At 37.6% G+C, this 144,179-nt stretch overlaps 1 protein-coding gene and 1 non-coding gene across 2 annotated transcripts; one reads left to right on the forward strand and one right to left on the reverse strand.

Moving 5' to 3' along the window:
- Window positions 1-15,400: 15,400 nt before the first annotated feature.
- On the forward strand, window positions 15,401-119,449 carry DKK2 (dickkopf Wnt signaling pathway inhibitor 2). The gene is made up of 4 exons (XM_025922067.2): window positions 15,401-16,384; window positions 112,997-113,147; window positions 114,327-114,482; window positions 117,068-119,449. The coding sequence occupies exons 1-4, from the start codon at window positions 16,163-16,165 to the stop codon at window positions 117,316-117,318; spliced, it is 780 nt and encodes a 259-aa protein (XP_025777852.1). The 5' UTR covers window positions 15,401-16,162; the 3' UTR covers window positions 117,319-119,449.
- Window positions 65,963-66,077, reverse strand: LOC112859106 (U5 spliceosomal RNA). The gene has a single exon (XR_003223426.1). It is a non-coding gene; the product is annotated as a U5 spliceosomal RNA (small nuclear RNA).
- Window positions 119,450-144,179: the final 24,730 nt, after the last annotated feature.

Genomic DNA, 144,179 nt, shown 5'->3' on the forward strand with positions numbered 1-144,179 from the left:
ATTTCTAACATCATCTAGTAAGTCTCCTCTCTCCATCGTTCACCTCCACCTCTTTCTGTTCACATGCATCAGTCTCTCTCACTAAAGACTGACTTTCTTTCCTTTCTGTCCACAAGACAGAAAGTACTACCAACAGATTCTCAGTGTGCATCTTATATCAAGAACACAGATAGACTTAGTGCTAATTCCGAGTTTCACAGGGAAGGAAGGGACTCAATGGCTTTATTGGGTCACATGTGACACCAAATCCATCCACTGTAGTCTGGGCCACAGATGGTGTTTCAGCAACATGACCATCAGAGGCCTTGCCCTACAGCTATGAGAGCTGTAAATGAGAGACACTTCTCAGAGAAAAGGGGTTTCTGAGAAAGAGGTAGGGGTCTGGGCATCCAATTGAGTAAGTTTCCACTTATAGGTAAAGTTTCTCTTAAAAAATCCAATTCAATTGTAAAACGAACTCTAATACCAAGAGCATTACTTTGGACATTTGTGTAGGAATTATCTTCTAATACAACTATTTCTGGGACATCCTCTTATTTTTCTCCATCTTCTGGACTTGCATTACCATTATCTGTATCACACTAAAAATGCACTGCCTTGGGATCTGAGCTAATAAAAGTACACTATTTTTTCCCCGAATAAATCAGGATACTTTGTCTGAAGTGTTACTACTGAAATGAAAGAATAGAATTCTGAAATCAAATGCCACCTGAAAAAAAGTCAAAACATGTTTACTCTAAGCATATCTCCTAGTAAGAAATATATATGGATAGTGACACTGAAGCCAACTTGTTATTGCAGAAGAATTTAGAGGAAGTTAATTCCTCAAGAGGCCTTTAGGACACTTACAGACCCAATGTTTCAATGTTTTCAACTTTCTTGGAGACTTTCGAGGAACATAAAATGCTATAATCAATATTCATATATACAGTTGGTTTCAAAGGTCACCTGTTTGTATACTTAGAAGTGTTGGCTTAAAATTGTTGTTATTGTTATTGCTGTTGTTGTCACTTTTATTTATGGACATTTTCAAAGCTATAAAAATTGAGAAGAGTGTAATAAAACTACATACACACATCACCCACCTTCAACAATTACCAACTTGTGACCAATCAGATTTAACTTACTCCTCAACACACTTACCCATCCCCCAGATTATTTTGTAGCAGATCCCAGACCTAAAGCCATTTCATCTTTGAAGTATTCCAGTATGTACCCTTAAAAGATAAGAATTCTCTAAGAAAACTCATTCACAGGAACCATGATCACACCTTAAAAATTAACAATAGCTTCAAAATTTATCATATATTTGTCATGTAAGTTTTCCAACTTGCCTGCTTGAATGAGAGTCATAATATGATCCATGAATTATAATTGTTTAAATGTAAGTTTTCCAACTTGCCTGCTTGAATGAGAGTCATAATATGATCCATGAATTGTAATTGTTTAATGTGTCTCTCCATTGTCTTTTAACATATGGGTTTCTTCCTCTATCCCTTTCTTTCCTTGCATTTTGATGTTGTGCCTGCTGCTGTTTGTAAAAACTGAGTCATTTATTATGTAGAATTTTACACATGATAAGGATTTTACTAATTCATCACCTTGGTGCTTTTGAACATGTTCTCCATTTCCTGTATATCTGAAAATCCAAACTTTGATCTAGAGGCTTGATTAGAATCAGATTCAGTTTTTTGGCAAGACAACTTAAGAAGTGGTACTGTGTACTTCCATCAAGCAGCACATGTGTTGTGTCATGTTGATTTCTATGATGTTATCAAACATTGATGATGATTGCCTAGATTCCATAACTCCTTAGTGATTATAAAATGGCGATATTCTAATTCTCTCATTTATCTTTCATCTACTAACCCCTATGGAAGTTAAGTTCTTGACAATTTATTTGATTATCCTGAGGTATAGTAGGACCAGGAAAGGCAGAATAAATGCTTATTTTTTTCTCTTTTATCATTTTTCACAATAATAACCTGGTTGCTTTCCATCATCCAAAGGTGACCAATCGTTTTTTTAAAAATTATTATGAATTGATGGGTCTAAATCTATTTTATGAGTTTCAACATATTGCAGTTAATTTCCTTATTGATGCATATTTGTCCAGTGGAGACTCTTTCGGGCTCCTAAATCATTTGGACATCCCAATCTTTTATAATGTCCTTGCTATCTGATTTTTCAAGTTGATAAAGCTTATTTTATATATTTCCTACTTCAGAATTGCAATTAGTCTTTTCTGCAAAGAGCCCAGATCCTTTTAGTTGGAAGTTAATAATGATACCGCAAATTCAAATTCAAGTATATAGAGTTTATTTGTATTTAACCTCATGGATCTTACATCTGTTTCTCCTTCCTTAAATACCAAAAAGCCTGGTACAAAAGTAATACAAAAGTAATTTCAGTCCTGTAGAAGCCACAGTAGTCTCAGGATAATGATACCAACCCTACCGCTGAGAATATGATTATTGGAGATAATTCAATAATGAATAACTATTTCACAGTTGTGTAAACTATTTGTATGGCTACATGGCCAACTCTATGAAATAAGACTAATTTATATCCATGGTCCCCTCCAACCTATTCCTATTCTCCATTTTGTTTTTGTGGTAGTTTGTCTTTATTTTTAAAAAATCTTAAGCAAAGACATGGAGATACAGTTACAGATATATATTTGTACCCTGCCCTTACTTAGTTATATGATCGTACACAGTTTTCCATCTTGCTTTTATTCACCTAGTGATATATCTTGGAGACCACACCAATGAAATATATTTTAATTTCTTTTTATAGATATAGAATTACATTGTGGATATGTCCTGAGTGTGTTCAACCAAGGCCCTGCTTCTGGACAGTTAGATTCATTTTAAAACCCTTGAGGGGCACCTGGGTGGCTCAGTTGGTTGAGCGTCCGACTTTGGCTCAGGTCGTGATCTCACAGTCTGTGGGTTCAAGCCCCATGTCGGGCTCTGTGCTGACAGCTCAGAGCCTGGGGCCTGCTTCAGATTCTGTGTCTCCTTGTATCTCTTCCCCTCCCCTGCTCATGCTCTGTCTCTCTCTATGTCAAAAATAAGTAAACATTAAAAAAAAAAAAAAACCCTTGATATTACAAATAGTGCCATAATAAATACCTTTGTGTCTATGTCTTTGCTTATTTTTACCAGTATATCTTTGGAATAAATTCCCCAAAGTGGGATTACTCACTGAATCAAAAGTAACATGCATGTGTAATTGTGCTAGATTGTCAAATTCCCATCCATGTGGGAAAATGCCATTTTGTATTCCTGTCAACAATATATGATGGCGCTTGTTTTCTGACAGGTCTGCTGTAGAGATATTGTCAAACATTTTGATTTTTGCTGTCTTAGAGATAAGAAATAATACATTGGCATAGTTTTAATTTGAATTTCTTTTATTATGTATAAGCATTTCTTTTTCACATTTTTAAGAGCCATTTCATTTTTTCTCTAAACTCTCTCTTATTTCCAGGCTATATTCTTTATAGAATTATTGGACTTTTTTTTTCCATTTTTAGAACTTCTTTATACATTAAGGATATTCACCATTTGCTTCTGATATGAAATGTAAATATTTTTTCCTGTTTGTCATTAATCTTTGGGCTTTGTTCAGAGTGATTTTTGCCATGAAAAAAAAAATCATCTTTATGAGATCAAGGTTTCCAAGATTTCTCTTTGTTACTCCTTGATTTTAAATCAGAAGCATATTTCCCTGGTTATGGAAAAATCAGTTTATGGAGGAGTTCATCTATTCATTTTTTTAACCTTCTGCATTGTTTTATGCATTTATTTATTTTCACAATTAAATTTTTGTTGTATTTGGAATTTATCTACTAGAGTGTGAAGAATAGATCCAGTTTTAGCTTTTTCCAGATGACTATCTGGTTAAACCAATGATTAAAAAGTCCAACTTTTAGACCACAGATTTGGGATGCTGCTTTTATCATATACTAAATGTCTATATGTCTGTTTATGTACCAATAACAAATCAGTGCTTTTTTTAGAGGCTTTAATTTTTGGTAGATTTATCTCCATGTCTCTAATTAGTACTCTTCTTTTTCGGAGTTTTCCTGACCATTCTTGTTTATTCTTCCAAAAGATATTTTGATTCCATCCATGTTGTTGTTGTTGTTGTTGTTGTTCTTTCTAAGTAGGCTTCATGGTGAGAACAGAGCCTAATGCTGGGCTCCAACTCACCACTCTGAGATCAAGACCTGAGTGGAGATCAAGAGTCAGATACTTAACCAAATGAACCACCCAGGTACCCCTCAATCCAATGCATTTTTAAATAAACTTTCCCAATTTCAGGGGAAAAGAAACATGATATATTTCTATTGAGATTATATTAAATTTATTAATTAATTCAGGTACAACTGGCATCTTATAGTGTTGTGTCTTCTGTTCTGAAGATATCGTAAAATTTTTCATTTGCTTCAATCTACTTTTTTTTTAAATTTTTGGGAGTAGTTTTAGTTGTTTTCATTTCGGTTTTGTATATTTCAGGTTATGTTCATACCTAAGAATTGTATTATTTGTTTTCGGCAGTTGACAAGGGGTCTTCTCTTCTATAATACCTTCTAAATGATTTTTTGTTATATATAAGGACAATTATTGATTATTATTATATTTATTATTGGATACCAAGATTAAAAACTGCTTCTGTAGTAAATTTCGTTTTGGGGATTTTCCAGATATATGCTTGCATTATCTGCAAATAGAAATGGTTTAACTTTAAAAATTTTTAGGGCTATAATTGATTTCTCTTGCTCAATTGAATGGCAATTACCAATAACATTGCTCAATAGCAGTGGGGATTTTGGTCATCCCTGTCTTGTTTCTGACTTCCTTATTTAAGCATCAAGTGATTCTCTATTAAGTAAAGATGCTAACTTTTGTGATATTTATGGAGAGAGATATATATAATATAAATTATATAATATAATGTAAAATAATTTTTAACATGAATGGTGTCAGTTGAGTGTTGCCAAATGCTTTTTCTACATTCATGGAGATGATCATATCATTTTTCTTTTTATATTATATTGATAGAACATATTAATGGATTTCCTAAGCTTTCATTTCTGAATAAACCCCATTTAGTCAAAGTGTATTGCTTAAAAGGACAATTGGATTTTGTTTATTACTACTTTAAGATTTCTTCACATCAGTTTTCACAAGGGCATTGGTCTGTTATCTCTCTTTTTCTTTCCCCCCACCTCATCCTTGTGTAATTTGTTACTGCATATAGCCATTATATAATACTGTCTCTCTCTGAAGACCATCATGTAGTCTTAATTCTATATGTAATTGCATATTTAGTACCAGTCCTTATTTCAATGTCTCCCCAATCATTGAGGTTGTCTAAATCTTATTTTCTGGTACATTTCTAAGGATAGGTTTATGTAATAATATTATATGACTGCTTGGATTCACAAACTATTTTGTCTGGAATATTGGTACCTGAAGGTTGGTTTAGCTGGATGCAACACCCTTGGTTCACATTTTCTTTCTTTAACTATTTTAAATATTGTACCTAATTGTATCCTCACATAAAACATGGTTGTTAAAATCAACATGATCTTTTTCCTATTGCCAGAGGATATGTTTTCAAGTTCAGTAGTTTAAAATGTGTTATTGTATTGTCCATTCTGGGCGGACTTTCTCCTGTGTAACTTTATGATATGTATTTTCAAATCTTCTTCATTTTGTTCATTTTATTTTAGAACATTTTCTTAAATTATTTTATTTAATGGGTTTGTTGTTGTTTTTGTTCCGTTGCTTGGGTTTCTTATTTGGGGAAAACTGTTATAAGCCTGTTGGATCTTCTTTTCCTGTCTTATATATCTACCATTTTTCTTGAACTCTTTTTATCTCTTTCCTTATTTCTTTTGATTTATCAAATGTCCCTCTTTGTCATCTAGTATTTCCCTAAAACATTGTATGTTGATCTTTTGTTCTTTCCAGTTCAATCTTCATTTCTGAAACAATTTTTCTTGTTACATCTTTTTTTTTTCCAGATCTTTCTTTTCTTGAAGCATATATTAGAGTTTTTCTAATTCTGATTTATGATGTTCTTTCATAGAATCAAATTTTTAAAATTTCCTTTAACATGTTTTAGAAGATTAGGTTACTATTTTATGTGTTTATTGGAAATTGTTTTTTGGCTTGCTTGTGGTGATGTTATTCTAGTCCTTATTCTCTTTCTTTCACATATTAAGTTTACACAGGATTGGGCCAAAATCTTTTTTTATTGCCCATTTTTAAGTTTAATAAGGTTTTCTTGTTGTTAGAGAGAGGGTTGGGCCAGAATAATTTTTCTAGCTACGTTACCCTAGCACTCCCCTTGTACTGTGTTTATAAAGTGATTTTTTAAATGCCCTTATATTGTTGATATCTACTTCCTCCTTTTGCTCATTTTTATCTACACTTTTTCTTCTTGTCCCAATTGTTCCTGACCTACTCAATTTGGATTCTATTTCCCTAGGTTTTCTTCATTGAGGAACTTTGTTTTTTGACTTAGAGCCTGCAGAACCCATTCTCTCCTAGTTATGTCTACTGCTTTCAGATTGGCTGTGTTCTATCAAATGAGGACTTGAGAAAGACTTGAGCGTTCTCTTCTTGAGAGCCTCAGGTTTTTCCGTCAACATCATTTTTCATAGAAACTAATAATATGGGCTTATAATCACTGGTGATTTTCATCACTCACCTTATTGCCTTGTTTTACTCTAGATGTTATCTGTGGGGTTTGTTGTTATTGTGGTTGTGGTTATGTTTGTTTGTTTGTTTGTTTTTGGTTTTGTTTTCCCAGTGTCTTTTTTCTGGTTTTGTATAGCAGGCATTTAAAAACGATGCCATCATGTGTTCCCAGACTCTACCTTCAAACTTTTACCAATAGACTTTTTGAATAACACTAATCCCTTTGTGTTGGGGCTGCTTTATTTGATGTTTATTGCAAGCAGTAAAACATGGGACAAAGTCAGGACAGAGTGAATAAGGAGGGAAGCAGCTTGTTGAAGTAGTTTTTTAAAGAGCTGGGGGGGGCGAGGGAGGGGGAAGATGCAAACATTGTTATGGGAGTGGGCAGTCACAGAAGCTAAAGGAAGGTAAGAACTGAGGTCTTTGGATTTTGTTGCCTTAAAAAAAATGTTTATTTATTTATCTTGAGAGAGACAGCAGGGGAGGGGCAGAGGGAGAGGTGAGAGAGAATTCCAAGAAGGTTTTGTGCTGTCTGCACAGAGCCCTACGCAGACTCAGACTCACAAACCGTGAGATCATGACCTGAGCCGAAACCAAGAGTCCGAGACTTAACTGACTGAGCCACCCAGGTGCCCTGTTGCTGTTTTGTTGGTTTTTCGTTTTTTGTTTTCAAGTAACCAGAGACAGTTTGAAAATAAAGTGGTAGTAAGATTAAATGGTATGGTTCATTTCCAATGCATTCTGCACATTCGTTAGGCCGTTTGCAACCTGGTTTATCTGCCTTTGTTTCTGAGTGGTCGGGAAGAGTTTTTACAGTAGATTTGGTGCCATATGGGCAAACTGCACTGATCTTGATAAAGAAAGATGGTTCCTTGTGTGTACTTGGGTAAGGGAAATCTTACTAACTTTTAAATTGTTTTTAAAATCCTTACAATCTAGGATTCAGAAGTATTACAGCATCTTCATGGGGAGAGTAGACCTGTTGTCAGGTCTCTCCAATTCAAAAACACTGGTATAGGAAAGGTCTTTAAATACTTCTTTCCAGAAAAATTATTTTGTAATAATCTCTAGTTCTTCATCTTTCTTACTATTGATAAATGTGCATTACTGCCCTCTGCTGCATGAACTTGGACCTCTCCTAGTCTTGCAGACTAATGATAATTTTGCAAGATCATGGATTTGTTTTAAAGCCCATTTCTAAAAGTTGGCAGGAATTCTTATTTTGTCAGAGAATAATATCATGATGGGTTGCAAGTTTTATCCCCCATTTGTATGGATTTACTTAGAGGCATTACTTAGAGCGGTTTCCTTAGAGGCATTTTAATATTAAATGGACACTGAAAAAGAAAAGCAGATGATCATGTCTGCTATATTCAGAAAGTGCTTTACAAATGAATGGCAGATAGTGTACAAATTAACTTATAATTAACAGTCTTAGACTGAATCTACACTTGGCTAAAGAGAATGAAAATTGGTGGATTTTAACAAGCATAACTTTTGATCAGAACTTACAATTGTGGGCTTTTTAAATGAATCACCTCCTAGAATTATGCAAACATATAGAAAGGAAAATCACATAATTACATGAACTTGAAAGTAATACTTAGGAAGTTATAATTGTATCTTGCCTTTTCACATTAGAAAAGGTCCCAGTTTGCATATCTCTGGCCCAGTGCTAGCTCCAGTGTTAAGTGGCAGAAAGACATGCATTCAATATTGTAGAACAAAATGACAGTTTTCAGAATTTGATTAATTCTATTACATGCTAAGAGTATATTTATACAATACATTTTGATACCTAAAAGGCCAATGGATAAAATACTTGAGGATTTCATTTTCTTATTAGTTAAAATATAATATTGGTATTGGGGAACAAGGCTAACCCACTTTTAGAACATGGAAAACGGTTGTTATGTTCTAGATCTTATTTGATCTTAGGTACATAAAATCTGCACATATATTCTTGAAACTAACAACAAAAATAGCATCTTATGGATTTTGGAAAGAACAACAACAAAAACTGAACTAAATCTGAGTTTATTCTAACTCAGATTTCTTTATAACTTAAAAACTAAATGGTCAAAGTGCACATATATTAAAAAAATGATTTCATGAGCAGTTTCAATGAAATTAGATATTCCCCCTGCTTCCACATATTTAGCACTGCCTTGAATTAATTAAAGGTACTGCGATTCCAACTGACTATTAATTTACTGAATAAATGGAACAAATCAAATTAAATAAATGGACAAATTAAGTTAGTAACAGAACAACTTGCTGATTGCTAGATCGATCTATTTTTGATTCCCGCTTCCTTTTTCTTTGATCTACAATGATTTCATTTTTGTATCATATACTCCTGTATTTTATTATTTCCATCTTTCATTAACGAGGTGCTGTTTTGAAATGTAAAAATGACCTTATCTTCTTGGCAAATAGCTTGTATTCATTTTCAGGGCCCCAGTGGAATCTCAACAATCATATTCAAACTCAGTCAGCTGGGTCCATAGTTAGCCATAAGTCACACACAGAAGAAAGGTGAGAAAGTTAATATCATTAACACAGGCCAGAGGTAAAATGTAATAGGAAAAATTTGAGTAACATTTTTAAGTGGATGTATGACACATCTCCCACCTTAAGTTTAGGAACTCTGGTGGACTTCCAGAAATGTTATTCCTTCCCCAAATATTTTAATATGCACTATGTCTATAAATCCATCTGTTAGGGGCTGAATTCTGTTTCCCCCCCAAATTTACATGTTGAAACCCTCGCCCCCAGTACCTCAGAATGTAACTGCATTTGGAGATAAGGCCTTTATAAAGGACATTAAGTTAAAATGAGATCTTTAGGGTAGATCCTCATCCAGTCTGACTTATGTCTTTATAAGAAGAGGAAATTTGGACAAAGACATAAAGGGACAACCAAGTGAGGACACAGAGAGGCGTTAGCCACCTGCAAGCCAAAAAGAGTGGCCTCAGAAGAAACCAAACCTACCCCCACGTTGATCTTGGAATTCTTGCCTCCAGAACTGTGAGAAAATAAAATCTGTTGTTTAAGCCATTCAGTCTGTGCCATTTTGTTATAGCCACAGACTAGCCATAGACATAAGACACCATCTAAATTGATAGCAGAGAGCCTTTTTTGTTTCTCTGCTAAATGATCACTGAGTTTCCAAGAGGCTCTACTACATTGGATGAAGCTGCAGTATATATACTCGTCTACTTACATTATTGATGTTATTTGTAGCCATTTACCAAGCTCACCTCCTTCAGCGGAGTCAGCATTGAGTTCTGCTGCAATGAGGAAATTTTCTCCTTTTTTAGGTGTTCTCTACATCGCTGCCGTAACTGGGCTTTATGTCTAAAATGAGAGCCCGATGTGCTGCAAGTTACTCTTTGCTCAGTGATTATTTTAATATTGTATACTGTTTTAAAGGCATGAACTAAGGAATCCGAATAAGAGGTAATACATATAATGCATGTGAAGTACTTAAAAAGCCGGCATATAGTAAGAATTTTAATATATTTTGCTTGTTATTATTTTTTATTACTACTGTATATTTCAAGCCATTTACCTATAAAATTCCTTCTGTTGATTGTAGTTTAATATCTTGACTTTTCATACCTCAAATTGATTTTGAGCATTGCAACCTATTCCTACTCTATCAAAAGGTAGGATCTATTATAAAATGATCATTCAAAAATAGACCAAACACAATTTACATTTCCTATTACCGAGCCTAGTGATGCTTGAAACACAGATTTTAAATTGCCACTTGGGAAACTATTTCCTTATTTTTTGCAAACAGTTTTCACATTATTTTTCAATCTGTGCCACAATTTATTTTATAGTTAATGTTTTTCCATGGTCATTAGTCATAGGTTCAGATAACTACCAGGAAGAAACATATTGTCCCATGACTGGATTAGCTACCCTGCCCTTCCATTTTTTAATACTCTCTACTTCAAGTGACCAAATCATTTCTGACTGGATAAATTGCCAGATTTTCAATAGTTTCCCCATTTGAGTAATGTTTGTTTTGGAAATAATCTGTAATAATAACAGGGTAGAAATCAATCTATCTTGTTCTTGGCAGGTTGAGGGCTCATAGAATATTTTGCCTAACTCACTGTGGATTCCAAATCTTAGCAGTTAACAGTTGATTAAAACCAACCAATCAACTAACACATCTCTCCCCTAAATAAAAACAATAACAAAAGCAGGCATTTAAAAAGTCATCTTTCTGGATCCCTGTCCTATCAAAAATACAGCAGCTTTAACTTCCTTGTGGGACTTCTCTAGAACCCTGAAGACCTAAGGAAGATAGTTTGGAACCCACTGGTCCAGATTACTGAGAAGTTGTTTGTTTTCTTGCTCATCAAGATGAGATTCCTTGCAATGAACCTCTCTTAAGAATTAAACATGTTTCTCTTTCACAGCCAAGTGTAGTAGTTTCCCAAGAAGAATCTTGAAAACAGCCTGCCAGAATTCAGCAGTGGGAGTATGTGGACCACCAAGAAGGATCTGCAGTGTATGGAACCAGCAGAAATTGTGCATCACAAAGGGAAAGGCTTGGTGTTAAACATTTGGAGAATGTTTCCAATTTCAGCTTCACCTAAGGTCACTTACATGCACAAGAATCAGTAGAATTTTGTCCACTTGAGTTTCTGACTATAATATTTGCACACTTTTTATTAGTTGGGTTCAGGTGCTAGGAGAGGGATCTGTTCAATAATTCTCTTTCATCTGAGTAGCAGATAAAGTATTGAGAAGATGATTAGTAGGTCAAAGTACAAAAAAAAAAAAGTCGTTAGCTAAGCAATTGTGTTTTTGATTGATCCACTGTGAAATCCCTGAAATCATTTCATTTGTGCATGTTTGTGTCAAGTATAGCTAAGTGCCTCAAAAGTGACTGATGAGGCTTTTTCTCATTAGTAGGTCCTGTTGTTCATCAGATCAAGGTAGAAAAGAGTTAATAGCTGAAAATTACAGCAGGGATCAAATAGGAGATACAAATTTTTCATATCTGGTTGGAAATGAGCCCTATCAAGAAACACACACAAAAATGTTCACAATACCAGTGCTAACTTATGTTTACTGAAGATTATTTAAAATGCAATTAACAGCAACACATGATACTCTTATTTCTTAGGCAGAGTGAGAAGCATGAAATGCTCATGTGATAAGATCCAAAATGTGAGCGTACTACTAGACTAGACAGCCAAGTAGCCTTGTTTACTATGGAGAGAGGAAACCCATATAACCATATTTTCCAAGTCTTTTAACATCCAACAGGAGGAAGGTCTGTCATGTCCATCCTGTGTGGACGAGAGGATTTAGGGTCCTGTGGGGCCTACTAAAATGTAATCTCCCTTCCCAATTTGCCATAATACCATATTTTGGTTCTTAGTAACTAAAATGACCATGACTAGTGTCATTGTAGGACTGTTTTCTCCATGTACACTCTAAAAGTGTACATGTAACTTATGAAGAGAGAAAAGACTGGTGGACATATCTATTTTTTTTTTCTTTCCACAGCCACATGAATTCAATCCAGTTCAGAAGTTCCAGATACCCTATGAGAGACTGAAATTGGCAGAATTCAGCAGCAGATGAGAACAGAGGAAGGCTCATAGCAGCAACTCCTGAGAGGGGCGAGAGGCAGATTTTAGTGAGGCAAGGCCTTGACAGTGGACCATAAGCCTCTCCATAGCCAAGGCACTGTCTTAGGCACCTTTGTCTTCTCAAGACCTTAAGCTCAATAAATACGCAGTGAATGCATGAACAACTGCTAAACAGACTTATGTAGGAAGTGGTTGCCATTGCGGGGAGAGAGATAATGGGATAGAAAACACGAAAAAGGCAATTATGTGTATGCACTTAGCTCACCGTGGGGCTAAGTAGTCAGAAGGAAACCAGGATCCAGAAACAACTAGTGAGATGGTTATTTTTCAACGGAACCAAAATGACTTGAGGAGCAGAGAGAGAAGGGAAAATACGGCCAAAGGAGAAAGTGCTCAGGCACTTTCTTCTAAGAAAACCCTATCCTTACTTCTGTACAGTATTGCCTTTATATATTTACTCCCTAATGATGTTATTGCAAAATGCATTAAAAAATCCATTTTTCCAAGTAGACTATGAAGCTTGTATCTTCATGCTTATGAAAACACACATGAGAAAACACATGTGTGGTTATGACATTAGTCCAAAGGATTATGTTTATTTGCAGTTAGTTGATTTTGTGTATGTATATCTACTTGTCTATGTGTGGGTTATGTGTGTCTGTTCTACAATTTAAAGAGAGCACTTGGATCACGAATACAATTAGTTTTTACCTCCTGTAAAAACTCCTCCTCCTCCTGTTTAGCCTAAGGTGTAATTGTGTATATTTAAGCATTTGATTCCATAGTGTGATTTAGTTTCATGTATATGGGGAAGTGTTAGTGCACCTAAATGTAAACTTTGATTTTTAATTTTGATTTGCAAAAATTTCCTTTTGGAGTGTGTAGGGTGTCATGTAAACCCCTGAGATAACCTCTATCATGATACCCAGAGAAGAGGGGTTTCTTGAGAGTACATAAGTTGAGCTTCACATCATTTTGCTTTTCAGCAGATATATTGACAAGAGTTAGGAATGACCATGTGGGATCTTACTTTGGTTGGAAGTAAGGAAAGAGGGAACTGACAGGCAAAGTATCTTCAGATTTTCTCTTGATACATGTGTTCCCTCTTTAGCAGATGATGGATATTTGCAACCTTCAAATGGATGTAGAATGATTTCTTACCCATATCATTTAGCTCTCTTTTGTCTTTTCCTTTGCTTCAGATCTTGAAAAATTCCCAACCAATAGCCTCCTAACTTAAATTTCTCTATTTCTCTAATATTTTCTAATTGGCATATCACAAAGAAGGCAAAAGATACACCTTCCTTAAGGTGTAAACACTGAATCCCAAGTACTCATTAATAGCATATCAATCAGTTTCCTTGCCCTTCACTAGTCCTGTAATGCGTCCTTTGTCCTTGCAAATACATTCCCAGGCATATTTTTAAAAAGTGGGAAAAAAATCGAATGTGAAAATCTCTACTCTAAGGAAGCACAAAGGCAATCCAGAGATAAAAGATTCCAGAGGTTTCCTCAGTTTTAATGACTCTTTGCTTGTGTTAAAAAAAAAAAAAAAAATCTGAAAACGAAGAATTCCACGCCAGACAGACTCACAGATCAGGGCAGAGAAACATGCAAGGCTGGTGCTGTCTGGGAGACCCCAGACATAAATTCCTACTTTAGAACTCGGCCCTTTTGTGGGGAAAAGAAAAGAGTCACTAACGTTCTCACTTAGCGACGTGTTGAACGCATACTCCTGTAGGCACTGGTGTGCTTTAGGATCAGGAATCCTGTTAGGATCGGGTCCACAGATCAGATCTAGAGTGCAGTTCGGGAGATAAGCCTCCTTCTCTAGCTGTTAGCTGCCAAGCTGCGCTCACGGCCTCAATTTCTCTGCGCGCAGGCGTTAGAGCCTGAGAAGGACAAATACAACTCCCAAACAAGCCTTCTCATTGCAGTAGAAGCATTGGCGATTAACGGCCAAACCGCTCCAAACCCGAGCCCTGAGCTTGCCCGGGACGCCTTGTCTCCTGCAATACTTCCGCGCCTCGTCCGGCTGCTGCCACTGGCGCCCCCAAGCGCCGCGCGCTGGGCGCCCCAGTCCCTCTTAAATCCTCCTAGACCTTCTCAGAAGCAAACCGGACCTAGGGAGCCTTGTGAGCTGGAAGGAAAGGCTTCCCATGGAATTCCCAGAAGCTAGGAGGCAGGAAGCTGAGGAAAGCAGAGCCTCAAAAGGCTCCCCTGCCTCCGTTCATTCCAGTTTGGGATTTCCTCTCTGCAAAGGGGGCAGTTGCCTGGCACGGTAAAGGTGCCCGGTAGAGCTGGGAGATTGAAACCCTCGCAGCGTACTCAGGGCACCCCATTCCTCCCAGCCCCAGAGACATAAACGTACGCTGCGTGTGTGGTGGGGTCCCAGGGTTAGGGGTGCAGAAGGCAGACACTAGAAAATCCCAAATTTCTCCTGGGCTTAAAGAATAGGAACATCTTTCCCCTTTCTCAGGTCGTTTTCTCCCCAATTCCAAAGCCCCCATCCTTCTCAGTTGGGCACCCCTTGGCACACAGCATAGCGCAGCCTCACACACCGACTGGGAGGCAAAGACTAAAACCCAACTGGAGCATTCGAGCGTACACAGACCACAGCATTAACGCCCAGGTGCTCACTTCTCTAAATCTTCTGTAGTGCTTTCTAGTGCCCCAGTAGGAGTCAGGCATTGTAGGTGGGTGCTGGTGGTCCCCAAGGGCGGTGGAAACCTGCCCCTCTCCACTTCCACTTTTGTCCTCCGTCCGTCCCCAAAGGTCTTTCCACCGTCTGGAGCTGTGGTCAGGAATTAGGAGACCTCACGTTCCTCTGGGACTGAATCCCATTTTCTCAATTGTTGTAGCGTGAAGAGGGGTGTGGGAGGGGGGCAAGGAGGAGAGGCAGGAGGGGGGGGCCGCAGAAGCAGCAGCCGCATGGGGGAAGGAGAAGAGTGGGGCGGGAACGTGGGGGGTGAGAGAAACGATTTCACTCTTTGTCACTCTTGAATTGGGGGCGGAGGGAAAAAAAACCCCACTGTGGGAAGCTATAAAAAGCAAAGGGGGCGGCGGTGAGAGAGCAAACGGAGAGAGGGAGACCGATCCGCGCGCGAGACCGCTCCCAGGGCATTGCTGCGTTCCTGGCAGCGGTAGGCTGCCGGGTGTGAACCGGGAAGCGACGCTTCGCGGCGACTGTGCCTGCGCGCGTGGGAGACCTCCGCTCGCCTCAGACCTCCAGGGTCACGTCTGGGGCGTTCTTGATCCCCCATTAGAGCGCCCGCTAACACTGTGTCCTGCAAAGGTGGAGGCTTAAAGCTTAAAGCGTAGTAAGGAAGGCAAAGAGGAGAAAAAAGCAACCGAGGCCGCGGGAGAAGGAGCTGGTGTGGACCTCCAGAGGGATTAAGAGGACGATTGGACCGCGGAGATCCGGGTCCAGAGGGATTAAGAGGACGATTGGACCGGCGGGACCACGGAGGTGCGGGGCAAGGAGCAACTGGAGCGGTGCGGTCTGTGGGGCTGGGTCTTCTTGCACCTCGGGTCACGCCTCCTTGGCGAGAGTGCTCCTCGCCTTTGATTGCTTCCAGTTACTGCAGAACTTCCTGCCCCGCTGGAGAAGCGGGTCTCGCTCTGGTCGCTCTCGCTCCTGGTCTGAAGCGTGAGACTGAGTTCACACGGTGCTGGGCCCCCCCAAGCCAAGTGGGGTTGGGGGAACAGAGCCTGCGATCCGCCTCTCCCCGAGTGAGGGGCCAGGTGTAGGGGTCCTCCCTCCTCTCTCATCCGCACCCCTCCCGGCTTTGCGCCTCCCCGGGGACCCCTCGCCAGGAAATGGCCGCGCTGATGCGGGGCAAGGACTCGTCCCGATGTCTGCTCCTACTGGCCGCGGTGCTGATGGTGGAGAGCTCACAGCTCGGCAGCTCGCGGGCCAAACTCAACTCCATCAAGTCCTCTCTGGGCGGGGAGACGCCTGCCCAGGCCGCCAATCGATCAGCGGGCACATACCAAGGACTGGCTTTCGGCGGCAGTAAGAAGGGCAAAAACCTGGGGCAGGTAGGAAAACACTCCAAATACACTCTACAGCAAGAGCGATAGGGACCAGCGCTCTTGAGCGCCTCGTTTGCCTTTGCACGCCTCAACCTTTCAAGTGCGTCCCCAGGTGTGGCGCGCACCACAGCTAGGGAGGGGTTCCCAGAACAGATCTTCGTGGGCAGGGGTGGCTGGTGGCTGCTGGTGCTGGAGGGTGTGGACCGGGCGGATTAGAGTTCTCTCATTTTTCCTTTGGGACATGGGCATGGTCAAAATCCAGAGCGTATCGGTGGGGAATGGTCCTTCTCCAAATTTAACATGGCAATGCTGATGATAATGTTAATAGCAGCTAACACATAGCAACTATTACGTGTCAGGCACCGCTCTAAGCGTTTACATATATTTAATCTTCACAACCCTATGAGCTAGGCGCTGTTACTCCCCCCATTCTGCAAATGAAGAAATTGAGTTAAGGAGTGATTAAGCGATTTGTCCAAGGCACACAAGCTAGTGTTAAGTGGCAGAGTGGGATTCCAGTCTAAACAGTCTGGGGCCAGGTCCTGGTCTCTTAACCATTACATTTTACAATGTGGAGGGGGGGATTTACCCTCTTTCAGGTTCTGCTTCCCTCCCAACCACTTTCTTCCTTCAAAGAAGTGAGGTCACAGACAGAAAACTTAAGGACAATCCATTTCTCAGTTCTCTAGCATTGTAAATAAATCATCCAGGAGGCAGCAAAATGATGAAGCGACATTGACAGCATCGCGTAACGCAGGCGACCAGGGTGCTTGCGACATAGCAAGGTACACGCCGGAGGCATTTTCTCAAGCGGAAACTTTTCGAGGGCGTTTGTCACATTGTCATACAGACACATTGACAGTCGCTTGCAAAGAGTTACGCAAATATTCACAAACAATAAAACTAGCGTGCACACTCAGGGCCCGCTGTGGCCAGCGCACAGCAGCCAGGAGAGGGGGCCTTGTGGGCACTGGGAACCACGACAGCTCCCCCTTTCTGCTCCTTTTGTAGCAAGCCAAAACCGAAAGCCAGTATGCCAAACAGCACACGCACCTCTCAGCACAACTGTCAACCCGTGAAAGCGGCTCATTGCCCCACAGATCCTGGGTTTCCTTGTTTCATCGGAGGACCTTGTTGCACCCGCTGTGCGAGCTCTTCGTGTCCTCCACTGCCCCTGCTCCTAGCGCAGGCGGCAGGGTGAAGTTGAGAGCAAGGGCCAGTCCTGGATGGACAATGAGGAAAAAGTTGGCCCGGGTTTGGCCCCCTACTGCCCTCTCACGGGGACAGTTTTGCTAGGTTTACAGTTCCAGAATACTTCCTAGGCTTTGAAATGACAAACATTTCAGCTATCTTCTCAAAGGAATACAAAGTCTACAACCACAGGACTTTTTTTTTTTTTTTTTTAAGGGTCTCCAGGGAAATGAACTATACATATGCATGCATACTACATGCATAAATACTACATGCATACATGTCCTTTGCACATTCTCGCATGTCTTGTGCACATACCTCCACACTTATGTGACCATTGTCATTCCCTTTTACTCTTCCCTCTGAAACACCGAACACTTTCCATAGTAATGCACTTAACATTCCCTTAGATATCCATCATGAAAGGAGGCAAAGTTTAGAAGGAAACAAAGCTGTCAATCCAAATCATAAGACTTTTCTCTAATGCTCCTAACTTCGAATTCTGCCTTGTCAGTTGTTGAAGAGAGCTAGACTTTTAGTTCAGCCAAGGACAGAGGGGTGGACCCAATGATCTTTTGAGGTTCCTATCGATTTTAATCAATGTACATCCTGTGAGTTTCTGTAAAAGACTTTCTGTTTCCGTCACCACTGGGCCCCAACACTTGATGTTCCTGAATCAAATTATCAGTTATGTCAGAACTGTCATTAGCCATGGGTTTACATGGACTAAACTGAGGAGTGCAGCCCAGAATCTAGCTTATGCCTTATGTTTTGATATGCTTATTTTTCTCTGTGTCCAAATATCTGCTCCTTAAAGAGGTTGCAATTCTATGTGGATGTCTTCAAATGGGAAATTGATTTATTTTTATAAATGAGTTTAATTTTCTTCTTTCTTTCTTTCTTTCTTTCTTTCTTTCTTTCTTTCTTTCTTTCTAATACTCTCCATAACTTAGTGGTTCTGGGGAATAGATTTCATTATATTTACTTAACTGTAATACCATATCCTTAAAATTTGATGATGGGTTTGTGAGAAAATTGTAATTTATAAGAGATAGTGGTAACGTAAGATAAAACACAGTTGAATTGAAGTAAGATAGGTGGAAACTGAGAGGATTATCTTTTGTTATTTTCTGGCTTCTTACTTGTTTAGCGGGTGATCTAAAATGTATTCTATTATGAAGAAACAAATGGAAAAATCTATCTTCTTTGAAGTAGAAGAATTCTTTGAATATTTACAGGTCTCTTTACCTTCTTTAATCTACTAGTTAGGTGGTTTCTGAAATTCTTTGTACTCTCACTTTCAATAATAGAATGGAAGTTAGAAAGACTATTCAAACAGGAAGATGCCACATCCTTTTTTTGGAGAAAAAAATGTCGAATTGAAGTGTAGCCAAGCTGAATTTTTATCCATCAGAATAGAAAAATATGATTGATTGATAAGATTGGGTGTTAAGTGCCAACTGATCAAACTAGCTAATTATGTAGTGTCATTCTGAGGCCTGATAATTTGATTTTCTCCCCCTCCCCCAATCTTGATGAATGATGCTGAAATGTATGTGTTTCAGAGGTACAGGAACAGGAAACTGTAGGATGCAAATTCAAGCAGGTATATCAGAAACTTAGTTTTTGGTCTTCTTTTCCTTAAGTGAAAATTGAATAATTTTTTTTTTCTGATTTACTTTCAGAATATAGAATTAGAATAAAGATTTTATTGCCCTTGCAGAATAAATTAATGAAGGAATTTAATAATTCATTAATCTACAAAAGCGAAAATGAGAAAATAGGCCCGAAGCTTTTCTTGATTCGATGTAGACTGTTTTCGTATGAAGAAAACATTCTTATTTATAGGAATTCTATTTATTCTATAGGTGAGATGGATTATTTGTAAATCATTCCTGGAAAAGATGCCTTTGAAGATCAGGAAAGATTAGGAGAGGTCAAAAAGAGAACATACTGTTCTCCAGAGGTGTTACGATTCTCATTTTTAGGTTTGCTTTCAAAGACAGTTATGAGCTATGATGGAAAATGACCTACAAAATTGAATATGGCAGTATTCAAGTGATTGATACAGAAGTAGCAAAAATGATTTCATTGAATTTTTCACATTTATGTTTTAACTTGGCTTTCCATTTTCGTCTATTGCTTATGAGTTTTAAAAGATAGTGTATATGTATGTGGGATAAATTAACTTGTAGACTGTTACTAACGCATATACATGTCAAGATATTTCCCTTTCCAAAGAGATTATTGCAAATGTTCTAAGTTAAAAATAATTTTAAACAAAATCTTTTATATCATGTGGATACATATATTCTGAATAAGTACACCGTTGCCTGACATCACCTCTGGAGTTTGAAGTAATCAAGTTTTACAGGCCACTTTAAGAACAAATAAAACAACAAGCAATTTAAAAAATCAATTTCCTTTTGTAATTCACTTTTTTTTTTTCCAAATGGAAAACCTTTGGATTTGTGCTTGTAGTTGCTTCTTTTAGTCTTCTTTACTCCTTGCTTTGTCTCTTTGAGACAGATTAATTTGAATGCAATGCTATTGGATTTTGAAATATTTTTAGAGGTTATGAGTAGAAGAGTGGAAAATAAGTACATTTTAAATGTAAATAAGCTTCCTGGCATGTGTCTCTAAAAAGAAGCTGAAAACCGGTTTAACATAAATTCGATTCCGTGATTTTCTCATATAACTTGGACATTTGGGCAGGTTTGGATAACGTTGTGCTGTGAAAAAAGAATGCTTGAAATACGTTGAAACAGAAGCTTGAGGGAGTCGGTTAGAGAGCCCTAATATTTGTGTATTGCATTTTCTTTAATAAAAAGTGCCACGGCTATTTGTATGTATGAATACTCAGGGAAGTGCTCATAGAAGTAAACTGTATATAAAATAGATACAATTTGCTGTAGGTGATCACTTCACTTTTTGAAATTACCCATGACTTTTTTTTTAACCCCAGCCCAACTTTCTCCTGCTAGAGAGTAAACATCTGCAATTTTTTCTGAACATCACCTGATGCTAAGTGCAATCAGGAAAGCAAGTCATTTTTAAAATTTAAACTTTCCAAAATAGAAAGGTTTTGAAACAATCTGCAGTAAGGTTCATTTTCTTTCACTGTGAATAATAGAGAATTGATAGTCGATGCAAGTGGAAGGTGACCTCGTGAATAGCAAGAAAAGTATTTTAACGATAATCTAAGTAGGAGCATCCATCATTTTATTTTTGTGCTAGAGTAGAGAGAGCAAGGGACAAGGGTACTTAAACTCACTCCAGCTGTGACTTTGACCCTACCAGAGTCTTTTTTAGTACTCCCCTCCAATACAAACTCCTCCCAGGATGTTTCAAATCTTATAGTTTTTAAAGTAGAGAAAGCAATGTAATAGAAGGGTAACTGATGTATTCTGTTCTAGAAGAATGTTGCCGCTTCCTCTTCTTTTCCTTGCACATTTTAAATGGATATTAAAATAACTTGTTAAATTGTAGAAGTCTTTTATAATACTCAACATGTTTACCATTTTCGACCCACAATTTTCTAGCTGTTCATTCTTTGATATTGATGTAACATCAAAATGAATTACAATCTTTTTTCTGTCTGTGATTCCCTCACAGCCCTTTAAAGTCATTCTACTTCATTAGACCCCTGGTTACTTGTGCTCATCTATAAAAAGAAGGTAAAGCTGCTCCTAGTTACTTATCTCACAATTGAAAAGATTTATTTACTATGTGTGTCTGCCCATGACTCTCACTGAGTCATTTTTTTAAAAATAATTTTGAAACAGAACCCAAAAGGAGAAAAAAATTAATAATAGCTAATGGATAAATTTTTGCATTGTGTATGATTGCTTTAAGATAACAGAAAGATTAAATATGGAATGCATAATGAAAATTTAGTATTATCATGGAAGGTAAGCAGAGGTTAATTTTCTTTTCCTCCTTTGTCCCCTCTTGCCAGGAGCTAGAGGACAGCAACATATTTTTCTCTAATTGTTTTGTTTTGTTTTGTTTTGTTTTTCAGGACAAATATAAACTATTCTCCCAAATGAAGAGGTCAACTGATATAAAATATGGGAGATTTTTTTTGATAGGAACATCTGTCCACAGGAAGAAAAGTCACCACCCAAATATTTTAAGTAGTGGCTTCCCAACAAGTCTCTCGTGCTAGCAGCTCTGGGTTACTGCCCATGTCTCTGGGTTCAAACCAATGATGATGGAGGCCATGAATGATACCAACATCTAATCAGATGTCCTCAGGGAGAGCTCATCCCATAAATCCTTGTCCTTGGAATGATAAATTGAGCCAGATGAAACTTTAAGGCAGAGGGATTTCAATATCAGGTCTAAAATGCTGTATTTTAACTCAAGTAATTCATTTATGTAGCATTAAAAAACAATTATTATTTCAACACTGATTCCATAACCACTTAACCATAACAGACTCTATTTGTGGAGTCTTAATAGTAGTTGAGATTTATCTATGTGCAATAAACAATAACAAATAACAAATGTAGCAATAAAATCAGAAAAAAGCACAAAAGTAGTATATTTTTTAAAACCTCATTTCTTCTCTCTCCTTCATAGATAAAAGGGACAAATGTGCATTAGTTATCCTTTGAAATATATTACAGTGCCTAATTTAATTGGTTGATTCCACTTATGTATTATAATTTGGTATATAGATAGCTACATATTTTATAATCATACGAATTCTAACTGCTGCACCCTGTCTAAAACAAAGAAATAAAATTAATGAGGGAATAAGTACATTAGGTGGAAAAACATCACAGCATCACAATTAGGAGTACTGATTTCTTAAAATAGTGGATCTATGCAAACATTTCCTGAAAGATGTTAGTTCTCTGTACTATATCTTTCCAAATAAGAGTGTTCTTTTTTTCTGGGGACTGGAGGAAGTAAGTGGTCCTCAGACATATTATTTCCTTCACTGGCTTATAAGTACTTATAGCACACATTAAATTCTCATACAAAGTTCCATTTATTATTTACTCTGTGCCATACATTACTCCATATGCTTCATTATAATGAACTCTTTCGAACGTCTCAGCAGCCCTTCAAAGGGCAAGTCCTATTGTCATCCTTATTTTTATATTATTTTATAAATGATAAAGCAATAATTTTTCTGAGACACAGAGAGGTTATGCAGTTTGTACAAGTCACACAGCATTAAGTGCAGAGAGGCAAAAAACACACTCTCCTGTGTTTATCTGCCTGCATCTGAGGGACACAAGGTGCCCACTGACACCAGCAAGGCAGAGGCCTTCTCAGTGACCTCCCTGCAAGGATTGTGAGTTGGTTTGACTGGCATCACTCACATCTGATCAGATAAGGGAAAAATCATTGAGGGCTAGTGCCTCTGATTGCTTTTGCTTTTCCCTTGCTTTGGACTTCTCTAGCTTCCTTTTGGAGAATCAGATGATCTGTAGCAGCCCCACAGCACTATACTTTCCAAAGAGGTTCCAACTTCTGACTTGCCACTGACCAGCTTAATGTCTTTGGGAAAGTTACTTAATCTCTGGTTCTTTTTCTTTTAATATGTAAAAGAAGATAAGTAACAATAGCAACCAAGAGTAATCATATTTATGTTACTGAGCCAGAGGGAAAGGGAAGTGCACTTATTACTGTGCTGATGTCATTATTACTGCTACCATTACAGAAATAAGTAAGACCAAGTCAAGTGCTCACGCAAAAAACAGAAAGTGCTGCTTCATCTTCCCCACCAAACCAGGCAGGGGTAACTAAATAAATGCATGTGATGTGCATGAAGGAAACAAATGAACTCAGTGGCACCAAGGGCAAGATTGCACAACAAAACAAGACAAAATGAATACACACACAAACATGCTATTACATTTCTTGTATCGAATGTTAACATTAAGAGGGATGGTGAGTCAGTGCTGTCTTGTATAAAGTAAGCAAAATAGCATATGATTGAGTAATTGGTGAAATACACAGAAGCAAGGGTACACCAGACATTAAAATACAATCACAGTAAGTGAGGGTCCTAACAGCCATGGCAATATTAGTTATTTAACCACAGGAACCAAAATAATTGAACAACATGTTAGAGTCTGCTGCCGACAGCATTAATTTGATATTCTCTAAAGTAAGATAGCCTCTGCAAAGGCAAGTTTCTTGACACTTTCTGCACAGCCTGGGGCCCAGAGAGCTTGCTGAGAATTTGGAAGGTTTACAAACCTTTTTTGAGTGTCAGCTGTCCTGCGAGGAGGACTTAGAAATTCGGGGTTCATAATTCCCATTCCACTCCCTTCACTTTCTTTGTTTTATTTGGACTGTTCCAGGATTCAGGTGATTTGGAAGTATTTTAACAATGTTACATTAAGAGTGAAAGTCTTTTAGCATATTGGAAACCAGCTGTTTGCCAATAAGTGTTTCTATCTGGTAATGAGCTAAAAGACTGGGTTCAGATGGGATGATGGGCGTGGGGATTGTCATTTAAAACCAACTGAAATGACAGCTCACATTCAAATAATGGTCTTCACTTGCTCATTCTAGCTTCACTTCATCTTAACCCTTTGAAACTTGGCTCAAGAAGCATTGGGTTAATTTGTCTCTTGAAATCTTTTCAACAATCATCCTCTATGCTCGGTAGCCTATCCTTTATACTTAATTTACCCCCTTGCTTCTGGTGTTACATGTTTCCATGTTCCTGTCTGGATCATTCCTCCCTCTTTCTTTCACTGATCCCTCTACAACCTTCTGCCCATAAATGTGGGCATTTGCTCAAGTCCCTTCCTTACACTTCTTTCTCTGTTCCACCCTCTCCCCTTTGCTGAGAGGATTTCCTTCTTTGCAATCATTTGCCACACAGGCAGAAATCTACCCTTAGTTTGGTTAAACTCCTGAGCCCCCTTACCTGCTCAACTGTTTGGGACATCTTTCCAGAAACAAACAAACAAACAAACAAGTCCCCATATCAAAAATCACACATTTTATGTCTAACTTTGAATTGTCAGGAGTTAGGCAACCAAGTCTTTATGATTTCTCATAGCTAACAAAACAAAACAAAACAAAACAAAACAAAACAAAACAGGTGAAAAGTGCCCTAGGTTAATCTAATGCAGGCCACAAGAATCAAGTCTGCCCAAATTCTTCTCATGCTTTGCTCATTACTCACTGGTGATGAAAGAAAGCTCTGTAGATTCCCATGAATGCTCCATATTTAAATGCTTGGGATTTAAATGGCCTCCAATTTTTTTTCTCTATGGTAGACTGTTGTTAAAACAACTCATGTCTGATTAGAATGTGCAAATAAATCTGTAATGTATGCTTATAAAACATTACATATTATAATATGTGCATACACATTTTAAACAATATATAATGTTTATTTTTATAGCTTGAACAACTTACCACAGAGTAATTTTTTGCTATTTGCTATTTTAGAAATAATTGTTAGTTTTTAGTGTGAAAACCCTTCTTAATATTTCCTTTCAACCTGACAGACTCTTAAACATGCTTTCATAACTGTGTAAGAGGATTCTTCAAATGTGCTTATTTAATATTATTTAAGATGGAGAACTTTACAGAAAGAACCAAGAGAACCTTTTATCACCCAAAGGTTTCGAGACCTTGTACAAAACAGACAAATGTAGGCATAGTTGGAGTTGGCAGATACATTAGAAATCACCTAGTTTAACTCACTCCTTTTATGTGTGAGGGAACTGCCCTAGGAGATATTTCCTGACCTGTCCCCGATGTCAGTGCCTGTGACAAAAGAATTTCTGTTGGAACTTGGATTATCTGACTTCTAACACAAGTCTTCCAAATAATCAAAAGCAACACTTTCTGTCAAATCCATGGTAACAAAGCGCTATAGAAGAATTAAATTCAGTTGATTTAAAAGCTGGTGGGAGATAAATTACACGGAGAGCTCTCTTTCAGCTCTGAATTTTGTCTGCCAAAATGTATTATCAAAGAATACAATGTCATGATGACAACTATGTCAGTAGGATTTATACAAAATTAATGAAGGGGAGGGGCTTTGACTGTATTGTCTTTGCTCACTTTTTCAGTCATGATACTTAGTGACATGATTAGCAAGAAGTCTGGCTGGAGAGAATCTGCACAGGAACAGCAGGAACACACAAAAGAAGGGAAGGAAATAATGGTGGGCTGGCGGGAACACAGATTGCTTGACCTTTGTCCAAGCATCATCTAGGATAGAGGCCAATGGCTTTAAAACTTTTCTGACAGCGATGCACGGAAAAAATTGTATTTTATGTTGTGATCCAGAATGCACACACACCCCTCAAAACAAAGTTTCGAAAATAAATCTTACAATGGGTAATGCAGTGAGACATTTTAAGAAATTTTAGTCCTTTCCTTCATGTTCTATTCTATGTTAGTCTCCTATTCTATTCTCTCTCTCTTTCTCCCTCTTTCTCCCTCTCTTTCTCCCTCTTGCTCTCTCTCTTTAAAATGCTGGTCATGACAGGGCACCTGGGTGACTCAGTTAAGCATCCAACTCTTGATTTGGGCTCAGGTCATGATCTCACCGAGTCCTGCATCAGGGCTTGGGATTCTCTCTCTCCCTCTCTGTTCCTCCCCCCCTCCCTCCGGTGTGCTGGCTCTTTCTCTCTCTCTCAAAATTAAATAAACTTAAAAAAATAAATAAATGCTGGTAATGACTCATTGAATTCATTGATCAAAATCTGAGGTTTGAAAACCTCTGCCCCATTTGATCCTGCCCTCACCCTGCACAGAACTCAGGGTACTATGCTGGGACATCAGCCATCCTTTAGGATCAGCACCAGTGAGGGGAGGTAGAAAGCAGAGGCAGGAAGGTCTTCATGGACAGAAGCATGCATTGTCTCAGACCTCTCCCACTTTCCCTTCTGCAACAGCATGTCGGCCTCTGGCCTAAATGTGGTGGACCTCTTCACCTACGATGTGCTTCACCTTTGCCTCTCTTTCCACTTTTAGGAGTAGGTGACCGATAACTATGCTGCACGTGGTACTTGGATGGTTCAGACATGTTTACTCGGAATCTGTTATCCTACGTTAGTATTGTTCTTCCTGAGTGTATGCCGTGTGCACTGTCATATTTTATTTCTGAGAAAATGCAGTCGAAAATGGTTACAGTCTCTACACAGGATCGCAGGTGAACCTCAGAGAGCATGGGATATAGATTCAGAAGCCCTGGGTAGCCTATTGAAGAAATATCCTGGCCCTTGAAGAAATCATCCGACACCTTTGAGCCTTAGTTCTCTCATCAGTAAAATGTTAGTTCATAATAATATTATATTTTCTTATCTGTTTGCAAAATATAAAATATTGCTTATTTGACTAACATCATTAGAAGTTATTTTATGAAAAATAAAATTAAGACCTTTCCACCCTGAATTTATGAAGGACCAATGTGAATTAGAGTCAACTCTAATGAGTTAGAGTTAGCTAGAATGAGTTAATCTAGTTGGATTTTATGATTCTGGAATCATAAATTCAGTTTCTGTTTTAATAGATTGCCTTTTTTATATAAGCAGGAAGATTGAAAGTTGAAGGTGTTTTTTGGTTTTGTGGGGTTTTTTTCTTCTTATTCATTTTGATTTTCTTGGATTTACCCAAAAATTGCAGTGCTAGTGGTTATACTTTCACCTTTCTGATTAAAACATAGTTTTTGTTTTTGTTTCATTCCTGCAGGCTACAAACTGCTCTCTCGCCTGTTTAGAATACCCTGTCTATGATATTCAAGGAGAGCTCTTTTTTTTCTATCATGTCAGAGATGTGTTACTATTTATGTATTTTCAATATATCTTGGAAAGACATGATAAGTGTCTTAATAATAGAAGTAAGTGTATTTTTAAAACTGTGAAACTAAACATGAGGGTCATATTTTGGACACATTATAGGCTATTGGGGTCAGAATGGATAAGTTTAGGGGAAGAGCCAATTGTAGTCCAGTTGCGTGGATGTGAAATCACATGTACGGTGACAGAGGAAATATATTTTGTTAGAATTCTTCAAACAGGAAAGTGGGTATTTTCAGAGCTGTTGAAAGCATATTGTATTGCTAAGGAGGCATTTCCTAGCGAACAATGTAATAAGTCTTATCATTCACGTTACAAGTGCTGGAATCTCACCCAACCATTTGTCCGTGCTAAAAATAGTCTAGGCTTCCTGCTTTCTATTCCTGCTCCTAAGCAATTATTCTCCAATGTATAGGATCCTACGTCTTCCTTAATATTGAGGTCTTCTGCTGCTTTATTGTCAATCCAATTGTCATTGCTTTGGCTCAGACCATAATCATTTCCGGATGGACTATTTCAGTATTGTAATCGTTTTGTACTTCTCCAAACCATCCTCCATACTACTTCTAAAGTGAGCTTTTTAAATTTTTTTTTTTCAACGTTTATTTATTTTTTTGGGACAGAGAGAGACAGAGCATGAATGGGGGAGGGGCAGAGAGAGAGGGAGACACAGAATCGGAAACAGGCTCCAGGCTCTGAGCCATCAGCCCAGAGCCCGACGCGGGGCTCGAACTCACGGACCGCAAGATCGTGACCTGGCTGAAGTCGGACGCTTAACCGACTGCGCCACCCAGGCGCCCCTAAAGTGAGCTTTTTAAAGTAAAACTCTTATCAGGCTATTCTCCATCTCATGGCCATTTCTAGAGCGTGATGTCTGAATTTCCTGAGACGGCACACCATATCATCAATTATTTCGTTTCTCTCTACTTTATCCCTGGGGCCATACAATTGTTGAGTGGAAGATGTGGGATTTATAACTAAGCAGTCTTACTGGAGTCGGCCTGCTCAATCACCGTGCTGTCCTGCCTCCTCGTATAAACTGGAGGCCGGAGAAACCAGCTAGAGAACTTTTACTGGTACACTTCAGAATTCAGATGTGGTTCCAATCTTCAGGTCAGTCAACTTGCTAATTGCTTACTTACTTCTTTGGTGTATTAGATGCTATAGTCATAGTAAACAAACATTTGTCTGACACATATACCATGCTGGGTATTTGGAGTAGGTAGCCATAAAAGCAAATGTAGTTTTCTTGTGGAATCCAGTTGGCATTTTAACATTAAAAGAGATAGCCAGAAATGGTCCAGTCCATGCTTCTCTTTCTAATACAATATTAAATCTGGACAACCTGATGTGTTTTCCTTTTTCTAAAGAGTTCCAAGAATGAACACTTGAATAGAATCACTTAGTTATCTCATTATTTTAACTTTAATTATGTCAAAAACTAGAACATTCTGCTTTCTGTTTTAGTGGAGCATGAATAAAACAAACCTGGATGTCAATCTGTATGTAAAATCCCTCCCTTATTAACACAAAATGTAAGTACATTATTTTAATCATTTTTCACAAATTACACTCTGATTCCCTTGATGAACAGTCAGGCTGACCTGGAAAGGTAAGACCATCGCTATAAACACTCAAGAAGAAGGTCTGTTCATGTTGGACATTATGGTGACAATGTAGAGCAGTGGTGTCTGCTTTTTCCTTTCTAAATATTTTAGAAGGAATTAAATTTTGATTTTTTTTTCCTTTGTAAATGCCTCACTATTCCCTGTGGAGGTCTGATCCTAATTTTATCATTTATAAAGGACTAAAGAAACATTAATGGGAAGAGGCATGCTTATGAGGAATTAGAAGAATAATAAGGAATAACAAAGTTGTACTAGTAGGAGGGTAGGAGTCTGGTGACCTAAAAATGGAAAGGTGGAGGGGGTGTGTTCAGTAAAGTAGACAAGATTTTACCGCAGGTAGGGAAGAGGGATGGAATGTGTGGTAAAATACATCACAGAATGAAATTTGATAAAGATACCAGTTTAAAATAATCTCCTAGGTTTTTTTTTTTCTTTAAACAACCGCACTCATTATTTTTTGAAATTAGTTACTGCAGAAAACTCATCCTTTTGATATTGTCACTTAAATTTTGTTTTGGAACTAACTTCATAAGTAGTTTACATGTTTATTTTAGTCTACAACTTTATGACCACAAACAATGTTATATATATTGATTAACATACCACATTTAAAATGCTAGGCCCTGGGGCGCCTGGGTGGCTCAGTCAGTTGAGCTTCCGACTTCGGCTCAGGTCATGATCTTGCGGTTCGTGAGTTAGAGCTCAGCGTCAGGCTTTGTGCTGACAGCTCAGAGCCTGGAGTCTGCTTGGGATTCTGTGTCTCCCTCTCTCTCTGCCCCTTACCTATTTTCTCTTTCTCTCTCTCAAAAATAAACATTAAAAAATTGTTTTCAGGGATGCCTAGGTGGCTCAGTTGGTTAAGCATCCAACTTAGGCTCAGGTCATGATCTCACGGTTGGAGGTCTGAGCCCTGTGTCAGGCTCTGTGCTGACAGCTCAGAGCCTGGAGCCTGCTTCATATTTTATGTCTCCTCCTCTCTCTACCCCTCCCCTGTTTGCACTCTGTCTCTCTCTCTCTCTCTCTCTCTCAAAAATAAATAAACATTAAAATTTTTTTTTTAATTTAAAATGCTTGGCCCTGAGTGATTTTATGTTGTTTCCATTAACCAAATAACCAACAGAAGGTAAGGATATCAAAGAAATGTGGTGTCATTTCTGAAAGCAATTCCAAAAAGTTCCAAAAGATATTCTGAGTCATGGAATCAGTATTGTGGTTTCAATTGTAAATCCTTCAATGTTGATTGCTTTAAGGTGGAAAACCATCAACTGGGTTTATAGTCTTAAAATTAAAAAAAAATATATATATATATGTAATATCTCGTAATTAGGTCTTCTCCATTAGAAGAACCTGGTCAGAATTTATATAATATGGTTATTATTTCTCAGAGGATCATGGTGTTCAGGAAGCATTTAATGAGTACAAGCCAGCAGTATGTTCCCCACCCAAACCCACTCTTTTCCTGAAAGAAGAGGCAGGAACAAATCAAACCCAGTGCAATTCCCTAGAGTCTGTCTGGTGACACACATAACTTTATGTGCCATTTAGTTAAAATGTGTACACTGAAGTCAGAAAAACAATAAGGTCCGTAAAAAGTTATTTTTTAATGCAAATATAGTCTATTAAAATTTTAGAGAAAAAACAAAACTGCTTTAATTCGGTAAAAATATTTTTGCAATTGTTCAAATTAATACAGTGCTTCCAAAATGGTCTTTGGAAATCCTTGTAAATTTCCTTGCTTGCCCATTTGCCCCACTGTTATCTTCTCAACACTTTTCAGAGGGAAAATTTTCTTTTTTAACCAGAAAAATCTTCTTGAAATTACATTTCCGGGGGGGTCCTGGCCACACCAGCTGCAACACATTGTAACTGAATTTTAGTCTCTGTTTTTCTTATTGTTAACAGCACAAGTGACCAGCACTCAGGTCTTATGCCACTGACATCCCACTGATTGATTACAAATTGGATTCGAGTGTGTGCTGTGAATTTTCCTGTTAGAAAAATACAAGCTTTCAACACAAAATAGCAGCTATATTTGATGGTCTGGCACTTAAAAAATTAAGTTAGACCAAAAAATATAATTCTGGTTCTTAGTAAACGTCAATAAAGAAGAATGTAGCCCAACCTCACCAGTAATTGTTTTTTCATTTCTTTTTTTTTTAATTCCACTTATGGAGAGAGAGACTGAATGGAGAGAATGTTCTGATAGTTGAGACAAAGATGTTCTGAATTTTCAAGGACCATTTAAAATATCTTAGGGAAGTGGGGCACGTGAGTGGCTCAGTCTGTTGAGCATCTGACTTCAGCTCAGGTCATGATCTCATAGTTCGTGAGTTTGAGTCCTGCATCAGGCTGGTATCAGTGAGGATCCTGCTTCGGATCCTCTGTCCTCCTCTTTTTCCGTGCCTCCCCTGCTCACACTCTCTCAAAATTAAATTTAAAAAAAAATGTTTAAAAAAATAAGATATCTTAGGGAATCAAGGCAGGGCAATGTCCAGAGCAATGGACAAATTATTGATTTTGAATACATGCTATCAGATTTAATAATCGCGTGCCCAATGACAAGCCCATTGCAATGATCATAATGAGATTTAACATAAGGATTTGAAAGAGTGATGATGTGCAGCTAAAATGCATGAAAAGGAAGAACATGACTGAAAGTTACTTGTGACTCAATCGCAAAATCAAGCAGGAAAAATAGGCTGAGCCTCCAATCATAGTCATTGCTTATCTACGGTTAGGCAGTTCACAATGTGAGTAGTACACAATACCTTGCTTCTAGAAGACAGGGCAACTAATATTTGTTGAGAACCTACTTCACGCCAAGAACTTTATATTATCTCAGTCTTCCCAATGCCCTATGAGCTTCTGTCATGTGCAGAGCACTCAGTAAATGTTTGTGAGAGGCAGTCAAGCAAGGAAGAAGTTGCTACAAAAGTGAGCATTTACATTATGATCAAGCTCAACATATGGTATCTGAGGTCCTGTGATGGCCTAGCTTCAAATTCAGAATTATTTGATTGTAGTTTTAATGTAGAATAGCTTTGCCTTGCTGAGTTAGTAGGGAAGCCACCTTACACTTCTTTTTAGAATGGTCATTATAAAAAAGGCAAGAAATAACAAGTGTACATGAGGATGTGGAGAAAAGGGAACACTCGTACACTGTTAGCGGGAATATAAGTTGGTGCAGCTGCTATGGAAAACAATGTGGAGGTTCCTCAAAAAATTAAAAATTGAACCATGATATGATCCAGAAATTCCACTTCTGGGTATTTATCCAATGAAAACAAAAACACTAAATCAAAAAGATATATGCACTCTATGTTTATTGCAGCATTATTTGCAAGATATGGAAACAACCTGTCTGTTAATGGATGAATGGATAAAGAAATTGTGATATATTATCCAGCCATAAAAAGAGTGAAATCTTGCCATTTGTGACAACATGGATAGACCTTGATGGCATTATGCTGAGTGAAGGAAGTCAGGTGGAGATAGACTAATACTGTATGATATCTCTTATATATGGAATCTAAAAAAGAAAGAGACCACCAAACATACAATAAAAAACCAAGCTTGTAGATACAGAGAACAGATTGGTGGTTATTGGGGGCATGGGGTAGGAGAATAAAAAAAGAAAGTGGAGAGACACAACCAATCACTGAAACTGGAAACTGGCACAACTCCATATGCAATTAATTTAGCAAGTGTGTCTGATTATTCTTTTATGCGCTTCATTTCTTGTACAACATATTTGTTAATTATACAGAAACAGATTAGCATGCTTTACTGAAACATGAACTGAGAAAGAAAATGATACTGGCATTAAATCTGAATTGCAAGTAATTTCTGAAGTCAGTCTACATTATTGGCTTAATTAAGATTATGAGTTCTTGGTTCCTGTGCCTGAAAATTAAGGTGAATATTCTGATCATGGTCAAATTGGAATCTATTGAATGACTTTTGTGAGATCTTTGTTATAGTTACTATATTTTCAGGATGATACTGCAACTATATTTGTAATTATATTATATATTTATAATTATATTATAAAATCTGTTTTTTTCCCTATTCCTATCAATTTTTTAAACAGTGAATGAATTTGTCTTCCCCATATTGAGATTTTGTTTTGTTTTGTTTTAGGGGTTTAACAACTTTATAGAATGAACCTATAAATTCTAGAAACATAATCAAAGTCCTTATCTTCTTATCTCTGAGGAATAAACCAAATTGCCATAATCTTTAAAAGGAATAGATGATAAATATCTATCAAAGGAAAAAAATAAACATTTAAAATATCTGTTCATTACTAATAGTTGGTGAAAGGTAATAGATGGCTAAACAAGGACTTAATAAAGATAGTTTGTGGGAAATTCAATCCCCAAAATTGCAAAGAAGTGAGTGTTAATTTATACTCTTCAAATTGTCAGTTTTATCGGGGGGTGGGAAGGCAATTACTACTAGTTGTTCAATAGATTCTGAATTGTCCGCCATATTTTCTCTGTCCAGATTTTCATTAATGATCAGGAAGTCAAGGTGTGGGCCAAATGTCTCCTTATGTTTCAGAAAGACTAGGGAAGAGAGATATTCCCTTGTTGGTCTGATTGTTGCGAACCCAGGGACAAGAACAGAGCATTTTTGGAATGTGCACATGCTTAACACCTGGAATTTTCTGAGAGTTATAGTCATACTTCATCAGTCACCAGAATGAAAAGCCAAATGCCGATCTGAAGGAGAACTTCTGAGGCAATTCTTCTGGAGCTAGCAATATACCCTACTTGTCATCTCTCAGACATAAGCCTTTAATCCTCTCTTCCTACAATTGTTTATTTTAAAATGTGAGAAAGGCTAAGGATGTCACAGCCGAACTGTGAGCTTTCTCTTTAAAGAATCCCATCCTTCAAACCCATCTTAGGCAAAGGAACTGGCATTCCATGTGCTGAGCAGATGGTGTCCTACGGCACTGGCCAGCCCACATGTGCAGCTGGGCCTATCTGGCACACAGGTGTCCTGATTTGGACCTTCCTGAAATTCTGACACCACACTTTCCTCCATGGGGAAGTATGACTTGGCTATGCTGTTTTCCAGTGACAACAGATATACTGGCCTCACAATGACAGCTCTGACTAAGGGGATAACATAACCCTCTAACTCATATTTAGCTGGGACCCAGGGCATAGGGTTTGTTCTAAGAGTTTGGGCCAACTTTTTGGTTTTGATTTCCTCTTTTGTGTTTTGTCTTTCATGTCTCCTCCCTTCACCTCTTCGAATTTTGGGTAATTCTCAGAAGGGTGGAAAAGTCCCTTGGAGGGGGAAAATGCTGTCGTAATAAACAAACAAAGTTAAGCATCGTACATCAAATGGGTGGCGTTTCTATTCATGGGCCAATATCGGGCAACCACATTCCAATATTAAGTAATCTTCAGAGTTTAAAAATGAGCAAAACCAGACAAATTCATTAAACTTTTCATAGCATTTGACAAAAACTACTGTGAAAGTAAAAGGCTATTTCAAAACGCCTTTGTAGGCAACAAAGAAGAAATTCAGTTGATGTTCCTTCTGCACAATCTCTTACATAATCATTTGGGCTCACCAAAAATATTTGTCAGTGCAGAGCCCAGATGTTTTGAAGTTTGTTTGTTTGTTTGTTTTTTTAAAAAAAGCAATATTTAAGGACTTGCCCATTTCTTTCCATCTTAGTAACAGCTGCCTCTAACAACTGATTATAATGAAAATAGCTAGGTAGGAAAAACATTCATGGAAGTAATGAGGGAAGTAGATGGTATCACAGTTTTGAGCTGCCTCTGATTTTCTCTCTTTCACAAAACATAATTTCAAGAATTACGCATCATTTATGAAAAGCTACTCATCTTCACTCAAGTCTGCCCTACAGAATGGATTGGCCCTGCCTTTAGGTAAGCAGACATAATTACTCAGCTCAAGGGGGAATTAAAGTTTATTACCCAGAGGAGATTTTATACTACTGTGTTGAGATAATTCAACCATTCCCATTGATCTAAAAGGGACAATAAAATATGGAAGAGATATTCTGATTACCAAGAAGTAAAGGTTTATTCCAGAGAATGACTGGTTTGATATTGATTATGGACGCATCACAAAGCAGATTATGAAATTCAGTACTTAGGGAAATAGATATACCCAAGAAATAACACAGATTACTTAGAATAACTCATGAAAACCTAATTTTATTATTTCTTGGACAAGGAATTTGTCTAGTCTCGGTATAATACGTGCCATCTATAGTCACTCCCTTCATGATTTAATGATTTTAGGGCTTTAAATACCACCATATGCCAATGACTCCCATGTTTGTATCTCTAGGCAAAACCTCTCTTGAGCTTCAGAGTAAGATACCCAAATTCCAAGCTAACAGTTCCACTAACAGATATTTCAAACTGACCATGTTAAAATCCCATCTTGTCCTTTTTCCTAACCTGTTGCACCTATGGATTCCTTACCTCATTTGACATTAAATCCATTTTTCGAATTTCTCAAAGGACTAGGATTCATCTGCAACTTTTTTCTTTCCCTCACACTTACATTTAGCCCATTAGGAAAGATTTTTAGCTCTATAGATCAAAACAGGCATCTCTATAAAGGTATGAATTAATAGTGGCTCACAGAAAAATGACTTAGGAATTTAAATTTGGCTGAATAAGATGCACATGCAGCAGAGCAGACCTTCCTAAGAAAATAACAGCATACATATGTGAGAAACATATTTAGTTTATAGTCTAGGTGGTGTTTTATCTTTATAAATTCATAACTAAAAAAAATTAGAAACCAATTCAATCATCAGTTCTGCCCAGAGGTGTTGCCAGGGCAGGAAAAATTACTCAAGTGGCATTCATTTGCCATGTCCTATAAAAACAAAACACTTTGTCAGTTCTGTTCTTTGTTAGTAAGACTGGGTTCTTTAATCATTTTTTTTTTAGTGACTAGACAACATCGAAAGTCATATATCAGCTATGTTTTCTTGATACCTTACAAATGTTTTTGTTTGTTTACTTTTTCTCTATGTTAGGATACATAACTAGCAGTGGGTGCTAAACAGACAAGGAGAATTTCTTAGATTGGCCATGATGTTCTCTAATAGTCTTATATAGAGATGTGACTTAGCTTCCCAAACTCAGACTTTCAAATCACTTTGCTTTAATTTGACTCTTTGGGAGGGGAAGGCTTATTTATTATTTAGGAAAAGGGAAATGATAGCACACAGGAGGTGTTATGATATTGTTATCACACTATTTATCATAGTCCCAATTTTTATCATAATATTAAATTTCTCTCCTTTAGCGTTCAATCATATTATCAATATGATTTATCTGTCATACTGGTACATAGACATTTGAGGAAAATTGTATTTCATTTCAGCAACTAAAAGTATCTTCTTTTGCCTAAATTTCAGTTATTCTGTAATCCCATTTATAGGACTTAGTATCTGTGTCTCAAGAGAGATGAAAAATTCAAAATTAACATTGTGATATTGACAAATTAACGAATGAGACAGATGATAGAGCCTAGATGTAGATTAGAACATCAATCATTAAGAAAAGAAGGAACTATTTAAAAACGAATGTTGGAAAAATCGACTATTTACATTGGAAAAAACTGATATTGTAATACTACCTTACTACCTATAAAAATCCATTCCAATGTGTTAGTGCTCATAACTAAAGATAAAAAAAATATTAAAATTTTAGAATAAAATACAGTAAATATCTTTCAAACCCTAATAAGAAGAGATTTTTTTTAGCAAGGCACCAACCAAAAGGGGAAAAAAAAGGTAAATTTGACTATATTAAAAGTGGAACCCTAGCCTACCCAGTGACACCATAAAGAAAGTAGGAAACAGACCACTATCTGGAGGATGTATGAGCATTTACAGCCAGCACAAATCTTGTGTGACTAAAGATTGGTGTCTGGAATATTCAACAAATCCTATAAGTCAACAAAGAATTAAAAGGGAGATAAACTATCCTGGAAGTAAAATAAAATTAAATAAAATTAAAAAAAAATAAAAGGCAAGTAAGCAATCCAATAAAAATAGGAAAAACACATGAATAGGCAATTGACAGAAGAGTAATAAAATGACCAAGAAATATTTGAATAGGTCCTCAGTCTTATTAGTAGTAAAGGTAATGCAAATTAAGATGTTGACCTTCCATTTTATACACATTGGACAATAAAAAATTAAGACCTTGATAATGCCAAATTAGAAAAACTTGAATATATTGTCCATGGGAGTGTAATTACTATAACTACTTGGCAATATCTTGTAATTCTGAACACTCATATATACTATAACTTAGATATTTCACTCCTAAGAATATAACCCAGGGAAATGTTTCCTTCATGTGCACCAGAAGATGTGTGTAAAAAGGGCAACAGCAGTACTGCTTATATCAAAAAACAGGAAACAACCTATTTTGTCAATAAGAGAATGCATATATAAATGATGGTTGATTAATATTGTGGACTGTTATGGAACAGTGACAATACATAAATGAAAAAGCTAGAAGTGAACATGAATGAAGCTTTGATATATAATAGTGACAGAAAAAAACAATATAAATAACATTGAGGATAGTGTTCATATTGGAGGAAGTCAGAGAATTGGTATATGGAAGGTAAGTTATAGGTAAGGTATATAGAGGCAAGTTATTGATATTGTTCTAGTTCTTGGGTTGGATGATGAGGTCGCAGTTGAGTTTGATAATTTATAAATACTTAATTTGCATGTGTCAAATATATTTTAAGATATTTAAAAATAAAACAATTAAAAGGTAATTCAAAAGAGGGATGAGAATCTTAGTATAACTTAAGGATTTTCCATTAAAGTGGGATATCTGCAGATAAAAAAATTCAGGAGAGGGGTAAACATTTGGGAGCATGCCCTCTGAAAAGTGTTACCACTTTAAAAGCAATTTTTAGAGGTCATATGTTGGCAACACTATGATAAACAGAACTAGGGAATGTTGTGTAAGAGTAGGACTCAGACCTTAGAGAATGTATTTAAAACTTTTGTGAACTTCTTTCTCAACCAATGGTGAACCACTTTCCTCCTCGTACACACCCCTTCCTTCTAGAATATTCCCCTGATATATAAACCTATATCTCTCTGCTTACTCACCATCTTTGACAACATCGTGGTTTTGGATATTTTCTACCTAAACCAAAAAGTAGAGACTTTTTTTTTAAAGAAAATAATTTATGGCTTCAATAAACACCCCCTTCTGCAAAATGTATCTCTACCTTATTGCTGTAATTTACTATGATAGTGAATAGAGATGAAATTACTTACAATGAATGAGGAGAATAATTAATTTTAAGATCTCAGCACTGAAACTAACATAAATACTGGATGATGTTTATTTTAATCACATTTACAAAAAACTATTGCTGAATGGTTCTACTGGGAATGTTATTCAACTATTCGCTCCTTGGGTACCTTGCTTGTAAAGTAGGTTATAATTCATAAGCTGCGGTAAAACAGGTTAAAATCTCTTTAAAATCTGTGTATAAACTTTCCTTTCAGCAATACTGCATGCATGGGATATGAGATCTTTCAGCAGTTTAGCCTTCCATGCATTTTGCATCTTGGACAGAGTGGTTTAAATGATTTTTGTTATTTCCATGGTGAGTTATATATAGTTAGCAACTCCCTATGCTAAAGATGATGAGGGGGTGCTATAACTCTTCTCATAAGAGCAAAACAGAAAATCATTTTTTCTAGTTTATTGATATAAAAAATAGCCTTATGCCAATGGTTCTCCAAGTTAGGTCCATGGACTCTTGGCTATACCCAGGACCCTTTCAAGAAGTCTAAAAGATCAAAACCTTTTTTTGTAATAAGTGTAAGATGGTATTTACCTTTTTTCACTATGTTGACATTTGTTATTGATGGTGCAAAAACAATGTGAATAAAATTTCTGGTACTTTAGCATGAATCATGACAGTAACACCAATCTGTACTAATAGCCATAATATTCTTCATCAAAACACTCAGTAAAATTATACATACATACACACATACATACATACATATATACATACGTATGCCACTTTCCCTTAAGAATGCCGTTGATGAAATAGTAAAAGTTAATCAATTTGATTACATCTAGACCCTTGAGAAGTCATCCTTTAAACATTCTGTGTGATGAAATAGGAAGTATGCATGAAGCACTTTAGCTGCACACATGATATGACTGCAATATTTGAGTTGCAAGTTGAACTAGCTGCTTTTTGCGTCTTAAGGAACATCATTTTTTTTACCTGAAAGAATGACTGAAAAATAAGTTGTGGTTATTCAGATTCAGCAAGTATTTGGGAAATATTTTCTCAGAAATGAGCAAAGTGAACCTGTTACTTCAAGAAAAACAATTCATGATATTTGTTTCCATGATAACATTAGAACTTTCAAGGTCTGCATAACTGCACAAACCAACATTTTCTAAATGATCATTGGATAATGTTGCAAAAACCATAATGCAAAGTAGACCAAAGGGTTTTAATGTGATAGTGTATGAAAGATTCATTGACATGGTTTCAGATTCCATACTGCAAGTAACCTTTAAGAAACTACCATCTGCCAAGTTCTGGTGTAGTAATCAAAGAAGAATATTCACAATTATATGAAAAAGCTTTTAAAATACTCGTCTTCTTTCAAACTATGTATCTATGAGAAACCAGATTTTTAAAAATCTATTTCAACCAAAACAGCATATCACAAGAAATTAAATGCAGAAGCAGATAAGAGAATCCAGCTGTCTCCGACTCAGACATTAGATTTTCAAAAATGTAAAATAATGCCCTGCTTCTCACTACATTTTTCTTGTTTCTAAAAATCTAGCTATTTTTCATAAACTAGAAAAGGTTATTATTACCTGTAAGTGAATTAATAAATATTATTTTTTTTAATTTTTTTTTTTCAACGTTTATTTTATTTTTGGGACAGAGAGAGACAGAGCATGAACGGGGGAGGGGCAGAGAGAGAGGGAGACACAGAATCGGAAACAGGCTCCAGGCTCCGAGCCATCAGCCCAGAGCATGACGCGGGGCTCGAACTCACAGACCGCGAGATCGTGACCTGGCTGAGGTCGGACGCTTAACCGACTGCGCCACCCAGGCGCCCCAATAAATATTATTTTTTAAAAAAACTTCTGATATGGTCATTATGAATAGATACAACAAACATAAACAAAAAGCTTTTTGAAGCCCTCAATAGTTTTTAAGACTCCAGTAGGGTCCTTAAACTCAAAACTTGAACAACTTTCTTATACAAATTATCAGTCTTTCTCTTCCAGTGGTTAAGCAGCAAAGTAAAAAGAAAACTTTCAGGAGTATCAGAACTTAGTAGGAGAACCAGGAAGGTGACTTGATTCATTGTCTTTAGTTTAATGTTTTAGTTTCTGAGACTTAATGCCTTACTAAAGTTGAACCCCACATTTATTCTCTTACCCAAAATTTACTGAGAACATTTTATGGGATAAATATTGCCCTAGAACTGGAAATACAGAAAAAGACAAACAACCTTGTGGTCCCTTAGAAAAGATGTTTAAATTCAATATTGGATTTGGCTTGAGTTGATAAAAGTGAAAGATTAAATTAAATATTTGATTTAGCTTAAACTGATAAGAGTGAAAGACTGTGAAAACATTGATGTGTATTTAATAGATTATTTAAATTTAGAAACTAGGAATAAAAGTATTATCTTTTTTTATTGCCCACCCACTCTTATGTTTAGCTGTGTTAATAAAGAGTTAACCTATAATTGAAGGAATTCATTAGACATTTTATAGTTTTAGGTTGATTCGTCTTTAACAAAGAATCATAACAAAGAATCTAACTCAGAGAACCTATGCTGTGCCTATAGACATCATCCAGTTACCCCTTTCCTATCTTTGTAGGAAGACAGCCTACTTGTAGGTAAATCATTGAAATGGAAGGAAAAAAACCTACAGGTTTGTTTTGTTTTGTTTTAGTGTAAAAACCAGCTCATTTAAGTCCATAAAATGATGGTAAGCTTCACAGATGGCAAAATGCATTGGGATCCTTAGGGGAAAATAAATCCTTTTGATGTACAAATTTGAAGAATTGAGGAAACTTCACCTGGGGCCAAATTCTTATTCCCTGTAATTCGAGAAGAATTCCCACAGAATTACAGAGATTTAGAAACTGGTTAGCAAGTACTCATTTAAAGAAAAATATCTGTTAGCCAAGGAGCCTAAAATTGCTTTTTGCATAACAAAATGCCTTATTCCACTTTGATGGTGATTCAAGAATGTCCCTTCCAATACTATGTCAAAGTGAGGGCTTGCATATTTTATTAAAGTGACTTACTTGAAAAATATTGCTGTCCCTTTGCCCTCCCCCAGCTGCAAGTTCCCTAGATGAAGCATGATTTCATAAATTTATTCTGAAACAAAATTTTATTTTTCCTTTGCTCTATCCCTTCCAGCTGCAAACTCCTACCTGACTTTGTGAAATAATTAATACATATGTTTAAAATAAGAACTCATCTTCTCCCCTCTATGCTCCCAGCTGCATATTTCCAGCCCTTTTTCAACTTTTTATTTGTAGTAATATTTCATAAATACAGAACAAGTTCAGATTCTCCAGTACCTCTTTCCAAGCCCACATGTTGCCCTGAGTCTCAGTGGTTCTGATTCTTGTCAGTGGAGAATAGCCAGGGCTCTTCCTCAGTTACATTATTTTTGAATTCCACTATTTTTAATTCTACTTTTGCAATTTTCAATCCTCAAAACATTACTAAATGAGCATTAGCCAAGGGCGGGCATGTTATAATATCCTAGTGTTGAAATTAAGGGGAATTTTTTTCTGTGCTTGAAGACAGTGGACATCCTTCTGAACTACCTTTTGAACTAATCACTGAGTAGGCAATCTATAATTCCTTCATATTAAAAATGTCAGTATATAAAAGCATTTCAGTTGTTGAGAAGACACTCTTGGTGTCTTCGAGAATGATTGATGTTTATGTTTGTTTTCACTTATTTGTCAGATTTGCAAACAAATTCTCTATTATTTGGCAGTTTGTGAAAAGGCATTACGAATAATCAAATGTTCTTGATCATAGAATAATGGATTGATATTTCTCTTATACAATCCAGTTTTGATTATATTCATTTGTCATCTTTCTAAATATCTTGAACATTTTGGCTAAGTAAAATATCAAGGCTAGGGAATCCTTCAATATTATGATTATAGTTGACCTTTGAACAACACAGATTTGAACTACATGGCTCCATTTAGTTATGTGGATTTTTAAAATAAATACAGTACAGTATTGCAAATGTATTTTCTCTTTCTTGTGATTTTCTTAATAACATTAGCTTTACTTTATTGTAAGAGTACAGTATATAACTCACATAATATATAAAATATGTGTTAATTGACCATTTATATTTTCAGTAAGGCTTCCAGTCAACAGTAGGTTATATTAGTAGTTAAGTTTTGGAGGACTCAAAAGTTGTATGTAGATTTCTGACTGTGTGCCCACCCCCCATGATGTTCAAGGCCAACTGTACTATTCATTTTATTTGACTTATAATTTCATTAGACTATTAACCCCTAAACATTTGGAAATAAGTTAAGCCTAATTTGACATTAAATCAATCATTCAAAGTCTAGAGAAGTTTCAACAACTCTGTGTGTGTGTGTGTGTGTGTGTGTGTGTGTGTGTTTAAGGTATTGTGTGTATGAAGATTCAAGGGGCTTTGACCTTCTCCCTTTGCTCTTCCATTTTGTGGCTTGGAGTGAGCTTTCCAAATTACAAATTCGATGGTGCCTCTCCCTTTTAAGATAAAGTTGACAGAACCCACAAGTCTATTATTTACAAGAGTGCTTATCTTTACCTAGTACATGGTGCTTTTTCTTTTTCCCTTTACATGTTTTACTTGGATAACTTACCCTGCAGGCCTTATTGAACTTCTCAAGACAAAACAACATTGCTGGGTTCCAATAGCACCCTGTATTTATTCTCATTTTAACTGTTGTTATTCTGAATATTTTGGGTCCTGCCCATTATCCTTCACTGCCCATTCCCACCCAAACTGAAAGATCTTATCTTTTTCATCGTTGTATACCCAGTGTCTAGCACAATAACAGACTACAAGGTGGATGTGTAGTAAATGTTACTTGAGTGAATGAATGAATGTTGAATTATAAATCCTTCAAAGTCCTTCTCAATTTTGGCAGTATGATTCTATATTGCTTTTTATGGAGTTCATTGAGCTTTTAATGGTGGTGATTAGAGAACATTTATTTTCTTTTGACCCTGTTTTATCAGAGGCTGAAATAGAAGTAGGGACATAACTGTAGAGTGCTTTGGAGTTGAATCAAAACAGTGCAGCCAGAAAAGGAGTAAGGAGCAGGAGATGATATGGGGGACCAGTTTGGGAAGTTTCTCATTCTAAGAGTTGCTGTTTCCCAAGGAATTAACAAACCTGTATACTGACATGAAATTGCCTCCTGCTGTTTACCTCGAGTTTTAACAATATCAAGTTTGCCATTACATATCTACACTTGCCATATGGCATGACTCTGCCCACTGATACACCAGCTCCTAAACTTAACTATACATGAGAATCAGCAGATACCCAGGCTCCTCTTCAGACCAATTAAATCAAATCTCCTGGTGTAAAATCCAGACATTGTTAGTTTTTAAACCTCGTCAATCAATTTTAATGTGCAGCCAATTTGAGATCCACTGTGCTTGACGATGACAACGGAAGTGTTGATTTGGAATCACATTAAACTCCATGAGCATGCTCCAGGAAGGCATCGTTGGATTAGAAAACCACCTCTAGCAGTGAGCTATAGCACCACCACAGGAAGGTATTTGATTTCTTCTCAAAACATTTCTTCTTTGTAGTGGTGTAATTTAAAATTATGTTTATTTTAAAGTACTAATGGAGCCTCAAATGAAGGCACTCTAATTACTTTCAGGAGTGCTGAAATAAATGGCTACTTTGGCAAGGAAAAGCATTGCGTATGAAAAACTAATCTGCTTCCTTACTGCCACCTTCCTGAAGCCCATGCTGAAAAAGAGCTTAAATTTTTTGTGACTCTATAAAGAGGAAACAGAACCTCTGTTACTTTTGAGTCCACTGACACAGAAGGGATATTGAAGTTGCATGCAGGAGCTTCAATTTAAGCATAAACTTAAATATCAAAGCAAATCTCCTAGTTTTAAAAATGAAATCAGGATTATTTTACTGGGGAAAAATCCTTAGCCTCAAAAAAGCAAAGCTACCATGATAATCATTCTTATAAGAAAATACACCTGTTTGTTTTACCCTATTAACACTGCAAATTTGAAGTGGTTTTATTTTTAAGATTTTTTTTCTCTTTACAATAATATTTAAAACACCGTCCCTTTGAAAAGTTTTCACTATCAACGTTTGATGTATTTATCATATTAACACTTCTTTTTTTTTTTTTTTTTTTTTTTTTTAATTTTTTTTTTCAACGTTTATTTATTTTTGGGACAGAGAGAGACAGAGCATGAACGGGGGAGGGGCAGAGAGAGAGGGAGACACAGAATCGGAAACAGGCTCCAGGCTCCGAGCCATCAGCCCAGAGCCTGACGCGGGGCTCGAACTCACGGACCGCGAGATCGTGACCTGGCTGAAGTCGGACGCTTAACCGACTGCGCCACCCAGGCGCCCCACATATTAACACTTCTTATTTCCCTCCACTTTCCCCTTCAAAATAGTTACAACAAAGAAGGTTAAGATTTCATTTCAATTCACTCTCAAAGTGCTGTACTTCTCAACCAAATTTTAGAACAATATTTTTGCCAAAAGGTTCTTATCTAACAGTTATATGTTTCCTTAATTTTCATTTGACTTTGCTTTGTACAAAAGCAAGACACAAGCCAGAGACTGTCACCTGCCCTTTCATTGCTTTCACTGAGGTCAAATTGGCAGGTACATAGTATGGATATGGGGGAGAGGATAGCAGAGTAAAAAGAAAAGTGGATACATCTTGTACTCAATTCAGCCATCAAGTCAATCACACAGAATTTAATACTTCACAAATACTGTGAACTTAACATGATCTTGAAGTCACTAAAGATTTCAACAAGATCCTCAAAATTTGACCCAAACAAACCTTGGTTACCAAGAGATTGCTGAAGGTATTGCTTTACCCACGACCAGGTGTTGCTAAGCATGGAAAGAGGTTCTGAACCAGCAAGGACCTTCTGCCTGGGGTTTAGTTAGGTACACAGAAAATTTGACTGCTTTGAAATTTTTGAGATGTTTAAATTTCTCCTTCTGAATCATGCTGCAATACCCTACTCACATCACCAAAATTGTGTATTCAAACATACTTATCATTAATAATAAAAACACTGCTTGTTTTGTTTTTAAATCATTTTAATACGAGACCTCAAGCCATTACCTTCTAGTCCTTTAATTTTTATTTCTGACATTTACCTTCTTGATCATTAGCTACATTCTAGCTCTTTGATTGCCTTCTTAGCTCTTTAGATTTTATTTCTGACATTTTCTTGAATGTTGGAATTGCTCTTTGAAGCCACAACTATTATTTTTTCATGCAGAAGGTGCTATTTATTTTAAACTCCTACTGGCATTATGATTCTAGTTTCTGTATAGCTGTGCTATACAGACCATGGTCTTCCCTAAGGAGCTTCTCCAGTGATTCTGGTATGCTTCCAGATTTGGGAACCACTGCTCTAGAAACAAAAGTGTTTCTGAAATGAGATTGAACAACTTCTTCTTGTAACTAGTATAGCTTAATTAGTGGAAGAAGATATTTCATGGAACTCTATTGATAATTATACGATTATGAATATAATTTGTTTAATAAGGAGCTTTGCATTTGTTAGAAACTAAGACCAAAATAAAATAAATACAAAATATCTCCCCACTTACAAAAATCTTTGAAAATACCCTCTACATCTTTAATTGCAAGTTCAAAATAATAATGCAAATGGGATGCGTGAAGTATATAGGCAAATTAAGAGAATGGTGCACATCAGATACCACATAAGGAAGAAAGAATGAAATGATAAAGCATCGTCAAAATATCTCCATATATTTTGGGAGAAATGTGTTAAAAGCATTGAGATGGAAGACACAGATCTTCTAGGTCTTTCTGCTGTTTCACAGTTTAAAATTTTCTATTTACTATTTTTTGTTTTCTTTTACTGCCATAATAAATTACTACAAACTTAGTGGCTTAAACCAACATGTTAATTATCTTACAGATGTGGCATTTCTGACACAAAATCAAGGTGTCAGAGGGCTTAGTTTCTTCCTGGGGCTCTGGAGGAGAATTCATTTCCTGGACTTTTCCAGTTTCTATAGACTGCCTACATTCCTTGGCCCCTGGCACCTTTTTCCTCCATCTTCAAAGCCAGTAACAGAAAGTCTTCCTTTCACATTGCATCTCTCTGATCCTTCTTCCTTAGTAACATCTCTACGTTTTATAGTCCTTCTGACTATAGCCTAGAAACCGTTTCCAGTTTTATTTTATTTTATTTTATTTTTTTTTCAACGTTTATTTATTTTTGGGACAGAGAGAGACAGAGCATGAACGGGCGAGGGGCAGAGAGAGAGGGAGACACAGAATCGGAAACAGGCTCCAGGCTCTGAGCCATCAGCCCAGAGCCCGACGCGGGGCTCGAACTCACGGACCGTGAGATCATGACCTGGTTGAAGTCGGACGCTTAACCGACTGCGCCACCCAGGCGCCCCTTCAGTTTTAAAGACCTATGTGATTACACTGGGGCTGCCCAGATATTCTAGAATAATCTTCGTATCCCAAGGCCTTTAATACCTGCCAAGTCTTTTTGGCATGTAGATTAATATATTGACAAATTCCAGGGATTAGGATATAGACATAGTTAGGGATTTTAATTCTGCCTACTACAGCATGTGTGATCTTTAGGCAATAATTTGGATGCCACATCTTCTATAATTTTATTGAATTACATGAATTACACAGTAAGGTAAATTTAAAAACTACATTAGGTAAGTTTTGTCAACTGCAGATGACTTATGGCTAATGGTAGAACTGATGTTAATAGATTCTTAATTGGGGCTTTGGTCTAAATCGCCCTTGAAAATTTCTTAGGAAGACATAATTGTGAATCCTAAGCATAGGCCTATCAGTAACAACCAATATAATCTGATTTTTCTTCACTATTGGAATAGATCACTAGCATTGTGATCTAAGTACCAGATACAGTAGTTAGTAGATGAAAACTGTGTATCTTTAAACATTTTAATCACAGTGAAATGACACACCACAATATCACAATATGAGAGGCACTTTGTAACTGGGTGAGTAATTCAATAGCACGTTTACACACCCAATCCCTCACTCACTCTGATTATATGGCCTGGAATGGTGGGATTAATTTAAATTGTTCTCTGTTGCATTCTATTTTGTAGATTCTTGCTCGCTTGCTCTCCCAATCCACATGTTTTAAATACAAGTTATACTGAACCATGTTGCTTCATTAATTTCAATTTTGGCCATCGCTCATAAGAAAAGAAATAAGTTAAACAAACAGGGAATATGAATTCCATCCTTGTGAGTTCCCTCACCTCCCCCTCCACCACCATCTAATAGTTCATTTTGGAATGCAAGACTTACACAACTTCTAGAACTGTGCTTCTCAAATTATGATATGCATACAAATTACCCGGTGACCTTATTAGAATACAGATTCTGATTCAGCAGATCTGGGGTAGAGCCTAATATTTCTTATTTAAACAATGTCCCAGGTGATGTGATGATGATGGACCCAGTTTGAAATAGTGTAGTACCGGGGCGCCTGGGTGGCGCAGTCGGTTAAGCGTCCGACTTCAGCCAGGTCACGATCTCGCGGTCCGTGAGTTCGAGCCCCGCGTCAGGCTCTGGGCTGATGGCTCAGAGCCTGGAGCCTGTTTCCGATTCTGTGTCTCCCTTTCTCTCTGCCCCTCCCCCGTTCATGCTCTGTCTCTCTCTGTCCCAAAAATAAATAAAAACGTTGAAAAAAAAAAATTAAAAAAAAAAAAAAAAAAGAAATAGTGTAGTACCTTCTGATGACGTGCTGTTGCTATCGTAACCCTACTCTCTAGGAAAGGAAGCTGCAGATACAGGCATTTGGTGTATGTGGTTGGCTGAGGGACCACAGGGGCAAAGCTACCATCTGTGGGATTATGACTGAATGCCTCCAAGTCAGAACCCCACTAGGGCAAAACTTTAGGGCATTGCCACCAAGCCTTGTATAACTCTTGGCTCAATGATAGCGAAGGCTGGTGGGATTGCTTGCTGAGATGGGATCCCAAAGCCTCTCCAGTTGGCCAAGAGCACATGGGTGGGTGGGTGGGTGGGGGTGCCGGGGAATGGCAAGGTGAGGGACTGAAGCACGAGTGCTTATGTTAGGACTGGGAGTGATGATAAACTATGCCTGAACAGCGTGAAACCAGAGGAAAATCTGGTGAAGGACTATAGCAAGTCCTATGCAGATCCCTCATCTGATCTGGGTAAAAGGGAGAAAGACTGAGTTGTCTACTAGCCGGTTCCCTTCAAAGTTTCCCTCAGCATAGCAGGCACCTAGGAGAATGCCATGTGAAAAAGAAGGCAGAGATCTACAAGCCAAGGACTGCTAAAGATTGCCAACAACCATCAGAAGCTATGGGAGAAGCAAGGAGCAAATTCCCCATCAGCACACTCAGGAGGAGCCAGTTCTGTCACCATCTTTAAGTAACAAAGTTTTAGTGGACTTGAGCTATGAAGGATCTTACTTACTTTCGATCTCTCCATACTCCTATAGAAGGTGCTAAATTATATACTATTACTCATCTATGGAATGTGATAACTTCTCTGACCTATACTAAGCATTTAATATATATTTTCTGATTTAATCCCTACAATGGTGCCAAGAGATGGGCATTATCACAATTTTAAATAAAAGGAAGCAGAAGGTGAAAAAAGTCAATGATTTGTTCAAGACCACATAATTTGTAAGTGGCACAGCTGAATTCAAATACATCTCTGCTTTTCTAGGATCCGGAATTTTAATCACAGTGCTATAGTAAACATTTCAACAGGGAGTATACCCAGAACCCCAACTCCAGACATTAGAATATTAGAATATGAGATTGCGTTTTAATTTTTTATACCATTTTTAGGGCATACCAACTTTGTTGTTGGCTCAATATTTGTTCAATGACTGGTGGTTTTCTCTTCCTTTTTCTTTCTTTTCTTCTTTTTCTTTTTGGCAGTAGAAATCATTGAGCCAGCAAAGCAGAAGCATGTGAAGCCCTCCAGCAGATAAACATTTTCCATTCACATTTTGAAGAGAATAAAAAAGCCAAATAAAAGAACCCAAATGGCAAACACTGTAAAGCCATTCCTTCATAAAAATAAATTTTTGGTGAAGAGGTCTTTCATTTGGAAATTAGATCCAGCTTCTGCTTATGGAAAAAGCAAGTAAAAGGCAGGGAGAACCAGTAGGTCTGCTAACTATATAGCCACACGGTGATACTTAGAGTTCCAGAATGCAAAAATGTAGACTTAAAAGATTCGAACATTTTGTTTGCGTATCTGTTCCCTGTGAAATCAGGCATTGCAAAGAAACAGTGTCTTGTAGCTAGCTCAGAATGATATAATTCAGGACAGATTTTTTTTTCTCCAACACATGGTTTTGAAATCGAAGATTTCTTTTCTTTGAAGGAAGATGGAAAAGTCATTATGGACCAAGTGCAAAAAATTAAGCTCAGAGTAAGATTTTCATGGCATGTAACATTTCACTTCCTGCTTATCTTTGATTGGATGGGTATATTTCTTGTCAGCAAAGACCAGTAGGTTTTCCAGAGCTGAGGTCAGTGGTAGTCCAGTGATGGTAACATAGTGATAAGGCTTTCACATTCTAAAGGACAATGATTTTTGTCTGTTGTGAATTAAAAATATTTCTTTTTATTTTAAGATTATTTATTTATTTATTTATTTTGAGAGAGAGAGAGAGAGAGAGAGAGGCAAGGAGAGGAAGAGAGAGAGAATCCTAAGCAGGCTCTATGCTGACAGTGAGGAGCCTGATGTAGCTGGATCTCACAAACCATGAGATCATGACCTGACCTGAAACCAAGAGTCGGATGCTTAGCCAACTGAGCCAACCAGGCACCCCAAAATGTTTATTTTCTCTAATTATTCTAGAAATTGTCTTTTTGCATTATCTTATGCCTTACCTTATGGAAGACAAGTAGCTTCTCCTTCCTTTAAGTTAAAAAAATAGTTCATTCTTTTGTACACATAAGCAAGACAAGGCAGCAAATGGTGTGAGAGGTGGCAAGCCATGATCTCTGCCCTGTAGAACCTTAAAACCTGGGGTTTAAATAATCTGGGGTAAGAGGGATGAAAAAGAAAGAGAATGCACTATTCTTTACTGAGCACAAGACACCTCCCACGTCTTGGGCTAGGAGCTTTAAATATATTATCTAATCTCTACAACAATCAGTACTACTAATTGATTTAAACCCCAGTTCAGTTGTCTCAAAAGGCAATTTCCTTAATTTAGTCCTGAAAGTAGAAATATCATATAAGAGTTAAGCCGTTTATTTAGAAGATTCTCAGAAGACGAAGACCTTCAGGATTACCAAGAGCTATTACTTTTCTAGGACTGCCGTAAGGAAGTACCCCAAACTGGGTGGCTCAGAACAAAGGAAACGTATTCACTCACAGGTCTGGAAGGGTGAAGTCTGAAATCAAGATGTTGGCAGAACCGTGATATCTGTGAAAGCACCAAGGAAACGTTCTTTCTTGCCTCTTCTTGGTTTCTGACTGTTGTTGGCAATCCTTGAAATTTCTTGGTTTTCTATGTTCCTTTGCATGTTGTTCAGGTTGGGGATGCTAGGGTTATAGTGACTGCTGTCAGTAGGACTTTATGTTTCTAAGCTAACTGTAAGTTTTTATTTTTACTTTTTTGTTTGTTTTGTTTTTAGTAGAGAAAAGAGACATGGAAATATGATATGGGAGAAGTAAAAAGAGGTCGATCAGCGGACCAGTCATATCTGGGTTCTCCTCCCAGGAACCTTCAAATCTATGATCTTAGAACCAGATGCAGTTATTATACAGTTCAGATAGTTGTGGGACTAAGAATAACGACTTAACTCACAGGTGGTGAGATCTAAACTTCCTAGTTGTATAGCCATGGACAAGTGACTCAATTCAACTTCAATTTCTTCATCTGTAAAATTAAGATAATAAACATGGCATAGGATTTCATGAAACAATACATTTAAAGAGTCTGGAATCATGTCTGGTGCATAATGGACCACAAAATTTTGTTCTCTATGTCCTTTGGCTTAAGTGGCTACACTATATCTCAAAGGGGTCACAGTTTAGGAAATCTGATACAGGGCCCCTCTATTAGCATCTAGAAAAAGAAAAGTAGTAAATTGAACCATGATTAGCATATAACACAGTAGAAGATACTGAATAGTTACCAAATAACAAATGGAGGTATGCGGGTTTAAATTGCCCTTTTGCTCCTTGAGTAGAAGCCTCAATTAGAAGCAATGTTTCAGGCGCTAAAAGTAGTCAAGTGTCCAGTACTAAAAAACGGATGGTGTAGATTTTGCTTAGATTGAAAAACCCATAAATCCAATCTAGTAAACAAAATTCTTTATTCTAAACGAAATAAGTGCTATACTGTTGATGAGTTAAACAGAAACACTGTAATTTAATCTCTAGTCATTAACATCATTTCAAAACTATTGAACTGTGGTTTTGCAGTTTATAACACCAAGAAAAATCCATAATAAAAGCAAATTTCCCATTCAAATAGAAGGCTATTCTTCTTAAAAGAATGTATTAGATATATAGCAACATATATTTGATTATTTATAAAATTGTGCATTGTTTTAAATACTTTAATCTGTTGATCTTTAGATTCCTATTTTATCACCCCTTTACACACTTTCCTTTTCTTCAGTTACATATGCTCTTATCACCTCTTTATGTATTTTTTTTACGTTACATATTTCATCATCACGCTTATTCATTTTCATGGTGATAAAGTTTCTAAACATTCCCCTTCCATTCACAGGTACCATTCTTTCTAGCCATCATTATTTGAAGAGTTGAAACTTTACCCAGTTTAAAATACTCCAGTTTAGGGGCGCCTGGGTGGGTCAGTCGGTTAAGCGTCCGATTTCGGCTCAGGCCATGATCTCCTGGTGAGTTCCAGCCCCACGTCAGGGCTTGTGCTAACAGCTAAGAGCCTGGAGCCTACTTCGGATTCTGTGTCTCCCTCTCTCTCTGCCTCTCCCATGCTCATGCTCTGTCTCTCTCTGTCTCTCAGTAATAAATAAACATTAAAAAAAGTTTTTTTAATAAATAAAATAAAATACTCCAGTTTATATTTATATTATATGATACATATGTCTATAGAATATTAAAGTTAAAAAGATGGAAAAATACAATTTAAGCTTACATTTTTTAACTAGCTATTTGTCTTTCATGTAGCCACATCCTTCCTCCCTAAAGAAATGAAGTTGAATTAGAAAAAGAAGTTCTCTTAAAAAAAGATACATGTATCTGTATGTATGCTCATACACACACACACACACACACACACACACACACCCATATCCCCACACCTGTAAACATTTTCTTTCCAAAGTAGAGTCACATCTAATGCATTTTTTTTCTTTTTAAAGTTGATATTTTCCTATTTTGAGTGAGACAGAGAGTGCGAGCAGGGGGAGGGGCAGAGAGAGGGGGAGAATCTCAAGCAGGCTCCTCCACGCTGTCTGCGCAGAACCCAACACAAGGCTGGATCTCATGAAATTGTGAGATCATGACCTGAGCCAAAATCAAGAGTTGTCAACTGACTGAGCCACCTAGGTGCCCCACATCTAATGTATTCTTAAAACCCTACAATCTGCAAGACCCCAGAACTTGGGCCAGGTGATTCACATACTTCAGTGGTTATTCTTTTTTTCTCTTTTTGTAATTTTTTTTAAATTTATTTTTTAGAGAGAGAGAGAGACAGAGCATGAGTGGGGGAGAGGCAGAGAGAGAGAGAGGGAGACACAGAATCCGAAGCAGGCTCCAGGCTCTGAGCTGTCAGCACAGAGCCCTACACGGGTCTCGAACTCACCGACATGGGGCGAGAACTCACAGACTTCGAGATCGTTGGAGAGCATGACCTGAGCCGAAGTCAGAGGCTTTACTGACTGAACCACCTAGGTGCCCCTCAGTGGTTATTCTTATAGCAAATCTAGAAGGTAGGCACAGGGTTATCATCAAGAATGTAATTTGCCTAAGAACACAAAAGCTAAGCACTGAGGTCAGGATATTAATCCAAGTCTTTCTGATTCCAGAGTTTGTATGCTGCCCTGTGCCCAATTTTGCCTTTTTTTCCCCCTAAAGAAACTTGAAGTGTATAATTCTAAGGCATCACTTTACTTGCATATTGGTTAAGTCTATAATCCCCATTTTTAATGCTTCACTTCTTCCTCTGAAAGTTTTTCACATAGTAGTCAGGAAGCTATTTTTATCTGTTGCAAAGTCACATGCTTATAATAGGATCGATTTATGTGACAACAAAATTACTTGGGATGTTTACGTAAGCTTTTTAATGCGGCCCTCAACATGAACTACTATTTAATGCTTTTTGTAATTTGCGCAAATAAACTGATTTCCCTTTCTAAACAGGACATAGGGGATTTTTTCTCATTAGCTATAAGCTATTTGATATGTCTCATCTTCAGAAAAGTTGACAACAAATTTATCGAACATGTATTTTTAGGAAGTATTATTGATATTTTATGGAACTGTTCCTTTTACAGGAGAGTTCACTGAAGATTTTCATTTAAAATTATTATTTTTTTAAACACTGTTCTTTTTTGACCAGAGCTACTGAATTAAATGAGATTTGTTGTAAACTGCTTGCTGGCATCCATTCCAGAGATGGCTTTTGGAAGGAACATTGGTCGTCCTTACTGAAGTAAAGGAAGGGATGAAAATATACCTTTATGCCCCTGCATAACCAAAGTAATTACACCAAATTGACAGAAAAATATGGATGCACTTTATGTTCTCTTCTTCCAGAAGAAATTTAAGCGAAATAACTTGTTTGGTGGCCAGATGGAGGGCCACCACATTGTGCGATTGAAACAGAATGGACTAGAAAAACCCAGTACATTCAAAATAGATTAGAAAATGTGATTCATTTTATTTGGTGGAAAAACAGGATGTCTTGACAAATGAGAAGAAAAGAAAGCGTCCCAAAGAAAGCATCCCTTTGCTTGTATATTTCAAGCTGTCTCTATGCCAGTTGTTTAAGCATTCTCCTGCCTCACCTACTTAAATGTTCACGGAAAGGGTGTTTCATATGCTGACGGAGCTCCATATCATTCTTGTTCTTGAACAGTTCTGACAGCTTTAAGACTGTAATTCTAGAAACAGGAGCCTGGTATTAAGCATCTGCACATGTTCTCCATTATTTCCTCCAGAAGAAAACAATAGCTGGGTAAGATTACACTCTAATGGAATCCATTTTCACTAAATAGGTACATTTAGTCAGATGTAATTTGGTAGACCATAAAAGAGAAGAAGAAGAACCTATTTGAAATGAGAAAGGCAAGTATCATGCCTATTAAAAAGTGTCTGAGTAACCGATTACGCATTCATGCGTAATTGGAGACCTGGATACACCTGAGTCTTGGAGAGTTTTCAGAAGAAAAATCAGTATTTAAGCTACCAGGACCTTTATCAAGGATGTTTTGGTTTGTGGACTTAATACATTCCCATCCTCCAATAACTTTTTTGGAATGAAATTTATAAGGAAGCTTTTCAGTTGGCATGGTAAAGGAAAAAATGGACTCTAAAGGAAACTAAAAAATATAACTCGTGGTTATCTAGACAGCCAATTGGTCCCAGATAACCTTGTTGATACTCTCGGTAATTCGCTATATTTCAGGAGGAATTGAATTGATTTGCATATTGACATGCTATGCATAAGTGTGATTGATAAATCACCACTAAAACGTGCAGCACTCAGCTGGTAAAAAGAAAAATCTGAAAATCATTTTACAGGATGAACAAATAATTGAAACTTTTTAACCTGGAAAGAATATCTGGCAATATTTTTAGTGTTGCCGTGGGATGATTGTTTATTCATTCATTCATCCATTCATTCAGCCACTCATTTAACAAACATTTCTTGAGAGCCTACCGTGTGTCAGGCCTGTGCTGGAGTTTAAGACGTAGAAATAGCTAGTGCGATGAGTATAGGTATTCTTTGTAATTGAAAGGAAGAACTGAGACTAATGCAGAGGCATTACAGATTCAAGCTTGCATTTTTCATAGATTGAATATTTCTAAAAATCAGAGATTTCATAAAAATAATGGGCCATTTTGTGTTATAGAACTTTCTAGGCATGGTCTAAAGGTAAAAATGTGCTAATTTGTAGGGAATATTTAACATATGATAGTTGGTGACACGTTCTATGCTTCCTCTCAACCCAGTGATTTATTGTTAAAGTCACATATAATTTATTATTAGTCAAATTAAAATGAGCTTTTCAGAGCTAATCTTGGCCTAAAGAGAAAGCTAAACTAGGTGTCAGACAGACATTCTTCAGAGAAGCAGGAAACAAACCTACCAATTGTATTGCTGTCACACCTGCCTAAGAAAGGAGAAAGCCCATATTGTGCAGCTGTTTTTCCCTGTCTGCTAGTTTTTAGACTTGCAAAACAAGTCACCAAGGGAACTATGAAAACCTGTTTCCAGCCCATGACCTAGTAATTTTGTGTGTGAGGTTAATCACCAGACATTGCCCTTTCTTTGATGTCTTGGAGTATGAAGGTAGTTGTGGCCTCCAAGATCTGTCAACTTCAACACCCACGTGATTTCATAATTTACCTTAGAACTTTGGCCTCAAAAGAACTTCATTCAAAAAACTTTCTTTAGAACATACTAAACTTACAGTCTGCTCTCTATGAGAATTGTTCAGTTACTTTTCCTAGAAATAGAATGGAATCCTTATCAGGACATTTGAAACAAGAAATCTCTAAATTTATACTTTTCCCCCCCTACATTTGTAGATCGTGTCTTCCATAACTCAAATCGTAGGCTATTTTTAAAATCTGATCTACAAATTATTGTAGATGGGGCCAGCTTTGCATAGGAACACTCACCACTTAAGAGATCATGTGACTTTGAAGATCCAGAATGACAAATATACTTTGTCTCTGTACATTCTATTTAACTTTGAAGTGAAAGATTTCCAAAGTAGACCTTTTTTGGTTTTTAATTCTCCAGGACTACTCCCCACACCCCTTTTAAGATCTCTCAATATCACAGAATTAAGGGTTTGGAACAGATATTCACATGGCTAAGTAAAAATGTAGAAGTAATTTTTTTTTTTTAATTTCTCATGACAAAAGGGTGCTTAAAGGTACAGAGAGTCCTGTTCCTCGGTGACCTCATTCTACATGTGAGAATGATATGTTTTCCCTCCAACATTATGTAGGATTATGAATATTCATGTTGGTGAATTTATTTTTTGAAGACTCGTCCAGCAAAAAGTGAGTAAGAATAAAATAAATTCTTTCTCTGTATTTTATTTCATGAAAAACAGTAGATCAAACATCCCTTGAGATTTGTATCTAAACTGAAAATGAAAAAAAAAAAAAAAAACCGAGACAACAAAGAGGACATTGGTGAAATTTCTGAGATAAAGTTTAATTTCAACTTATACATTCTTATAAGTAGGAAAAATATTTTCAGGACTCTAATCAATATATTTACAATAATGTCTTTAGTGAGACGAAAATAAAATAAAGGGATTAACAAAAAACTATATATTTTAATTCCTGAATCAATAATTCTGAAAGATATCATTTTAGAAAATGAAATTAGAACTATAATTAATCTTACTATAACATTTAATATTGTTAAATTCTGGAAACATAAAAAAGGAAATAAATTGGATTATAGGAAATGAATATTTAGGTAATAGTTCTGGTATTATATATAATTAATACTATTAATGGTATTAATATCTATAACAAACAAAACATACTTTTGATAAAATAATATGCCAGTCTTGAACATTTTTCTGTAGTAGAATAACAGCATATTTTAGTACAAAAATGAATGGGAAACTAAGAGCTACCCTTTCCCTAAAGCCCTAAAACCTTTTAGGCAGAGTTGACTGCATGTGCCCATGTGTTGGTCAAACAGGAGCCCTTGTAAGTACTTGCTGTAGGTTCAGATGTGCAAGACAGTCCTCAGAGGGGTTCCAGGACTTCAAAGGAGAGCAGCTGGGGGCCAGATGGGGCCAGCGGTAGCCCGGAAAGAGTTAATTTGGTAGGTTCCCTAGCAAGGTCTTCTTATTTTTCCCTGGTTATTCTCCCATTTCCACAAAGAAAGTTATGGCACTGAATTATAAAAGAGAGAAAAACAGGATTGGTCTCTAACCCTCAAATTAGTTTGTATCTGCAATAGCTGGCCCACTCAGAATAACCCACTCTTTGAATTATTTAATTCAGAATTATTATAAACTTTAATTGTGAACTTGCCATTAGGATCGTTTGTATGCGCGCGTGTGTGTGTGTGCGTGTGTGTGATTGTTTGGAAAGACTTCTTTCTGAAAGAAACGGGTATATGTGTCTAAATCCTGGACTGAAATTGTCTAAGTGGACTTTGAAAAATTATCTTAAGTGAACGTAAGCAAAATTTCGGATGTGTCATGGCCACTCTGGTCTTTGAATGTAGCCAGCAATGCATGGGCATCACACCGCAAGCTCTGAAAACTTGACTTTTGTCCTTAAGAGATCTTAGATGGGTTGGTAACAACTCAGAGATAAAGAAAACTAAGTGGTCCCACTTGGTGAGAAGAGAGGAAGGCATGTGAACTTAATAGTGGAGAGGCTGCTAAATACAGTGTCTGCTGGCAGTTTCCATAAACCACAAAATGCTCTTTAAGTTCTTCAAACCAAATTACCTCAACCACTAGATAAGGTTTCAATGCATGATATTATTATGCCGCAGGCTTTTCTCCCCCTTCCAAGTTAATATCTTTGTTTTGATTTTGGCTGGGGAAGTTCCTTTGTTGGTCAGCCACAACATTTCCATTAACTCACATAAATTCCCCATCTCACGATGCTTGCCAGTTTTCTCCCTGCCCAAACAGGATAGATAACATTAGCAGTGTTGCGTGAAACATCTAAAATTAAAATGATTTTTCCCACAGCTTCCGACCGCTGGATTGTGAATAACTTCGGTATTATTCACAACCTTCCTAATGAAAGCAGTGAACTTGGGAATACTTTTTATTTTAACAAGGAACTAAATCTCCGTGCCTGATATTAGAAATTGTTGATAGGTTTTAAAAAATAAAAGAATACCAGAGTTGCTCCTGAGATTACTTTTGGATCTTGTGAAATCGTTTGCCTGCTCTGGTTGCCTAGAGCTGTGGTCACTGAGAGCTTGTATAGCTTCCCACTTCAGCTCCTAACAGCATGGAGTTACCCTGTAGGCCCCATATGCCTAATCCAGCAATCCAATCCGTCCACAATCCAAGTGGCCAATGTATTCACTAAATTTCTATTGGGTGTGAAGCAAATTGGTCCTTGTGGATACTGTGGCAGTGACTACATGGGTAAAGTTAGCTAGTATTTCGTGGCTTAAATAAACTACAGAAATGAATGTATTACTGCGATGCCTAGGAACTTCCATTTATTGAGCATTTTACCAGGTATCAGGCACAGGCCAAGTACTCCACATACATCATCTCTTGAGTTACCGACAACAAACCAGTGACATGCATATTATTTTTCAAATTTTACAGATTTATAGGTACATCTCCTTTAAACAATCTGCCCATGGGTATATTGTAACCAATAAAAGAGCCAAGATTTAAACAAGATGCCAAAGGCCGTGCTCTGAACCATTACTCCATGCTATTTAATTGAACCCCAGTTAGCCAGCCTCTGGGAAGAATGGAGGAGAATAAACTTCTTTGTACTTGAACTGGTTTCAGATTCAAAAGATCCCAAGAAGAGTACACACTGGTTCCGATCTTCAAAGCTCCTGAAAAGTTCCCCATTCAATTTACGGGCAACTCCGTTTCTTTCTCAGAGGGACAGGAACACTTGGTGAGGTCTCAGTCAGACATCTTTGTGACAACAATGATAGCAATAAACCCAAAGGGTTTTTGTCTTCTGCCAGGCACTGTTCTGAGTGCTCTCCATGCAGTGACTCATTCAGTCTTCACAACAACCCTATGAGGTAAGTTCTTATGTTCTGGGGGCAGGATGTAGTAGTGGGAGACTTTCCTATTCAAATACATGCATGAAGTGCTACCTACTATATTCTCTTTTTAATGATTCACATTTCACATCAGCCTAGTAAAGTCTCTGAGAATTTCTGCAATAAAGCAATTTATCTTTGTTTTAGCCAGCATCTCAAATGTATTTATTTTTATTTTATTTTAGAAGGAGAGAGAGCACACAAGTTTGGGAGAGGAGAAGAGGGAAGGAGAGGGAGAATCTGAAGCAGACAGAATGCTCAGCTCAGAGCCCAATGTGGGGCTCCATGTGGGGCTCTATCCCACGACCCTGGCATCATGACCTGAGCTGAAATCAAGAGTCAGGTGCTTAACTGACTGAACCACCCAGGCACCCCCCCCCCCAAATTTACTTTAATATACACTTCCATCTCCACTAACACTTACTAACATCTCATAGAGTGCAGATTGAGGGTTGCTGTTCCAGATCTTCAGGAATAGCCCAAATGCAGAAGCAAACCCTTGGGCAAATGTTCAATGGCCAGGAGGTGGGGAAGAGGCAGCAGGTGTGGAGACATGTTATTCCAGCAATTCTAGAGTCCACAGTAGAGACACTGGGCTCAGATGAGCAAAGTAGCATTTGACATGTCAATCAAAAAGTTGTTTGTCAATGCTGAAAAAAATTAGGAAAAGTTTGGCACTTAACTAACCCAAGGCACTTAACTAACCCCAGAAATAGTAGTATTTCTGCTACTACTTAATGTAAATCTTTCATCTAATAATATGGTGATTTCAGGATTTAGGGCAGACCAGCATTATACATGTAACTGCGGATAACAGGATCAATTTGTTCAAGCTGAGATAATCTTGTTACATTTACCGGTAAGAATTGTTGGTGTTTCATAACCTGCTGCTTATCTTGGAACTCTGAGGAAAGTTTGGCAAGTGACTTAGATTCAAAATCTGGTCACCTTGCTGGCTCCATGGGATCAGTTTAGAGTTTAGTGTTAGGATGGAAACAAAACGGAATGATGCAAGGTTCATGGAAACAAAAGGAGAGAGGCTCCAAGTGGCAAAGGGAGTGAGGGAATTAATTGTCACTGGAGTTCAGGGTTTGGAGCTGAGGATGTTGGTCAAATGGTTATGAGGGCTTTGAAAAGTTAAAGCCCCAATGATGGGTGGAATTTGGAGAAGTACAGATTAGGAAAAGTAGTATTCTGATGTGTGTATGTGTGTGTGTGTGTGTGTGTGAGAGAGAGAGAGACAGAGAGAGAGACAGAGAGGGAGAGAAAGAGAGAGAGAGAGACAGGTCAGGCCAAAAAACAAAACAAAACAAAACAACCACAAAAAAATCAGTATGGAAGAAAAGCACTGTAGCAAATTGAGCCTGTGTTCTAGGGATTGCAATCACTTGACCTGGCTTCATGGAAGTGCTTGCGTGAAACTTCAGACAAGTAGGTTAAAATCAAGTTATGGGGTTCTTTGAAGGCCAGGCCAAAAGAGAGCCCTTTATGTTCTTGAGCAGTATGATGACATAAAAAACAGTGTCTTAGGAAGAATCACCTAGTGGTTCCAGGTGGGGTTACCTGGAAAGAAAGAGAGAAGGCAGAGGGCCATGCAGCTGGCCCAGGTACCAGAGTAGCATGATGAAGACATGTATTCATATTGCAGAGGAATGGAACTAAAAGAAAAGGTTTGAAAGATTTCTGAGTATAAGGGTGAAGACAGCCATGAGAGATCGCAGGTGTACAAACCTGGATGAGTCCTAAAATGGAGGCTGAAATAATTGAATCTGAACCTCACTTTATATGTTATATCAATTTTGTCAACATACTGAATAATTATACTATTAATATATATAAGGTCATTGTTTCATATCAAAAAGTAACATCTCAATAATTGTAGAATTTCTTTTCACAAAGGAAGTTTCCTAATCTATTGCAAAAAAAGAAATGTGTTCTCTGATAATTTGTGAGGCCACATTAACTGTTTTACCCAACTGTTTATGCACCATGGGTTATATCGGAAGGGTATTTTTCCTCTGTATAAATTCTATACTCACATAGGACAAAATTTTTTAATCCAGAAAAGAATCTGATGCCTTTCCTATTTAGCATCCTACCTTCAAAGTCTGTGCTACAGATTTCAGCTTCCTTGTGGTCATTTTCTTCCTATATGTGCAGAAGGAAAAAAAAAAAGAGACAGACCTTTTTTAATTTAAGCATTGGATATATTTTCCCCTTCTTTCTGATCCCTCATCAACCTATTCAGTGCCTTGGGAGGCAGAACTGCAAGAAGTGTGTCATGGGCACCCTTGCCTGTGGTTCCCAGTTGAGTTTGACCATCAGAAAGGAGTAGCAGGAGACTGAATGATGGGAGGAGTTTCAGTGGTATGTTGGAAAGAGCCAATGTTGCCAAGTCCGCTTTCAGTGACATCATGTTGTCAGTGTGCAATCAGCCGTGATAGGAGAATTTATACCATGGAAATGAGCAAATATTACAAATCAGGGTTTTCAGTGTTGGAAAATCAGGTTACCAGCATACCACTAGAAGACTGTGGGTCCAGGTATTTATACTTTTCATTCTTTCTGTTTCCTAGCCATCTAAGTTGACTATGTACCTCAACCAAAGGTGTGTGGAGGGGACTCTCTCCATATAGCAACACTATTCCAGCTTCTGTAACAAGTGCTTTCTCTTCAGGCTTACAAGAAATAATGGTTTCCTGCTCTGCTCACCTCAGACTACTATACCACTTTTTGTTTCTCTAAACCTGCAGCATCCAATATGGTAGCCACTAGCTACATGGGGCTATTGGCCACCTGATGGTGTGACTAACATAATAGGATAACTGATGAATTTATGTTTTTATTTTATTTGGTTACGATTAACTAATATTAAAATTTTAGAAACAAACAGTATAAAACATTTTTTCATTAAATACAACCTTGTTGTTTTGGTAGGACTTCATTTTACTTGAGACATTTGAACTGAGATAGGCTTAAATATATAATACACACCAGGTTTCAAAGACTTCACATGAAAAAAGAGAAACACATGTAATAACTTCTTTATATTTATTACATATTAAAATAATATTTTGGCTATGTTGGGTTAAACAAAATTTATTATTAAGAATAATTTTACCTGTTTCTGTTCACTTTTTTAATGTGGTTGCTAAAAAATTCCAAATAATGCCTCCTACTATTGGCCTTTTCTTCTCTAAACTTTGCCCATACTACTGAATATAGCCCTTTTTTATTCTTTTCAAATACACAGTTTAAATATACCATCAGTTTCTGACTGTTGGACCCAACTAATACCACCCTGCCACCAAAACAATAAAAAATAAGAAAGAAAGAAAGAAAGAAAGAAAGAAAGAGAGAAAGAAAGAATAAAGAAAGAAGGAAAGAAGAAAATTTTAAAAATCTGTGATTCATTTTATTCTTTATGAGCTAAATTACCACTCTATTTTTTAAATTATTTTAGAGAGAGAGAGAGAGAACACAAGTAGGAGAGGGGACAGAGGGAGAGAGAGGCTCCCTCTCAAACAGGCTCGATGCTTAGTGTGGAGCCTGATGCAGAGCTCGATCCCACGACCCTGGGATCATGACCTGAGCCAAAATCAAGAGTCGCTAAACCAACTGAGCCACCCAGGTGCCCCAGAACTCTGTTTTTAAAGAGAAAATAAACAAGTTTGTTGGAGGGATATATTTAGTGGGCATTATTAGCTAGGTGACACTTAGCTTCTAACGATGTTTCCTAAACAATTTTTATGGTGTGGTCTAGTGGAGTAATCCTCAAAAATGTTTCCCAAATGTCAGGAAATATTAATAATGCTGAGTAGCTATCATATGCTAGACAATTTTTGGATAAATTGTTTAATTCAACTCTCTCAACAATCCTGAGAAATAGGACTGTTTTGAGATACCCTCATTTTACAGACCAGGAAACTGAGGCATGGAGAAGTTACTTGCCCACGGTTCGTAAACATGGAGGCCAAAATCAAGCCCAGATTTCTTGATCTTTATAGCCCAGGATCACTCTAGCACACCAAATAAGAGTTACTCCTTACTCTATGGCATCTTAAAATTTAGAAGGGCAAGTTGTTGATTATACTAGGTCTTGATCTTTAAGCTTTCCTTGCAATGTAGATGGTCTTTAGCCTCCTTTTCCCTCTTACCCAATCTCGCAGACCACATTGCACTTCTTTTGCCCCAAGGGGAACTATTTTCAAACAGCCCTAGGAAAGACCATAGCTCACAATACTTCCATGAAAAGTTGCGTCTAGGGGTGGCTTGTCAGGTCACTTGCAGGAAGGAAGAGCCAGAGGTTTGGTGAAATAAATCAGGCCAATTTACATTCTGCTGAGTCCAGCCCCATCCCCAGCCACTATCTCATCCCCTCCTGCTCTTGATCCTTAATCAGAGTCCTATGTGGACCCTTAGTCTTGCTTCCCTTTAATGACAATGGAAAAGGGTGTAACAGAGGCTCAGAGATGGAAACTGTGCCCAAGTCACAAAAGAGACAAAGGTCTTCCATTTGGGGTTGAAGATGTCACAGTGCTGCCTCCTGTTCATATTTTCAGTCTATGCATAATTTGATCCTCCTGCACTGACTCCAACTTACAGTGTAATTCTTATTGGGAGTTTTAAAGTGATGTTTACACACATGTTAGCACTTGTTGCCCTGGACTTCACGTATCCTCCCTTGCTAAATGGGTGTGAAATAAAAATATTTTTTTTTAATGGAGGTAGGGACTGTACTTGAACCCATGTTAATTCCGGAATTGTGCACAGCTGTGTGACATTAAACTCTAAAAAGGAAATTATAGGAGCCTACAGGATCACTGCAAAATTGGTTATGGTTTTGGACTTCTTGTTTAGTGCAAGAAATCCTTTGGGTGCATAATAAATACCGACCATCTGATTAAACGTAACAAAGCAAGGGATGCTTCCTCTTCTACCCATTTTACTGTTTAGCCTGATCTAGGATGACTGTGTGACCACCTAGATACCTTCTCATCTAAGCTCTTCTGAAGATGAACATAGAGGCAATGTTACCTAGGATTAAAAGCTGAGCTAAAATGAGGCCGTTGTGAGTTTAGCCATGTTACTTAAATGCTGCAGGATGGTGGGCTAGCTCCTCTTGACACCCCAACTTCCTTTCTGCAAAAAGAGGGTAGTGTCATATCAGTTAGGGTTCTTCAGGTGCAAGCAACAGAAACCAACTCTTAAGTAACTGACACAAAATATTTTTTAAAAGGGAACTTATTGTTATAATACGAGGTAGCTGAAATAATCCAAGGAAAGAATGAATTAGGCCTCAGAAGAATATGAAGTGATGGAGTGCCAGAGGTCTGGAAAGCAACACTTTGTGGACATTATTAGGGCACCTCGACCAGAATGGGAGAACTCTTACTTAATTTCATCCTTTGGCCTTTCTACTCAAGATGCAAATTCCCAGAGTCTGCAGGGTCTGGTTGGGGTCCTGCGTTCCTTCCTTTGGCCAAGGGAGGGCAGGAGAAAGTAGGGTGTCCTGACCAACAAACTGCAGTAAGAGAGACTGAGTTCTTATATAAAACATCAGGGTGCTGTTACCATGGAAAGAAATGTGGTATTGAGCAAGCAAGAGAAATGAAGTGTCTTACAGACTCTTCACTTCTAGAATCATTATGCCATTCAAATGAGATCATTGACTTAGGTACACACAGTGACAGTACATATAAGTTGTCAATTAAGATGATTTAAAAATTGTTATTAAGAAAGAGTTCATAATCCAGTATACTCTACTAAGAATGATCATGTTTTCAAAGAGCGTATTTTATACACACACACAGACACACACACACAGCAGTCCCTTAGATTTTACTAATGGGACATTGTAGCAATTTGCTATCTAACTAGATGGAGATACAGGGAAAACAAAATAAGTAGTAATTATATCCCAAATAGTTAGCATGCAATTATTTAATTCAAAAATCTGCCTTTGCTATTTCAAACACAAGCCAACAATAAATCCCACGCTATCTATTTTAGTTATGGTAAATCATAGTCGTATGTGGTCATGATTATGGCTAATTGTGGGATAAAGGATTTAATTTTAGAGTATGAATGAAGTACACTCTTGTTGACATTTATGCATGACAGTCGGAGAACAATAGGGGAAGAGCTAACAGCTATGTGATATAAATTCCCCAACAGGGAGAATAATAAAGAACATTTGAATCAATGATTCTGATTCTTAATGATGGTACTGATGATTCTGGAAGCTTGAACTCTCCATATTTAGAATATACCAGCTGCTTCAAATTAGAGAGACTGTAGACTCTTCTGACATGGGTTCATTGTTGTGTGTGTGTGTGTGTGTGTGTGTGTGTGTGTGTGAATTAGTCTCACTGATATGTGCAAACAGAAAATCTAGAATACTTGCTTTCCAGAAATAGTTTATGGAGGAATATATTCTGTGGTACATTGCTATGCCATACTAAGATTGGTAATGTGCATTGAAATTTGTAACTTTTTAAAGAACCTGAAGAGAGAATCTAGTAACATTTGGCCTCAAATTGCTTGGGACTGCATGACATCAGGAACTTAAAAGGAACCAACTCTGCTTTTTTTTTTATTTAAACTTCTGCTTTCACTTCACAACAATGTCTCCCATTAAAACTAAACAATTAGCGCTGTCAAAGCAAGGCCTCAAACAATTAACATAAGACTCAAAGTTATTTCCCTCATCATAAATCTTCAGTAACAGGCAAAATATGTATACAATATGAAGAGGAACAGAGTATGCCCTCTGCTTCCATAACACATCCCCATTAAGAAAAACTCCTCTACACTGACGGTAGGTATTTAGTGTCACAATATAGCTCCTGCAAAAACTTTTCAGGGAATTCTGTAAATAAATACGAGTTGAAAGAAATTTAAAATAGTACCATTTTATAATTGTACTGTGTGCAATACACTGTGGGTATTAAACTGAATCTGAGTCACCACCCTTTCCATTATGGGAAGTTCTTAAAATTCACACAGTGCCTCCATCAGGGGGTGAGGGGGAGGAGACTTAGCTAACGACTCAGGTTGTGTCCCCATCAGAGACTCAGGTTGAATTTGTATATTTGTATATCTGACTGAGATTTCTTTCCTTCCTTCCATCCTCCTTCCCACTCTCCCTTTCTCTCTCTCTCCCTCTCTCTTTTCTTTCTTTCTTTTGGTTAAACGTGATATTGTAGAATCACATGCAGTTGTAATAAGTGACATAGAGAGATCCAGTGGACCTTTTGCCAAGTATCCCCCAGTGGTAACATCTTGCAGAAGTATAGTGCAATACAACCAGGGTTTGACATTGATGTGAGTCAAGATACAAAACATTTCCATTCTGCAATTATCTATCATGTTGCCTTTTATAGTCCCGGATACTTCTCTCCTGCCCTAATTTTGTCACTTTAAGAATGTTTCATAAACAGGGGCACCTGAGTGGCTCAGTCAGTTAAGTGTCCAACTTCAGCTCAGGTCATGATCTCGGGGTTCACAAGTTTGGCCCTGCATCGGGCTCTGTGCTGACAGCTCAGGGCCTGGAGCCTACTTCGGATTCTATGTCTCCCTCTCTCTCTCTCTCTGCTCCTCCCCCACTAGTTCTCTCTCTCTCTCTCTCTCTCTTTCAAAAATAAATAAAACATTTAAACAAAAAAGAATGTTCCTTCAATGTATTCATGCACTGTATAATATTTGGGGACTGGCTTTTCTGACTCAACATAATTCTCTGGAACTTCATTAAGAGGCTGTTGTGTGTATTAATAGTTTATATTTTCATTGCTGGATAATAGTTCATGGTATGGAATACCAGTTTGTTTAACAATTTACCCATTGAAAGACATCTGGGTTTGTTTCCCATTTTTGTCAATTAAGAATAAAGCTGCTTGGGAATGCAAGCTGGTGCAGCCACTCTGGAAAACAGTATGGAGGTTCCTCAAAAAACTAAAAATAGAACTACCCTACAACCCAGCAATTGCACTACTAGGCATTTATCCAAGGGATACAGGTGTGCTGTTTTGAAGGGGCACACGCACCCCCATGTTTATAGCAGCACTATCGACAATAGCCAAAGTATGGAAAGAGCCCAAATGTCCATTGATGGATGAATGGATAAAGAAGATGTGGTATATATATATATATATATATATATATATATATACATACAATGGAGTATTACTCGGCAATCAAAAAGAATGAAATCTTGCCATTTGCAACTATGTGGATGGAACTGGAGAGTATTATGCTAAGTGAAATTAGAGAAAGACAAAAATTATATGACTTCAATCATATGAGCGCTTTAAGAGACAAAACAGATGAACATAAGGGAAGGGAAACAAAAATAATATAAAAACAGGGAGGGGGACAAAACAGAAGAGACTCATAAATATGTAGAACAAACTGAGGGTTACAGGAGGGGTTGTGGGAGGGGGTATGGGCTAAATGGGTAAAGTGCACTAAGGAATCTACTCCTGAAATCATTGTTGCACTATATGCTAACTAATTTGGATGTAAATTTAAAAAAAAATAAAAAATAAAACAAGTTAATAAATAAATAAATAAAAGAAAGAAAGAAAGATCTCCCACTGACTAATGAATTAAAATACATAAAATATGATTAAATATGTATGTCATTAAGGTTCTTTAAAAAAAAAAAAACAAGAGACAATACAAAGGGGGAAAAGAAAGAAAAGTTGTTGTTCACCTTTGGAAGATGCAAGGTCACCAATTCATTATTCTGAAAGCTGGTTAATACAGAATGAATTTATCCACCTTTTCTTGTACCTACGGAATCCCAGGGTAACCAAATATGTCTTGAGAAGTTTCTCCTCATAATTATGTTCTAACTTGTTAAGTGAAAGAGATATAGTTAGAATACCACCATTTTGCAGTCCTTAATGAGTTGATGGATTTAGATAATTAATACATGTTTGAGAGGCATCAATGCTTCCTCATGGAAATACATAAAACTACCTCTGAAAGTATTTTTGCAAGGAAATATAATCTAAATATGATTAGGTCCATAGATCTAAACTTCCAGGTTTCAGGAAATACAAGAGTCAGAAAGACTCTTGCTGTATGATTCCACAGCAAAATTCAAAATGTCATGAACTCAAACAAATGACTGTTTCTTTAACATATAAATTGTAAAGGAAATAAAAATAATCATTTAAAATTGAGAGACATAAAAAACATATCTACCAATTACAATATGTGAAATCTTTTGGTCTTTTGAACAACTTGAGACAACTGGCAATATTTGAACATGAACTGTGGAGTTTGCTAATATTAAGAAGTTTAGTTTTTTAGAGTGGTAATGGTATTATTGTTTTTAAGACTCTGTCTTTTAGGTATATGTAGTGACTATTTCTGGATAAAATTATATGCGGACCGGAATTTGCTTCAAAATGAAATCTAGAAAGATAAGTATGGATATAGATGAAACAAAATGGTCCTTAAATTGATAATTATTGAGTCTGGGTTAACAGGCATATGGCATTAAATTATATTCTTTTTATATACATATCATAATTTTACTTAAAATTATTATGTGTTATATAATATACAACATTATAATTTTATATAATCTCTTTGTATTAGATAGTCTTTATAATAAAATATTTTAATTAAAATATGAAAAAAAGAATAAAGCTGCTACAGATACTTGCATACCAATGTTTACAGCAACTTTATTTCCAATAGCCAAGAGGTACAAACAACTCAAATGTGCACCAACATATAAATGGGTAAACAAAATGTAGTACATGCATAGCATAAAATTTATTCAGCCTTAAAAAAGAGTGAAATTCTGATACATGCTACATCATGGATGAACCTTGAAAACATTATGCTATACGAAATGAGCCAGAAACAATAGGACACGTAGTGTATGATTCCACTTACAGGATTACCTAAAATAGGCAAATTCCTAGAGAGAAAAAGGAGAGTAGAGCTTACCAGGGATTGAAGGGGAGAGGAAAATGGGGAGTTCTTGTTTAATGCGAATGGAGTTACTATTTGAGATGATGAAAAAATTCTGGAAATGGATAGTGGCAATGGTTGCACAATACTGCGAATGTACTTTATGTCACTGAACTACACACTTAAACATGATTCAAATGGTAAAATTTTATACAATTGCTGTGTAAGCACTTGTACCCAGGTTTTTGTATAAGCAGAAGTCTTCATTTCTCTGAAATAAAAGCCCGGGAGTATAATTGCTGGGTCATATGACAGTTGCATTTTTATCTTTTAAAGACATTGCTAAACTATTGTTCCGAGTACCGTGCCATTTAAATTCCCATCACCAATGTGTGAGTGATCCATTTTCTCGGCATCTTCACCAATATTTGGTACTGTCACTAATTTTTTAAAAAATTTTTAGCCATTCTGACAGGTGTGTGCTGATATCTCGTTATTTTTTTTTAATTTTTTAACGTTTATTTGTTTTTGAGAGACAGAGACACAGCGCGAGTGGGGGAGGGGCAGAGAGCGAGAGGGAGACACAGAATCCAAAGCAGCCTCCAGGCTCTGAGCTGTCAGCACAGAGCCAGACGCCGGGCTCAGACTCACAAACAGTGAGATCATGACCCAAGCCGAAGTCGGACACTTAACTGACTGAGCCACCCAGGCACCCAGCTCATTGTGGTTTTAATTTACAATTCCCTAAGAACTAAAGATGTTGAATATCTTTTCAGATGCATTCTGTCATCTGTATGTTTTCCTAGGTGAAATGCCTCTTCATGTCATTTGCCTACTCTCAAATCGAATTGTTTGCCTGTTTATTACTGAGTTTTGAGAGTTCTTTTAAAAAAAATCTTTTTTTAAAAATGTTTATTCATTTTTGAGAGAGAGAGAGACAGAGAGTGAGCAGAAGAAGGAAACACAGAACTCTAAGTGGGTTCCAGACTCTGAACTGTCAGCACAGAGCCCGACGCCGAACTTGAACCCAGGAACCCTGAGATCATGACCTGAGCCAAAGTCGGATGCTTAACCAACTGAGCCACTCAGGCGCCCCTTGAGAGTTCTTTATATACTCTGTGTACTAGACCCTTGTCACAGATGTAATTTTCACATTTTCTCCTACTCTGTCACCTGTCTTTGAATTTCATAGAACAGAGTTTTAAAAATTTTGATGATGTCCATTTATCATTTTTTTTCTTTCTGGGAATTATGTTTTGGTCAAGTCTAAGAACTCTTTGCCTAGTCCTAGATCTCAAAGATTTCTCCTGCTTTTGTTTTTCTTAGAAGTTTTATAGTTTTATAATTACATTGGAATCTGTGATTCATTTTGAGTTAAATTTTGTATAAGGTGGAGGGGTTCCTGGTGGCTCAGTCTGTTAAGTGTCCGATTTCAGCTCAGGTCATGATCTCATGGCTTGTGGGTTCAAGCCCCACGTTGGGCTGTGCTGACAGCTCAGAGCCTGGAGCCTGCTTGGGATTCTCTGTCTCTCTCTCTCTCTTCCCTTTCCTGCTTATAACCTCTCTCTTTCAAAAGTAAGTAAATATTGGGGCGCCTGGGTGGCGCAGTCGGTTAAGCGTCCGACTTCAGCCAGGTCACGATCTCGCGGTCCGTGAGTTCGAGCCCCGCGTCAGGCTCTGGGCTGATGGCTCGGAGCCTGGAGCCTGTTTCCGATTCTGTGTCTCCCTCTCTCTCTGCCCCTCCCCCGTTCATGCTCTGTCTCTCTCTGTCCCAAAAATAAATAAACGTTGAAAAAAAAAAATTAAAAAAAAAATAAAAAAAAAAGTAAGTAAATATTAATTTTTTTTTTAATTTTGTATAAGGTGTGAGATTTTGGCCAAGGCTATTATTTTTCCCCCCATGGATATCCAATTGCTCTTGTACCACTTATTGAAAACACTATCCTTTCTCCACTGAATTTTTTTGATTGCCCAAAAATGATTCTCTTTCCTCCCATCCTCCTTTCTTTTTGGCTACTGCTTAACATACTCTACATAATCTCATTGTGGCTGGCTTTTCTTTGTGTAGACTAAGGTTATGGCACCTTTATGCTATGAAGTTGGATGCTCAATATGTACATGGAAGGCATAAATTTACATTTTCTTCCATATTTACAAAATAACCACACCAGCATATTACTGGTCCAGTTATGTACTTTCGTAGTTGTCATGTTTATTAATGTGCAAAAGAGAGAAGGAAACAAATAGTACCTTTTAGTCCTCCCTTTGTTATACAATGTCCCCAGTGTCAACAGCACCACTTAGTCTTGGTTTATTCCTGTTCTGCCATATTAGGAAGCCCAGAAACTAGGGAATGAGGCACAGGAGACTTTCCAGTCAACAAAAGTGGTGATGAGAACGGTGACGTATGCAAACAGATCCTGTACCTTCCACTGTCCTTCTCTCTCTCCCTCCCTGAACAAACTAGACAGATCTTCGCTTTTGAATAAGGTTTGAATATTTATTGTGTAGGTTGTAATATAAGAATTACAAAATGTGTCATTAGAGTGATATTTGTGTTGAAATTGTTGATAATAATTCATTGATTTGCCCCGTATTTATTGAGTATATCAAAATTGCCCTAATTGCTATTATAACCCTAAAGAAAAAAAAAATTGTAAGTTTTGGTGTCCAAGAATTTATAATTTACCTGAAGAGATGAGAATATACCTAAAACATAAATATGTTAAATATGTGCCATATAAAGGGAATGAATGATATGTGATGGTTAAAAACAAAAATAGTTCGGGGCGCCTGGGTGGCGCAGTCGGTTAAGCATCCGACTTCAGCCAGGTCACGATCTCGCGGTCCGTGAGTTCGAGCCCCGCATCGGGCTCTGGGCTGATGGCTCAGAGCCTGGAGCCTATTTCCGATTCTGTGTCTCCCTCTCTCTCTGCCCCTCCCCCGTTCATGCTCTGTCTCTCTCTGTCCCAAAAATAAATAAACGTTGAAAAAAAAATTTAAAAAAAAACAAAAATAGTTCAGTGAAGAGGAAAAGTCTCTTTGGTTGGGAATGGATGTGGGAAAGTATCACTGAGCAATGAAGATGGGTTTTGCAGTAAACTTCAAAGTGGAGACAGGATTTCAGATAGTTAAAGACCATGAAGGATACAAAGGACAGTGAAGATGATTACCCTAACAAAGATTTGGTGTCAAGAAAACAGGGCTCCTCTGTTTGGGGGATGATAGACCAGTTTTGACATTTTGATTCAAAAAGTAGGAGATTCAAATACAAAGGGAATAAATGCATGGTAACACAATTTGAATGCAGTGGAAAGATGCCTATTTGTACCTGGACCCTATACTCACAACACCTCCCAAAAACATTCAAAGATTTAGGCTTTAAATAGGATGGAAGAATGTTTTCATTTGTGTAATTGTTTTTAAAGATTTTAGACTGAATAATGGATAAAATGTAGTGGTTGATAAGAAAAATCTTTATTTTCCCAATAAGAGCTAAAAATATTTGTTTGCATAATTTGTCAGCATGAAATCACAATAATTTTGTTGCTAATTCAGTTCACTTTTGAAAAAATTCAGGCCAGGGGCACCTGGGTGGCTCCATCGGCTAAGTGTCCAACTTTGGCTCAGGTCACCATCTCTGGATTGGTGAGTTTGAGCCCTCAGTCCAGGCTCTGTGCTGACAGTTCCTTTGCTATACTCTGATTCTATCCATTTCCCCCATATAGGCTGACTGATAACAGCAGAGTCAATCAACACTTTAAATAATTTTTTTAATATGAAATTTATTGTCAAATTGGTTTCCATACAACACCCAGTGCTCATCCCAAAAGGTGCCCTCCTCGATACCCATCACCCACCCACCCACCCCCCATCAACTCTCAGTTTGTTCTCAGTTTTTTTTTTATTTTTTTTAACGTTTATTTATTTTTGAGACAGAGAGAGACAGAGCATGAACGGGGGAGGGGCAGAGAGAGAGGGAGACACAGAATCTGAAACAGGCTCCAAGCTCTGAGCTGTCAGCACAGAGCCCGACGCAGGGCTCGAACCCACGGACCATGAGATCATGACCTGAGCCGAAGTCGGACGCTTAACCGACCAAGCCACCCAGGCACCCCATGTTCTCAGTTTTTAAGAGTCTCTTATGCTTTGGCTCTCTCCCTCTCTAACCTTTTTTTTTTTTTCTTCCCCTCCCCCATGGTCTTCCGTTAAGTTTCTCAGGATCCACATAAGAGTGAAAACATATGGTATCTGTCTTTCTCTGTATGACTTATTTCACTTAACATAACACTCTCCAGTTCCATCCATGTTGCTACAAAAGGCCATATTTCATTATTTCTCATTGCCACATAGTATTCCATTGTGTATATAAACCACAATTTCTTTATTCATTTAAATAATTTTTAAATTGTTATATGCTGCATTGGCAAAATTATGAGCAGATATTTTTCACACAATTGTGATTTCAATTGAACAACATGTACAGGACTTGGAGTCCTGACCTGGATTGAATTCTTGTTCATGTCACTTGTCATCTTTGAGTGGGGAGATAATAATAGCATTTTCCTCATATTGTTGTGATAAGGATAAAATGAAACCATGTATGTGTGTGGGTGTTTTTTTTTAAAGAAAATTGGTAGACTGTTAATTTAATAATATTAGGTAATAAACTTCATGATGGTCTGGACTACCTCTTATATATCTTAGGACTTTCCAAGTGCCCTGTGTACTACCTGGCATGTAGCACCTCGTTACTTTTGGTAGCATTATTGAAAATAGCAACAGTACCACAGTACATTTATTTGCCTTTATGCATAGAATCTGGTTAACAAGCTTGTTGATGGATAAATAAATGTCCTATGAACTTCTTTACAAAGAATTTAGCATACAGTTATCTTATTTAATCACAGTCAATCATCTAGAATAGAGAAGTCAAATTCCTTGTGTCCAAAATTATGACTTGTTATACTTGTTATACTTCTGATACGATATATCGTGTAATGCTGAGTAAAAGTCAAATTACATTTCCTCCATTGGCTTCACTTTGTGTTTAAGCAGATGTCATGCATGATTTAATAGTCAGGATATAACATGCAGAAAAGTTAAAAAGTTTAAGCTTAGAAGGTTCAAGCTTAAACATTTAAACTTACTTTGTGGTAACATATAGACAGGTATAATGTTTATATATGTGCACATAACTATATCTTGAGGTATATATCTATATATGTAAATGTGTAGATGTATAGGTACTGTAGATACACAACCATATAGTCTAAGTTGAAATGAATCCTAGTGCCTCAGAATGTGCTGAGTTTCAAATCACATTGAAACAAAATGAACATGTGTAGCTGTACAGCAATTGTCGTGTTAAAATTAAAACTATTTCAGAGTTCATATAGCATTCCAGATGAGAGAAGCTTTCTTTAATATAGACTGGTGTAGCAGAAACCAAAATACATGCAGCAGAATGAAATTTTATGTGTAGGTCTGTGGATGAGTGATTTAAGATTTATGATAATAAATTAAAGTGACTATTTTTATGAATTATCCCCTTATGAATCTATTTGACCATTTATCAAAGTCTTACATGGTTAAATGTCAAGGTTTAACAAACAAACAAACAAACATCTGGATACTATGATGGATGAGAAAGACAGAAGTGCATCTGTGCACAAGTACGGTGAGTGTAAGTTGGTAGTAAGGCTGGGGATAGCACAGCATTAGCTGAGTGTGTGACACACTTAACAGAACAGATCCTGAACACGTGCGAGCCCTTATGGTTTCGGTCAGCAACACTGTCCAACCACGACATGGGGCCCCTTCTAGGATAAGTCACGAGTGTGTAATTTACCATGGAGTGGCCTATTTATGGTGCACAGGAGGATACCTTGCTGTTTTTTTTTTTTTTTCCACAGTCATTAAATCTTACCAGCAGTTAGAATCCATGATACTGTACAACTTTGCACAAGATGACAGCGTGCTTCCTACAGTCTTCCTGTCTTTGAAGAAAACAATATTAAATAGTCTGACCAGACCTTGAGGAATGAGAAAAATGTGACTTTTTGAGCCAGATGAACTTGCCCTCACATCCTGGCTCTTTATTTAATTTTTCTTGGCCCACTTTTTAGTTTTGTTTTTTTTTTTTCACAACAGAGAAAACAGTATGTACCTTTCATGGGCACTTTGAGTATTAAGTGCGATAATGGATGCAAATATACAATATAATGCCCAATGTCTATTACGTGGTCATACTCCCTCATTGTCCAACACCCTATCTCCTCTCCATTTCCTATCATCCACGGGGAAATTAAGAAAAGAATCTTAGAGTTTTATAGATTCTAAAATTAAAACTTTTACATGTTTTCTTATGGAAAATTGATGCTAATTCATACAAGAAGAATGCGATAGCTTCTCTTATATCAGTACCTATAAAACAAGCCAGCAATGTTCTAGGAACTTTATGTATGTTTATATTTGAGTACATGTATTAATAAATACCTCATCCAGTAGATATTATTATAAGTATTTTGCAGATGCTCAAAATTATCATGAGGAAAAAGTACCAACTTATTTATGTTGGCTTTATAACAAGAATGCAAGCTCTGTTGGAAGAAGACATGTTTGCCCTGCTTATATTTTAAGGCACTTTGTTTTTCACTTAATAGGCAGTCAAGAAACATGAATTGATTGTTTCTTCTTGAAAAGCTTCATTGCTAAATCTAGAAGGATGGCTTTATAGAAACTGTTTCTCTGATCCAAGTACAAATCAAGAAGCGCTACATAGTAAAGATCTGTCTAGGTAGTAAGTGAAAAAGCAGGAGTTTTCCTCTGGAATTTGTGAATCACTTTGATGAATTTTGCTTCTGTGAACTGGTTTGTTCATCGATGTAAAGATGGGGGTGAAAAGGAGAGGGAGGGAAGAAAGAGAGAGAGGGAGGGAGGGAGGGAGGTGACACAATTTTTTAAATTCTCAGGTGTGAGAAATTACTAGTGAATTATCCTTGAAGTGATGAGATTGCATTTCAGGAGGTTGCACTGAAAAGGGTATATTAGCAAAAAAAATTATTATAGCATTACCAGCCTGAGGCACTTACTTCTTTGTACCTATTAACTAGCATCACAAATGAACGGACACTCCATCACAATAGATTTAGAGTACTGAAGAAAGTAGTCTCAGGTTGCTACATCTGGATTTTTTTCAAGGGTGGAAAATAAAATAATGAGGATACCAACCGGGCCACCCACTGCAAAATGTGGGTGACCAAATGAGCCAACAGAACCTCTAATGAGTATTTACTCCAAGGGACTCTGCATGTAAACTACTTCCAGACTGATGTGGTGCCAAGCTTCAAGGATTAAGTCTTTCAATGGCTTTTGTTGATCAGCGGCCACAGCATCTAGGAACAAAGGAGGGGTCTCCTTATTAAGCATATCAAGAATATTACTTTCAGACAAGAATAATGCAAAGAATGGATCAAAGAACACTATAAAATAGATGGAAGACGGTAGAAATAAGTAATAACAGCATCATTCATACTCTGCATTTAGAGTGACTATAGTTAAGGCATTATTTTCCAGAAGACTTTAAAGCATCGCTTAACATTTATGTGGTCTGGCCTACATTATAGGTAGTTGTGAACATGTCCTTGGGTTTGATGATCTTGGGAGCAAGAGTTTCTCTGCTCTGTCTCATCAGTGTGCCATTAATCTTTTGTTCTTTTCCTCCTTTAGCATTAAAGAGTATAGATGTAAGTTTTTTAATAATTTAGTTTTGAAATATATTAAATGGAACCTTGCAGTTATGATGGCTTTAATAATATAGAAAGCATGAGGACTAACATAACACGATTTTCTTTTAGGAGAAAGAAATCTGTGAGACAAAGAAAAGATATCTGGAGGGAATAGCTCAGTATCGCTTAGAAAGTTAGTGGCTGAGTTTATCCTGACTCAGGGATCTTGCATATCTCAGACAAATCCAATCCCTCAATGCCATGCAAATGACAGGGTGCATACGGAAAATCACATTCTCAATATGTTTACCCAGAGAAAACACAAAGCAAGAAAATGTTTACGCACTGTGACAAAAGTCAGTGCTAGAATAGGTTCTAAGATGGCCACCCAAACAAATGTTTACTTCTGTAAAGCAAAACAAAACTTAATTTGGTATTTTAAAAGGTTGAAACATAACAACAGCTATTTGATTCCTTTCTCTTCCTGTTTCTAAATAGTTGCATTATTTGAAAACCTTTATTTTTTCAGTCCTTCTCAAAGAAGTAGTCAGTTGCAGTTAACAGTAAGATTTCCTAAGAAACACTCCTGGATGTAAATTGTGGCCATGTTTCCCCCTCTTTAGGTACAAACTAGCCATATGGGTATGAGGCGTTGACTTGCAATTTTGGAACTGCGCTGTCTTGATTCAAGATTTTTCCAGTGATAATCAGTACTAGTTTTGCCACAATCCTGACACATGGTATGGGTCCGACAGGCCCTGTGCTGATATAGCAATTGACAAACTAGTAATAGTGTAATAAATACATGATGATCATATTGATGTTGGTGAGAATAGTAATAATAATAGTGACTGTTGAGTACCTGCTCTTTGCTAAGCACTTCGCTGAGATTTTCATATACATCATCTCCCTGAATCTTCAGAGAGATAATGGCAAAGATAGATAACCATTACTCTTTCCTAAATGGACTGCGGTTGGATACTGGCAGATATACACATAGAGGGCTTCCAAAATTTTTATTTACATTCTTAATTTAACACTCCTATAGAGTGCCAGAAAATGTTTTCATTTCTTTACGTCCACTGATTCATTCAATCCTCACAATAGCCATGTAAAGTAGATAGCAGTAATGTTCTTATTTTGTAAATGTGAAAAGTGAGGCTAAATTAACTGTTACAGGTCATGCATCAGAACAGTGGTAGAACCGGGCTTCCAAACTCAAGCCAGCCGGCTAGAGCACATTAAAGTTTGACCCAAACTCAAAAATACACATTCTGAGGAAAATAATCACAGTGGCTGGATTTTCATAAAATTCTATCCAACTCATAATATCTCTGAAACTGTATGGTAAGCATCTCCCTCCTCTGTTCTGCAGCCAGCTCTAGAGTAGACACAGGAAGTTCTCCAGGTCTTCTGTCCCTGGAGTCGAGTCCCACACAGTGGAGCTGAGAGGAAGGTAGGAATTATGAGGGTGGGGGATATTTCTAACCAAGCTGAACTCCTGGGGATGTTTCTGTGCTCTCAAGGATTCCGTGCCTTCTTTTGTCAGCTCCTTTCCTTTGCCTCTATGAGTCATTCCAAGTTGTTTTTTTCCTCCAGGCATTTTTTAGTTTGGAAAGCGGTGGAATATTTCTCTCACCTGAAGCAAGCATTCAAAGTAACTGTCAAAAGCTTTCAAAGGTGGTATAGCTAAGGACCAGAAAGCAACAGAGATGGTGAAAATATATCACAGGGGAAACATATTCCTTCTTCTCCCGCGGCCCACTTAACTATACTTGATACAAGTTACATAATTGATTTTCAGAGTAAAACTTCTTAAATTCTGGAGTCAGCTTGGGGCTGAATTTCCAGGGGGACGGGGAGGGTTGGAAAGCATGGGAAGGGAGAGGTGAAGAAAAAAGGGCATCAGCACTGCTGACAGAATAGGTCCTAAGAGTGAGGAGCCCAGGAAAATAGTCCTGAAGAAGTGGGAGTACCTGGGATGACCTGGGCTATGTGGGACAAGAGAGAAGACAGGGGTCCCAAACTGGAGGCTAAAATTTTTAGCAGAGGCAGGGTGAGGGAAGCCAGCACTCAACTCTAAGCAAAGATAATGAAACTGCTTCTTTAGGGGTAATCGACTCCTAAAAAAAAAAAAAAAAAAAATGCATAGCCTTATTCTCCAGGAACCTAGCACTCAACTTAATTCCAGAAAGGAACTGGGATTTGTTTTAGGTCAAATGCTTGAATTTCTTCTTGAGTAGTTTTGTTTTACTCCAGGAGTATCTCTACGTTGACCAGTTACGCTTCTGTGAAATCCAAATTGGCAACGTGGGAAAGGGAGGAAGAATATGACCATATATCTTGAGGGAGTGTCTTTTTATCTTCTCTTCAACGGGGGAGTCAATAATATTAACTCCTTTTTCTTAACCTGAAGGAACTACAACCAGAGCCAGCTTTTCAATTTTCTGTAAATCCCATGTGTGACAACAGCTTAGGAAGCTTGCCAATACATTCAAAGCCAAACTGCCCAGAAAGCCATATGGAAAATGAAAAATCAATTACCTCATTATGCAGTCCATTTTATGCATGTTGGGCACACTGTGTTTCACACCAACTTGAATTAAAAGTAAATATATTCACAATAGTCTTAAGAATATAAAGCATGGCCCCAGTGTTTAGTCTCTTTAAATCTTTTTTTTTTTTTTTTTTTTTTAGTTTTTTTTAAGTTTATTCATTTTTGAGAGAGAGAGACAAAGCATGAGCAGGGGAGGAGCAGAGAGACAGAGGTAGACACAGAATCCAAAGCAGGCTCCAGGCTCCAAGCTGTCAGCACAGAGCCTGACACGGGGCTCAGACTCACAAACCGCGAGATCATGACCTGAACTGAAGTCGGACGCTCAACAGACTGAGCCACCCAGGCGCCCCTAGACTCTTTAAATCGCAATCACAATCAAGACCCGTCTGGGTAGAGAGATAGAAAATGATACTTATACAAACACATATACTAATATGCTAGAGACAGGATGGATATAAGAACTGGTTATATCACCTTAGGCAAGCTATTTAACTATCTGTAGATAGGTCTTATACCTATCTACAAAAATGATGGTAGAAACCAAAATGAGACAAGCTCTGGGAAAAGTTGAGGAGGCACACAGTGGATGGGAGCTCTAGCTGACCTAGATGAGTCCAAATCTTATCCTGCTTACTCTGTCTCTTTGATGTTTCCCTCTTGCTCCCACCCTCCTTCCCTTCTATCTTTCTTTTAACAAGTATTTGTCAACTCTATTAAGTGCCAGGCATTGCATCACCATCCTCTTCAAAATCCTGTGCGTGACTTCCTGTTTCTTCTACAATAAACCAATGAAGTCTTAGTAAGCCTCATTTCGGTCACCACCTTGCTCTCATCCCTTGGGACACTCCGTTCTTTTTCTGCCATGCTGTCTTGTGCTGCAGGGCCTTTACACAAACCATTTCCACTTTCTGGAACTTTTCCTTAGCATGGCTCTCCCTTCAGCTAGTTAACTGCTAGGCATCCTTCAGATCCCAGCTCAAATATCACTTCTTTGGAAAAACTTTCTCTGACCCTTCATCTGGATGAGGTTCTTTTGCTATGTGCTTCTACAGCACTTCCACATTGACTCAGAGCACTTAACTCTGTTTATCATATTTATTAATCTCTACTCCACCAAACAGCAAGCTCCACAAGGAAAACATTGCTTGTCTTCTTCCACCCTTGTGAAGCCAGTGCCTCCCAAGGTGCCTGTGTAGCTTACGTGCTCAATTTTATTAGCTGAATGTGTGAGTGAGTGGATGAATGAATGAGTGGGCCCACCAACATACTTCCCTGTCATCAATTTTTGTCCCTGTCAGTGGTGGTAATGCTAAAAACAACAACAACAACAACAACAACAATCCTTTAAAATTAAAAGAAAAAAATTCGTGTACTTCTGTACTACACAAATGGACTCTAACGATGAAGATAATTCTTTGAAGACAGTTCCTTATTGTGATCTTTTCTTCCACTTGCAATCTATTATTAACCAGAAACCTATGACTGAAAAGCCTGGTAGTTCTGAGACAGCCTCCAGAGACTTATGACTTGCAGGCTGTTCATTAACATGCATATTGTCTAAAGAAAGAAAGAACCCAGAGGCTTACAATATGTGCTTTCAAACATGACTATTTGTGAACAATGGTCAAGACATTTAGTTTACTTCCTACCAGATGAGATTTAAATAAAAAACACACGAACATTCTTGGGAAAATTAGAATGGCTGAAAATTCAGAAGGGATGGAGAGTTAGCTACTAATGAGAAAACCCCCAGGAAGTTGACGAGGTCGCTATTCAGTTGCTGCTCTTGTGACTGGAGTTGAGAGTAAGGCTGCATACATTTTGGCTTGTAATGCATATTCCCATGTAAATTCCATTGTGTGTGAAGAAAATGAATGAATTACATGCTTTTCTTTAAACTCAGAGTCTGATTCCAAAGGTTGGAAACATTTGCTATTTTTCTTTAGTGAAGGAATATTATGTCATAAAAGGCAACTTTACACTAGAGTCAGTATATTAGCTACTGCTTTTTGGCAAATTATTGTGTTCAATTACTACTTGGTCATTATTTCATAATTTCAATCACCTTACATAACCTGAAGTTAATTATCCATGTCTTATTACAAATATCTAAATGTAAGTTCATTTGAAACTATGTACTTAAAAGCCTTTAGACTTTCCCAAATTATTTTTAAATCTTAAATTACTTATGTATCACTGGACTTCAAATACAATCAAGGACTTCTCAGTGGTATTAATATTCTCTGTAAGAAAATTGAAAGAATTATATAAAAGATCAAAAGCAAGTGAAATAGGTTACATGTATTAAATCTTACTGTTGGTGGGGCGTTTCAAATAGTTTTTATTGCTTTTCAATTAGGAAGACCTGCATAACTCTTGGCTTTGACATTTTTAGGAAACTTATTTCTGCCAAATTTAAAAATAACTAATTAGGCTCACAAAAAGATATTTTACCATAGTTTTAACACAATGGTTATTAGCTATTCCAAAAAAGCCATCCAAGACATATTAATTATCTGGATAGTAACAGAACATGATAAAGGTATATTTCTATTTTGCGCCCTTAAAACTGCTTTTTAGGTGTTATTTAAATGTCTAGAAATAAAATTATATGACATAAAGTCAAAAGGACAAAGGCATATAGGAAAAATATGGAAGAGAAAATGCTTTCTCTTTTTGCCTTTATTATATTTAAAATTTTTTTTTCAACGTTTATTTATATTTGGGACAGAGAGAGACAGAGCATGAACGGGGGAGGGGCAGAGAGAGAGGGAGACACAGAATCGGAAACAGGCTCCAGGCTCTGAGCCATCAGCCCAGAGCTTGACGCGGGGCTCGAACTCACGGACCGCGAGATCGTGACCTGGCTGAAGTCGGACGCTTAACCGACTGCGCCACCCAGGCGCCCCTTTATTCTATTTTAAATCAAGTTGGTTGAGTAGTAATAAACATACATCAATTAGGATTTTCCAAAGAAACAGAATAGGAGAGATATACAATATGTTTATGGATATAGAAAAATGTAGATATAGAGGTATATCCATATTTCTGTATCTATCTCTGTATCTATCCATCTATAGATATAAACATATAAGTCTATATTAACCAGAAACATATCGATCTATGTATTTATATCTATGTATATTTTGAAAGAAATTGGCTGACATGTTTGTAGACCTGACAAGTCTGAAATCCATAGGCTGGAAACTCAGAAATGATACTGCAGCCTTCGGGCAAAATTTCTTCTCTGGGAAACCCTTGGGTTTTGCTCTTAAGACCTTTCAACTGATTGGATGAGGCCCACCCACATTTCTCAGGATAATCTCTGTAAAGTCAGCTGATTATAGATGTTAATCACATCTACAAAACACCTGCACAGGACACCATGATAGATCAGTGCTTGGTTAAGTAATTGACTACATTAGTCTGCCAAAGTCAACTCACCAACACCAGGTTGCTTATTAGTCTCCAAATTTCTTTTTGCTCCTCACTGGCTATTCAATGTTTATTCTTCTTCTCCTTCACCTTCTCCTTCTTCCTCTTCTTCCTCTTTTTTTGTTTTTTAAAGATTTACTTATTTTTGAGAGAGAGAGCACAAGAGGGGAAGGGGCAGAGGAGGGGAGAGAGACAGAAGATCCGAAGTGGGCTCTGCAATGATGACAGCGAGCTCAACTTAGGGCTGTAACTCACAAACTGTGAAATCACAACCTGAGCCAAAGTCAGAGGCTCGACAGATGGAGCCACCCAGGTGCCCCTCAATTTGTATTCTTAATTTAAATTTCAAAATAAAGCAATTTTGAAAACTGATACTTGTGATAATCTTTTTTTCCTTTTATTTGCTCACCCTTTTAGTCATTATGTTGTGTATTTGTACATTCATCTAAGAATCAGAATGAAAAAAAGAATAAAGCTCACTCCATCCAAGTACGTGATCAGTAGGTTGAGTATACAAGACCCCCTTGGCAGGTTGCTGTAACTTAAGGACTCCTTCTCAGAATAATTAATGTTTTTTTAAATATTTACTTATTTACTTATATTTTTTGAGAGACAGAGCACAAGCAGGGGAGGGACAGAGAGAGAAAGAGACACAGAATTCAAAGCAGGCTCCAGGCTCTGAGCTGTTAGCACAGAGCCCAATGCCGGGCTCAAACCCACGGGCACGAGATCATGACCTGAGGTGAAGTCGGTCGCTCAACAAACTGAGCCACCCAGGTGCCCCTCAGAATAGTGTTTAAATAAAATAGTAGAACTGAAAGAAACATCATTGCATTGAAATATGATTAACCAAATTGTGATGTGTTTATATATTGAATAATAAGATCTAGATCTAGGTTTAATAGCCACCATAATTTTAAAATGGTGATGAGTAGAAACAGTATTCTGAGATCTAGAAATAACTGTAATGTGATATGAACATATCTGTGATTTCTATTATCGACAGAATCACAGATACTAATACCACTGTGATCCATTCAATGCATTCACAACTGAAGGGCGTGTAGTTAGAATTTAGGGAAAATAAAGATGTCATATTTTCCCAACCAATTCAGAGACATCTGGTTAAGAACCAGCCAGTTGTTTGATGAGGAAAAAAATAATGGTTTGGTAACTAAGACTTGGAGATTATCTATAGATTTGATTTCTCAAGCTTCACCAGATGACAAGAATAATAATAGCTGTAGTTAACACAGCACCTATCAAGTGCCAGACATTGTTCTGGGTGCTTTATATATGTCACATCACATCATTCTTAGAAAAAATTTCATGGGTAAGATTTTACAGATGCACAGAGAGGTGAAGTAACTTGCCCAAAATCATACAGTGTTACAGGTGGTGGAGCCAGCTCCATTATGGTCTTTTAAAATATTTTTTTAATGTTTATTTATTTTTAAGAGAGAGAGAGATAGAGCACGAGTGGGGGAGAGGCAGAGAGAGAGGAAGACAGACACGATCTGAAGCAGGCTCCAGGCTCTGAGCTGTCAGCACAGAGACCCACGCGGGGCTCAAACTCACCTACCGTGAGATCATGACCTGAGCTGAAGTTGGACGCTTAACCAAATGAGCCACCCAGGTGCCCCTCCATTATGGTCTTTTAACTATTGTGCTATGTATTGTAGTTTTCCTTTATCCATTGTTTTTTTTGTTTGTTTGTTTGTTTGTTTGTTTTTGTTTTCAGTTTCCAGCATTCAACTCCAGTCCAGCAATAGATGATCCTTCTGGCTATACATCAGGTCATTAGTAGCCCACCAATACATCACAATGCTTATGTCATTCACCTCACTTCATCACATCATCACAAGTGTGAGAACAATACAATAAGATATTTTGAGACAGAGAGAGAAGGCACATTCACATAACTTTGATTACAGTATGGTTATAATTGTTCTATTTTACTGTTAGTTATTGTTAACCTCTTACTGTGCCTAATTTATGTATTAAACTTTATGTTTACATATGTATGTATAGGGAAAACATAGTATATATAGAGTTCTGTACTACAGCCATTGTTTCAGACATTCACGGGGGGGTCTTGGAATAGATTCCCAGTGGATAAAGGGGGACTACTATAATTCATAGCTTGTTTCTTTGTATTTGTCTGAATTTTATGGGAAATAATGGGACGTCAGAATTATGTGAGAAACTTGTTGTCAATAGAAAACGTTTTAGGGGCGCCTGGGTGGCGCAGTCGGTTAAGCGTCTGACTTCAGCCAGGTCACTATCTCGCGGTCCGTGAGTTCGAGCCCCGCGTCGGGCTCTGGGCTGATGGCTCAGAGCCTGGAGCCTGTTTCCGATTCTGTGTCTCCTCTCTCTCTGCCCCTCGCCCGTTCATGCTCTGTCTCTCTCTGTCCCAAAAATAAATAAACGTTGAAAAAAAAATTAAAAAAAAAATAGAAAACGTTTTAAACTATTTTGAATATCTATAAATTTGCATAAGGGGTTTACTCTTATCTATTTTATAAATTGTTATAATTAAATTGTTCATGTCAGAAGCACAAGAAATGCTTACAAAGAGTCTGTGACTGTTAACTATTAACAGACTTTCTGCTTTTCTTTTAGTACAAGCTGTTGGTGGTTGCAAATGTAAGAGTTTGAAATTTCCTTACAAGGTTAAAACATGTTAAAATTTGTTGTTATATGGTTGTTTGACTCAGAATTCTAGAACCACTTTGTTATGAAAATGTTAAGATCTTACAAATTTTAATAAGGTTAAAAATTAAAGAAAACTAACATGGTGTTAAAACATAGCTACTGTAATTTAATATTAAATATTTTTCAACCCTAAAAATTTAGTGAAATAGACAACCCACAACATGTACCAACTTTTCAACAAGTTCAAAATCCTTTTTTTTTCTGAAAGATTTAATGAGTTTGGGTTTACTGCTTTAGAACACATAGACATTTAGCCAACTCTTAATTTTCCAGAGAAAGGGGAGGTGAGATGGCATGAGGACTCACATGTAGTGCGGAGCTAAAATTAGCACTTAATATAAACGTTTATATTAATATCAAAATATTAGTTACGCTTTTAACAAATACATGAATTATTTAAATGGAATTAATCTCTTCGTATAGTAATTGGTCAAAAGAGAAAAATTCATGGGACACCCGGTGAACTCTGTCAGTTTAGCATCCACCTTTTGATTTCAGTTGAGGTCATGATCTAGTGGTTCGTGGGCTCAAGCCCTGCATCGGACTCGGCATTGACACTGCAGCACCTGCTTAGAATTGGTTCTCTCTCTCCCCCTCTCTCTCTCTGCCCTTCCCTCGTTCTCTCTTTCTCAAAATAAATAAATAAACTTAAAAAAATTTAAGAGAAAAATTCATATAAAAAGAGAAAAAGAATGAAGTACTTGGATTCCATAAATATGCATAATTCTAATAAAAAATAAACATACAATGACTATAGATTAAATCATTTACCTTACATAGAGCAGACCAATGACAATAGAATGAACAAACCAGTAGGGAAGAAGAAAAGAGGAAAAATATAAACCTGGCCATTTCATTTTTTATAATTTAATTAATCATTATTATTAAAACTCACAGGAAAGATAATTTAAATAGTTATAAGCATTTTTTCCTAATTATCACTGATATGAAGGCAAGTTTACACATTTTATAACAATATGAACATCAATATAAAACATTTGGAAATTTCAGGCAGTGTGTTTTAAGGCCAGTTGGCCATTTATTTAATGAGACTTGAATCCTTACTTATAAAATAAATTTATCATGGATATCTAGATATCCAAGTTCTTCCTGAACAGAACTAGTTTTATCCTTTTGTCTCAGCTTGTATGCCCTCAGTTCAGTTTTCATGCCAGTGAGCCAATTGTTTCATAAATTGATGACATGTTGAGCAAACTCAGAAATCACATTTTAAAAATTACTTGAGCTCATTGTGTATGAGCTTCATTTGCCCTTCCTACTCTACACTCAAGGGTAAGAAGGGCAAACTGATTTCACAAGGGACAAAAGAAATTGTTGAATGAATGAATAAGTTTAAGACAACGAAGAGTGAACTTCTGCCAACCATAACTTTTTACAATATCCTTCAGTTTTGCAAACTGCTACTGCCATAAATTTGCTCATATTTTTAATTTTTACCTTATTTTTTGTTAAGCACATACCACATTAAGTTTTAAAATATTCCCATTAAAATGTGACCATTCTGTTCTAGTAATGAAGCTACTTATGGGAACTTTTTATAAATTGTGGTCTAGGTCCTACTTAATCTCCGCATCCTCTTAAGAAACATTTGAAAAATTAGGCATAAAGAATCAAGTAGACTTCCAAGATAAATGAAGAGATTTACATGAAAAGGAAAGGAGTAATTTCCTTGCACTGAGTACTGCAAACCAGTCATTTCTTAATAGCATGAAGACCAATTTTCTAGAGTCCCAGAGAAAGAAGAATGAGATCAATCAAGAACATAAACTTATGTGAGGCAATCAGACACTCATAAAAACAGCTTAATGTAATGAATTTTTGTGATGTGGAGACTTGGGATATTTCATTCCTAATCCACCAGGAAAGCCCTTTTATATGTTTGGAATATTTTCCCACAAAGGCAAATAAAATCTTTTTTTAAGACTTCTTGTGATTGTAGAAAGTGAAATACAGTAATTGGGCATATATTTTTGGATTTCGAAAATAATGCCTGCTTGATATGATCAACTATTAAGAAAGGAAATGTAAACATATGTCTGTATTTAATGCCATTTTTTTCATCTCTTAAATTCTTAATAACAACCTTTCTGTTCATTTTGTTTTATTTGCGGAATGGCGGGAACATGAGGAAAACTGAATCTATTAGGTAGGAGCGCAATGGGTTAAACTGGATGACAAAAATTAGAAGCAGCTGTGCTCAAGTGCATAATTTTTCCCTCTTTGGTTAATTAAAGTTTTACCAAACTATAACCTTTAAAAATGATGCTAGGCATGCATCCATGAATTCAGGCTTTCTTCACAGGGCACAATAATATATATTCAGTATAGTAGGGTTTAGCTTTTTTAGTTTTTTTTGTGTGGTTTGGGGGAGTTATAAATGGGAGATTAAGAGTCACAATGTCACACTTATTTCTTGAATACAGTTCCAAATCTTATAAATTATAGGTAATGGGTAATCCAGGTATATTCTCATAGATCTTGAGTTTGCATCTATTTTTTGATCCTTTAAAAAAGGACTGTGATTACTATATATACTTGAATTGGGGATAATTATACTTTGTTAATAAAGCTCCCAACAAAGGTAAAAGTAAGCCAATCCATTCCAAAGACCCTGTGATATAATCTATATATAATTTATATATTTAATAAACCTTTTAATGTACATTATCATGTTGTCAGTAATTTCTATCCTAGATCCTAAAAATTACAAAAAAGTTTTGCAATGCAGACAATTGTGAATAAATTCTCAGTTCTTTGATTTCGATAGAAGTGGTCAGCTACATTTTTTTGAAGAGTTCTTGCTTCTTTTAAAAATGCTAGTAGAGTATCTCTTAACAAAGTTGGACTACATTCTCTTACTCCCTAAATTAAATTATCTTCAGAATTCCTGTATTCAATAATTATTCACTGATTCTCTTCTATGCACCAGAAACTGTATCATGAATTGGCATATACAGATGAGCCAAACACCTTACTTCCCTTAGGGAAACTTTTAGACAACCACAAGAGATTGTGATAAAGGTGGCAATAGAGGGAACTGAGTGCTGCGGGGAACAGGGAGGGAGCTCTATTTCTGGGACTGGGGTGCAGGAGGGCTGCACAGAAGGGTAATATCCACTTACCTCTTCGCTGGGCTATGCGGTAACGTAAATGTAGGGTTTCTCTCTTTATCAGTATTCTGTAGTTAATAGCAGTGGTTTACCACCAAGAAATGTTTTTTTCATTTGCTCTCTTTGTATTTCTGATTATGACAAAAATAGGATCATTTGGCATATTTAGATTTAGCTGCAATTTCACCAAGGTTTCCGTGATATGTCGGATAATTGTTGATCTTTACTGGAAAAAAGGAATAGTTTACGTCTCCCTTGGTATTGTTAGGTGTGAAAAGATGAGTTGTGGTGAATTCATGGGTGCTGTATTCTATGTACTGGGTGTGATTCTACACAAGGGAAAACAATTGTCCAATAGACACACTCTGGTGTGGTGGTTCCTTTGCCTACCCTGTAAAACCTCCCCAAATTTCATGCACGAGCCTAATAAGTGAAGCCAGTGATGAGTCTTTTTTTTCAATATTTATTTTTTATATTAAATATAATTTATTGTCAAATTGGTTTCCATACAACACCCAGTGCTCATCCCAACAGGTGCCCTCCTCAATGCCCATCAACCACTTTCCCCTCTCCCACACCCCTCATCAATCCTCAGTTTGTTCGCAGTATGTAAGAGTCGCTTATGGATTGCCTCCCTCCCTCTCTGTAACTTTCTTTTTTCCCCTTCCCATCCCCCATGGTCTTCTGTTACTCCTCATCAGGGAAAGACAAATCAAAGCCACACTGAGATACCACCTCACTCCGGTCAGAGTGGCTAAAATGAACAAATTAGGAGACTATAGATGCTGAAGAGGATGTGGAGAAATGGGAACCCTCTTGCACTGTTGGTGGGAATGCAAACTGGTGCAGCTACTCTGGAAAAAAGTGTGGAGGTTCCTCAAAAAATTAAAAATAGACCTACCCTATGACCCAGCAATAGCACTGCTAGGAATTTAGCCAAGGGATACAGGAATGCTGATGCATGGGCCCCAATGTTTATAGCAGCACTCTCAACAATAGCCAAATTATGGAAAAAAAACCCAAATGTCCATCAACTGATGAATGGATAAAGATGTGGTTTATATATACAATGGAATAATACTTGGCGATGAGTCTATTTTTAAAAACATATGCACCTTACATTTACCTTCAGAGAGTTTTAGCCACACAAATACTTTACTTTCAGACTTTGGAAGGATAGGAGAGAAATATGGGTAAAGAAGAGAGGCAAAAAAGCCAGCCACTCAGCCTCTAGTCTTTGGGAGGGCTTAAGTATAACATTAAAAGAAAAAATAAAAACCATTACATTTCCAGTAAGTTGTTATTTTCAAAGATAATTAACATTAAAATCTAGCACACTATGTCTTGTTCATTATTACTTGATTTATGAATAAAAAAATTTCCATTGAGAAGACATGCAAAGTTGCCTCACTGTGCAATTTCCCAAGGCTCTCCAATTGAAGCAAAGCAGTGTTGTTAATTATGAACTTGTGAGGTCATATTCCACAATGGGGAAACCCCTCCACATTGTCCAGAAACGTCTCCATTCCAGTCTCTACAGACGCGGCTTTCTATGTAACATTGATGGTGGTTTCTGTCTACCATGAACTGCCAAAGACCTGCTTTTCTCTGTTACATAAAAATGGGCATTTCTCAAATTTGATTTAGGCTGTCATGTGAAATAATGGAGTGGTATATTAGAGAATGTACTGTGTCTTGATTAAATGCAATTACACAATTCATCTCTTCTTTCTCTCTTATGTCCTATGATAAAAATAAACTTGTAGGTGGTCCAAATGGAAAAATATAAGAAAGTGATGATAATATTATGTCAGGCAAAATGGACCAACCAAGAAAACAATAATACAACATTTCAAAATTCATATGCTCATTTCAGCACTCTTAGATAATAGCTTCCTTCCTCAATCTTTTGTCTGTTGAAATTTTAGCTGGCACAGTGGTGCCTCTGGCTTCCTATGGGAGAGGAGACAGCTTTCCATCAGAGGTGATTTTTTTTTTTCCATTTTAGGGTTTTTATGCAACTTATTGAGACTACTAACACATTTACAACATTTGCAATGTGCTTTATTTTTTTCATGTTGATTTTTGAGAGAGAGGGAGACAGAGACAGAGAGACAGAGAACGAGTGGAGGAGGAGCAGAGAAAGAGGGAGACACAGAATCCCAAGCAGGCCCAGGCTCTGAGCTGTCAGTACAGAGCCCGATGTGGGGCTCGAACCCACAAACCGTGAGATCCTGACCTGAGCCGAAGTCAGACACTTAACCAACTGAACCACCTAAGCACCCGAATTTGCTTACTTGTTACTTTAAATAACAAGTTATCTCATTTGACCACTCAATGATGTAGTAAACGGAATAGTAGTTACTATTATACTCATTGCATATTTGTTAAAACCTCAGCTTGGCTGATAATTTGCAAAAGATATCCGTGACTTGGATTTTCCTCATCATACTGTACAACAGGACTTTTATACCATAAGAAAACTAGATATCAAGAGCTTATGGATAAATGGACTGGCATCATAAAATTAGTACAAATTTGAGGTCTAAAATATTTGCTTTCGTTACCTGAAAGTGATAGGGTTGTGCTGCATTATCGTAAGTTCAATGCCCTATGATTCTGTGATTCTAGAATGTCAGAGAACACTGAATTCTCACTTACCTCTTTGTTGGGCTATATTGTGACTTAAATGTGGGATTTCTCTTTTTGTGTGAGGTATTGTCTCACATGGACACAGGGAGAAAAAGAAACAGCCTCTGAGCATCTAAGCTAAGGGAAGGGAAGATGGGGTGGGAAACCTCAAAACTTTCCCTTTTCATCTACTGAGTGAGGCAACTCGTCTATAATGTTGAAAAGCATCACAATGTAATTGATCCTCCAAGTGGTTGTGGTTAAAGCCTTCTCTGTCTCCCATTTTTCTTTATTAAACTCTTGTTACTTTGTTATTTTCACGTACAGCAGAATCACCCGGAATGTATAAACACAGTTTACCCCAGAATGGTGTTCTAGCCACCCTTTTAAATTTGTGCTACAAATATGTTTTTGTCTGTTTTATTTCCATAGAGAAAGGTGAGGCTCAATCCCCCCTTTGGAGTAGTGAATACAGTGATGGCAATGGCCAGCACTCTGCTGGTTGTCCTGGTAACAGCATCTCAAATCTTACATTAACATCTGGTGTTCTTAAGCTTAACAGCTGGTTGTCTACAGAAAAATTTGAATAAGGAGTTGAAACACAAATGGGAATACTACAAAATAAAAGTAGTTACCTAGGAGGAATACTAAGAAATAAGTAAGCTTAAAGCAGGAAATTAGATGCAACTTGCAAAAGACAGAGAAATATATCAGAGATTTAAAGAATGAATAAAAGATAATGTTGCCCCTCCTGCAAAATGAAATACAATGAAGATTGTAAGTTTAAGTTTTGTATTGTTTTGATAAGCAAATCAACCAACATCTTGGGAAGATGACAAATCCTGATTAAATTTTGGAGAATTTGGACTCATAGTAGCCGACTTGTTCGGAGTCTCTACAAATCCTAGCAGAAGTGGTACCTGTGATTATCAGTTCAGTTAAACCTCTTGAGAATTCATTGTAAGGTGTCCAAAGATTAGAAAATTCTTGAGAGTTACCCTAGAAGTGGTTGACCAACACCTTTTAACTTATTTCTATTCATGGAATTAAACATGGTGTTGTTATATTTGAAGGATTTGAGGCTATTTTTATTTTTGAGAAGATTGTTTTTACTTGAGGGACTCACTGAATACATACTGACATTGAAGGAATACTCATTTTAAATCATAACAAGACAAATATAAGTTTTGACATCAACAGGACTCTTCATTTTTAAGGGCACGGAATATGATTACTTACAAAAAGTTGTTAAGTCAGTGATTGTTCTTCACCTTCACCTCTTGAATTGGAAAGTTCATTAAACTCCCAATTTCTATAGGTAAAAACAATTTCTGCTGTACCTACTCTCATATTAGGTGATATCAGAATATCCAAAATCAAAATAGGTCCTTGCCTATAAGGAAATTGACCAAAGCCAAATGGAAGTGCTCTTGTGGCTTAGGATACAGTCGCAGAAAGGTGACCAAAACCACACAACTAATAGGAGTATAAAACTTGCGGTGAGTAGATTTACTACACAGAACCAGAAAAACTGAATAGAAACAGAAAGGGAATTAGAGTTTTACTTGATACAGGGGAAAACAGTTTAGGAATTTGTTTCCTAAATGGAGTGGACAGCCCCTTTAGGTCATAATTTCCTCACTGAAGTGAAGGCTGGATGGCCACTTGTCAAAGATGCTGAATAAAAGCTTCATGTTGAGTTAAATAATTGCTAAGCTCACATCCAAATCCAATATTTAGTTTTCTTCTTTACTCGATGCCATACCAAATGTAGTAATTTCCAAACTTGGATTTGTCTTTAGTGGTATTTAGAAAAAAATAAGCAAATAATTTATTACGTTGCTTTCCATTTAATGCAAATATTTTCCCAAAGTGTAAACATATCATTTTTAAGAGCTATATTTGTGGAGAAAATTTTAAAACACTAAAAATTTTAAATACTAATTAAGTACCTGACTTTCACCACCTAGAATTAAGAGCTTTTTAATGTTTTTCCAAATTTGATTAAAAAATAAAATGTTAGAGTTTAACATGTTTAACCCTATTATTAAGAATGCTCTGGGGGGGCGCCTGGGTGGCGCAGTCGGTTAAGCGTCCGACTTCAGCCAGGTCACGATCTCGCGGTCCGTGAGTTCGAGCCCCGCGTCGGGCTCTGGGCTGATGGCTCAGAGCCTGGAGCCTGTTTCCGATTCTGTGTCTCCCTCTCTCTCTGCCCCTCCCCTGTTCATGCTTTGTCTCTCTCTGTCCCAAAAATAAATAAACGTTGAAAAAAAAAATTAAAAAAAAAAAAGAATGCTCTGAACACTACTTCCCTTCCTTCTCTCTATGGTCTCATCTCACACTCCCTTAGTCACAGGTTTCATTGGTTTTCTTTTAAATTTTTGAGCCACTCCTTTTACCTTTTTGGAGGATGTTTAAGGAGAAATAGGAAAGTCATGACTAAGAGACTGTACTGATTGAATTTTAGTGAGCTTATATGTAAAGACACACATAGGGTGCCAAAAGAGATCTAGAAAATGTTAGGCACTGAAGGGAAATGTCTGGAGTTGCAAGGACAAGTTTTAGTCATCATCGTTTAGAATGCCATCTCCACCAGACAATCAAAGCCATAGATGTGACTAGGGTTCTGGAGTGAAAGATTCTATAAGAAAATTTAAAATCTGAGACCAGAGCTGTTTACAATTACCATGTTGGATGAGAGAATGGAGAGGACTCATTTAAGACAAGGTGAAGAACCAGGATGATGTGGGCTATAGAAGCCATTGTCCTTTATGGATATTCCTGTCCTGCAGAAAGAGTAGAAAGTGATACCTTGAATTAAGCTCTTAGAGGGTGAGTATACCCAGGACTGATGAGTGTCTGCACATTGGTAGCATCAGGTTTCAGGTTAAATGATGAATTAAAGAATGAATTAGTGGTCAGAAAGAGGAGACGGTATGTGCAAACTACTCTTTCAAGAAATCTACCAATGAAAGGGAGAAAGAGCAGTTAGAGATTTGGTTTTTCATAAAAGACTTTTCTCAAGGGAAAGAAAAGTTACTAGTAGGTGGGAAGAAATACGAATAACATTATCTCCTTTTAACAAAACTTTCACCAGTCAGACTCAGGAAAACAATTTTTCTGGTAGTGGGGCAAAGTTTTACAAGAGAAAGAAAAAACAACCGGAAGAGGGAGAGTCTTTGTAGCCTAAAATAAAGACAGGTAGGGAGGAAAAGGACCTTTTTAATGCTAGGTGTGCAACACTATGTTTATAAAATATATCCATTCATTCATTTATTAAGCATCTGTCCTATGCCAGACATAGTTCTAGATGTTGGAGATGCAGTCATAAACAAAACAGAATAAAAATATCCCTGCCTTCATCATGCTTATATTTCAGTGAGGGGAGAGAGATGCTAAATAAGTATACATTAAAACTATATAGCATGTAAGATGGTAAGAAATACTATAAATAGGGAGAAATAAAGTGGTGAAGGGAGCAAGGGACTGGTGATGTGGGGTGTCAGGGAGGCCTCAATAATAAGGTGACATTGAGCAAAGATTGAAGGACAAGAAGGTGTCAGCCATGTGGCTTCTGGTGAAGAGCCTTCCAGGCAAAGAAAAGAGCCAGTGCTGGGCCCGGAGTTAGAGGATGTCTGGTGTGTAGGAATAATCGCAAGGAGACCCGTGTAGCTGTAGCAGGGTAAGCCAACGGGTGAGTAGTAAAAAAAGTAGTAAGAAGTAAGTAAGTGAGTAGTTAGATGAAGGAAGAAAGGAGAAAGAAGTAGTAAGAAAGTAGTAAGAAGGGCTAGCTCACGTCAAACAGAAGGGGCTCTGACTTTTGTGCCCAATGAGATGGACGGTTTTAGCCAGTAACTGATGGGATCCGACTTCCATTTCAATAGGCCCACTTGGGCTGCCATATTGAGAATACAATGGTGTAAGAGAATCCTGGGATGGAGGGCAAGGATGAGGCTTGGAGCACAGCGCAGCAGCAGTGCAGATGGTGAGAAGGGGTTGGATTCTAAAAACGCTTTGAAGATAGAGCTGACTGGATTTGCTGATGGATTTGAAGTTAGGACTGAGAGACAGGAGTCCAGGAGAGCTCCAAAGTTTTCAGCCTGACAACTGCCACCATAAACTTGCCATTTACCGAGATGGGAAAGATTGCTGTGCAAAAGAAACAGAGTCCCATTTGTAACATTTTTTGAAGATCTGGAGAATCATTCCTACCTACCTACGTGGGTTTTCACAAAACATATGTATCTGCTGGGACTTTTTTTTTTTTTTTTTTTTTTGACATTCCAATTTGGAATTGCGTTGTTAAAGTTTTGCAATTCAAGACATGTTGTATACTGTGCAGGAGCCTCACACACGTTATTGCTTGTAAAGCATTTAACACAGAGAGTTGTACATAGTAAACTTTCAGTAAGTATTAGCCATTATTAGAATTTTTTTGTAATGCCAGGCTGTGTTAACAGTGATGCCATTTCATATTTATCAAATGTTCTGTGTAGATATCTAGTTTGTTTCACTAGGTGCAAATGAACAATAAAAGGAAGTGTTGTATTATTTCTGTAATGCAAAAAAAGCAGATTAATGACAAATCACCCCTGGGAAATTGGGAAGTTTTTTGATAGTTGCAACAGATAGCCTGTTAAAAACAAAAAACAAAGTCAAACATTTTTTTAGGTGATTTCCTTTATTCTACAGATGAAAAACCAGAAGACCACAATGATATGTACAAAGTCTACCTGCTAACTGATGGTAGTCAGGACTTGAACCCAGAATTTAGTCTCCTGACCACAAAATGTTATTATCTCTTGTTTGAATACAAAAAAACCCACCTTTACAAAGATTCTATGTGTTTTTAAGAAACTGCTTTTTTATTCATCACAGCTACCTCCCTCTGTTTCCCAATTGTTTGTGCTATTATTTGATGTATGGGAGAAAATAAATAGAAGTCATAACAGTGTGACCAGAGCTGTCATCTTTGTCCCCAGAGTAAAAGAGTCAAAATAGCCACCCACCCACAGAGCAGAGATCTAGAAATGTGTGGGTAATTCAAGTCACCTGGTACCATAGGCTCTGCAGGTGTTTGTAACACACACCCTTTACTGGCAAATGGTTTCCTGGTGTTTCATTTAGTCCCAGTGTCACTGCATAAAGAGGGAAATCTCAGACATCAAAGGAAGAAAGAAGATTAAAGGATCCCAGCACTTTAGAAACAAGACCTTGTCAGCTCTACCGTTTACTCTCCTGCAATGCCCCTCCTCACCCAACCTCAAGCTAAGTGACCAGGAGAGAGAGTGAACAGATCTGGTAGGCAGATGTTGGAATATACGTTGGCTATATTGCAAGTTGTCATCTGTACACATGTACCCACATGGGGGAGGGGAGGGCAAAGAAAGTGGTTTGGGGTTGATGCTAAAACACTGGCATCAGCTCATGCAGAGCCAGGAGAGGAGGGGGTGCCCTAATCAGTGCTTTTAAGACCTTTTCGTGCAGTTGGACTATGACATTGGCATGAAACCTGACTTGGGTAAGAATTAACCTATGTGTAAAGCTCTGTCCATAATGTCAATAATGGAGGTTTGCTTCCCAGCCCTGTATCTAGAAGTGTCTCAAGTAATACTAAAAGAAGCCCTCTTACTTTTGATATGTACACTAATTCATTCAACATTGACTACTCTGCGTGTCAGACTCATGATAGGAGATACCTCTCCCTCTGGCATTCTGGAAGTACAAACTTTACACAGTTTTCAGTTTCTCAGGCCTGCTGGGAGAGATAATAAGCTTAGCTAGTTAAAAAAGGACTGATTTTCAGCAAGGAATTAAGAGTCTAACCTACGTGGTAATTTTTAAGCGGTTCTATTTCTGGATCTGGCACTTACTATCTGCTGGTCACCGAGCAGCAAGCTTCCTCCCCAGGAAAGCTTCCTCCCTTGTAGAACTGAAAGGTAGTGATGCCTACCCAACCTGCTTAATGGGGTATTGCATGGGAGGGCTGAAGTGATGGAAATGTTTTGGAACTAGAAAGAGGGGAGTGCTTGCTCAGCACTATGAATGTAGTAAATGGTACTGAATTATTCATTTTTTGATGGTCAATTTTATTTTTAAAAACCGCCTACCCACCTCATCTCCCTTGCTGATGAGGGAATGTGTCTGAAGGCTCTTTGCCAGTCAGAAGTTGCTTTACAGATGTGAGTTTGTGGGAAGGCTATTCAGAGAGTAACTATTCTTAGCTACTTTTATTTTTTCCTGAAAAACAGAGAGCCCTGTCATTTCAATTAGACAGACATTTCGCAAGTGTTGCCAAATAATGTGGCATTTTAAAGAAAACATTTTATCTTTCCCTCTCAAGCAGCTGTCCTGGGATGAAACGGGGATGGGCGGAGGGGAACACCAGCTGCAGCTGATGTAGTTGGTATCAATAGATAAAATCCTTCACCTCTGGGTCACACATATACCACCAGTTATTCCAAGATCAAAACCAAAAACAAAAAACTAAGAAACTCCAGGTACTTAGAAAATTTCCACTCAGTCTGATATCAGTTCTTTCCTGTTGTTTGCCTTTTTGAAGACAATGGGGTGCCTATGTGCCCCCTGAAAAAAATGGGCTGAGAGTAAGTATATCATTAACCATGTGCGTGCGACTACCCATACAAGGAATGTCTCGTTTCTGCCCTGTGTGATTCTCTTAAGGGCAGGGACCATATCTTGTGCATCTCTACCACCCCTAAGATGTCTACACGAGCAGCCCATCAGTAACAGTCAATGGATGGCAATGGCCTGGGGTGGGTGTTTTCCTGTGGACTCCTGGGATAATTTTCATTCTAGAGATTGGAGCATCAGAGGCTGGAGCGCTAATTCATGAATACAATGAATGCACCACCACCTCCACTTAGTAAACTGTGAATAATCCAGCTTGGGGAAGGTCCAGTTTAATCACACTACCAGAGGTCTTGTCAGCCTGATGTAGCCTTATCAGAAGTTGCTTTTGCAGCCTCTCCAAGGTGAGGATGGAGTCAGAAGAAGGAGAGAATTTTGACTCCACGTTGTCGGGGTGCTGCCTGTGCTCTGCATATGGAACCGAGTGATTTCAGATCGTATCTGGAGTTGGCTCTCCTTAAATATTAGAGTTTGCCTATGTCTCAGGAGTTCTTTAGATTCTTCCTGCTGGAAATTTCAAGCGTAGACAAAAGCAGAGAGAATAGTAGGAGTGAACCCCCACATGCCCATCCTGTAGCTTTGATAGTTTTTAACTCACACCTAATCTTGCTTCATCCACACTGCCCTACTCACCCCCACTTTCTGCAGCGCAATTTAAAATAAATCCTATACATCCAGATTATTTGATCCACAAATATTTCAGTTTTCTTTAAGAGAAAAGAACTTTTTAAAAATAAGTGCAATACTGTTATTAAAACTAAGGGTTAACAACACTTCTTTAAAATCATTAACTATCCAGTATGTAGAATTCTTGAATGCTTACAATTTTGGAAATTACCAAGCGGAAGTGATTACCATCAAAATTTGCAATCCGTAATGAAGACCAGCCTTTGGTCTTCATTGGTTTGTAAAGTGACATATCGATAAAGTACCTAGGCAAATTGTGAAATCATCTTTGTAAAAGGCACATCTGCAAAATATCTGTAGTTTCCATGAGCCTGTTATTTTCAGGGTCTCATGAAAATGTGTGCATTTTGTAGAGAAGCTATAGCAACTGTGGCATCTGTTAGCAGGAGGAGTCCTTTTGGCTGGTGAGATGGTGAATTTAAGGATCCACGGCTCGGCTGAGGTTATGTGGAGAGTTACTGAACTCTAGTGAGAAATGTGAAAAGCTCATCCTCACCACACCCAGGTTATGCACCCAAATTCCCAGACAATTTTTGTATTATTTTCGGCAAAGTCTGTCCTCAATGAAAACCATACTGCTCTATCACTGGAAACACATTTTTGCTTTTGATTGGGTATTGGTTGAGGACTCAGCAGTAAACCAGCCAGACAGCAGGACATGGGTGTGTATTATTATCCCATCTCTGTACATCCATATATGTTTATCTATCAGTGGAAAGATCCCCCTGCAGATATTACCAGATGAGAACACATGGATGTTAAATAAAAGTCTCCCTAGAGCTGTGTAAACATATGTTGGCAGTTGTGACAGAGGGAGTTAATTTGTTAATACTTAAGGAGTTTCCTACTTTGAAGACAGACAGCTATAAGTACAGTTAGTGTTAAATATTAATATTAATTATTATTATATAATCAGTAACTGGCTGATCACTCTTTTAACTGATTCATTCTGTGAAGCTGTGTTTTAAAGCTCTGTGATTTCTTTTTGGAATGTTCCCAGAAAGCAGAACTGGACTTCTTAGCAGATTTGCTGTTAGTTATTTAATGTCTCTCTATAAGAAAGGTATTCTAATGTTTCTTGGAATCATCATTTTCAAGTTGTAAACAGTTTTCAGTGTTCCATTTGCACAAGTACAGCTCTAATTCTCATTACTATGGGATGAGCAGTCTTATTTCAAGAGCTTATTCTTGGCTTTTCCAGACCATCCTGTTTAAAATCCCAGGCAGAATTTGATCAGTGTGTATTAGGCAGTGCTGTGCTCAAGGAAGGGAGATGAAAAGCAGCACATGACCAGATCCTTGTGCTTTTGATCTATCCTCAAAAAAGAGCCTGGCTAGTGCTGGGTTTGGTAATAAAAATCACTTCATCCGATGTTAATGTGGAAACAACTTGACTTGCATGTGTGAATGAAGTTCTGGTGATCTCATTTAAACCCAGGAAATGTTAGAGTCAGACCGTAATCCATCCTGTCTGATACCTGCTGTGCCCAGGTGTAGCTGTGTCCTCTTCATACAGAACAAGGGGATCCAATCACTCTAGTCTCTAGACTGTGAAGCTAAACTGTACAGGAGTCTTATAGAGACCCAACTTTTTCAAACACACAGTGACATCACTGCCTGGACTCAAAACATGTAGCAAACATCTAACTTAAAAAAATTTGACCTAGAAGGGAGAGGTCTTATTTCTTGCCTCTTTGCCCAGGCTATAGGCCCATCTCATTGTTCTACAAATACAAATATGAACCTATCTTAGGCTGAATAAAGTCCTTTGTAAATTTCTTTAAGTTTTTTAACTTGGGAGATGGGTCTGAAAAGTATATGGGTGTCTCCAAAATTCTGATGTGTGGGCATAATGAGAAGAGTTGAATTGGTTTATACAGAAATATAGATAGGATTTGAAATAAATTTGGTTCAAAATCTAGAAGCACTGTCCACATTTTCTTATAAAAATGGACATTCCAATGGTATTTAACTAATTTAACATGGCTGGTGAGAACCTTGTTTAGCTCAATTTCATTAGGATCATAAACAAGTCAGAAGCCCCTAAATGCATTGATGTGGCATTCCATGAGACACACATTTGGAAAAAAATCACTTGAGTTGTTAGGTACTGGTTGCTATTTTTCTGTGACTAAGGTGTACCAGGAAACTGAATCCCCTTAGCATTCCATCTATGTGCCTCCAAGACGTTTAAAGGAAGCCATCGTGAACTAGTCACTCACCTTCTTGCATCTTTGCAATAATACCTCATAGTGGTGGTGGTTAACTAGGAACACTATCAGGTATGATCCACCAATGAGAAAAATATTGAGAGATAAAGGCAAAGAAAAGTTAGAATAAAGTATGTAGGGTGGAGTGTCACCAGCTTCGTATGATCCTCAGAAGTACTTAGAGTCATGGTTTCTAATCCACCAATAGGCTTAAACAATTCCCTGAGGACAGTTAGGGAAGAGGTGAAATCCAGAGTCATTGCTGTGAATGGCCTCTAGGATGGCATTATTGCTCTGGCAGAGACATTGATACCACTTAGAAATGAAAGAGCCTACTTTTCACTTTAGGTATTTTACATGTGAAAAATATCATCAGCTATAGGAATGTAATGCAAAAGGAATTGATGAGAGTACTTGAAAATGTGAATCTGAGGCTCAAAATGAAACTCTTGAAGCCAAGTTGCTGGTTGAAAAATTACTCACCAACCAATCTCCTTTCTTCTTAAACATATAAGATGTCCTTAGCTATATAGTTGTAGGTTTTACTGATTTATGTAGAACTTAGCTAAGTTTTAAAAATCTATTTCAAAATATATAAAAAAATCACTGTTTAATTTCTAAGTTCTTTTTCTTTTCTTTTCTTTCTTTCATTTTTTTTTTTTTTGTTTTACCATCTTCTCATGGGTACTTATGTGAGCAATTTTGTCAATTCATTGTACAGATTTCCAGACACTGTTATGACAAAACTTCGTTCATTAATTCATTACTGGACAAAATGTGGAATGCTGTTATTCCAGGCATGATGTGACCACTGGGGATACAGAGATGAAAGATGGTTTCTGTAATCAAAAAGTATAAAGAAGGCAGAGGAAGACTTTAAGACAGCACACTCTATATCATGGAACAAATCAGCATGAAGTATTAACAGGGTGCAGGTGACATGGGACGTCCGAATCAGCTGGACGTGAGGAGCCAACCCAGAAGGTTCCCCCAAATAAAGTCACTTGATATAATCTCTGAATGGTGAATTGGACTTATCCTGATGAGGAAGTAAATGGAGGAATGGTGTTCTTGGTAGAAGAATATGTACAAATGCATAGTCATGAGGGAGTGTGGCTAAAGGATGTGCAAGTAGCCTCAAAGAACTGGCATGTGTAATGCAAATGCTGGGGAGGTAGATTGGGATCATGTGTAATGCTGAGAACAAAAATGTGTTCTGGTCATCTTTACTATGACACAGCTGTCTTAAGTTAAAACAAACAAAACCAAACAGGACAGATCTCAGATAGCATTTCCTAGCAAAGTTATACAAAAACTCTATTAGCCATTTGGCTAATGAATTTCATTTGATTTGTTTGCCTAGACTTTTGATTAACCAACATAGCAGTGGGGTTGTCTGAGGAAGGACAGCTCTACTCCAGACCTCAGGGCAGGTGGGGTGGAGGGTCCTTGTTTTCCTAGTTGCATTCCACTTCTCTTTCCCACCCTCCCTCCCCATCTCACACTTTAATGCCCCATATTTTCTACAAGTCTGCTGGAATGTGAGGCCAGACTCAGAGGTGTTAAAAAGAGTCCAATGCCAGTACATCTGTGATTCTAGTAATGAACAAAGGCCAACAAAGGAAGCAGCAGAAATACAGAGGAGCATACTCTTTGCACAGGCTGGAAGGACCAAGGGATGGAGGGGAAGTGACTTAAGCCCAGAGACATGATTTCATTTGTTTCATCTAGTAACAAATCATCTGACCTCCCTTGAACTATTGAGAATGTGCTGGTTGCCACACCAAAGCAGATGAATGGGATGTGGGTGGCGTGGGGGACCAACGTCTTCAATGTGTTTTCTTTGGGATTACTAACACATTGAGTATTTCATCACAAGATGTACCAAATTTCTGAGGCTGAGATTTGAACAGGAGGGTCACACAAACCAAAGAATCTGTCCTTTGGCTTATAATCTCCTCCTTTTCCAATCTTCTAACAAAGCATTTAAATAGAATTTTTTGATAAAAATAGATTGTAAGTCAATGAGTGATGTCTTTATGCCATGCTGTTTGCTCGACATAAGTTTGCTTTGTCCTTGCTGATCAGCTGTCCTTGCTGTCCTCTTCTTTCTTCCACACAATAAGAATTTAAATTGGTTCAGGGGAGTAGAAAGGCTGGTAAGTAAGACCACATGTGTATCAAGATATCGATTGTTTTTTGGAAAATTATTCTATTTTAATAAACAACATGTGGTCATATAATTGCTATTATCAGACACTAAAAACAAAAACACTCTCCAAGCTGGGGCTTTTGAACCCAATCATCTTGCAAATGTGTGAAATAAATGAGTAGCCTTAGCTATTGTAATTTCATCCATTAGGAAGTCAGGCAACTATTCTACCCTGATGCTTTAACCCTTTTGTTACATCAGAGACTCTGAGAATGAGTTCAAACTGTCTTCAATATAGTTTGTCCTGATCTTTGGAACCCAGAAATGACAGTATGAGTGTATTTTGAGTGCTCCTTGCATGAATTTCTGTGTGAGAACTGTCCCATCAACTGAACATTCCATAAAAATAAAAACGAAGCTGGGGTGTGGGGCACAGATTCCTAACCTGTTTTACAGGCTATATAAATATTGGCTTGGGTGGCTAGGGAAGGAGTCAAGCTGGGAAATAGGAAAGAATAAGGATGGCAAAATAATAGATTAAATGACTTCTATTCCTTTCACTTCAGTAACAGACATGTTGGCTTATCCAAAGCCCAGGAGTTAAAGTCCGTCCCCCTGCTGCACATGTAACTTGAACTTTAGTCCCTTCGTATGTCAGTAGGGTGTAATGTCGTAATGATTCTAGTCCAGGATTCTTCATACACTTACTTTTTATTTTCTTCCAAATGGCAGAGGTAGAAATAGAGGAGTTATTTCAGCAGAATTCTTGTTAGAATTGTCAACCACCTCTGCATCCTACTTTTTTAAGCCAAAGGTTTTTAGTCAATTCAATCTTTGTGTCTGTAACAATTAAGTAAACCCCTTGCTCCAACCATTTGGGGAATCACATGGGGCCCTGTTTCTTCGCAAGTCATTGTTTCTCCTCCCAGCACACCTGGAGGGATAGAACGCAGGCCTGCCTTCTTGCTCATGACTCTAAATTTGAATGGTAATATTTTGTATTTTCAATCAATATTTATACAGAGCCTAAAGTGGCTCTTACGTAGAAATTGGGTCTTTTCACTGCAAACAAATATTGAGGATTATATGCTGTGATTTTTTTCCCCATCTTCCCAGCCGTAAAAGAACAAACTTTTCAGTTCTATCGGCTTTCATCAACTGTTTCCTCATAATCAGAATAGACTGCGGGGAAGAGAAATGATACCAGAGAAATGTAAAGTTTGCATGTTCTATACTAAATGAACAATACTATAAACATCACTTCAAGGAATTGTTGGGACGATGGATTATTTGTATGTGTATATAATCTAAATGTATTAATGATCTGACTCTGCTAATAAGGTCACATCAATAAAAACAGAAAAATTTTAATCAAGAAACTTCAGCTTGGATTCTTGATACTCTTGCAAGAAATCCTGACTCTAGGAAACCCAAGTTCTTCGAAGACTTCCTAATACAAGAGCTAGGAGGCATAAATTAGCAAGGAAAAAGAAACTTCACATTGAAGCTCTTAAAATTAGTTCCTTTAAAAATTGTATTAATTTTAATAGATAATACACCACGTGCAAATTAGAAAATTTTTAAAAGACTTTACATGGAAACTAAAATTTTCCTCTTCTCAGTTCTCAGTAATTCTGTCCAACCTTCCATGGGTAAATTCTGCTATACTTTTCTTGGATGTACTTCCTGAAAAAATGCAATTAATAACTTATGCACACACAGAAACCTGTATACACAGATTAATATATATCTTCACTGGATTTCTTTATCGTCATTCATAAACCATGATTTTAGAAATGAAAAATGTCTCCAACTAATGTAACATTTAAATATTTTTTAATATTTATTTATTTTTGAGAGAGACAGAGACAGAATGCAAGTGGGTTAGGGGCAGAGAGAGAGGGAGACACAGAATCCAAAGCAGGCTCCAGGCTCTGAGCTGTCAGCACAGAGCCGGACGCAGGGCTCAAACTCACAGGCCATGAGATCATGACCTGAGCCGAAGTCGGACGCTCAACCGACTGAGCCACCCAGGCGCCCCCATATAATATTTAAAATTCACAAGTGTTTACATTCAGGCTCAGAAATATTTACCAACATTTACTTACTCTATAATCCTAAAGAAAGTATGTTAAGTTTTCATACCTACCTGGACTTCAATATTTGAAGTTTGAATGTGATTTTTCACTGGACAGGGAAATTTGATGCCCTACCAGAAATAGGAAATAATGAGAACACACATCCATCTATTTATCATACTTGATACGGGGAGAAAAAGTAGTTGTTTTGTAAAGACCCACGGGATACGAGATCCAAAGAAAACTGCAAAGCTGTGTCTTGCCAACAAGACACAGGTGCACACCACATGAGGATATGAAACAGTCCAGCTACAACGGGTGTGTTGATAGCTCTGAGTCTACACTGTGTATCTCCCCAAGTGCACTGGTATGTTTGTTATGTGTTACTTTATTTTTTCATGTAGTCTCCGAAATTCTCAAGCCTACCCCGAAGCACAGTGGCTCAGCAGTAGGAGTAAAGGTGAACCTGCCTGGAAGTAGCTGTTGTCGGCGAATCTCTTACTTAGACTCATGGTGATGTCGGGGAACCAATTCCCCGCTTAGACCCCTGTCTATCAGAGATAATATTCAGTCCATATCTCATAGAGACCAAGCATTTTCTCCATGATATATATGCAAGAAGCATCCTTAATCTTTGTAACAAGTCTATAGAGAAATGTTTCCCTATCTTACTGTATCTATGATTACCAGGACAGAATTTATTAATGATACAGGCTCCTGGACCGTATCCAATTCACAAAATTAGAATCTCTATGAGGAGTCTGTGAACAATTTGTTTTTAAAGAAACCCTGTGAGATTTTAAAGATTTGGTAAGTAGGGAAATGTTGCTGAAGGTAGAAATGCTATCTGCCTTATCAAGGAGAGAACTGAGACTGTTCTCAGTTAAGTAACTTAAAACAATCAATCATGGGGGCATAATTCAAACTGTAGTAGGACCCCAAAATTCTTCCTACCATGTTACCTTTCTGAAGGTCATGAGGTCAGAAAAATGTGTGAGGCTACATGGAAAATTTTATATTGTAGGCCTTCAATCCTGGATTTGGAAGAAAACTTGAAATTGTGTAGTTTCTTCCTCTGTTTTGGCTAGAACAATTATACTCCACCAATCACAGAACTACAAAGGGCTTTATAATGATATAAGGAGTATAAAGGGCTCCAACCATTGCTGCAAAAGCACTCCTGAGATGCTGCTTTCTGAGCATGCAAGTGTTTTCGTCCTATCTGTTCCAAATGAGAAGAAAATGGGTCAAAAACAGGCAAAAGGAAAATCAGGTAGACACAAGGTTTAGATTTCTCTAAGTGCTGCGACCTTATGGAAAGGGTTAGCTTTCCCCACCTGTCTCCTGATCAATAGTAGCAGTGAACATGTTACAGTTGAACATGTGGTCTGTGTTCCAAGTAGAGAACTCCCTGCTATCTCCTCTGCTTAATGATATGCAGAGAACAGGGTGGAGCAACCCAACTTAGAGAGGACTTTGCCTTGATTTCATAGAATTATTGTTTCTTAGGATTTAAGTGAGATTTTTCTGAACAGATTGGGGAAGTTAATGGACCACTGGCAGAAATCCATCATTCCTAATTTATAATCCAGGAGGCATTAGCAGAAGTCTCTCAGCTCTGCACTTCTATGTCAAAACCAAATATCTAACAATCCCAGCCTTAAAACGAATATGTGGAAGAGATACCCAAAGGTTTTCCACAGTGTGCACAACATGAATTGTTTTAAGGAAATTGATTTCCATATCCTTAACTTGCATGATTTTTTTTTTTTTCCTTACAATTGTCTGGGAATGTGCCTGTGTTTACAATAAGCCTTTTGCCATTTTATGTGGAAAGAAAGGCAAAATCGTCATGCATTCCAAATCTTGATATACTGCATTAACCAGCAGTATAAAACCTTTTATGGATGACAGATGAAAGTAGAATTTGGAGTATTGGCTTAACAACGATGTTCTTAGTGGTTGATTAGGCATCCTAAACACATCTCTCCTTGTCTTGTCATTAATTCTTTAAAAGTGAAGCTTCGCCGTGGTTGGAAAATTATGGATACAGAACATCCAAAATAGTTGTGATGACTTGTATATTTCAAAATTTAACTGAATGTTTTCTAAAACTAACCATTACTGTGAATTTCATCTTATAAAATATTTAGCATTATGTGTCACATTAATAAAGCTAGCTAAACTTGTGCTGAAAAATTTTACATGTTAGGCACGTGAGAGGATACATAGTTTTCAAAATTGTTTTATGGATAGTGCAGGCAGAACATTTGTAGATCACAGAACTAGTTGTGTCTGTATTGTAGCTGGTGTTCAATAAATACATGCTAAACAAACAACTATTGAATATTGAATGAATACCCAAACAGCTGCCTTAATGAACCTATGGCACACATCCAGAACATCATGAAATTTCTGAACTTTTCCCCTCGAATTTAATATAGCTCAATCCTCCTGGCCTTATGTTCAGGAATCCTCAAAGATACACCCTTATCCCCTAGAGGTAATTGTGGACAAAGGAAAAGATCCGATTGCACTGCCTTTGGCATGCACCATGCGAGTGCACATTAGCCAGCTTGAGTTCTATGTCCCTGCATCTCCCGAAGCTGCAATTTTAAGGTTTGATTTTGAAATTACCACCTTAAACGGTAGCAAAGCTTGTATATTCATTGAAACAGCTATCATATGGAATGTTAGGCAAGGGAAATTATCTTTTCTCTAAGAACTGAGTTGGGGGTGGGGAGCCAGTCTGATCTGGTTTCCCAAATGTTAATTGCCAACCTTCTGCTAAGTTCCCTTTGAGACCCCAGACCTTCTAGTCCCCAGCCCTTTGCTGCTACCTCCTTCTATGCACTCGCCCCAAATGTTTTTCATTCCCACAGCTGGGTCGTCCCCCTGCAGGCTTTCTTCTTCCCGCCCAGCTGATGATGTTTTTCTGGCTCCAGAAAACTTCCGATTGTTACAAACAGTGCTTGCGGGGACAAAGGATTGTCCCGATTAAAACAACAACAACAAAACTGGGACGGTCTTGCAAGAATCCGGATGGGTGGCCATCCCACATGAACACTATGTGATGTTTCTCCCTTCCTTTTTTTTTCCTACCCATCATTAAACAGGAACAATGTCATTATTTTGAAAACTTGGGAGTTAAACTAAGGTTTCAGTTGTGGCCAAAGGTCTGTTCAATAGCCAGTGCTTCTGAGATACCTAGATATTTTTCTCATTTCATTATTCGTAGGGATTTGATGATGTCATTGTTGCATTTGCATGTTTTAAGGGATGGACAACTGTTGAAAACTAAGAATAAATTCAACCCTAAATCTTACTCTCAAATTAACAGGTATTTTTTTCCTCGCAGTTCTGAGAATAATTGAAAGAAAAAAAAAAAAACAGGCTCAATTAGTTCAAATAAGATGCATTAACATTTCGTTTTATTTCGTTCATTAGAATATTATTTAATTATCATTAATCACATGAAGGGCTTTTACTTGTAACTCTGATTACCTTGAATTTAAGTGGACATAAAACCGTTGTCAAGGAATGAAATGAGAAAATGTTGTTTACGGCATTGTCTGTGTTGTCCGCCAGTATTCCGTCTTTCCAACAGCTGCACCCGGACATGCTGTTGGTATTTGGAGGCTTCTAGAGAGAGAAGTGGCCAAGTTTATTTTTCTAATCTCTAAATTCGGCACACAGGTCAGCACTGAAAACCCCTTCTCTGTGTGTGCATTAAACCGTCACTGGTAAATGCTCTCAGTCATGACACCTTGTAGGGAGGCCTGAAAGCCAGGGTAGGCCCCGAATCCCCGAATTCTCTGCTATTGAGCACATAGGACTTATTTGCAGAAATCACTTAAGCTCTCTTTACTTCATTGCTAAAATTTTAAATAATGATTCCAAATTCGCACAGAGTAAATGGATGTAAAAAAAAAAAATCCTTCATACTAAAAAGAAATGCTCATTTTTGATGGACTTGATTTTCAAGCGGTGCCCAACATGTTCACTCTGTTTTAGTTCAGGTCCTGGCTGTAATAATAACTAGAAAACACTCTATTTTTAGCCTGGAAAGGGGGTTGGGCAAAACTTCTTTGCTTTTTGACCTGATCATGGACAGCTCTCAAACATTCTTAATTTATGGCCTATCACCTGCTATTATTAGGAATTTCAAACGAATCTATCTCCTCATTGTGACTGACACTAAGTCAGGAATGATTTTTCATGGAGGCAAGTATTCCTGGATGATCATGCAACCAAATTTCACTGTTCCTCAGACCGTTCGCTTGACAAGTAAATGAAGAGCCATACAAATTCACTATTAATAATTTCCATAGAGGTAAAAAAAATCAGTCTTCTTATTAATTTATAAAAATAAGTAACAGGCAGGCATATTATTGTTTTTGTTAAATGGAAACTTAGACTAAGATACTCAAATTCATTTTTTGTTTGTCATAAAACCATCAACAAACGGAAACAGGAACAGCCTTCCGAGTCCAAAGTAAATGGAAAATAAATATTTTTTTTCTATGGAAAAGTACCTGAATGGCACTTTCACTAATGTATGTAATTCCCTTTAGTGGTCTATTAATTGCCACAGTCCTCACTTCTTCAGGATCCTCTGTAGCTACTTTATCCGTGCGCCTCTCTCCCTTCGTCCCTTTTTTTCCTCCCTCATTCTACCTCCCTTCCTCTCTTGCCTACAAGGATACCGTTTCCAGACATGTTAAAGGGGGATATGTGGAGAAAAAACAATAGCAAGCTGCAGAGCCCTCATACTTGAGATGAAAATAGTCTTGTTTCAAACTCTTTACTGAAAAATCATGTATGAGGCTGAAAATACAAGAATTGCTATTAATGGTTCAGATCCATATTTTCTCATGTTCTATGTTTTATTGCTAATGGTTATGCCAAAGGAAACCATATGGCTGAGGAGATCTGGGCTGGGCGACATTGATATCAGAAGGTAAGGCATGCCCCCATATTATTTGCTTTCCCAAAAGCCTGCTTCAGTCAATGTGTCTTATCATTTTTTTAATTTCATTTATATTTGAAGGCTGTTTATTGGAGCAAGCAGTTTTATAAGCATACTAGAAGCTGTATAACCTTGAATTTCAATTACTAAAATTTTATTTTAATTGTCAAAGAATTGCTCTTAATGTTGTGTTCTGGGATTCCATTTCAAGTGCAACATCACATTAATGATAATCTTTTATCACAAAAAATTCCGCATGGTTTTCTGCCTGTGTCATTTCTATTTAAAGCCAACTTATATATAATATATATAGGTGTAATATACATGCATAATAAAACTACACATCCTCCAGTATATTTTACCTCTTAGAACAACTGAGTTTCCCTCTGAAAAACTTGTGAGAATTTTATTGTGACCCCATTCAAATAAAGGACTACTGTACATTTAACTTTTTGCAATATCATCTGCATCAAATATTTTCCATTTCAAATACTTTCCATTTCCCACCATCTGAGAATGGGAAGTTAATGATGTGCCTTCCACAATTTTCTGCATAAATGAACTGCTACTTTTAGCAAACAACTCGTTTTTTACCATATAGAATTTTTTTTTAGTAATTGAATCAAATATTATTCTATATTCAGAATCCCTTGAAGATTTGTTGCTTGTGTTGTAAATTTCACGTGATGTTTTAGGTGGCACATGTTTATTTCCATTGAAAGAACATGTCCTATTTTTGAGGAAGGGAAAAAAAAAAACTTGTAAGACATCAAATGTTTCTTGCAAAACAATTTGATGAAATAAATGTAAATGAATCAGAAACATGTGAATTGTATTTCAATCAAAATTAATGGGTTTAAATATGAAGGAAGTAAAGTGCTTCGGGGAGAGAGTGTGGCAAGGCGGGAAGTGACATTTGTTTTGTTTTCATCAGTCTTGGATTTTTGAAAAATGGCCTAATACTCTGAATTTACCCTAATTCATATTCTCTCTTAAGCCTGATGAGGGAGATCCAGAATGGGACAACAATATGCAAATTCACTTTATAGCTTTATCTGGCTCCAATTATAATGTAGGCATCAAGCATGGCCACTGTTCAATCCTTCAAAAGCAGTTTCAACTTGAAATTCATGATTTTTCTATTTTCTCTTGAGGGTAAACGGTAAATTGTAATAATGCTGAAGTTATAATTTTTCCCATAGAACATGTAGTTTTCAGACTCTCATGTCAGCTTCACATTTATTTTCTCTGCCAAAATGAAGAGAATCAGATCTAAACAGAAAATACGTGGGGATTGACTGTAGCCACACTTAGCAGGAAAAGAGCAGGGGGAGAAAGAGAGTATAAGAGAGGGAGAAAGAAAGACAAGGGAAAAGAAATAGACTACTCACACAGACATGGGTCATCAAACCTCATTTCATTAGCAAAGCACTCAAATCACACTACTTATTTGAGAGTCATAAAAATTTTACATTTGTACCATTTATGTGTGCTTAAAAACAACTACATGGCTTCTTTTTTACTTTTTATATTTTTCAATAAAAAAAATAACCATGCCCGACTCTGAAAACAGAAAAGAACTACAAAAAAGAGAAGAAAAACAACTTACAAATAAGTCTCCCTGTCAACATGCTTCAAAATATGAGGGAGTTTGATGTGTGGTGTGACAATGCTGTTTCTCAACTCAGTCTCTGCAAACAGAGATATTTAAGTGTTCCAAAAACTTCCAAGAGGCCAGGAATACATAACTGGAGATTATATTTTTACTTTGGGAGATAATATGGGGCACTGCTTAAGTACCTCCCTTGGTGAGAAATGTAGGAACAGAGTCCTTTCTGCACTGAAGGTGCAGTAGCCCATAGGGTTATTTTTGTATGTAAAGAGTCTGCCTTTTTGTTTCCTGAGAACATGCTGCAATTGGAGTTGAGCATTTATTTCTCTGACCATTTGAAACTCCCTTGCTGTTCATCACCACATTTGGAATGAGGACCCTGCTCCTTGATTTCCTTGTGCCAAGCAGCTCATAACCTCAAACAGTTCTGGAAGTGGTTCTCTGCCATGGTCCTCATAGGCAGGAATTGTAGGGAGTCCCTCTTAATATATTTGTTCTATAACTGGGCAGAAGATATGTTTTAGCTTCTAGCACAAACCTTTGTTTTTTTTTTAACCTCTCCCTCATCCAATTTCGTGGATAAAAAAACAGCATAGCTAGGCTGACTGTTTTATTTATGCCTTAAATCAGTGGCAGTATAACAATTACAACTGGGGTGCCTGGGTGGCTCAGTCGGTTGAGCATCCGACTTCTGCTCAGGTTGTGATCTCACCCTTTTTAAGTTCCAACCCAGAGTCAGTCTCTGTGCTGACAGCTCAGAGCCTGGATCCTGCTTCAGATTCTGTGTCTCCCTCTCTCTGCCCATTCCCTGCTCACGCTCTGTCTATATTTCTAAAACATAAATAAATGTTTTTAAAAATTTAACAATTACAACTATTTCTGAGCTCTCAAAGTTACCCTTAAAAGCTCCATTGATCAACACAAAATCTAAATTCCAATTCCAAAATTGTGTCAACAAAAGTATATGAATAGCATCAACATTATCTTTGTTACAATCAACAATCAGTATTTATAAGGTTCTCAAAAAAGTGTCACTGTGTAGGATATATGCTCAGAACATTACTACAACGGCATGTTTCCTTTGATGAGAAACGTATTGTGATTTATTTCCCATTATGATTTGTTGCAGTAAGTTTTTTTAAGTGTTACAAGATCTAATCTACTTTGCATTTGGTGTTGTTGTTCTACTTTATGACAGGCCTACCCTTGTAGCAGTGATAAGGAATGTGAAATTGGGAGATACTGCCATAGTCCCCACCAAGGATCATCGGCCTGCATGGTGTGTCGAAGAAAAAAGAAGCGCTGCCACAGAGATGGCATGTGTTGTCCTGGTACCCGCTGTAATAATGGTAAGATCTAGTTCAATGTTGATAGGCCTCTTTCTTTTTATGTGAGAGCTGCTTAGCAAATTAGACCAAATTCTCCTTAGCCAGCCCCTGAAATGTAAGGAGTCTTTCAAAACTGGCAGGGATCGGATCATGGTTTAGATATGTGTACAATTACTTGGATTACCTTCCAAATCCTAGTTTTCCTGGACTCTGATCACTTTGTATATCGTACAATTTATGGTGATCTAGGATTTGCCATGTTGAAGTGTTGTATATAAATAGCTAGATATTCTATTCCACTAAACACGAGTGAATACATGCAAAAGACCAAAGAACCTGCTGTGATTTAGCAACACAGCGGTGAGTCCCTCTTCCAGTTGCATATTCATGTCATACCTTAATTCTTCTATTCAAAGTGTCTTCTTTTAAAGGCTCCACCCTGCACCACACTTATAGGGAGGGAGTGATTTGTTCCTCCAAAAGGAAACACAGGAGTCTATTCCCTAGCCTTTCCATAAGAATGACTTCCCCCAATCTCCATGAATTTATAGGCAGACAATTCAGCGTTAATGATGAAATAAAGAATCACAGACAATACATGATAAAATCATTAAATAATTATAGCCAGTGATCATAAACATAAACTTAATCATGTGAAACAATATGATCATACTCCTTTTCCTATACTTGCTCCTGACCTCTGGACAGAGTCCTATTGGAAGTACTGTGGTCAGGTGAAGGGAAGAAAGGCCTCATACCATTCAGGGTGTTTACAATGTAAACTAGGATTATATTGTTGATTGAACAAAGGAAACTGGATACTGAAGGTGTATGTCTGGTCAGACATTTTTAAAGTACTAATAGCTAATATTAATTTAATATTTGCTAAGTCACTATTGTAAGCACATCACACATATTCACAATAACTTAATGCAATGTTTTAATTCCTATTTTTGCCCACAGTCATTTGGTCTTGAGAGAGACAAGATTCAAATGAAGGGAGCCCAGCTCAAACCAAACGATTTAATATTATTTCATATTAAATAATACAATTTAATCTTTATGTAAATAAATGAATGGTTCAATAGAGGAGAGAGAGAGAGACAGAATATAGCTTCATACCTCATATCAGCATCATACTTAGATAGGAGCCATACTTTAAGAATTGTAGAAGTCTAACTGCTTGCCTACCATCTCCAGGCATCTGCATCCCTGTCACTGAGAGCATCTTAACCCCTCACATCCCAGCTCTGGATGGCACTCGACACAGAGATCGAAACCATGGTCATTACTCAAACCACGACTTGGGATGGCAGAATCTAGGAAGACCACACACTAAGATGTCACATATAAAAGGTAGGCTATCTGTAGTTGTACATTTACTTTTTCTTGTTTTTAAAAGAAGTAAAATTAAAATATAGGTAATTCATTGCTTTGATTTTAGAAAAAATACAAGGAAGATACTTTAATGGCAAAATTTTAACTGAATTCTTAATTTATTCTTAATTATGAGGATCCTGCAGGTTTCTAAGAGATCTTAAATTGTTATAAAATGCATAGTAAAATAACTACAGCACCCTGATCAATCATGCCATTTTCTAAACAGTCCTGCCTTTAAATGTTTGCTGTCATATGATTAAATCCCTAGTCTTTTATACCTTTTTCTCACCTTTACAGAAATTTTATTTCAATACACAACCACATATTATACTATTCATAAACCAACTTATCAAGAATAATTGGTTTCTAGTGGAATTATGTATGGTCATAAAATTCCCCTTACTTGTATCAAAATATTTGGGAAGCCTAATCACTAACAGTAAAATTTGAAAACATGAAATTATTAAACTTAAATACTAATAGTAAAAATTTAAAGGCATGAAACATGTCTATTTTTAAAGGACGCATTTAACAAGTGTGGAGCATTACTCTGTTAAGACCTTCTTTGAATAAAAGGGTTTGTAATAATGCATATTCCCATTTTGAGAATTTTATATAATAAATATTGGTATATCGAAGGCTGTCAGAAGTCCAGCAATGAGGAAAACTGATTAAATTTTTAAACACCCCTATTTCCCCATATTTCTTGACTACAAAACCATTTCCCCACATTTGCATGCCTAGAGGAGCTAGTATTCTATAAAGTATCTGACCTATTAGACCTGGAATATTATTGTTGACATGGATAGTGATAAGGAGATGAACAACTCCTCTTCAATTATCCTCTATCTACAATTCTCTGAAGACCTACATCCTTTACCCAATCTCCTATTTCTATTCCATCAAATTAACATACATCTGTTATTACATGAATATCCTTCGTTATTCCAACAGATATCTATGTCAAAGTACAGTTTCAAATTTACTAATATTTTTATATAGTTTTATGTGTAATTTTTTTCTTTTTTAAAGTTTATTTTGAGAGAGAGAGAGAGAGAGAGAGAGAAAGAATGCATGCACGTGTGCCCATAAATGGAGGAAGGGCAGAGAGAGAGAGAGAGAGAGAGAGAGAGAGAGAATCCCAAGCAGGCTCTGCACTGTCAGCGCAGAGCCCCATGCGGGGCTCAGCCCCAAAAACCATGAGATCATGACCTGAGCAGAAATCATGAGTCAGACACTTAACTGACTGAGCAACCCAAGCACCCCTTATGTGTAATTTTCTGGTGGCAACTAGGAAGAACTCTTATGACAATGGCTAGTGAGTTGTGTCCATATCACAGAGGGGGATTGGTTATATCTGGGCCGACAGATAATCCTTTAGACCAGGATTGGCACATCATGGCCTGTGAGCCAAATCTGTCCTGCTGCCTTTTGTTGTAAATAATGTTTTATTGGAACACAGCCTTGCCTATTCATTTAGGCATTACTTATATTTGCTTTTCTGATATGTAGCAGAATTGAGGAGTGACAGATCACATAGCCTAAAAAAGCCTAAAATATTTACAATCTGGCAAAATTACAGAGAAGTTTATTGGCAACCCAACTGTGATATGTGTGTTTGCTCTTTGCTGACTTAGTCATTTTTGTGAGTTAAATATCCAGATTTGTTCTTCCATATGTTTTTAATGAAGCGTTCTTGGTTGACCTTGGGGCTGTCTGCCCTTTCACTACTCCACTCTGTATCACAGCTCTTTATAGACTGCATGTTCTAGGCTCCCTGTCAGGTGGCTTCTGGCCATGCGGGTTTGGCTGCGGGAGAGAAGCAGGGAAAGAAAAAAGCCAACATGCTAAGCCTGCTTCAGGTGATGTTTCTGGCAGAACTGTATTTCCCTGGGGCTTCAGCGCCTGCCAGGTGGGCCTGTTGGGATTCTAGTCATAGCTAGTGATTGCAGATTCCAGATTCTGACATGACCTTCTCCTTCGGACCCTCCAGCCTATATGTGGAAGTGGTTTCCTGCTCTGTTGCTTTACCATCCTCTGGTGCTTCTTAGCCTTGCCACTCACTACCTGTATGTCTGGTTCTCTGCGTTAAACACCTTATAGTTTAAGTTTCTGTTTGCTGGCTAGACATTGATACATGGTTGTAGGAGTTCCTGAGAATTTCAGCTTTCTCCTTGAATTGGTTTATTTATATTTCCAGGAAGGTATCAAATTAATTACTTTGAAAGCACTTTTTTTTTTATTTACTTATTTTTCACTTACCTAGTTAAAAAAAAAAAAACAACAGACATGATCAGGGAAATATCTAAAAGCAGACCATGCCAAAGTAAAGTCCTAGCTATTCATAGAACTTGATATGCAGAGAGCAAATAATCAAAATGAATGATAATGGATTGACATGATTAGAGAGACACCCGATTGATATGAATCCAAGACTTTCCATAGTAATTATAATTTCATGGAAGGAAGTACAAGCACAAATATCTTATGTGCTTCTGAGTGACAAGTAGAACTTTTTTCTCAAGTGTGATGATAATATCTTTTGGCCATCATCTCTGTAGGGCATGAAGGAGACCCCTGCCTACGATCGTCAGACTGCATTGAAGGGTTTTGCTGTGCTCGTCACTTCTGGACCAAAATATGCAAACCAGTGCTCCATCAGGGGGAAGTCTGTACCAAACAGCGCAAGAAGGGTTCTCACGGGCTGGAAATTTTCCAGCGGTGTGACTGCGCAAAGGGCCTGTCATGTAAAGTATGGAAAGATGCCACCTACTCCTCCAAAGCCAGACTCCACGTGTGTCAGAAAATATGATCACCTCTGAGGAGAATCAATGCTAGCAGACTGTGAATCTGTGTATTTAATGCATTATGGCATGGTGGAAAATAGGATTTGGATCTCAGAAGAATGGCTAAAAAATAAGGAATGTGATTAAGAATATAGAGCTCACAGAGGGAGAGGAAAAGGAAAAGAGGATAAGCAGATTAGAAAGGGTGACAAATGTAGTACAACCAATGTGTTTCCATTATGCAACTTGTTTATGTAAATAATGTACACATTTGTGAAGATGCTATTACTGAAAAAAGCACACAGTGAAAATTACGGATACCATGTGACTTTCCCAGAGTTTAGGTTGTGCTGGAGGATTGGTTTCCTTTAGATTGGTGATTGCCTATAGAAATAACCTAAAAGCCATATTTCTAGTTCAAAGTTATAGTTTAACAAAATAGTCCCTGTATACCTTGGCATACAATAGGCTCTTCTGTAAAAAGAGTTGTTAAATAGGAAATGAAGTCCTGGAACATAGTTAATTTGCAACGCAGAATCACCTTTTAGTTTGGAACACTACTTCTACTGCTCAGTGAAAGGCCTTGGTAGATAAGAAAAAAAAAGTATTTTCCAAATAATTTCAAAATAATTGCAAGCCCTTTATGAAGGTCTTTAGGAAAAACCAAACTTGTTTTTCTTCAAAGTGTTTATTTACGTTTTTCAAATATTTAGTTGCATCAGTAATTAATAAGAACCAGTAGAAGACAAAAAGAGTGCATTCACATTCTAAAAGAATGACATTGTATCTTTCTTGATTGTATGTAATTCCTACCCTGAATATATTTCATTTTCCAAACTATCCTGATAAATTGTGAATAGTACCGAGCAGAATTTCATAGTTTGCAAAAATTTTCAAGGTGTCCAAAATACAGAATCAATGCTAATTGTTATTTTTTGAAGCTTTGGTATTCCCTATGTTTGATAGAATTAGATTGATAAATACATTTATTCTTTGCACATGCTGCAGTATAGTTGGCTAAAGCTGATAATAGAAACTTGATCTATATTTGCCCTGGACAGAAGTACACAAAGGAAATGGGAAAAAAATGGCAAATACTGAGGTTTTGGCAACATGTTGATCGTACATCTGAAGCACAAAACTGACTATTCATATTTGAAGCGCAAAGCCACACAACCTAAATGGAAGTTTTCCATGGGGTTTGCTATCACAATATTTACTATGCAGATGAATTCTGTGTAGGTTGCTAATTGACCTCAGAGTATTTATTTTATATTTTTGAGGTCCTAAAATAATAGGAGGTTTCATGAAATGGATTCCCAATGCAGATTAGTATAGTGAGGTTCCATTGCCCTTGATAAGCTTCTAACTTGCCAATGGCACCATCTGAAATTTCCGTACCAGTTTCTGTCTGCAATAGCTGTTTTTTGCCAAAGATAGTGTTTCCGTTTTCTGCAGCCGTTGAAATTAAAAATATAAATGGAATAACTTGTAAAATCTACATATTGCTAACCTATAGGAACCACAGTCTCGAAATTCTTTGAAACCATTTTATCACTTTTTTACTTTACTCAGTTCTAAATATTATGTCTAGAGCATAAAGCAAAAATGTTATCTTATAGTTGTTACTTTTGACCTTTTCTTTTATAGACTGAAAGTCACTCCTTAATTTTCTTTTACTTCAACCCCTTCTGCAGTCTCAAATTCAAGTTTTCTCAGTAGAAATTGAATCTGAGTCTGCATATCTATTAAAAATTTCAGCTTCCCATACACACTTACTAGGGTGATTAAGATTTACATTTTCCCCACATGTCTGCTAAAACAAAAATTATAAGCTGATCTATCCAAGAACCAATGTCTGTACAAACAGGTTTCTATAAGCTTGGCAACGTGAAAAATGGAACATTTCAGTCAAGCATTTCCTATATAGCAATTACATCTACAATCTGGTTTTTGCATTATTTCCCTTATGTACATCCCAAAATTATTATTTGAAGTAATTTATTTACAGGAAATGTTAATGAGATGTATTTTCTTATAGAGATATTTCTTACAGAAAGCTTTGTAGCAGAATATATTTGCAGCTATTGACTTTGTAATTTAGGGAAAATGTATAATAAGATAAAATATATTAAATTTTTTCCTTCAAAAATGGAATTCAAATTTCTTTGTGCTTTGCTTATGATAAAAACTTTCATAGAATCAGATTCTCAGAGTTCAAATGGGCTTACTTGATCTGATTTTACAGTTGGGTTAGGAATCCTTTGGATGACATCACCATGAGATGATCCAAGGCAGTTTACTATTACTAAAGGCAGCTTATTCATGGCAAGACAGATGCAATTGTTAGAAAGTTATTTTTTCATCAAACTAAAATATGCCAGCTTAGGCTTTGTACCCATTTATTCTCACTTAGCATTCCGGAATATTTTGGAACAAGGGCTCTCTGCAGACTTCTTCAAAATGCTTGAAGCCACCTAGCATATTTCCTATAATCATCTCTCCAGATTACAATTTCCCAAAATAGAGATGCCAACATGCTTAGGATATTGGTTCATCCCCCTCATGGTGCAAAGTAGCTACAAAATATCTTTGTCCCTCTATGGATACAGACTGAGTTACCTGGCCCAAATCCACTTCCTGGGAAGGTCTTTCCTCTGCTTCCTAAACAGAGATGTCAGAAGTGTTTGATAAACAGTACTCACCAATTTTGAGACTGGGAGTGGTTGTAAAAACCCATGTTGTATTAGAGATGTTAATGGGCTGGAAATGTGGAAAATAAACACTCTGTGACAGTGGAATGGATTAAGTGTAGCTATGGCAGCATAATGAAACTAAAACAGTCCCATAGCTAGAGTTCAGAGTTGAAGATACCTCGAGCATTGCTGAAATAACTCCCACATTATTCTAATTAGTCACTTAAATAGTTATTCTTAAATAGTTATCCATTTCCTCAAATTGAGAACATTTGTATTTCCTAGTTACAGTGTATTTTTAGACTATAACAGTCATATGGGTAATATTTTTCTTTTCCACTGAGCTCAGGGAGATGCTCTGAGAACTGACAAATTGTCTAGACTTCCTTTTTAGCCAAGAAACACAATGCCCTATCATAGCACTAGGATTTGAGGAAGGAAACAATCAATTGCACTTTTCTCCACCCCCAAATTCAGGCCATTTGAGAAAAAAAGTTGAGAGAGAAAGGCAGATGACAGATTACCCTAAAGCTGGTAAAGTTATCGGAGAGTGTGATGTGTACTGTGGGCAAGAGGATACTAGAAAGAGACAGATTCCAGAGCAAGATACCAGAAAGTTGCCCATTCTCAGACAACACCAGACAACGTCATTTCTATCTATGGGAGCTGACCCTGTAAGACTTATAGCATGGATGGGCAGAATGAAATGACACACTTTCTTCTGGCAATTTGTGCCAAAGAAGAAGGGTGGGGAAGGAACAGAACTCAAGAATCTCATTTGAAATTCTACAAAACTGGATAATTCACAGCACATGAAAGGAGTGAGTGAAGGATAGAGTGGGACAAAGATTATTATACACTCCACATTAAACTAGGAAAGAAGAAACCCCTCCCCCACATCATTCCCCATCGGAAGAATCCACCTGTGTATTCCATCTACTTTTAGAGGGTGAGTGGTATTTGAAGCATTACTGCCTTAATGTAAAACTGGTAAAGTTTAGAAATTCACCATTTGGTCTTAGCCTCAACTGGGGTTTCTTTTTTACACACCTAGCATATTCAAAGCATTGCCAGTGCTTGAGAATAGGTTTGGTTTGGTGATGTGGCCTCCATATATCTTGCAGTTTGACCTTTTTGGGGGTGTGCTATGGTGCTGCCTCCACTGCTTTATGCATTACTTGTTTCCTCATCCCTGCATTTATCCAAGCTGTAGAAGCACATCAACAAATTCCTGAAATAAAATTGCTATTGATACTTCTGAAAGTTACCTGAGCAAAGGATGCCCTGGGACACAGAAGATGTTCCCAAATTATACCCCTTCACTCAACACACACTTACTGACAGTGCCTTCTATATGGCAGGCAGGTTAGTAGGCACAACGGTAGAAGCAGAAATCCAAACCAGTAAAGTTCCTCCTTTCATTGTTTTTACACTCCAGTTATTTTTTAGGGCAGTACAATAATTAAATAAAAATTATGTAAATACTATAGGAGACAGAGGATGAGCCCCATGAGGAAAATTGAAGCAGGGTAAAGAAACGGAGGAAGATAGTGCTATTTTAGATTCTGTGGTCAGGGAGATCTCTTAGAGGAGGTAACTATGAATAGAAACCTGAGTGAAGTGAGGGTCTGGGAATGGAAATTTCTGGAGAAATGGCAGCCCAGGAAGACGAGCATGGGCAAAATTCTGACATTGGGAAGAAGCTGAGGGGGAGACTCAGATGGGATGGGTAAGGGGAGAGAGCTGGAACATGAGGTCAGAGAAGAAGGTGGGTCATATCGTGTAGAACCTTACTGACTTGATAAGTACTTTTATTTTCAAAGAGAGATGGAGTTGGTGAGAGCTTTTGAGCGGAGGAGTAGCATGAGCTAACATGTTTTAAAAATTTCACCCAGGCTGTTGTGTAGAGAAGAGACAAGGGCATCCAGGCAAGAACCACAGGTGGCTTAGATTTTCGAGGTAAGGTGGAGGTCATGAGAGACAGCTGGATTTAGGGTATGTTGGGGGTGGAGCCAACTGGATTTGCTGTTGGACTGGATGCAGGTTTCATGAGCGAAAGAATCTCTCTAGCCTAACCCAAGGATCAAGGTCATGGAGAAATTGTTGATAAGAAAAAAAAAAAGGGTTAAAAAACTCTTTCTTGTACAGTGCCCTTGTATTTAATATCTAAGGGAAGAATTGCCCTCATAGAATACTGACAATTCTTTAGAAAATTACCCTTTGCAAATTTCTTGCCAGCCATCTTGAGAGCTTGAGAAAAAATTATGCAAAGGAGGGATGGAGTCAACAAAAAGAGAGAGCTTGTTGGATGCACTAAGAAAAGCAGTTGCAGAAAAATGGAGGCTATAGAAGAGGGAATAAACAAGGACTGAGCAGAGACAGTTTTAATGTAGGAAAGAGGTGCATCAGGTGGAATGCTAGAAATCTTAAAAAGTGCTAATAAGAAACTTCAATTTGATGCAGATGTCAAACGGTGTCAAGGAAAACTTACAGGAAGAGAATAGCTGACTCACAGCAGTAGGTTTAGAGAATTATTTAAGCAAAGGGTGTAGCCCAGGCACCATTCCCATTGACATCGGGCCAATGAGTTGCAGTAAAGGGCAATTTGTCAAAGCGAGTCATAGTTCTCTTTGAGTTTTAAGTAATTATATAGTGTAGGACCTGGGAATTCTAAAGACATAACAATATGCAAGTAATTGAAGTGCTTTCAGGAGAAATACACTTGCCATCATACCGCTCACACATACGTCATGAATACCACAATGCACAACCTTTTAAAATTTCCTGGGGGTCAACATTTCTTATAGATGCCATGGATTTGTTTTATTTGCTCCACACCTTCCCACTTCACTACACCTGCTACACCAGTCATCATTCCATATTTAATGGCCAGTCAGTCTCCAGGGGCTAGTAACAGATGGAGAACATCAGATCAGCTAATGCATACAAAATATTCTAAGTCTCACTTAAGCTTTTCAGGCAGACTATGAGCTTGAGATCATTCTATCCTCCATTCTTTTCCTACTTTGCCTATCACTTCTTACCACTGTGCTCTTGTCTGTTGCAATACCCATTTATTCTTTGTCTAATTTTTTTTAATGTTTATTTATTTATTTTGCGGGGGAGGGAGGAAGGGGCAGAGAGAGAGGGAGAGAGAGAGAATCCCAAGCAGGCTCTGCACTGTCAGCACAGAACCCCACCCAGGGCCCAAGCTCACGAACTTGTGAGATCATAACCTAAGCTGAAATCAAGAGTCCGACACTTAACCAACTGAGCCACTCAGATGTCCCATTCTTTGTCCAGTTGTACGCCACACTTAAAGCTTGTTTAGAGAACAGGAAAACCAAGCAATGTCTATGGAAATTTCACAGTAACATGCAAACTATTCAACACATACCCATGTCTTATAACTTTCCAAGATCCAAATATAGTGACGCTACCTTTTATAATGTCTGAGAGAAATACACAGCAAAACTCGTTTTTACATGTTTCAAGGGACTTTTAATTCTCTATGAAGAGTATACTCTCCAATACACCATTAGCTTCAGTTTGGGAGCATTAAAAATCATTCTTAGTGGTGGAGATATGTAGGGATGCTATGCAAGACTTTTGTTAATTAAAAACAGTAAATACAACTCAAAAGTAGTTAGGATTTATTTCTTTAATGAGTGTAAGTTTGCTCAAACACAGTTTTAGGGCTTCGGAAGAGAAGTAATAGATATTACTTAACAGGGAAAAACAATCTCAAGAAAAACCTAACAGTGTTAAGAGTAGGATAGGTTGAAGAGATTGACCATCTGGAAGAAGAACAAGCAGAGAAAGTTCAAGAAAATGTTCAGGGAGCAGGGGAATGTGAACTTTCTTTGAAGGAACTTATGTTTTGGTAGCCTTGAAATAAATCAAAGGAAGCATTTAAAGAGAAGGATTAACTGGGGGAAAATGGGCTATTAGGGGTGGGAGTTTCACGGAAAAAACAATGCCTTAGGGACTATCCAAACAGAATATTATGCTAGTTCAACATCCTTCTCAGATTCTTCAGGTAATCTACCAACAACCCAACTCTTATCTCATCAGCTGGCAAAAAAGAATGTTCCTAGGGAAACTCTCATAGGATATAGACAATAGTAATGATTATAATCAGCTCTGTTTACTTTGCCTCAGAATGCCATCAAGTGTGATACTTTATCCCTTACAATATGCTTGAATACTTACTATGGACAAGGTGCTGGCTTAGTAGTGCTTCTACACCATCTCCTGTCATTCTTCAAAGCAACCACGCTACAGCCAAGAGAGCTGGAGCCAGGATTTGAGACCCTGACTCTCTGAGAAGAGTCTGCATTCTTAGCCCTTAGTTTATGCTGCCTCCATTGGAAACAACCACCCCTTTTATGATTATGGGGGATTTTATGGCTTGCCTACTGACACGGAGCTCATTAGTGTCAGAGCTGAGGTTAAAGTCTATCTTTCCATAACCATTTATTCACTCTAAGATTCTCACTCTAAGAGTAATTCCAAAAGCAGTTACCTTATTTTTCCTGAAAACATAGTAGTTAGTGCTGGAATTAGGGCTAACAGTTTATCACTCTCTCCCCAGCAGATATTCCTCCCCATTGATTTTTTTTTTCCAGGGGACAAACTGGCCCATTTAGTATTTTGGACAATGTTAATAAGAACATCTTATATGTATATCCCAGTTTATAAAGTTTACAAATAAATTTTATAACAGAGTGAGGTAAGAAAAGACCATTTGTATAATGACTGTAATTTGCTGTTTACAAAAAAAGCCACAACTTTTAGTTTGTAATTCGTTCCCATAAAAATGTCCCAAGTTGGAAAGATCTTTATTGCTTATTGGTTTGGTATAAATATTAAGTTGTAATATATTTGAAATCAATTTTTTTTAAAGGTACCCGATTGATGGCTTTTCTTTGCCCTCTTATGTCCCAGGAGACTGACTGACATCGATTGCATTAGTAGATTCCCTAAATCTCTAGCTCTTTGCTGGATTTGACGAAGAAAGGCACTTGAAGAAGATCTGACAGTGAAAACAGAGGGTTCTTGGCTTTTCTTCTGACATGGCCTAGTCTGGTAGTGACAGTATTCTTCCACCAAAGGCCACAGATGGGGATGAAGGCCCTTTTTGTAACTCCTCTCCAGGTTTCAGAAATGACAACTTCAGACATAGCAACATTAACACCTATTGATCCTAGCCCTGAGTGCATCAACATCCCTTGTTGCTTTTTGTGAACACTGCCTACATCATTATAAATTCACCTTCATCAATCTCTCCTTAATGACCTGTCTCTGTCTGACACCTGTTTCTTGCCAGGACCCTGACTGACACCTTACCTAGGTGTAAATGTTAATATGTGTTTTCTTTTCACTGTTCTCCTTCACAGTCTATGAAAGTCAAGATGCAACATTACAAGATGGTAAATTATCAAGTCCAGGGCTTCATCTGGCTTCCATACATGTTTAGTGTTGTCTACTAAAGACTAGTGTTTAATGTGATGGCTTGTATCCCAATTTTAGAAAAATTTGTATTATTTGCTAACATTTAGAAAATGGAAAGTTCTTACCTAAAAATCTGGATTTCTAGTCTCCTGAAAAACAAAACAAAACAAAACACCATGAACTATAGGAAAATGCTGGGCCTGCATTTCTGGCATCAGTAATTGACTAAAGCTAAGAGGGGCTGGAGTTCTCTAATTCTTTTTGGTTCCCACCTCTTTCTGGTATTTTGAGCATCCATTGCTTTTATTATTTTTATATATTTTTTTAATTGCGGTTGGGCTTTTTTTCTTGTACATTTAGAAAAAAGCAAAATGTCACATGTTCCTCTGCTACAAATATCCAGTCTGCCATTACCTCAGAATAGCCTCTAAATCCAACGTGGCCTCCGCATACCTTCCTGACCTTGTCTCCTCTCTCCCTCTCCACTTCAGATGAGTTTATTTTCTTTCTGTCCTCACCAGGGTTGTCCCCATCAAAATCACTTTTCCTTCAGTCCTTTTGCCTAGTATGGTTTCTATCTGACCTTAATTCATTGAGGTCCATCAAATGTTGTCTCTTCAAAAAGGTCTTCTCTCTAGAATGTGAAGGTCTCTATTTTGAGAGGATCTGCCATGTATGCCCACAACTCTAGTATCTTATTCTTTCTTCCAGATCCTCTATTTTTTTTTATCTCCAGCACCACTGCTTCTCAGGCTCCTCCACCAGCAAATCCATAAATTGTAGCTGCAAGTGAACTAATACCACATGACCTCTCCATGGTCCAGACTCTGAATGTTGCTTTGTCCCTGGGATTAAGGGGTAGAAGACTTATTGTACAGTATTAAAACCAGATGGTGTTATTTTAATTAGAGTAATGGGGGTTCTTAATCAGGAAAAGTGCACACACAAAGCCAGGATATATCATCATGTCCATTTAAAAAAATCGGCAAAGCATTGCAAAGTCATTATTTTAGAATGTCCCTGAAATTTTTCTGTACAAATATCTCTGTTTCCATTAACATGTATTTGTGAGCCTTTTCCAAAATTCCTTTCACAAGCTTTTATTTATTTTTTTACTCCATCAGTGAAGAGACAAAACCACAGATATCTTAAAGGGCGTATAAACATGCTTCATTTGGGGGTGTGGGTGTGTATGTGTGTGTGTTTCTGTGTGCATAAGGTGTGTTCTCCTGAAAAATAAATAAAATAAAAGACAAATCCTCCCTCTGGAACCATTAACCACAAAAGATTCCTACGAGAAAAGTGAAATTTAATTTGGGAGGGATGAATGGAACAATCTGGTCCCATACGTAGTGCAATATACTTAGCTCCATTCCAATCATTTTAGCAACGCACGCCCACTCTTTATCCCTTTCACTCGCCTGTGTTTTAGCACTTCTACGTGTATCTCCAGAGACCCCAGCATTCTTTCCATGTTTCTGACACTTGTGCTTATACGTATTGGGGCTGATCCTCTCTCCTCCATTAGATTTTAAATTTATTGTGCACCAAGAACTTTATAACTCCCCACTTCACTTAGTAGCCCCACAGCTGAAGTCTTACCTCTTTCATGAACTCTCCCTTAGACCCTTCCGACCCCTGGTGAGCCTATCCTTCTCCAAAATCATATTGCATTTCTCATTGCATCACATCCCCCAGCACTTTCTGTAATAACATTTACTGAGCACTTGTTATATGACACACACTTTCACTGTATTTTATTTGCATTGCTAAATTTAATTCTCATAATAAACTTATGCGTCATTAGGTACTATCTTTATGCCAATTCAATAGACCAGATTAAGATATTTGAACAAGCCATACAGCCAGGAAATGCTATACCCACCAAGTTTTCTGAATTTAGAACATTCTTTTTAACCATTCTGCTTGATCATGTTAACTATCTCTCATGTATGTAATGTCTATTCATTTATGAATTCTGTCCTATAAATTAGTTGAACCTCAGCCAAATGTCATACTGCACTCAAACAGCCTGTGCAGCACCCAGGCCTGTATTATGGGAGGTATGCAATAAATATACTTGTTAACTAAGCAGTCCTCGTGAGAGTTTCTACAGTCCTACGTCAGATCACCTATCTGCACATAGCTAAATGTTTAACATCTAGGAGATTTGAGCATTTCTATTTTTGAGATCATCAGAATATTTGAAGGAAATGGATTTATGCTATGTAATTGAGGTTATCATTTTTAGGATCCAAGGAAGAAAAGGTGAGCCTGCAAAATCTGCCATACACCAACATGACTAGAAACAATATTCCTTTCTGCTATAGACTGAGTTCGAGCATAACTGGAAACACTTCATCTTAGTTTATGCTGTGGGGGGAAACAGAGATGACAAGAGAGAGAGGAGAAAAAGGAACCACTATTTATTAAACTTCTCTTTATCATACTACCCAAATTGATCTTAAAATTGGGTTTTATTAAATTGACCTTTAATTGGGTTTCTATCTCTGTCCTTTTGCAGGAGTCCTTAGAACCCCATGGTATCAACAGACAGACTTTGGGGCACTCAAAAATGTTATAAAAGTCTTTTAAAATGCTGTGTGTCTGTTGTTATGTCTGGTTGAAAAGGTTTGTGATGTTTATCAGTTCCTCAAAGGAGCTTTGAACGGTAAGATCTACTGCTCTCCTGATGACTATAATACATCACATATAACCTGAAAGTTGCTCATTCGTCCACAATCAGGAAGAATAAATAATATTAAACCTCTATGAAAGACAATTTTCAGGATTTAATACAAGGAAAGTGAAAACAAAGAAAACTGTTCATATTTTAGGACAGCGTGCTTAGGGTTCTTTCATACTCTTAAAAATGATTAAGGACCCTCAAAGCACTTTTGTTTATGTAGACTATATCTATTAATACTTGCCAGGTTAGGAAGTAAAATAAAAATTTTTTTCAGCATACGCAAGCACACATTCCATTAACCCTCAGAGTGATCGCACCATCAGAGCCACAGTTGTGCAGCCTCTGGAAAACTCTACCCCGTGATCTGGAGAGGAGGACACTGAAAAAAACAAAAGATGTTTGTCTTATTACGAAAGTAGTTTCACTTCGCAGCTCCCTGAAGGGACTAACGGATCCTGAAGTATATATACTCACATGACATGTGGAGAACTACTGCTTTAGAAAAGCTAAAATCTTGTCATTGGTACTGCTTTCCCATTTCATTTTGGGATTCTGGAATGATGAGGTCCAAGTATGAGATTCATCTCCGGGAAACAAGGGAGCTTTATGAGAGTGTTGATGCTATCCTCTCTCTATCCTCCCTATTTTCTCTTTGTCTTACCGTTGTCCTATATTTATTTCATCTTACTACACCGTGTACATAGTCACAAACGCCCTCAAGTTCTTTTGGAAAAAGATAGTATTTAAAGAAACATAGACACACACACACACACAAAAAGCACTAGACCACCATAAAAGACTGAGGTAGGGACAATAGTTTTTTTAAGGAATTTATTCTGAAATGACTAAGTTCCATGTGATGACACTGTCAGAAAACTCGTAACTTTTAGCAATTTAAAAAAAGTGTGCAATGGAATAGTTTTAAAGCTAGAAAGGGTTTTGGTGTTTTAATCCAATCTCATCTTTAACAAGGGAGGGAAATGAAGTAATATTGTCGCTTCAGTTTCCGTAACTTACATATTGATTTAAAAAAAAAAAAGGTTTTTAATCCTTGAATATAGAAACTACCTTGATAGAATTACAAAGTAGCATATTTTTATTATTAAGTGTGATGAACATTTGGTAATTCTCTTACACAAACTGTGATACCCTATATCTCATGTGTGTTCAACATATAATGGGTAATGTTAAATATGGCAGAGAAATGGGGGTCCTGAGTGGGAGTGGGTACAACAGAAGCGACTAGAATCTGTGTCTGTGTATCATTCGTCATTGACAACTAAATACGGTATCTTTCTCGTGCGACTGGTGGCTCTCTCTTCCTGCCAGTAGCCCATTGTTAAAGATAAATGTTTGAAAACAGGAGATTTCTCCCATGAAACCATAAATCTGTGTTTGTGGTATTGTCTAATCTCTGTTGTGGGAATGGATCTGACATCACCATTTGAAAATTATGACTTCTTTCAATTCAAAACCGGGATGCAGATGATGATGAAGAAAAAGTTCCTCTATATTCAGGCAAATGTCACAATTGTGTATAACTCTGTTAGCCATGTTGAGAGGCAAATGGACTTAGGGTTTACTATCCCTTAATTAGATTTATCTTCAGGAGATGTCATGGTTTATGTGCTCACTAAAGCAATTGAACTGAGCCCTTACTTCCTCTCTAGCTAATCCTGGGCTGGAGAATGCAAATGTCATCACTGTAATATTACAAGTCATGGAAACAACCCAGAAAAGAGGATTTTCATCCAAGGGTTCAAATCAAGTCCATGTTTCTAGGGCCCCGATCACTTCCCCATGTTCTTTCATCAAACATTTCCAGTGTGCATCATACCTTGCTGGAACTATCCTTTAAATTCCACTTGTCAGAGTGATATGATGCAAAAGTTGTGTTTTATGGTAGGAAAACAACCTGCCATCTACTTATCTGTGCACCCCTCCTTCAGTCCTTGACAACATCCTCCAAGAAAATAGTATTGCTTTAGTTATCCTGCCTTCATTTTTTAACATCTGAGCATATGTTGGGAGCAATGACATCATGTGCTAACCTTCCTCTCAAAGAGCATGCAACACCTTTCAGGCCAGATGCTTGGAGCAAACATTAAACATGCATCCTACCTCTTTCCCAAACATGGGTAACTACGTACACATCATCACAGAGAAGCTCACTTACAGGAGGTTACTCCATGATCTGATGGCGTAGGTAGGAATAGAAGCCAGAAGCCACAGTTCCCTGGGAAGCGTCCCACTTGGAAAACACTAGGCCTGTTTCTTCAGGAAAGAAAACACACTCTGAGAACAGGCCAAAGATTTGGTTAAGGGGAGGATGGGTCAGGACTTCCCCAGCCCCGAGTGAACACCCTTCCAAATTCCATCACAGTTTTTCTTAGGCAGGTGTCACCTTTGCTGAGCAACAATTTCTATTAGCACAGAGACAATTGCACTCCATGTTTGATAGTAATATGGAGGCAATTTCCTTATTTGAAAAAAAGAGAGTAAAAAACTGGAGGAGGAGTGTCACTCTGTCTGGAAAATCTTAAACACACTCCTTGACCTATAAGACAAATCTAAACAAGCAAACAAGCAAACAAAAAACCCATTGTGAACCTCTATAAACATTAGGCAAAAAACATATATTCAGTTTTCTTTCCTTGAATTCATAATTTTTTGTTCCTGCGGGTTGAATTAGGCATTTGGGGCAGCTACTTTAGGTGGTACTGCTAAAAATGGAATATTCTGAATTTATTCAGACCTTAAAATCTGAAAACATCAGTACACCCCCTCCCCCATTTTGTCTTTTCTATACCTTTCCACCAGCAAGGTTTAGCTCAGCATCACTAGGGGGGATATATTCAGTTAAAATTAAAACATAATTTGTTTTCTATCTGCATTTCCAACACAAAAAAGGTTCTCCATAAACATTTATTGACTATAATAATGAAAATTGCTATCAAAACCCTTGCCTGTGAATATGCCCATTTCCCATGCTGGATTTATGGGGGAAGAGGGATATGTTTTTAGGAAGAAGGGGGTAGTTTGTGGGATACTGAGGAATAATTTGATAATGTGCGCTGCAAAATATTTTGAGGTATATCATTCTCATGCAGGCATAAGTGACATGTATTGAATTTAATATGTCCTTGAACTTGATTTTACTTTCTTATCCTGCAAAATTATTCCTCACTTGGCATTACTTTAATTAACCAATGCAATGAGGCCACAGTCTCCATTTAAGATTTAATTTTTCAGTAAGGCAACACCCAAAGGAGGAGTCAGAAAGTTTTACTTATGTATATGCATCATGAGTCAGATTTTAAAGTTACTTTTTATTATTATTTGTAAATTTGTAAAAAATTTGTAAAAAATTGTAAAAAATTATAAATTATATTTTCCTATAAACTAACCCCTATTAAGTAAGTTTAAAAATTTTCCAACTTAAATAATTATAACCATATAGAGATAAGCAGACATTTGTCAACCAGTAGCCTGCTGGAATCCTGTAGTCTACAGTGATATATAAACTTGTATTAATAAGTGATAAACACAAGTTAATTACTAGAATGATGGGAAGGGGTCAGAGGGAGAGAAAAAGAATTGAAGTAATTTTTAAGTGAGTAACCTTTCACCTGACTCACACTGGTCAGAATCCAATATTGACCAGAGGGACAGGAATTCATTCTGATGATGTGATGGTAAAAAGTTATGAGTTCAATGAGTCTGGAGGTCTTGGAACTATTCCCAGAGAACTGGAGTTCCCAGTACGTAACTGAAGGACAACTTCAGTCTAACTGGCAGTCTTTGTTAGGTCAAAAAAGACTCCGGGTAGAAGTGGGCCATTGGGACACATTTTTTCCTTCCTACTGACAGGCTTCATCTCTGACTGAGTAGAAGGAACTCTGGTGGTCACTCCTGGAGAAGTAGTGGCCAGGACCTGATTCTCAGTCTGACCTGTAATTGTATTGGACTCTGGTTTCGAAGGAGTACTTCCCAAAACCTATTGCTGTCTTTGGGGAACACAAAGAAACATAAAATTTATCACTTGGAAAGATAGAATGATTTCATGTGCAGCCTTCATATCAGAGTCCTCAAGGAGAAGTGATGAATAAGCTGAGAAATTTTATTCAGCAGAACTATTCCCTTGGGTATGGGAAAGAGTGAGCCACGGTCATCTTTATTAGAAATTGTGCACCTGAAGGCTCCCAGACAGAGTGAGAGAACATGCACAATCCCACTGTAAAACACTTTTTAAAAATCTTTAGGATGCATTAGTGCGTTAATACACAGGGGTTTAGCTCTGATTGCCTGATATGGAAATCCCAGCTGCTCATCTTTAAAAGCGAACACTTTCCATTATAAAGTGTTTTTTTTTTAATCTTTTGCACTGGTTTTCCTCTTTCTTTTAATTTGTGGTATTCATTTATAGAGTCCTTATGTGGTCCCTATGGTTTCTAAAATTACTAAAGGAAAAAACTCTTCCCAAAGTCCTTGTAAGTGGCTAGGGTGAATGATTCTTGTCCCTGGATCAAGCTCCAAAAATATATGGAAAAAATGCAAAGTCAGTTATGGTGAAGTGATTCTAGTCTCTATAATTGTACCATTCCATTGGTGTTCCAATCCAAATGGATTATCTACAAGAAAATGATGCAAAGCTCAGAAGTTCCTCAGAGGGGTTCAATCCCAGTGTGAGAAGAATGCGGGCAATCAGAAAAAAAATTGCAAAAGCAATTCTGTAACAGAAAGGAAAAAGAGCCCCTAGACAATATTCACACATGAAAACACCACACACTAAGCAAGAAAGTGCGAGATGAAAATCCAGTCATCTTCTCCAACTTGCATTTTATTTAACCTGCTGGTAAAATCTGACACTGTTTTTGTTTTATGCCCTTTGTCTTGAAATTTTCTCTTTTTTGTTTTTTATACTGATCTCCTAAACAGGCTGCTACTCTGTTATCTTTCTGCCTGGAAAATCTGATGTCTTTTGGGAACCTAGATCTTCTTTCCTTCTGTCTGGTGGTCTTGGCACTATGTCCATCCTGGTGGTCTACAGACTCAGGGAATCCTGTCCTATCCTTTGGCTTTAGATTCCATCCACTTGACAGTTACTCCTGACTGGTCAGGGCTCATTCAGAAGCTAGTGACAGAAATTCAAATGAAACCAAATTAATTTTTATTTTATTTTTTTTTTATATATGAAATTTATTGTCAAATTGGTTTCCATACAACACCCAGTGCTCATCCCAAAAGGTGCCCTCCTCAATACCCATCACCCACCCTCTCCTCCCTCCCACCCCCCTCAACCCTCAGTTTGCTCTCAGTTCTCAACAGTCTCTTATGCTTTGGCTCTCTCCCACTCTAACCTCTTTTTTTTCCCTTCCCCTCCCCCATGGGTTCCTGTCAAGTTTCTCAGGATCCACATAAGAGTGAAACCATATGGTATCTGTCTTTCTCTGTATGGCTTATTTCACTTAGCATCACACTCTCCAGTTCCATCCACGTTGCTACAAAAGGCCATATTTCATTTTTTCTCATTGCCACGTAGTATTCCATAGTGTATATAAACCACAATTTCTTTATCCATTCATCAGTTGATGGACATTTAGGCTCTTTCCATAATTTGGCTATTGTTGAGAGTGCTGCTATGAACATTGGGGTACAAGTGCCCCTATGCATCAGTACTCCTGTGTCCCTTGGATAAATTCCTAGCAGTGCTATTGCTGGGTCATAGGGTAGGTCTATTTTTAATTTTCTGAGGAACCTCCACACTGCTTTCCAGAGCGGCTGCGCCAATTTGCATTCCCACCAACAGTGCAAGAGGGTTCCCGTTTCTCCACATCCTCTCCAGCATCTATAGTCTCCTGATTTGTTCATTTTGGCCACTCTGACTGGCGTGAGGTGATACCTGAGTGTGGTTTTGATTTGTATTTCCCTGATAAGGAGCGACGCTGAACATCTTTTCATGTGCCTGTTGGCCATCCGGATGTCTTCTTTAGAGAAGTGTCTATTCATGTTTTCTGCCCATTTCTTCACTGGGTTATTTGCTTTTCGGGTGTGGAGTTTGGTGAGCTCTTTATAGATTTTGGATACTAGCCCTTTGTCCGATATATCATTTGCAAATATCTTTTCCCATTCCGTTGGTTGCCTTTTAGTTTTGTTGGTTGTTTCCTTTGCTGTGCAGAAGCTTTTTATCTTCATAAGGTCCCAGTAATTCACTTTTGCTTTTAATTCCCTTGCCTTTGGGGATGTGTCGAGTAAAAGATTGCTATGGCTGAGGTCAGAGAGGTCTTTTCCTGCTTTCTTCTCTAAGGTTTTGATGGTTTCCTGTCTCACATTCAGGTCCTTGATCCATTTTGAGTTTATTTTTGTGAATGGTGTGAGAAAGTGGTCTAGTTTCAACCTTCTGCATGTTGCTGTCCAGTTCTCCCAGCACCATTTGTTAAAGAGACTGTCTTTTTTCCATTGGATGTTCTTTCCTGCTTTGTCAAAGATGAGTTGGCCATACGTTTGTGGGTCTAGTTCTGGGGTTTCTATTCTATTCCATTGGTCTATGTGTCTGTTTTTCTGCCAATACCATGTTGTCTTGATGATGACAGCTTTGTAGTAGAGGCTAAAGTCTGGGATTGTGATGCCTCCTGCTTTGGTCTTCTTCTTCAAAATTACTTTGGCTATTCGGGGCCTTTTGTGGTTCCATATGAATTTTAGGATTGCTTGTTCTAGTTTCGAGAAGAATGCTGGTGCGATTTTGATTGGGATTGCATTGAATGTGTAGATAGCTTTGGGTAGTATTGACATTTTGACAATATTTATTCTTCCAATCCATGAGCAGGGAATGTCTTTCCATTTCTTTAAATCTTCTTCAATTACCTTCATAAGGTTTCTATAGTTTTCAGCATACAGATCCTTTACATCTTTGGTTAGATTTATTCCTAGGTATTTTATGCTTCTTGGTGCAATTGTGAATGGGATCAGTTTCTTTACTTGTCTTTCTGTTGCTTCATTGTTAGTGTATAAGAATGCAACTGATTTCTGTACATTGATTTTGTATCCTGCAACTTTGCTGAATTCATGTATCAGTGGTGGAGTCTATCGGATTTTCCATGTATAATATCATGTCATCTGCAAAGAGCGAAAGCTTGACTTCATCTTTGCCAATTTTGACGCCTTTGATTTCCTTTTGTTGTCTGATTGCTGATGCTAGAACTTCCAGCACTATGTTAAACAACAGCGGTGAGAGTGGGCATCCCTGTCGTGTTCCTGATCTCAGGGAAAAAGCTCTCAGTTTTTCCCCGTTGAGGATGATGTTAGCTGTGGGCTTTTCATAAATGACTTTTATGATCTTTAAGTATGTTCCTTCTATCCCGACTTTCTCAAGGGTTTTTATTAAGAAAGGGTGCTGGATTTTGTCAAAGGCCTTTTCTGCATCGATTGACAGGATCATATGGTTTTTCTCTTTTTTTTTGTTAATGTGATGTATCACGTTGATTGATTTGCGAATGTTGAACCAGCCCTGCATCCCAGGAATGAATCCCACTTGATCATGGTGAATAATTCTTTTTATATGCCGTTGAATTCGATTTGCTAGTATCTTATTGAGAATTTTTGCATCCATATTCATCAGGGATATTGGCCTGTAGTTCTCTTTTTTTCCTGGGTCTCTGTCTGGTTTAGGAATCAAAGTAATACTGGCTTCATAGAATGAGTCTGGAAGTTTTCCTTCCCTTTCTATTTCTTGGAATAGCTTGAGAAGGATAGGTATTATCTCTGCTTTAAACGTCTGGTAGAACTCCCCTGGGAAGCCATCTGGTCCTGGACTCTTATTTGTTGGGAGATTTTTGATAACCGATTCAATTTCTTCTCTGGAAACCAAATTAATTATAAAAAAATGGGTATTGGGCACCTGGGTGGCTCAGTTGGTTAAGAATCCGTTTCAGTTCAGGTCATGATCTCACAGTTTGTGGGTTTGAGTCCCACAATGGGCTCTGCACTGACAGTGAGGAGCCTGCTTGGGATTCTCTCCCTCTCTCTCTGCCCCTCTCTTGCTCCCTCTCTCTGTCTCTCTCAAATTAAATAAATAAAAACTTTTCAAACATGGGTACTTATTGGCCCAAACAACAACAACAACAAAAAACCTAGACATAGTTATGATAAAGGTGTTCAATGTATCTACTCATTTAACAAACTTTACTGAAGATCTACTATAAGCCAAGCACAATTTAAGGATTAGGGATAGAAAAGTGAACTAAATAGAAAACAATCTCCAACATCATGAAGTTAACAATAAAATAATTTGAAACACTCCCAAAATGTATTGTATGTTAGATGCTGGTAAGTGATAGAAAAATAAGGCATGGAGGGAGATTGGGAGGTCTGGGATAAATAGTTATTAAGGGCAAAATCTCACTGAGGAAGTAATATCTGAGTCAAGATATGAAGGCGCTGAAGGAGTAAGCCATGGGGATAGCTGGAGAAACAACATTCTAGGCAGAGGGAATGACAAGTGCAAAAACCTTAGGGCAGAGAAAGTCTAGAGGGTGTGGGACCTGCAGGGAGTCCAGGACAACTGCAAAAAAATGGAACGAAAAAGACAGTCATAGACGGAAATAGAGAGGTACCCAGTGGGCAGAATACATAAGGCCTTTGGGGCCTTTGTAAGGACCTTAACTCTTTACTCTGAATGAAATCTGACTTGTTGCTATGTTTTGAGGAGAAGAGAATTGTGATCTAACTTATGTTTTGACAAAATTATTCTAGTGGACAGAATAAAAGAAGCAAAGTTGAAATCAGGAAGACCAATTGATGAATGTGTCATTCCAAAACTTAGGGCTCAAAACCATATGTATTAACTATCACTCGTGCATCTTCAGGTAGTCTGGACGTTTTCTTTGTGGGGTCTCAGCAGTGCCTACCTACACATCTGTGGTTGGCTCCTGGGTAGCTTAGTTGATCTTGGTCATCCAACATTTTGGAAGATTGACTGATTGTAGGCTGGCCTCGACAGTCTCAGCTGGGATGTCTGACCTCTTCTCTTCATGTTGTTTCATCTTCCACCAGGCTGACCTGGGCTTGTTCATGTGGTGCTGGCAGGGTTTCAAGAGACAGAGGAGGAGTATGCAAAGCCACTGTAAGCTGGCCACAGAACTGTCAGTCACCTCTGTTACATTCTGTTGGCAAAAGCAAGTCAAAGTCCAGTTAAGATGCAAGGGGTGGGAAAGTAATTCTATCAATTTATGGAAAAAGCAGTAAAATCATGTTACAGAAGGTATTCTGGGAGGCTAATGATCCACAAGAAGGTATTGTTAAAAATAGGTAATTGAATTCTCCATATTTTGAAGGTAGATCCAGGAGAATTTTCTGGAGAACTAAAGGTAGCATATGAGCGAAAGAGCTGAGATTGACACAACTTTTTTGTCTCAAACAATTAGAATGATGGAGTTGATGCTAACCTGGAAGGAGAAGGTAGCAGGAGGAGAAGTAACTTGTCCTTTCTATCAAGATCCTAATTAAAAATTTTTTTTAATGTTTATTTTTCAGAGGGAGAGACAGAGTGCAAGTGGGTGGAGGGGCAGAGAGAGAGGGAGACACAGAATACAAAGCAGGCTCCAGGTTCTAAGCTGTCAGCACAGAGCCCGATGCAGGGCTCGAACCCACAAAGTGTGAGATCATGACCTGAACCAAAGATGGAAGCTCAACCGACTAAACCACCCAGGTACCTCCATCAAGATCCTTTTTTAAAGCTCTGATTTCCTTTATAAGGTAGGCTTTCCCCATATCTGAGAAAAAAGTCATCATCAGCAGCTTCAGGTATGTGTCTCTTTCTGGATTAGCAATTAACTAGAAAATGAAAGACTTTGTCCATTGTTTTATTAGAAGTTCTGAACTGACTTTCATTGCCTTAGTTAAGTCCTTTGGCCATTCCAGAGCCAGTCATTAGGACTATAATTACTCAGGCACGAGTCACGTGTTCACCCTCAGAGCCTGCTATCAGTCTATTTGAATAACAAGGATTGAGAGTGGAATAGTGGTGCTTTCTCAAAGAAATGAGGATTCTATTACTGGGGAAAATGGATGTCAAATGTGTCCATCACCAACCAAAAGCCTGTATCTGCTACCAAGATCTCTTCTTATGCCTTGTATCTTGAAGATAATATCACTTGGATATTCCATAGGGACCTCCAGCCTGATTTATAGAAAACTGTACTCATCTTTCTACCTTCCTTGCAAACACCAGATGATCCCTATGTTTCTTACCACAGTGAATGGCACAATCATCCCTCTATTTGCCCAAGCAAGAAACTTGGGAGTCATCATTCATTTCTTCTTCCCTGTATATTAAACGAGTCATGAAATCCCATAAATTCCCTGTTAGTTATCTGTTAGAAAATCTGTTAGATTGGGGCCATGATCCATAGGATTATTCCTGCTGCTCGCTGTGTTGTCTTTATTCTCATTCCTAGTAATTTTTTAGCTTATTTCTTTTATTTTGAGAGAGAGAGAGAGAGAAAGAGACAGCATGAACAGGGGAAGGGCAGAGAGAGAATCCTGTCAGTGCAGCACCTGATGCGGGGCTTGAACCCATGAACCCATGAGGTCATTACCTGAGCTGAAACCAAGTGTGGGACACTTAAGTGACTGAGCCGCCCAGGTGCCCCTCTCATTCCTAGTTAATCCACCCTTTATTCTAATTCATTTTTTCATGTGCAGACAGCAATATTTCTACAACAAAAAATAGTTACGTGACTTCCTTGACTAACATCCTATAATCAGTCCCTATTAGTCTTAGAATAATACAACTTGAAGGTTTCCTGCTTACCTCTTGTTTCCTGTTCTGTTACTTTTTGCCACTCAGACCATGTTCTCAGCATACTGAACACATTCAGTTCCTTAAGGAACTCACCATTTCCCTCTTATCTTGAGCTATTGAACATTCTGTTTCTTTTCCCTGGAATATATATATTTCAAGACAGATCTCATTTTGTCTAGGAAATATTTTTAAACCTTCCTTCCACTTATCTACTTTACCTCTATACCTTCCTTATCATAACACTTTGTACACTGCATTTTACTGATGATTTATTTGTTAGTAATCAATCATTAGATTTTAAATTTCATAAGTAATGAGACATCTGTCTTGGTTACTATTTGCTCCCTCAATAACTGGCTCATACTAATTGGACAAGGTTTCATATGCATCTATGAATAGAAGAACTCTGATTAAACCTTTGTGTAAAGAAAAATCTAATCATCACATGATAGAAATAAACCTCACGAAAGCTTTGTTGTGGTGGCATCAGTGGTTATAGTTGTGCTGGCTGTTTTAGTGTTCTGGAATTCACTGTCAGAAAATTTTGTATAGGAATCATCACAAAGACTAATCAGAAACACTGAAGAAAGAGAAGAGAGAATGAGAAAAGGCTTATGACAGTGTGAGCCAATTTTTCAAAAAAAATTAAGAAGGGCAAGTTCCCATTTTATGTTAGTGGGGTAGCAGAGAAGCCATGGGTGTTATAGAAAATTCATTACAGTAATTATGCTTTAGTCATTTGTGAGAGGAGTTGGAGAATGAAGGTCTGGAACATAGACCAGTTACTGTAGAAGCCAAGTATACCCAGCTGCTAAAGCTGGGTCAAATGGGCGGGAGTGTGTGTGTGGATTTATGGTGAGGCCTATGGAACCTCTTCTTTCTGTGTAGCTACCACTTCGTGGAACCACATCCAAGTGTCAGGTGGTGGTCTCAAGGCCACTGTTCCCTACCTGAAGTGGGGAAGATCTGAACGTAGAGCAGCATCTCGAAATCTGCCCCTAAAAACATCTGAGTGTAAAGAGATCTTCTTTACCTCTGATTTATTTCTAGATTTTATTCAAATTTCTAATCTGGATCCATACAGGGAAGGACATTCTGGGAATTATATTCCCCAGCTTGACAAATGTGACCAGCATCAATTACTGAATGCTAATGGCCTTGTGTAGATGCCAACAACACTTGCGGATTTCCTTTCCCACCCAATCTGAATCTGGCAAAGAGCAGAGATTTAGACATTGAGCTGCCCTGTAGAGCAGGGTGACCCTGACTCAGACTTCACATTGAACAGCTGTAGTGAAAAAGAATGGGTAGAAATGCCAAAAAGCCTAACCAAGAATGGCAAATAATCTTGAAGATCAAATAAATTCATGGCATATGGAAAAAGAATGAGATCTAGTCTTAATTATAATGGTTTTAAAAATAGAAAACTTGCTGCCAAGAAATAAAGTACAAAAATGTTTAGACTGGGTTTCAATTATAGTTAGAAAATGTAATGAGTTAGAAACCTTGTATTTGTCTTATGGACTTGAGATGCAAATTAAACATCCAATAGAGAGTGTCACATGAGTTAGTAAATTTTAATATGAAATATCTGCTGCTAATGTTGAGGGAGGATGTGTGCTGTAACACTGAATTCTATGTAGCCATCTTCATCTTTGAGCCCTACGTCTGACTTCTAATAAGATCTCCATTTCTTCTCCCATAAACTCCCTCCCTTAGTCTCAGAGTTTCTTGCCAGAGGATACTGGGAAAATATTTGCCCTCAAAATGTTCTCTCTGCAAAGATTATGCCTACATCAGTGATGCAGGCTTTCAAATTATTAAACACAATATCTAACATGCCAGCCTTAAACATTTGTATCCAGATGCTGTCTCCAGTGTCCTGGCCTTTCCAAACACAAGCAGTATTAAACAAGATGGCAAGGAGGCTCACCAAACCAACAACAAAAAGATCACATCAAATATAACTTCTACTTCCCCCTCTTTAAAGCTGTACAATGTCAATTTCTGGCAATTTTAGCATAGCCATCATGCCCTGGCAGCCAGTAAATAAAGCTTTACATATATTGAGGTACAGTCTCAGAACCTTCTAACAGGCAAATGGCAAACTTTAAATGTTATTCCATAATGGGATCAAATATAGATCTTCCAAAATCATTTCCCATTTGCTAGATAGAACTTCATATAAACTACCTTAGAGAGATATCTACCAAGTAGATTCAAAATCCACTTTTGTACTTGTTTTCAAAGTCAGTACAGGATATTTTTTTTAAATTTTTTTTCAATGTTTTTATTTATTTTTGGGACAGAGAGAGACAGAGCATGAATGGGGTAGGGGCAGAGAGAGAGGGAGACACAGAATCGGAAACAGGCTCCAGGCTCCGAGCCATCAGCCCAGAGCCTGACGCGGGGCTCGAACTCACGGACCGCGAGATCGTGACCTGGCTGAAGTCCGACGCTTAACCGACTGCGCCACCCAGGCGCCCCAGTGCAGGATATTTTTAATGTTTCATCCAGTTCATTCCCACAACCGTTTCCTGGTATCTCAACCCAGGAGAGTCTCCTTCTTTGTCCATATTCTATTCTTTCAAATAAATGTTCTTTAATACTGTCATTTAATTCCCTTTCAGGACTTGCCTGGCCATTTCTAACTTTGTCTTAGTTAAGATTTTCTTTGTGGGCATATAAGAGCATAGGAGTCAGAGCAGAAGATTCCGTGGAGAAAGAACCTTCCCTACTGCAGATCATTACTCATCTTCTGACTCATCCACAAGGCTGGAGGCTTAGAACTGTCTATTTTAATTACAATTAGTTTTTAATAGAACTAAAACAACTGTGTTGAGAAATGTCATTGGCACATGACATTTCAGTCAAGTGTGTGGAGGAGGGGTGCTTGACCTTAATACAACGTAGACACTGAGAAAGCTCATGATACACAGTTCCTAAAATTCGGCTTAAAGATACGCCGAAATAAATTAGCAAGTGAACAAGCAACTTTTAAGGAAAATTGTATACTTAACTCAAGCATTTTGGAAACCATTAGAAAGCTAAATTCTGAAAGCTATTTGCAGGCCTTCAAATTCTTGAATGTTAGTCAGGAAAAAAATTAAGAATGTCCATTGTCAAAAACCTAAGAAAATTTAAACTTTATGAGACTCATAACTTCATCTTTTTAAGAATCATAATTCTTTATCTTTAAAATGGTTTATTTGTTGTTTTTTTTTATATCAGTGTGATTATTTTAAGAGACAATTTAGCTACTTTAGCTGAGTCATTGGCACTAACCAAAAGAAAATTTAAGATTGAAGTAGCTGCAGAATAATGCAGACATCATTCCCTAGGATTCATCTTTTCCCAGAAAACCAATTGCCACCTTTGGATGAGCCTTACTATCAGAAACTGATTTAAGAAGAGGATAAAGAGCATAATCCTTTAACATATTAGTGTATAGGAGATGGGAGGCATAAATTCAGATTTCAACGTTAGAATTAATGCAGACTTTGTTATTTTGGGAAAGAACAATCGCAAACCTTTCTACTCAAAGAAAAAAATCAACATCACAAGCAATATCAAACAAAAATGTGAAACTCACTACACACACACACACACACACACACACACACACACACGTGCGCGCATGGGCAACTGAAACAGAAACTAGACTAACTCTTTGAACATATTCCATTGAAACAATTTAACACTTTCTGAACTAAAATTAGGGGGAAAATTGTCATTTTTAATCCAGCGCCCAATTATATTTAGGGGCTATACTAAGTAACACTGATACTATTTTATGAGTTAACCATTACACATGAAGTTTAACTTCATAGAGTTCATAGAGTAGTTCAGACCCTACTTTTAATAGGACACTAAACATTCATCCAGCAGAGGGCAATGGTGCATGCTTACAGTTCAGCTCCCAACAGGGAAAGGGGGAGAATGCATAACAGGGAAAGTGGCTCAGTAAACATGCAAAGCACAGTACAGTCAGACTGCATTATAAATTCTTCAAGGTTTGTTACTAATGGGAGATAAGGCATTTCAAATCTTCAAGGTTTATTGAGATGTTGTTAGAAAGAGCCAAGAAGGGGGGCATATCAGCTTCTGAAATTACAGAATCAGCCTGACTTAACAGCAGTGGGAATTATGCAGCTCTCTCTTTTCTGACCTTTCGAACTCTGTTTTTACTTTTTGCACTTAACACTTTAAAAAAATCATCTTGTCATATTGCTGTCTGCAACATTAAAAATAGGGATCACTAATATTTATTGGGTATTTGTAATTTTGTTAGGTACTGTCTTAAAGTCTTTACATATACTATATGCTATGGACTGAATGTTTGTGTTCCTGTAAAACTCATATGTTGAGGTGTGACGGAATTAGGAGGTAAGGCTTTTAGGAGGTGATCAGGATTAAATGAAGTCATGAGGGTGGAGCCCCCTCAATGAACCCTTATAAGAGTCATGAGAGAGTTTGTTTCCTCTCTCTGCTCTCTGCTGTGAGAGGGGACAAGGAGAACTAGCAGTCTGAAACCCCAAAGTAGGTCTTCACCAGACCCTGACCTTGCTGGCAACCTGATCTTGGACTCCCAGCCTCCAAAATGAGAAATACATCCCTGCTGTTGATAAACCACCCAATCTATGGTACTATGTTATAGCAGCCCAAATGGAAAAAAATACTAGATTAACTCATCTTCTCAGTAACTCTATTTTATATGTTTTCTTATTTCCTTTTTAAAGGGGAAGGAACTGAAGTTAAGTAGTTTTTGTACATCTAGTTTATTGCTCCCCACTGGTGGATTGTATTTTAGAGTGTTTCCTCCACCACATTCTATTTATATATTTTTGCATTGCAGAGCTATACATTGCCTCCAACTCCCCACTGTGGCAAGCTCTACTGCAGGGAACCCACTCAAATTTTCCTCCTGTCCAGAACTATGAAATATATATTCTCATGTGTGATTTCTTGGTCTACAATATATCAATACTTAACTTCACAAAAGAATTGCAACTTTTGGGAAGAGCCAAGATGGCAGAACAGCATGGAAGTTTTTGTGTGTCTCGCGTCCATGAAATACAGCCATACCAACAGTAAACCATCCTGTACACCTAAAAAACTGATTGGGGGATTAACACAACAATCTGCATAACCTGAACCACAGAATTCAGCAGGTACGTGGCGTGGAGAGTTGAACTTGAGGAGCGAGAAGCCGCGGTGGGCAGGGCTGTGCTTTTGCTGGTAGAGAGA

This window comes from Puma concolor, chromosome B1 (genome assembly GCF_028749965.1).
Source record: "Puma concolor isolate L17-30 chromosome B1, mPumCon1.1.hap2, whole genome shotgun sequence".
Classification (NCBI taxonomy): domain Eukaryota; kingdom Metazoa; phylum Chordata; class Mammalia; order Carnivora; family Felidae; genus Puma; species Puma concolor.

Bases quoted from the DNA above. Each gene is read 5' to 3' on its own strand.
- DKK2 (XM_025922067.2), top strand. From the start codon at position 16,163: ATGGCCGCGCTGATGCGGGGCAAGGACTCGTCCCGATGTCTGCTCCTA. The intron at 16,385-112,996 runs GTAGGAAAACAC...ACTTTATGACAG, and splicing joins AGGGCAAAAACCTGGGGCAG to GCCTACCCTTGTAGCAGTGA. The intron at 113,148-114,326 runs GTAAGATCTAGT...TACCATCTCCAG, and splicing joins TGGTACCCGCTGTAATAATG to GCATCTGCATCCCTGTCACT.